Raw genomic sequence first — 144,179 nt, 5'->3', positions numbered from 1 at the left:
TTGGGGACTACTTGGTAGGAGCTACAAAGTGATCCGCAGTTGTTCATTGCCTGTGCTAACCCTGGAGGTGCATGGGAGAGGCCACACTATGAACCGAGGACATCTGTCACCAGTACCAGGCGCAGGGAAGCTCTGTAAAAAGCCAGGACATACCAAGTCCTGCTGCCACCTGCCCACTCCCTTAAGGTTCAGCCACTGATAAAGCCTTGTGTGGTATGCAATTTGGGTGAGGCAGGGTCTCAGGGAGTCACTGGAGTGGGAAGAGTTGTGGTGACCAGGTTAATGTAGCTTCTGGTTTGGTGCCAGTGCTGAGCCTGGAGCTACTCAGCAAAAGTCTCAGAGCACACCAAGGCCAGTTGCTGCCTGCTGTGGGCTTGCCAGACTCTTCCAAGAAAGAGTGCAATTTGGGCAGGACTGGCTGCTCAAAGAGGAAGTGCCTCCAGCGTTGGGAGAGTTGGGTGGGGTGGGTCCCAGTGTGTCAGCAGGGTGGATCAGCAGAATTTACCAGGCCAATCGAATTCAGATTTGGCCTGTGGGGGCAGGCTCAACACAGGAAAATGGCACTCACCTGCCAGCTGCATGGGAGGAGGACTTCACACAGGGAAAAATGTTGACTGTCTTCCTGTCCTTCTGAAGCCACACACCTCAGTCTACACCCCTGTATGTCTCCAACATCTCCTGAGTCACTGTCCTTATGCTGGAGCCTAAGGTAAGTGTCTGCAAGTGAATGAGTCTGTGTTCTGGTCCTTTAAGAGGATGTCTGGGTTTCATGAAGCCTTCCATTGCATCCAGGTGGTCAGAATTCCCACTGTTTTTCACAGTCAGATGTTGTGGGGGCTCTTCTTCTCAGCACCAGTAATCTGGGATGGGCAGCCTGGTGTGGGGGGCTGGGGTCCCTCACTCCTCTGGGGGGGAACCTCAATGGCTGAGATATCCCTCCTGATTCTCAACTGCCACATGGAGATTTGGGGCCCATTTCACATTTCCACCCCTCCGACTGGTCTCAATGTGGCTTCTTCTTTATATTTTTAGTCATAGGACTTCTGTTCAGCTAGACTTCAGATGGTTCTCCAGGTTGATTGTTCTATAATTTAGTTGTAATTTTAATGTGTTCATGGAAGAATGCAGGCACAGTGTTTATCTACTCTGTCATCTTGGATCTCAATAATGTTGTAATTTTATTTTAAGATTTTGGGTTAAGGAACTTCTTGATTATATAATTGAATCTTTAGTTCTCATCCCAGAGAAAAGACCATCATCATGTTTTGTCAGGTTCTAGGATATTGGAGCTAGAAGGCCCTTTCTAGATCCTACAGTCCTTGGTAAGGTTTTTGTCCTTTTTAAGCACATACAGGACAAATGATAGACTTCTGTGACATCCTTTCTTGGGCAATCCAAAACTTCTAGCTATCAATTCACTCTCAACTCAAAAACTTTTACCAAACTTGTAGTGATTAAGAAAAATACAATTGTGGGATATTCTTAACTTGGTTCTAACTTATTTTCTTTTTTACTTTTATAAAACTTAAAGTGAAAATTACATAAAATTAACAATGTAAAATGCATTCTTCTGTTGCATTTACTATGTTCACAACCATAATAGGTGTGTAACCACCACCTATATCAAGTTCCCAAACATTTTCATCATCCCAAAGAAAAACCCCATTAAGCAGTTACTTCCCATTCTCCCTTCTCCCCCAGCCTAGGCAACCATTATTGTGCTTTTGTCTCTATGGATTTACCCATTCTGGATATTCTCACAAAAATGAAATCATATTATATGTGACATTTTATGTCTGGCTTCTTTTGCGTAGTACAATATTTTTGAAGTTCCTATACGTCGTAGCATGTGTCAGTGCTTTATGTCTTCTGACTAAATGTTTCCTTGTATGTATATGTCACATTTTGTTATCCATTCATTTGTTGATTGATTTTGGGTTGCTTCCACCTTATGGCTATCGTGAATAATGCTGCTATGAACATTTGTGTACAAGTATTTGTTTGAATATCTTTTTTCCATTTCCTTTGGGTAGATACCTAGGAGTAGAATTGCTGGGCCATATGTTAATTCTATGATTAATGTCTTGAAGACTCACCAAACTGTTTCCACAGCAGCTGTACCATTTTACATTCCCACCAGCAATGCATGAGGGCTGTAATATCTGTCATTGCCAACACTTGTTATTCCCTTCCTTCCTTCCTTCCTTCCTTCCTTCCTTCCTTCCTTCCTTCCTTCCTTCCTTCCTTCTTTCCCTTCCTCCTCCTCCTCCTCCTCCTCCTCTTCCTTCTTCTTTTTCCTTCTCCTTCTCCTTCTTCTTCTCTCTCTCTTTCTCTCTTTTCTTTCATAGCCACCCTAGTACATGTGTGGTGGCATCTCATTGTAATTTTTTCTAAAAATTTGTATTATTTTCTATTTTTTTAAACTTTTATTATATTTATTGGGGTGACATTGGTTAGTAAAATTATATAGATTTCAAATGTACAATTCTATAATACATCATCTATATATTGCATTGCATGTTCACTACTCAGAGTCAGTTCTCCTTCCATCACCATATATTTTGATTTGCATTTCCTAATGACTAATGATGTTGAGAATCTTTTCATGTGCTTGTTGGGCATTTGTGTATCTTTAGAAATATATCTATTCAAATTATTTCATCATTTTCTAACTGGGCTGCTTATTTTTTTATTGCTGAGTTCTAAGTATTCTTTATAGATTCTGAATACTATACCCTTATTAGACATTTGCAAATATTTTCTCTCCCTCTGTAGGTTATCTTTTCTACTTCCTTGATAATGTCCTTCAATGCAATTATTTTTTTAAATTTTGATGAAGTCCAATTTATATATATTTTTTCTTTTGTTCCTCATGCTTTTGATGTCATATCTAAGAATTCATTGGGAAATCCAAGGTCATGAAATTGTACTTCTATGTTTTTATCTATGTTTTAGCTCTTACATTGAGGTTGTTCACTTTGAGTTAATTTTTGATATAATGTGAGGTGGCATTCCACCATCATTTTTTTGCTTGTGGACATCCAGTTGTACAGCTACATTTGTTGAAGAGACTATTCTGCCTGTTACCATTAGCCAGAGATGGTTAGATTTATTTCTGGACTCTCAGTGCTATTTCATTTGTTGATCTCTCTATCCTTATGCCACTACCACGTTGATTTGATCACTCTCGCTTTGTAGTAAGTTTTAAAATCGGGGAGTGTAAGATCTCCAAATCTGTTCTTCTTTTTCAAGATTAATGTGCCTATTCTGGTTTCTTTGTAATTCTGTATGAATTTGAGGATTGCTTTTCCATTTCTACAAAAAAAGGGCATTGAAATTTTAATAAAGATTGCATTGAATCTGTTCATTGCTTTGGATTGTATGGTCATCTTAAAAATATTAAGTTTTTCAATTCATAAACATAGATACCTTTCTATTTATTTAGGTGTTTAATTTGTTTCAACAATATTTTATAGTTTTCATTGTAAAAGTATTTCACCTCCTTGGCTAGATTTATTCTTAGGTGTTTGATTCTTTTGGATACTATTGTAAATGAAAGTAATGTATTTTTTTAAAGGTAAATTAAGTTCAAATTTTGTTACTTTAACTATTATTAACTTATCTACCTCTCAGTTCACTTTTGCTTAAATGACACTACAATGTTGTCATTGAGGTATAGGTACTTTCGTTCTTTCATCCTTCATTATTATTAACTTTTACTTTTCTAATTCTTGAAAATAGTGCATAGTTAATAACTAAAGGTACCAAGTAATAGAAAGTCATTTATTTTTACCTTCAGCAGCTACTCATATTATACCTAATATATGCGATATGTGATTTTCTATATTAAGGCAGTTGTCCGCTATGAGTTATTTTAATTTCACTACCAACTTTGTGAGAAACCAGGGGAAAATGATTAACTTTCTGAGTTGGTGAGACCAGAAATATTGTAATGCAGTGTTTGAGTATTGTAAGCTGTGGCAGTTCTACATGAGCTAGTGCTCTTATTGCCAAGTACAGTCATGGGCTGCATTATAACATTTCGATCAACAGTGCACCACATGTTAATAGTGGTATCATAAGATTATAATGAAGCTGAAAAATTCCTATCACCTAGTGACGTAGTGATGTCATAGCTCTTGTAACATTGTAGCACAATGCATTACTCACGTGTTTGTGGTAATGCTGGTGTAAACAACCCTACTGTATTACCAGTCATATAAATGTATGACACCTACAATTATGTATAATATACAATTTTGATAATGATAATAAATGATTATTACTGGTTTATGTATTTCCTTTACTATACTTTTTATAATTATTTTAAAGTATACTCTTTCTACTTATAGAAAAGTTGGCTGTAAAACAGTATGCTGTGTTATGCTGACAGCAGCCTCATATGTCTCATGTTTAACCTGTGACTTGATTGCAACATTTTTCTTGTGCTTGATTTAAATTTATGTTGTTTTTATAAGTTTAGTGTAGCCTAAATGTACAGGGTTTATAAAGTCTGCAGTCATGTACAGTCATTTCTTAGGCCTTCTAATTCACTCACCTCTTGCTCACTGACTCACCCAGAGAAACTTCCAGTCTTGCAAGATCCATTCATAGTAAGTGCCCTATACAGGTATTCCACTTTTTATCTTTTATACCATATTTTTATTGTACCTTTTCTATGTTTCGATGTATAAGTACACCAACATTTCCAATTCTATTATAATTGCCTACCGTATTCAGTACAGTAACATGCTGTACAGGTTTGTAGCCCAGGAGCAATAAGCTCCACCATATAGCCCAGGTGTGTAGTAGGCTAGACCATCTAGCTTTATGCAAATGTCCTCTAAGATGTTTGCACAACAATGAAATCACCTAATTACACATTTCTCAGACTGTATCCCCATTGTTATATGGTACAGGACTGTATAAATCATACTTTTTGTCAGTGAGCAGTCACTGGAAACTTGTTCTTTAAATTCATGAACACTTTTATATTGCTTTGCTGAGAGTTCAAAGAAAGAAATATGGCTACCAAAACTTACTTTTTGACTAAAACTAATAAAATCCAGTTTGTTTGTTTGTTTTTGAGAATAGGGTTAGGTATTGCTCAAATGAATTCAGGAATTTCTTGTTATTTAGTGTGGAAATAAAGTTTCAACATTCTTTACTAGAAGCCCTAAGGATCTTAGTTGGCATGTAAGGAGAAAAGGCCACAGTTGGAAGAGGGTGATATAGATGGCTAGGAGAAGAAGAAAAAGGCTTTCGTGGGTCCCAGCCCATGGAAAAAAACTTCCAGAGTGCCCTTCAGTGGGGAAAAACTGATCTTAGCTCAGTTTTTTACTTACGTAGCCACAGGTCATGCTAATTACTTATACACCAAGGTAATTATTATCATTCTCTCTAGGTGAACAGAGTTTCTGTGACATGATGAGGGACTGAAACATTCTCCCACTAAACCCTTATTTCTCAAAGTTCGAGATTGGGAAGATACTGAATCATTTTATTTAGACCCATTTCTCTTATTTCTGCTGGTGGACTTACAAATTAATGAATAATTGTTTATGGAAAAAATGAGTACAGCTTTTCTGACTCATGATTAAATTTCATTAACTATACGCTGACAATATGTTCAAAGGAATGGTATAAGACTTTTGAATTAACTGGATATCATAATCTCATCTGTCAACTAAGAGTTTGGGTCTCAATCAACTTCAATATTCAATGAAAATACTGTATTTAGGGATAAAAGGGCTACCTATGATTTCCATTTTCTGAGCCATTAACAACAAACTTAGAACTTTAATAACAGGATTTAAACAATATAATTTTTGTGTTCACGTTGAGGAAATTAGAAAGATTGATGTTCAGAAGAGGGCATGACATGTCCTTCTCATGGTTTTCTCTAGTGTCACCTGCTCTCTCATTTGCTGGATGGACTACAGAGTATTGCCTTATTCTCCACATTTGGGTCACCTGGAGTGGTGTCTCCAGTCATCAGTGTTATACCATCTACTCTGAAAAAGAGCGTCATCCTATATACAGCCCAATTATCTACATATTGATAAACAAGCAGTTGAGGCCTGTGTCCTTCCTGTAACTCAGCTACGGAATTCACAGCGTCTTAACCCAGTCATGTCTGTAACTAAGTATCTATGCTTCATCAGCGAATAGATACTTTTCACCAGGCCTATGGAATTAGTATGGCAATAAAATAATAGACATCATCACCAGGTTTTCTTGTATGGTATAAAGTTCAGAGGCAAGTTGTAATACTTCTAAGAGAGTGTTGACCAAAATCTGGTAGTCATTGCTCTTCCAGGCCATGCTGGAGCTGTTGTCAGTCTTTGTGGATTAGATAGTAGCTTGACTGTCATTAACGCTGTTCACTAACGTTTCCATTTCCCCCTTATGGGAACATGAAAGAATTAAACTTCCTTCCTCCTAAAAGTTAGGTATAAGCAGATAATTTGTTTTTCCCAATCAAATGTGAAAAATGATCTGTATCATTTCTAAGTGGAAGCTTTAAAAGCTAGCAGAGGATTTGCCACATTCCCCATTTCCCGCTTTGGCGATTACAGAAGCACATGTGTCAAGAAAGCCTCCACTGAGAGGAGAGTGGTTTAAGACGTGAGGGATAAGGATAAGAACATAGATGCCCTAATTTCTCTGAAGTGTTAGGATTCCCCAGGCCCACATGCCCGTATGTAGGACTTCGAATTTTGCCTCTGGAACTCAGTTTTTAAAGGCGTGAATCGTGGAATTACTTGACCTTTTAATTTCATGTTTCTATAAATACAATATCACATTGATGACAAATTACTTACCAACCAGCCTGTTCAATAACACAATATGTCAAGCACAGAAATAAGTTTCATAAAATTACTGCCACCATATGTTATAGAGGAAAATCAACTCTCTCAAAACCTTCCAACGGAAGCAGAAAATATTAAGTCTTATAAAGTATATGAGTTTAAAGCTGTTCATTAAACATTTTTGTAAGTCAGAAATTCACTTAAATTGGGCAGTTACAAACTTTATTAAAGCTAGTATTGAAATGTAAATTACAATTTTCTTCAACATTTCAGGGCAGGCTGATGAAAAGATGAAATTTTGGGGATGTTATAAAATAAGAAATGGAATAAAATATAATTTACAAACACATATATGTACAAATGTGTGTGGGTGTATACTTTCCACTCAAACACAGATTTCCTTGCACTTTCTCCTGAGTTTCAAAATTAAATTTATTATCTCTGCCCACTTTAAATTATGACATTTGATTAACATCTGTGACATTTAAAAAAATGATTTCTCAAACTGATGTCATAGGAATGGCGGCAGTGGGGTGCACTTTTTGAGTTCTCCTCTGGACCTTATCAGAAACAGCACACTTATAACCCATCAAAGGACTCTCTGCTCATCACACAGAACAGCTAAGAGACTCGCGCAAGGATTACTTGCAGGTGGGCAAATTGGGCGAGCAGGGGAAGAGGGAAGGGAGCGGAGTGGAAACACGGCCGACATCCACAGCTACAGAGACGCAGGGGATCCCAGGACGGAACAGAGAACACAAAAGCCAGGAGGTGGGCGTTTTCCCTGTGACCCACATCTGATCTCTCCCACTGAGGAGGCAGCATATCTAGCATTTGAGGCAATAACCTCAGCTGATACCTCCAGCTGGGCCCTAGGCCGGACAAAGGACACAAACTCCATACCTGGGCCCCTCCCCCTGCTCTTCCAATCCTATCCCCACCCTTTCAGAGACTTGAACTGGCCCCTGAACTGAGGAGTGGTGTCAGATTGCAGAGGAGCCTTGGTGCTCGGGCTCTGGGAAGACTGGCGGGCGGCTCTGGCCCAGGGAGGATGCTGGGAGGAGTGTGGTTTTGCTGGGCTAGGAGAGAGGGGACTCCTCCATCCCCAGCCACCACCTTTTCTGGCCTGCGGGAAGAGTGTGACACAGCTGGGCTGGGAAAGAGAAGACCCCTCCATCCCCAGACCACACCCTTTCTTGCCTGCCTACGGCAGGGCAATTACAACTGCGGAGGCACTCCCAGGGATCAGCAGTAAGTGGCAGACTCAGCTCCCAGCTTTCAGAAGCTCAGAAATCTCCTGCCTGCCACACACACACACACACACACACACACACACACACACACACACGCACACGGAAGAAGTGCCCTAAGACTCAGGAGAACTGGACACAGGGCTGGTGGTGCTACTCTCACTGCGCATATATAAAGGCAAGGGCAGAAACTGCACTGGCTTTGTAAAAACTACCATCAAGACCCCTCAGCCCCACACATCTAAATCTGAAGTCCCAATGTCACTCTGGGCACCAGGTGACTGGCTCTGCCTGCACAATACACAGGGGACTCTTTGGTACAGCAGAGCACAACCTGGAGATTACTTGGTGGGCTTAAGCCAAGACTGGCGCTGCTTTGTGTTTTGTTTTGTTTTGTCTTTATGTCTTTGATATCTTTGCCTGTATTGACTGGGGGTTGTCGGTTGTTTTTACATGTGAATGTATTTGATTTTTTCTTTGTTGTTGTTGTTGTGCTTGGTGTTTTGTTTTGTTCTGAAATTGCCCTACAAGGGCCCAGCTTAAGAGGCACAAGATTCAACATACCCAGAGGCCAACTCCAGACCAAACCATAGTACTACCGGGTTTGACCTACAAGTGACAATCCCAGAGGGGATTCTTTACAGGCACAAGAGCCCATAGAGGTCAAACCACATTTAAGCGGTCAACCCTCATGCAGCAGAACACCCTGCAGTGGGCAGAGCCAAGACTCACAACTAGTCAGCCTAGGAGTTAACCCCACCTACTCACAAGCAAAAAGCAATTAAAGATCTTCTTTAACAGGACAATATACACAACACAAGAGTCACCTTTGGAGCACACGCAGAAGAGAAGAACGAAGTAGTGCAAGTCAAATATAAAGGACACATACTATATAAGATAACCCAGCAAGAACTAAGAACTCTAGGGGATTTACCTAATACATCGAAGCAAACACAGAGAGTCAGACAGAATGGGGAAACAAAGAAACATGTCCCAAATAAAAGAACAGAAGAAACCTCCAGAAATGGAAGCACATGAAATAGAGGTAACCAGCCTATCAGAGACAGAGTTCAGAACACTGATGATAAGGCTGTTTAAGGAGCTTAGAGATGACATAAAGAAGAATGTAGAAATCATAATGAACAACCAGTTAGAACTAAGGAATACAATAACTGAAATAAAGAACACACTTGAAGGAATTACCAGCAGGTTAGATGAAGCAGAGGATCGAATCAGCGACTTAGAAGACAAGTTAGCAGAGATCCCCAAAACAGAACAACAGAAAGAAAAAAGAATAAAAAACAATGAAGATGGTTTAAGAGACCTATGGGATAACATCAAGCACAACAACATGCGCATCATAGGAATACCAGAAGGTGAAGAGAGGAAACAAGGGATTGAGAACATATTTGAAGTAATAATGTCTGAAAATTTCCCTAACCTGATGAAGGAAACCAACATACAAGCCCAGGAAGTGCAGAGAGTTCCAACCAGGATAAACCCAAACAGGTCCACACCAAGACACATTATAGTTAAAATGGCAAAGGTTAAAGACAAAGAGAGAATCCTAAAAGCAGCAAGAGAAAGACAGAGGGTTACATACAAGGGAACTCCCATAAGACTATCAAATGACTTTTCTGCAGAAACATTGAAGGCCAGGAGGGAGTGGCAGGAGATACTCAAAGTGATGGAAAACAAAGGCCTACAACCTAGATTGCTTTATCCAGCAAGGCTATCATTTAAAGTTGATGGAGAGATAAAGAGCTTCCCAGAAAAGAATAAGCTAAAGGAATTTATTACCACCAAGCCAGCATTGCAAGAAATACTAAAAGGACTTCTGTAAATAGAAGAAAGATGAAAACAATCTAACTACAAATTTAAAATGGCAATAACTATGTACCTATCAATAATCACTTTAAATGTAAATGGATTAAATGCTCCAATCAAGAGACATAGGGTGGCTGAGTGGATAAGAAAGCAAGACCCTTGTATATGCTGTATACAAGAGACTCACCTCAGATCAAAAGACACACACAGGCTGAAAGTGAAGGGTTGGAGTAAGATATTTCATGCAAATGGAAATGAGAAAAAAGCTGGAGTTGCAATACTTATTTCTGACAAAATAGACTTTAAAATGAAGAAAATATTAAAAGACAAAGACGGGCACTATATAATAATAAAGGGATCGATTCGACAAGTGGACATAACCCTAGTAAACATTTATGCACCCAACATAGGAACAACTAAATATATAAAACAGATATTGGCTGACATAAAGACAGAGATCAACAGTAACACTATCATAGTAGGGGACTTCAACACATCTCTGACTACAAGGGACAGGTCTTCCAGACAGAAAATCAATATGGAAACAACAGCCTTAAATGATACATTGGACCACTTGGATTTAATCGATATTTTCAGAGCATTTCACCCCAATGCTGCAGAATACACGTTCTTCTCAAGCGCACATGGAACATTTTCCAAGATAGACCATATGTTAGGCCACAAAACAAGTCTTGATAAATTTAAGAAAATTGAAATCATACCAATTGTTTTCTCTGACCACAGTGCTATGAAATTAGAAATGAACTACAGAAAAAAACTGGAAGACACACAAATTCATGGAGGCTGAATAACATGTTACTAAATAATGAATGGGTCAAGCAGGAGATCAAGGAAGAAATCAAAAGATATCTCGAGACAAACGAAAATGAAAATACAACGACCCAAAATCTATGGGATACCGTGAAAGCAGTCCTAAGAGGGAAATTCATAGCATTGCAGGCCTACCTAAAGAAACAAGAAACATCACTAATCAACAGTTTATCTTCACACTTAAGGGATCTGGAAAAAGAACAACAAAATAATCCCAAAGAGAGTACAAGGAAGGAGATAATAAAGATCAGAGCGGAAATAAATGAAATAGAAACCAGAAAAACAATACAAAAGATCAATGAATCCAAGAGTTGGTTCTTAGAGAAGATAAACAAAATTGACAAACCTTTAGCCAGACTCATTAAAAAAAAGAGAGAGAGGACCCAAATTAATAAAATCAGTAATGAAAGAGGAGAAGTGACAACAGACACCACAGAAATACAAAAAAATTTAAGAAATTACTATGAGCAACTATATGCCAACAAATTTGACAACCTGGAAGAAATGGACAATTAGATTTCTAGAGGCATACAACCTTCCAAGGCTAACTCAAGAAGAAACAGAAAACCTGAATAGACTGATTACCACCAAGGAAATTGGATCAGTAATCAACAATCTCCCAACAAACAAAAGCCCTGGACCAGATGGCTTTACAGGTGAATTTTACAAAGCGTTCAAAAAAGAATTATCACCTATTCTCCTCAAACTCTTCCAAAAAATCCAGAGGGAGGGAAGACTCCCAAACACTTTTTACTAAGCCACTATCACCCTGATCCCAAAATCAGACAAGGACACCACAAAAAAAGAAAACTATAAGTCGATATCGCTAATGAACATAGATACAAAAATCCTCAACAAAATATTAGCGAACAGAATTCAGCAATACATTAAAAAGATCATACACCATGATCAAGTGGGATTCATCCCTGGTATGCAAGGGTGGTTCAACATCCGCAAGTCAATTAATGTGATACACCACATTAACAAAATGAAAAATAAAAATCACATGATCATATCAATAGATGCAGAAAAAGCATTTGATAAAATCCAGCAGCCATTCATGATAAAAACCCTTAAGAAAGTGGGAATAGAGGGATCATATCTCAACATAATAAAGGCCATATATGATAAATCCACAGCTAACATCATACTCAATGGGGAAAAGCTAAAACCGTTCCCCTTAAGATAAGGAACAAGGCAAGCTTGCCCACTTTCTCCACTTCTATTCAACATAGTGCTGGAAGTTCTAGCCACAGCAATCAGACAAGAAAAAGAAATAAAAGGCATCCAAATCAGTAAGGAGGAAGTAAAACTGTCATTATATGCAGATGATATGATACTATATATAGAGAACCCTAAAGACTCCACCAAGAAACTATTAGAGCTGATAGATGAATTTAGTAAAGTAGCAGGATACAAAATTAATATTCAGAAATCAGTTGCATTTGTATATACCAATAATAAAACATCAGAAGGAGAAATTTAAAAAGCAATCCCATTTACAATTGTTCCAAAGACTATAAAATACCTGGGAATAAATTTAACCAAAGAAGTAAAAGATCTGTACTCAGAAAATTATAAGACACTGAAGAAAGAAATGAAAGAAGATACAAATAGATGGAAACACATACCATGTTCATGGATAGGAAGAATTAATATAGTTAAAATGTCCATACTGCCTAAGGCAATATACATATTCAACGCAATTCCTATCAAACTACCAACGACATTTTTCACAGAAATAGAACATATAATCCTAAAATTTATATGGGACCATAAAAGACCCCGGATAGCCTCAGCAATCTTGAGAAATAAGAACAAAGTGGGAGGTATAACAATACCTGACATCAAATTATACTACAAGGCTACAGTAATCAAAACAGCATGGTACTGGCATAAAAACAGACACATAGATCAATGGAACAGAATAGAGAGTCCAGAAATAAATCCATGCCTATATGGCCATTTAATCTATGACAATGGAAGCAAGAATGTACAGTGGGGTAAAGACAGTCTATTCAATAAATGGTGCTGGGAAACCTGGACAGACACATGCAAAAAAATGAAGCTGGACCACCTCCTTACACCATATACAAAAATAAATTCAAAATGGCTTAAAGACTTAAATGTAAGATCTGAAACCATAAAATTCCTAGAAGAAAATATAGGAAGAAACTTCACAGACATTACCCGGAGTAAGATTTTTACTGATATATCCCCTTGCGTGAGGGAAGTAAGAGAAAAAATAAACATGTGGGATTACATCAAACTAAAAAGCTTTTCCACAGCAAAGGAAACCATCAATAAAACGAAAAAGGATCCTACTGAATGGGAAAAGATATTTGCCGATGATATATCTGATAAGGGGTTAATATCACAAATTTATAAAAAACTCACTCAACTCAACTCCAAGAAACCAAACAACCCAATTAAAAAATGGGCAGAGGACATGAAGAGACATTTTTCTAAAAAGGACATACAGATGGCAAACAGACATATGAAGAAATGCTCAACCTCACTAACCATCAGAGAAATGCAAATAAAAACCACAATGAGATACCACCTCACCCCAGTCAAAATGGCTATCATCAATAAATCAACAAACAACAAGTGCTGGCGTGGATGTGGAGAAAAGGGAACGCTTGTGCACTGTTGGTGGGAATGCAGATTGGTGCAGCCACTATGGAAAACAGTATGGAGGTATCTGAAAAATCTGAAAATGGAACTACCTTATGATCCAGCAATCCCACTCCTAGGTATCTATCCAGAGAAATCCAAAACTCCAATTCAAAAATCTTTATGCACTCCTATGTTTATTGCAGCACTATACACAATAGCCAAGACATGGAAACAACGAAAATGCAGATCGGTAGATGACTGGATTAAGAAACTGTGGTACATTTATACAATGGAGTATTACGCAGCCATAAAGAAGAAAGAAATCTTACCATTTGCAACAACATGGATGGACCTAGAGAACATTATGTTAAGTGAAATAAGTCAGACAGAGAAAGACAAATACCATATGATCTCACTTATATGTAGAATCTAAAGAAAAGAATAAGTGAATGAACTAATCAGAAACAGTTTTGGAGACATAGAGGAAAAACTGAGGATTGCTAGATGGGCGGGGGGGTGGGGATAAGGGGAAGGTGAGGGGTTTAGAAAATAGTCGGTAACCACAAGATGGCCACAGGGTTTTGAAAATTAATTTGGGGAACGTAATCAATAATGTAAAGATTTTGTAGGGTATCCGATGGACATGTGGCCCATTTGGGAGACCACCTCAGGGATGATGTAGATGCCTGATCTCTGCACTGTATACCTGAAGCTGAACAATAATGAATGTCAACTATAATTATATATATATATGTATATATATATATATATATATATATATATATATATATATATATATATGTATGTATATGGTTACAGGAAGTGGAGTACAGCATTAGGAATAGAGACAGTGGAAATGTAATGGCTCTGTGCGATGTCAGAGGGGTAGTGGATGGGGAGAGGGGCGTTCACACAGTGTGAGGGATATAAATGATAAACGTCTAAGTATTGCTTTGTCTCGTGCACCTGAAACTAATACAATTAAAAAAATATGATTTCTCAAGTTCCTTCTTACCACATGAAAATTTCTGAAAGCCATCTTTTGAGTTCTTGGGCTTGAATTCTCCACTTGTAATTATGGTTTGAAATGATCAGAGGGCTACTGTGAGTCAAATAGACTAGTACTGTGCTTTCTGTTGGTATAACTATTTATAGTTTTAAAATGCTTTGAAATAAATCTTTCCATGTGAGCACAGGCATATGTCTTTATATAGTCACTTAATATTTTAAATGATTTAATAGCTATAAAATTCAAGTCAATAAGCCTTATTTTAACAATCAAATATAATATATTTGAGCAATATAGTATATGGAATTCTATGCTAAGTACTCTGGAGAATACAAATTATTAGAATTTATAACCCTCAAGGAACTATTTGCTGTAGCTCTATCATTATATATATATAAAATGATAGAGCTACAGCAAATATATATATAATTCATATATATGTTTGATAATTCATATATATATTTGATATTCTAGAGTTTTGGTAAAATTAGCGAAATAGAAATAAATGCATGGAACGTCACTTTTTAAAAGTCTTATTGTATCCTCAAATAAAAGGCATTTAGAACTTCATGATTGATAGCATAATTGGCCATCTAAAATCAATTGTGCAATGAAAAGAGAAAATATATAGGCTATCTCTGACTTTGTGCTAGTGTAGCTTGCGTATGTTTTCTCCTACTCCCCTTTCCTTCTGCCTTCTCAATTGTGTGATCTGGATTCAAGTCAAGTCTCAATTTAGATTAAGATGGGTTAGAATAATTCAACTTTGAATTTGTCCAGTAGTGTCTGATTTGGGGGGTCATCTTACTCACCTGATTTCTTGCTGTCAATAATGGGATTTTGACTTATAATTATACACTCATACATATGACACTAAGTGGCTGTTTTGCTTTGAAATGGTTAATTTGATCAACCACTGTTTTGCTTAAATCTTTCTGTGTTTTTTTGTTTTGGCTGAATTCTGTCTCCCATACCAAATTCATATGCTGTAGTCCTAACCCCTAGTACTTCAGAATGTGACTATGTTTAGAGATAGGGCCTTTAAAGAGGTAATCAAGGTAAAATGAGGTCATCATGGTGGGCACTAATCCAATATGTCTGATGTCCTTATAAGAGGACATTAGGACCCAGACATTCACAGAAGGACGGTCATGTGAGGACACAGTAAGAAGGTCATGTACAAGTTACACAGAGAAGTGTCAGGAGAAACCAAGCCTGCCAACACCTTGGTCTTGGTCTTCCAGGCTGTAGACCTATGAGCAAATAAATTTCCTTTGTTTAAGTCACCCAGTTTTTAGTATTTTGTTATTGTAGCCCTAACAAACTAGTTCATTCCTCTTACATTTAGGAAAAATGTTAAACACTTAATATACAGAGCTATCCATAATTTGCACTTTATCCAATACTCTAGTTTTATTTCCCTTCAAAGCCCTTCTCCTAACCTGTGCTCCAGCCACTTCAAACGTCTTCTAGTTTCCTGACAAGTATGTGAAATACCCCTAGGCCTTCACGAATGCTGTCCCCTCTGCTTGAAGAAATACTCTTATTTTTCTAGATGCTATTCAGATTGCACTTCACCTTTCTGTGGAGGATCCTTTTGGCCCTACCATGGTGTAGATTACTCTTTCTTCTGAACTACGCTTCAACCTTGCACGTACATATAGTACTTCAATTATTCTGCAGTGTGGACACTTGAAAGGCAAGTACTGTGTTTTATATAACACTTTCATTCTTGGAATCTATGTGATGGTTAATAAATGTTTATAGTATTGTACACCTAATACATAGATGGTGAAAAAGCTTTCATGGTTTCTGCCAATTTTCTAACATTCTTAGGTTGGGCCTGGTTTGGTTGTGTGTGAGCAAAAAAATATTAGCTATTTATTTCTTCAAAAGGCCAAATTATGTTATCAAATTACTTCATATGGTCATGATTAAAAACAAACAAACAAATTGTTGCTAGAAAACACGTTTCATTTTTGAGGAGTGCTCTGCACAAAGACAAATTGCTTGATGTATCTGTCAAGATTCTTAGTTGCAAATTATAGAAACTGACTTTGGTAAGTTAATCAGAAAAGAAAAGATATTGGGTATTTTATAGGAGCAAGAAGGCTGAAGAACCAGCCTTAAGAAAAGCAGGTAGTGGGGCAGTCAGACAGAGCCAAGATCACTGCTGGGAACAATCTGGCTAGATTGTTGTGAGAGCTCATATATTACAGTGTTTCCTGCAAAATAAGACCTAGCTGGACCATCAGCTCTAATGCGTCTTTTGGAGCAAAAATTAATATACGACCTGGTCTTATTTTAATATAATATAAGAACGGATCTATAATATAATATAATATAATATAATATAATATAATATAATATAATATAATATAATATAATATAATATAATATAATATAATATAATACTGTCTTTTTGCTCAAAAGCATCTTTTTGCTCCAAAGACACATTAGAGCTGATTGTCTGGCTAGGTCTTATTTTCGGGGAAACGTGGTAATGATCTCAGAGACTTTGTGCCACAAATGCAGGATTCAGAATCCAGGTGAGAACATATACTTGGTCAAGACTAGGCCATGTACCCACCCTCTAGATTGCAGGCAGGAGTGGTGAGAGGAAGCAGCTGGTCTTTTCAAATTCTGTATTGGGAAGGAAGGCTGTGCTTCCCATAAAGACTTGTAATGAGGTATTCCTCCAAAATTGGAAGAGTGTTTGATTCAGGGTAGCACTTTCCTAAAAAAAAAAAAAAAAGTGAAATATTTACTACAGCCCACACCTTTGATGACACAACACCTATATATACCTTTCTGTATATGTATCCTTACACTTTTAAAGTAAGTGCTCTCACCTAAAATACAGCCCTTCCTTATATGACTAAAAACATGGGATACAATTAAAATTATCTTCATTTAAGTACCCAAGTCCAAGTATGTTGAGGGATACATAGTCTTCTAGATCAATTATAATGCCCTCTGAATACTCTGCAACTTATGGTATCAATTTCAACATTCATATCACCAGAATACCATATATACAATGTATAACATATGCATATTTATAAAGTCCAGGGATGGTGATTCTAAAAGAATTATGAAAGCAAACTGAAACACAAAATAAATAGTAATTCTAGTGAAGGAAAATGGCTGTGCTTCTATGATGGATGCCACTGGGAAGTTGGCTGTTCTCCTGGGTGTAATAACTATCGGAATCTCAGTTTGGTTAATGGTGCCAGCTACATGGGCACTCTGCAGTGGGAATAGCAAAGCAGGCGCTGGTGGAATTGTCTTTGAGTTTGTGTATAGCCTCCACTCCTGACATTTTTGTCACTCTCTGGTGTCACATTGAACAAGCAATGGTGTGACTGGAGAAGGATGCTAACCAATAGTCACTGAGTAAGTCTCATCCAGCTGGTAAACAACCACATAGGGTAGAGAGATATTCTGACCCTTTTGAGCTATTCTGAAAAGATAATCCGCGTCCTCTTGTCCAAATTTTTTGTTCCTAGTTCTCCTATTATGCTTCCTCTAACTCCCTGGGTATGCGGCCTCTAACCAGGGAGGAGTCACTGCCTCCCTATCTCTGGCCACCTCTCATTCCAGGAAATGTGGGGAATAAAACATACATATTGAAGTTCTGTTCACTGAAGGGATGTCCCTCTCCACTGTCCTTCAGAGCCACTAATGAATGGCGCTTCAGTGCTTGGCTGGTGCTAACACAGAGCTATCTGTTTCCTCTCAAGGTATCACTCATCTGGGATTCCCCACAAAGGCAAAAGTGAAGGTTAAAAGGTAACAAGAGGGTAAGACAAGGGACCCTAGAAGTGGGTCCTCCAGGTTTGCTGGGTGACTGAGTACCAAATTTACACAATATGCATCTGACAATTCTCACGTGAGTATGGACAGCTCAGGTCACATAGCTCCCTAGTGTCTCGGTGAGGAATGCTCCAGCGTGCAGACGACAGAGAGTCCAATGAAAGGTGACTTAAGTGGATAGTGCTTTGTTTCTTTCATGGGGAAAGAAGTTCAACGGGCGGCAGGCACTGGTTTGGTTTGGCGGTTCAGTGAGTCAGGGCCAGTTTGGCTTTTTCCTTTTGGTTTTAAAATGGCTCCTTCATCCAGCATGAATGTACAATGTCTTCCTTCCTGGCATCCACATTCCAGGCAGGAGGAAGTAGAGAAAGAGGAGTGTAGCTCAGCATTTCCTTAGATCAAGAGCGGAACATCTCCACCAGATGCCCCAGAGACTTCTGCTTTGGGCTCTTTGGCCAGAACTGTGACACAGGCCGCCCAGTTGCTGGGAGTTTGGCTAGGAGTTTGGCTGGGAAGTGGCTGGGAGTTTGATAAGGTAGCTTTTCCAGTCCTGCTAGTGGCACAGACAAGGGAGTAAGAGAAGCACGAGAATCAGTTTGGCAATCAACAGTGTCTGCCACACCTGGTGACGACAATCGGGCATTCGGTTTCCACAGGGCTTTGTAACAAACTAAGGACTGTTTCTCAGCAAAGTAATTACTACTGATGAGGATGTGGAGTGTCTCCTTCTCCACTGGGACTTGCCGCCGGCTTCCGACAGCTGCCCAATCTGCTGCAGATACGTAGCCCTCCACTGGCCCTGCCAGATTGCAAAAGCTGATTGACCCAGCTGCTTGCACTGTCTGGGTACCACTCAAAAATGGAAGTAATTTGGAAAGACAGTAAATGAGACAGAGTGGGCCATTCAAAAGTTATGGAATGTGTTGCCTCCAAAGAGCAAATGTGTCTTTTGTTTTGTTTTTTCTTGGCGGTAGGGAGTGCTAGTTTTAGCAGCTTTCTCTTCACTTGGCAGGGGTATCCCAGCATGCTCCAGGATGCTAGCCTCTATTGCTTTACCCGGGAAACACCATATATGTTCATGGCATTCATCTCCACCTGTTGACATCCCTGTGTTTTATAAGGTTATCTAGCATATCTGTTGCTTTTTATTTGGCATGTCTAGAACATGATTTGATTGCTATGATCACAGGCCTTCAACTTTTCCTCTCTATTCACTGGGTCCAGAAGCTCACCTGGGAATCATTCCAAGTACCGAGGATAACTATTCCAAATACACATATTCTCCTGAGAAGCGAGGAGACTAACTGTAGGAGGCACCTGGGGGTCCCATTTCCACAACTGTGAAGGCAACTCAGGGCTATGCTTCATTTATTCATAACCTCCATAATGCCCCCACTCGGACCAATGGAAGATGGTTTTTTTCATGACTTTATTGAGACATATTTTACATGTTATATGTTTTCCTCATTTCAAGTGTATGATTCAATGATTTTTAGTAAATTTATGAAGTGGCTCAACCATGATCATAAATCAGTGTTAGAACTTTTTATCATTCCCGTGAGGTCTGTCTTATACATGGGTAAGACAGAGCTCACGGGAGTGATGAAAATGTCATTAAATAGCCTTTCAAAACAACTAAAAATAATTGCATTATATTCCATCTTATCAGTGAGTGATCATAATCTATTTTACCATGATAAACATTTAGATTGTTTAACATTTTGTGATAATGGACATAACAATATAATGAACATCACAGTTTGTAAATTACTGTGCGCATTTCTTAATATACACTTAGGATAAATTTCTAAAAGTGGAATTAGTAGGCATTGATATTTTTAAGCAAAGAACATTTAGAAATTATACAACCTATAGAAGCCTGAATGGAGAATAAACATAGTGGAAGAACATTTTCTAACTCTGCTGTTGGCAAAAGTGTCAGGAGAAAAATTATTTTCGGTGACAGCTGACAAGTACTGTGATAAAGAAGGTACACCCTTGTCCCCACAGGCCCTAAAATGTACCCCAGGCAGTTCTGGGAGCTTCCCTCTGAGCTGGTACTTTTACTGCCAGGAAATCAATTCCTTAGAAACTGCCTGTTAAAATTTAAAACCTGACTGTTCCTAAAATGTTGAAGCAAAAAATCACATAAATGATCTAAGGTCTGGGCCGGCATGGGCAGCTGTAATTTATTTTCCTCACGTGTGTGTGTGTGTGTGTGTGTGTGTGTGTGTGTGTGTGTGTCTAGTAGTCTATTTTTGGAAGACGAGGCCTCTGGGCCTCTAACCAGAAGTGCTTTGAAAGCAACCTGGACACACCTGAGCCTGCGGAAGCATTCTAAGCTGTCTGTGAATATTTCTCACCTGTCAGAACCCTCACATTGACCACTCAGTAAAGCTGAGAAAACACCCTTTAGTTTCTCACTGTGAGTCAAGGCAACACCAGGCCTGGAATTCAGACCCTGTGATTTCTCAAGTTGCTCCTCAACTAATATCATCTTTACTTCACAACATTTTTCCACCAACACACCCAAGTGGAAAGCTTTGATGTCTTCAAGTTGAAAGAACCAAACTCATAGCAAAAAGTTTTAAATGACAGTTACTATTTTTATAGGTACTTTTCTTATGCTTTGCAATTTTCCAGGGAATTCTGAATAAGACTATAAATGGTTTTGCATTCATGGCAATACATTTTCTCTGTTAAATGATTCCATCCAGGTGTCACTTTGAGTACAAATGTCTTGGTTTACATTCTCCAACAAGAGGGGAGGAACAATTTACTTTTCAAGGCTTTTGAAGGAGTCACATGGATTCTCTGAATCAATAGAGATCTGATGTGGTCCTAGCCAGCCACTTCTGAGGGTCTGGGAAATCTTATTCCCAGCACCACAGCTGGCATCACCACGCTCTGTAAGCTGACCACTTCAGCATCCCTGGAGGTGCTTGGCCCAGGGTTTCTTTGGTCTCGAAGCCACAAAGAAGCAAAGAGCAAGGCTACAATAAACCCTGTGATGTCAGGAGGCACAGTCTGAACTCATGCAGAACACGAGATGTATGTATACATGGATTAGTATCCATGCGTGTGTTTCCTAGCTCTGCCTGCTGAGACGGACTGGGAACAGAGACGTCTCAGTAGCAATAAGCACACCAAATGCCCAGATCTTGGTTTCTCAATACTATTGTCTAATAATTTAAATGAGGGCTCCTTGGAGAATTGCAGATTCTAAGGTTCGGGAAGGGGTAATACAAGACGAGCCTGGAGCATCTTATGGTGCCAGAAAGAAAGGAATGCTTAAAAACAAAAAAAATAAAATAATGTCAAAAGGACATAGGAGTCAATTTAAAACAGCTCCTAGTGGACAAAACGAGAACAATTTGAGCTAAAAAAGTGACATTATATCATCCAATGAAAAAATAAATATCCATATTACATGCATTACTTAATAAATGGAGGAGAAGAGATAGCTCTTCATTACAGAATAAATCCAATTAATACATACTGCAGGAATGAGGGGGATAGAAAATTACCATTAGAACATCACAGCATTAATTGCTGTGGGCAAGAACCACTGATGGATATTAAAACTAGTGGGCAAAAGTTTAAAGAAGAACAGATATTTGCATAGCTTTAGAGTTCCCTATTTACAAAGGGAAATATGTCTTATTCCTAATATGTTAACCATTAAAGAAGAACCTTGTCTGTTAAGCATATTGTAACCATTAATATTTATAAAATAAATATTAACAAACACATGATACAATTTTCATTTTCTTAAAGTCTCATGACTTTGCTTCTGGAATCCTAAGTAAATGAACTCAAGTCAGGCATGAAAGTGTAAAATGTTGAATCTGTGTAGATCTAACAAAAAAATTTCTAGGCCCCTAGTTACAAAGATTCTCATATGCTTACTTGTTCCTAATTTGAGTATTTTCAAGTAATTCCCTAGTCTCCTACTAATAAGTGGAAGCCAGCCACTAAGTTCTGGTTAGTTCCTTGCTCCCGGACCTTGGCTCCTTGCCTTCCCACTCCTGCTGAGCCACCTGGATCTTTTGGAGACATCAGCACATGTGATCACACGTGATGTGATCCTGCTGCTTCAGGTTCCTCAGGCTGCAAGGGGCTCAGGTTTTCAAAGAAGGCTCACAGTCGCGGGGCAGCACACACAACCAAGTCTTAAAAAGTTTTGCACTAGGTAGCCTTCCTATGGTTGCGAAATCCTCAATCATTTTACACGAAGGACGGGTTAAGACAAGGTCAAGAGGGAAAGCAAGCATCTGGGCCATGGGGACCTGGGACTCAAACGTCATCGCAAGTTCTTCCTCTCTGCTTTTCTCTATTTCATTCTACAGGTTGGCCTTCAAGTCCAGAAACATGAACCCATGCATATTTATGTAATATGCTTTAATGATATATATTATTAATACATAATCAATGGTTTATTGATATTACAACATGCAACATAATAATGGTATCTATGTTTCTAGACTTTCAAACCATCCTGTGTATACAGACTGGATAAATATGACTTAACTGTGTCACATGATAAAGGCACAAGGTGAGTTAAGAGGGGATAGGGAAATAATTTATTAGTTGCCAATATTATCTATTACAGACCAGGCACTCCAGACAGAATCTTCTCAGGGCCATTTCCATGATTCCTGGGGGGAAATGCCGATTGACTAGCTTGGCTCACATGTTCACTACTGCTGGGACAGGTCAAAGAAATTTTTTTTTTTAATTGGGGTGACAATTGTTAGTGAAATTACATAGATTTCAGGTGTACAATTCTGTATTACATCATCTATAAATCCCATGTGTGTTCACCACCCAGAGTCAGTTCTCCTTCCATCAGCATATGTTTGATCCCCCTTACCCTCATCTCCCACCCCACACCCCCCACCCCCCTTACCCTCTGGCAACCACTAAACTATTGTCTGTGTCTATAAGTTTTCGTTTCTCATTTGTTTGTCTTGTTCTTTTGCTGTTTTTGGTTTATATACCACATATCAGTGAAATCACATGGTTCTCTGCTTTTTCTGTCTGACTTGTTTCGCTCAGCATTATACTCTCAAGATCCATCCATGTTGTCACAAATGTTCCTATATCATCTTTTCTTACCGCCGCATAGTATTCCGTTGTGTATATATACCACAACTTCTTTATCCATTCATCTATCGAAGGACATTTTGGTTGTTTCCATGTCTTGGCCATCGTAAACAAAGCTGCAATGAACATTGGAGCACATGTGTCTTTATGTATAAATGTTTTCAGATTTTTTGGGTAGATACCCAGGAGAGGGATTGCTGGGTCATATAGTAATTCTATTTGTAATATTTTGAGGAATCTCCACACTGCCTTCCAAAACGGCCGCACCAGTCTGCATTCCCACCAACAGTGTATGAGGGTTCCTTTTTCTCCACAGCCTCTCCAACACTTGTTACTATTTGTCTTGTTGATGATAGCCATTCTGACTGGGGTGAGGTGATATCACATTGTGGTTTTATTTGCATTTCTCTGATGATTAGTGATGTTGAGCATTTTTTCATATGTCTGCTTGACATTTGTATGTCCTCTTTGGAGAAATGTCTCTTAGGTCCTCTGCCCATTTTTCAATTGGATTGTTTGTTGTTTTGTTGTTGAGATGCATGAGTTCCTTGTATATTTTGATATTAGCCCCTTATCAGAGGCACTGTTTGCAAAAATCTTCTCCCATTCAGTTGGTTGCCTCTTTATTTTGTCGATGGTTTCTTTTGCTGTGCAGAAGCTTTTAAGTTTCATATAGTCCCATTCATTTATTTTAGCTTTTACTTCCATTGCCTTTGGAGTCAAATTCATAAAATGCTCTTTGAACCCAAGGTCCATAAGTTTAGTACCTATGTTTTCTTCTATGCAGTTTATTGTGTCAGGTCTTATGCTTAAGTCTTTGATCCATTTTGAATTAACTTTGGTACATGGTGACAAATAGCAGTCCAGTTTCATTCTTTTGCACGTGGCTATCCAATTCTCCCAGCACCATTTATTGAAGAGGCTGTCTTTCCTCCATTGTATGTTTTTAGCTTCTTTGTCAAAAATTATCTGTCCATATTTATGTGGTTTTATTTCTGGGTTCTCAATTCTATTCCATTGGTCTATGTGTCTGTTTTTCTGCCAATACCATGCTGTTTTGATTATTGTAGCCCTGTAGTACAAGCTAAAGTCAGGAAGTGTGATACCTCCATTATTGTTCTTTTTTCTTAAGATTGCTTTGGCTATTTGGGGTCTTTTGTGGTTCCAAACAAATCTGATGATTTTTTGTTCTATTTCTTTAAAAAATGCCATTGGGATTTTGATGGGGATTGCATTAAATCTGTATATTGCTTTGGGTAATATGGCCATTTTAACTATGTTGATTCTTCCAATCCATGAGCACGGAATGTCTTTCCATTTCTTTGTGTCTTCTTCAATTTCTTTCAAAAATGTCTTATAGTTTTCAGCATATAGGTCTTTCACATCCTTGGTTAAGTTTATTCCTAGGTATTTTATTCTTTTTGCTGCAATTGCAAAAGGAATTGTTTTTTGTATTTCTTTTTCTGAGATTTCATTGTTAGTATATAAGAATGCAATGGACTTTTGTACGTTGATTTTGTAGCAGCAACTTTACTGTATTCGTTGATTGTTTCTAATAGCTTTTTGGTGGAGTCTTTAGGGTTTTCTATATATAGCATCATGTCGTCTGCAAAGAGTGATAATTTAACTTCTTCATTCCCAATTTGGATGCCTTTTATTTCTTTCTCTTGCCTGATTGCTCTAGCAAGAACTTCCAACACTATGTTGAAAAGCAGAGGTGATAGGGGACAGCACTGTCGTGTTCCTGAACGTAGAGCAAAGGACTTCAGTTTTTCACCATTAATTATGAGATTAGCAGAGGGCTTGTCATATACGACCTTTATTATGTTAAGGTATTTTCCTTCTATACCTATTTTATTAAGTGTTTTAATCATAAATGGATGTTGTATCTTGTCAAATGCTTTTTCTGCATCAATTGATATAATCATATGATTTTTGTCCTTTATTTTGTTTATGTGATGTATCACATTGATGGATTTGCGGATGTTGAACCATTCTTCTGCCCAAGGGATGAACCCCACTTGGTCGTGATGAATAACCTTTCTAATGCATTGTTGTATTTGATTTGCTAGAATTTTGTTTAGGATTTTTGCATCTGTATTGATCAGAGATATTGGTCTGTAGTTGTCTTTTTGTGTGTTGTCCTTACCAGGTTTTGGTATCAGGTAATGTTGGCCTCATAAAATGAGTTAGGGAGTACTGTCTCTTCTTCAATTTTTTGGAAGAGTTTGAGCAGGATTGGTATTAGATCCTCTTTGAAGGTTTGGTAGAATTCACTAGTGAAGCCATCTGGTCCCGGACTTTTGCTTTTGGGAAGGTTTTGGATGACTGATTCAATTTCGTTACTGGTGATCCGTCTGTTTAGATTTTCCAGTTCTTTGTGGTTCAGCCTTGGAATGCTATATGTTTCTAAGAACTTATCCATTTCTTCTAGGTTGTGGAATTTGGTGGCATATAGTCCTTCATAGTATTCTTGGATGATCCTTTGTGTTTCTGTGGTGTCCCTGATAACTTCCCATTTTTTATTTCTGATTTTGTTAATTAGTGTCTTCTCTCTTTTTATCTTAGTGAGTCTAGCCAACGGTTTGTCAATTTTGTTATTCTTTTCAAAGAAGCAGCTCTTTGTCACATTAATTCTTTTCTATTGTCTTTTTGTTCTCTATTTCATTTAGTTCTGCACTGAATTTTGTTATTTCATTTCTTCTGCTGACCTTGGGTTTCACTTGTTCTTCTTTTTCTAGTTCTTTAAGTTGTAACATGAGGTTATTTATTTGGGATTTTTCTTGTTTCTTGAGATAGGCCTGTAATGATATAAATTTCCCTCTTAAAACTCCTTTTGCTGCATCCCAAAAATTTTGGTAGGATGTATTTTCATTGTCATTTGTTTCTATGTATCTTTTGATCTCTCCTCTAATTTCTTCTTTGACCCAGTCGTTCTTTAAAAGTATGTTGTTTAATCTCCATGTATTTGTGTTTTTTTCTGCTTTCTTTTTGCAGTTGATATCCAATTTCAAAGCCTTGTGATCAGAGAATATGCTTGGTATGATTTCAATCTTCTTAAATTTGCTGAGGCTGATTTTATGTCCCAATATATGGTCTATCCTTGAGAATGTTCCATGTACACTAGAAAAGAATGTATAGTCTGATGTTTTAGGATGAAGTGCTCTATATATGTCAATTATGTCCATTTCATCTAATGTGTCATTTAGGGCTGCTATTTCGTTATTTATTTTCTGTTTGGATGATCTATCCATAGCTGTCAATGATGTATTTAAGTCCCCTAGTATAATTGTGTTTTGGTCAATTTCTCCCTTTAGTTCTGTTAGTAGTTGCTTGGTGTATTTTGGTGCTCCCTGATTGGGGGCATAAATATTGATGACTGTTATGTCTTCTTGTTGTATAGTCCCCTTTACCATTATGAAATGTCCATCTTTGTCTCTTGTTATCTTTTTCACCCTGAAGTCTGTTTCATCTGATATCATTATGGCTACACCTGATTTTCTCTGGGTACCATTTGCTTGGAGTGTCAATTTCCACCCTTTCACTTTGAGTCTATGCTTGTCCTTGTAGCTGAGATGTGTCTCTTGGAGACAGCATATGGTTGGGTTTAGTTTTTGATCCAATCTGCTACTCTGTGCCTTTTTATTGGTGAGTTCAGTCCATTTACATTTAGGGTGATTATTGATATGTGAGGATTTCCTGTCATTCTATCTTTAGTTTTCTGGTAAGGCTGTGTCTCCATTGTTTCTTTGCCTTTTGTTGTTGTCTATTATTTCTGTGTGGTGGTATTCTATGATGTTTCCCTCTGTTTCTTCTTTTATTACAGTATATATTTCAGTTCTGCATTTTTTTTTTTTTTGAGTGGTTACCCTTAAGTTTATGTAAAAGAAAGTTTGATATTTAGAGTATTCCATTTTCTTCAGCATGCTTACTTTCTCCATTCCCATATTCGGTTCAGGCCTTTACTCTCCCCCTTTTTGAGTTTTGGTTGCCACAAATTGTCCCTGTTGATGGTGGTCGAATAGCCTCCTTTAGTATTTCTTGTAGTGCAGGTCGTGTATTAGAAATTTCCCTCAGCTTCTGTATGTCTGGAAAGGTCTTTATTCCTCCTTCATATCTAAAGGATATCTTTGCTGGATATATTATTCTTGGCTCATAATTTCTCTCTTTCAATAGTTTGAATATTTGGTTCCACTCCTCCTGGCTTGTAGAGTTTCTGCTGAAAAATCTGATGATAATCTAATGGGCTTTCCTTTGTAGGTTACCGTCTTCTTTTCCCTGGCTGCCTTGAGGATTCTTTCTTTGTCGTTGATTTTAGACAGCTTCAATACAATGTGCCTTGGAGAAGGCCTGTTGGGATTGAGGTAATTAGGTGTTCTATTTGCTTCTTGGATTCGAGGATCCAGTTCTGTCCACAAGTTTGGGAAGTTCTCATCAACAATTTGTTTGAATATATTCTCTGTTCCTTCTCTCTTTCTTCTCCTTCTGGTATGCCCATTATTCTTATATTGCTCTTTCTGATGGAGTCAGAAAGTTCTTGTAAGTTCTTTCATTTCTTTTAAGTCTCAAGTCTCTTTCTTCTTCTATCTGTGTCATTTTCAGGTTTCTATCTTCGATGTCACTGATTCTTTCCTCCATCTGGTCAACTCTACTACCTAAGCTGGTTATTTCATTCTTAATTTCTTCTATTGAGTTCTTAATCTCCAGAAATTCTATTTGGTTCTTTTTAAAATTTCAATCTCTTTCGTAAAATGCTCATGCTGTTCTTTGATTGTGTTTCTGAGTTCATTAAACTGCCTTTCTGTGTTTTCTTGCATCTCGTTGAGTTTTTTGAGAACTGCAATCTTGAATTCTCTGTCATTTAAGTCACATATTTCCATATCTTTAAGTTCCTTTTATGGAGACTTTTCACTTTCTTTCTGAGCTGTCTTGTTGCCTTGGTTATTCCTGGCAATTACTGATTTATTATTTCTCTTCGTAGACATCTACAGGAGTGGCTTCTGCAACAGGTTGATAGGAAGAGGTCTTTCTTTTGTTTTCCAGTACTTGTTGGTAGAATGTTTTATTTTCTCTCCGACTGCAGCCTTTTTTCTCTCTCTCACATGGTAGTGCTATGTTTTCTCTGCACTATTCCAGCTTCTCACACAATGGGGGGATTCCCTGGGAGATGGGCTTCTCCTCTGGTAATAGTTCTCCTGTGTCACAGGGCACAGTGTACGTGTGGGTATGCAGAGAGCTTTTGAAGTTCCAAAGCTCTTCCTGCACCAGATTCAGAGCCCGTATGTTTCAGCAGTTCTGTTTACTCCTGCAGGGATCCGCCCAGACAGGTGGGGCCAGGGGCAGGGTGAGTTGTGAGAGGTGGCCCAGAGCAATGGCGGTGTCCACCACCACAGCCCGTTCTGCTTCCACAGCTCCCTCCCCTTTGCCAGAACTAGTTGGGCTGCAGATCTGTGTCTGCGGTCCATAGTTCTCAGAACAGCAAATATTCTGTTCTTTTGATCTGACACTGCTACTGTTCGCTTCTAGCACCGGGCAGGTGGGGGCGGAGCGAGCTCTGGGAGGGGAGGGAGGGGGCGGCTAGTCTCAGTGTCTAAGGCTCTGTTCTCTGCTCGGCAGTGAGGGCTTAAACCACCGTTTTCAGCCGTCTTCCCTCAGTCTTTTCTCCGAGGTCTCTGCCGTGAGTGTTGGGTTCAGCCGTGTTATATGCTGTCCCCTCAGCCCTGTGGGCCATAAGCGGAGCCCTAGCAGTCCGAGTTCTTCCCTCTCCCACAGCTGCAGTAGCTCCGGGAAGCAGCGAGCTCGGAGCACTGACCTAGGTCTGTGTCTTGCGCCCGAGTGGCTTCGTCTACACACTTCTCCCTTTCCTCCTCCCCCCCCCGCTCGCGTGAATCTTTCACCTTTAGGTGAATTCAGTAGTGGGCCTGTTCGTCTTGCCTGTCTGCTGTGCAGGGCGTCGTTTGTGGAGTTTTTGTTGTTCGATTAGTTGTAAATTCCAGGGGAGCTTTACAGAGGCTCACCTCACGCCGCCATTTTGATCCGGATCTCTGATTTGACATTCTAACAGCTATCTACTATAGTTTATAATTGGAACCATCTCTCAAATAGGACTAACTATGAGGCAGAAAATTTACATAATCTATATGATTTGGAGTCAGGATTAGGTCCCCAAGCAGTCAGTTTACACTCTTAGCCACTAGCTATATGGCCCATTATTTAAAGACTTGTTTTTCTTTTTCTGATTCTAAAGTTATAATTGTTTATTGTGGAGAAGTAGAAAAATACAGAACACTTTAGGAATAAGATATCACCATGCTAGATAAATACTATTAATACACTGGTGTATTTCCTTCTATTTTCTATTTGTGTGTTGTTTTCCCAGTTGAGTTCATGTTATTTACTCACCTCATACCTTGTTTTTTTTATTTGTTTTTGTTTTTTGATTTCTATCATAAGAACTTCCTCATGTTATTAAGCAATCTTTGGAAATCTGATTTTTCAAATCCTACTGTATAGTGTTTGATTTTTACAGGGTTACACTTATTTATTATTGAGTAGTTATTTTATTTCCTACATTTTATATAAATGATCCCATCATAAATATGTTTACATAACTATTTGCCTACATCTCCAATTATTTCATAAATTTATTTTATAAGTAAATAAATTTCTATGAAATTTTAATTTTATAAAATTTATTTCATGGATTTCTGTATCAAAAAAAGGTCTGAGATTTTAAAGGACTTGAAATTTGTTGCCCAATTACTTTCCCGAAAAATGTTTCAATTTATGCTCACATTACACAGATATTTTGATGAAGAGACCCCCATCCTCTTGTGGGAAATCAAACTTTATAAACAGAGAAGAAAAAAAAAAGTTCAGTCTCAGAGGACTTTCAATCTTAGAGAAAGGTGAGATTTTAGAAGTATGATGTGAGAATATGTATTTGCCTTAGCTTCTTAAGTGGGAGACACAGCAGATTGGATGAACAACAGAAAAGATGGAATTTGCTAATGTATCTGCAAGAGTAAAAAGTAGATCAGTTGAGGTAAATACCCTCAGGAAGAATAGATATGGGTATCAGAGAAGGTGTTTGGACTTAGAAGATGGATCATTTCTTCCTTGAAGTAAATCAGATAAAAATGTAATTTTAGAAGAAAAGATAAACTGTTTATATTATTCTCTCTCTCTCTGTCTCTCTGTCTCTCAACACCAGCAAACAAACAAATACCAAAGTGATTATTTTTAATAAAGCAAAAGAGAGACAAGATCAATTACCCAGTGTCACCATATGAAAAGTGGAACATAAAGTGAGGGATATGCTTTCCTTAGATAACATGAAAAGAAAAGGATCAATTAACTTCAAGAAGACAGAAGAAGTTTGGAAAGGGAGACCTAGAAAGAGTAAATTGCTCTTTAAAAAGGAGGCAAAGGTGATGCTGAGCCCCCTCATAAGAGCAGAGCAGTTCTGTCTTCTTCCAGAATGCACATTGGTAGAGGGGACATATAAGAACAAAGATCCAGGGAAGGTTGTTCAGAGCAGGGGCAATGCAAGGCATGTAGGGGATAACGTCTGTGCACAGAACTTATAGGTTTCCAGCAAAACATAGGCAGAAAAAATAAGGGAAAAAGAACATTAACAAACATCAGACATTAAAGGGCAAATGATAATAGTGAGCATGAAAAGAAGTGAGGTGGTAAATGAAGAAATGACAGAAAATCAGAGCATTAGTTTCCTATGGCCGCTGTAACAAATGACCTTACACTTGGTGGCGTAAAATCGCACAGATCTATCTTATACTTCCGGAGCCAAAAGTCTGAAATGGGTCTTACTGGGCTAAAATCAAGGTGCCAGCAGGGCTATGTTCCTTCTGAAGGCTCTGGGAGAAAATCCTTTTCTTTTCTTTTCCATCTTCTGGAGGCTGCAGTCTTTGGCTCTTGTCTGTATCACTTCAACCTCTGCTTCTGTCTCCACATATCCCCCAACTCTGACCCTCCTGCCTTCCTCTTCTAAGAACACTTGTGATTCATTGGGCTCACTCAGGTATTCCAGAATCATCTCCCCATCTCATAATCCTTAACTTAATCATGTAAAGTGACATAGTCACAGGTTTCAAGATTATGACACGGACATCTTCGGGGGACTACTGGTCTGCCTACCAACAACACCAGACACATCTGAGGTTGATGGATAGCAATAGTTGGGAATGATATTACAGACCATCCTGGACAAGCTTCCATCTGAACTTGGAGCCCCTCTCTTTGTCTATAGGCAAAATAAGTGACGACAGATCCAGAAATGAAGGTAAAGCACAGGGGTCTTAGTTTTAAAAAAATCAAAAATAGGTAAATCGAAAGAACAAGAAGTATTGAAATTTAGAGAGAATTAAGCTAAGATGAACAAAAAGCAAAAAAAATTAAGGATCTTCCCCCCACACCCCAACATGTAGTAGGTGCTATTAAAAACCTTTTTTTAAAAAGAAAACAGTTCCTGATGGAGAAATTGTAAACCAAGCAATGAGAGAGAAAACTGCCCCTGACTTTAATGTGCGTTCTCTGACTGGGTAAAATAATGTGTGAGAGAATTTCCAGTGCCGTTCTGGAGGAAGAGAACTCATTAAAGGTCTTTTACCCATTTTGACAATTCTTTATTATCTTGGGCTAATGGAGAAGATTGCATGTGTAGATATTAAAGAGGGAACCACAAACTGTTTAGCACAATTCTGGCATGGGGTGAGGGTTGAGGGAATCCTGTTGGGTATGTGGAATTAGGGGAGCCACAGGCCCTAGGGTTTGCTGAGATGGCCACCAAAGAACCCGAGGACACTCAAGGAACAGGGCCTGCATAGTATAGGCTTCCATTTGTAACAACTGTCACAGGACTGGGGGTAAGGCATTATGGGACAGACACAAATGTGGATGTTAAGGTGACATAAACGTGATCACATGATTGTTAAATAGGGCTGATAATAGACTAAGATTAGGAGGAAACCAAGTAAAGGGAAGAACTTAAGAAAATAGGAAAAAATTGAGGAAAAGTAAATTTATTTCCTGATTTTTTCCCTATATGTAATTGAAAAAAATGAGTATAAATGAACTGATCCTCATAGAAAAAAAAAAAGATAATTAAATTAATATCATGCGTATAAGAGGTCTCTATAGTATATTAATATATTCAGAAATCAAATCTATAAATCATGAAAACATATAGTCCTCACACACACACACACACAAATAAACAAAAACAGATGAGATAAATAATGGGAAACTTCTTGAATAACTCAAATAATTTTATAATTAGAAATAAAATGCCTTTATTTTGGAATGATTCTATTCTCATTATCTGTGCAAAATAATACACATTCTTTTTTGGAAATAAAAATTACATTCTTGAAATTGTCCCTACCTCTACTGGTAAAATTCAAAAAAGTAATTCTCCACAAAAGATACATTCTTACTAAATCTTTAGTGTCAAAGTGGCACGTACACCTTTTAGCTGAACCAAGGACATCAGTAAGTGCTGAACTTAGCACTCCCTGCTAACTGAGGAGAAAAAAAGTGCTGGAGGACTGCCATTTTAATTGAAGAAAAGGAAAACTTCTTCTAAGGTCTAAAAGGCCTTAGGTCTGGCACCAGGATTGTCAGAACCAAGGTCAGTCTCCTGGTGTATGAAATATCAGTGTAGGGCAAGAAAAGACAGATTTTATTTATGAAGAACTCTGAGCTCTTGCGTTTTTGTTAAGTAAAACCTTAGGGTATGGGGAAAATCACTGCGGTAAAAGAAAGTTTGCAACTTTTCAACTCAGTTCCAAATTGAGTCCCTGTTGGATTGGAAATGGAACATTTTGACGTCCATTCTTCTCTTAAGCATCTTGCCAAGGACTTGGTCAGAACAATTCAGTAGATTTGGTGTGTTATATGATCCTTGATTTCCTCGTGCCCTTTCACTCTCGTTTGTACATGAAGTTGAGGTGATGGTAGCTGAGGTGAGAGAACATGGCAGTCTGTGTGTGAGTGAGTTCGGAAGGGAGGGAGGCCAATGCATATATATGTATGCATACTTAATTATCTAATAACGGGTAAAGAGTATGGATGGACAAATGGTCACCTTGTTGGCATGTTCTGAAAAAGTCCAAAAATTTGACATATGGCCTTCTGTAGTCACATGTCTTAGATGTAATTCTTCAATTCCTTCTAACTTACATAAAGGGAAAATAACAATATTGACGTCATCACATCATTCTCTCTGCACAAAAAATGAAGCTTTTCAGTAAGTGGGTTATCATTTATCTAGCAATAGATTCCCTTTTTGGAGCTCAGGTGATTTTTAAAATTTGTTAGGGTTACTAAACTCCCACAGTTCATACTTGGGGCCCTTTTCCCAACCCAGATGGCATTCTGGGAGAAGGGCGGGCTCTGGTGTCAAAGAAGGATAGAGTCACTCCTCAGACCTGCCACTGGCCAGCCACACAACCTTGTCTAAGTTACTTAATGATTCTGGGCTTGCTTCCTTCTCTGGAAACTGAGCAGATCACAGCTGACCCTTGGCATTAATGTGAGAATCCAGTGAGAATATAGTAGACAATAAGGAACCAAGAAGTGCAGCTTCCCTTTCTAAGCAAAGGCTAGCATCACATGTCCCTTTCGGGGAGGCAGGTGGAGCTCATATGCTAAGATTCCTGCAGTGCTGTGAAGGTACCAATGGTTTTGGACAAGAGATCAAAACTTGAAATGATTTCTTTACTCCATCCTAGCCTTCAGTGCTTGCACTTTTTTTAAACTCTCTTTGCCACCTCCTGTCAATCTCACTGTCCAACTTTTTAAAAAGAAATCTAAAGCCATAGCGGCATATGTAACTACCCATGAGACAGCTTGATGTGAAGTCCCACAGGAATTTAAATAAATTTGTTCATAACTTAACTTCAAACCCGAACACCAGCCTGTATATTTCATTATCTTCTTTTGTTTAAGTTTATTGCAAACTAGTGAAGCTTTATAGAAACTGGCTATGATGTAATACCTTCCCCCAACCTCATTCTACTCTCCTACTCTTTGTTCTGGTTTTCATTTTTAAAAACTATCTTGCACCTTTCTTAGAAAAGCTTTTTCTGAATATAATATTAACATAATAAATTGAGCATATCTCATATGCTATCAAAGTCATGTTTCTTGAAAAGGCCTTGCTGTCTAAAATGCCCTTTCTTACGTGAGTTACCACTTTTCTGCTGTGGATTTGAAGTTCTTGATCAGTGGCAACATGATGACCCTTCAGAGCCGGAAAAGAAATAAAATGGTAATCCACAATGTGATTTTTTTCAATCCAATTTCCCGAAAATCAAGGGTTTCTGTTTGTTTGTTTCCACATGCAATTAATTTCAATGTTAAAGTTCACAAACTGGTATTTCAAACATTTCTCATTCTCTCAGCATCTCAGTTTCAAGAATGTTTATCAGCTTCAACCCTGACATTATGAAGCTGCTAACATAGTTTGAGTGACCCAGTAGGCCTTATAATCGTAAGATGGTCAACACGTATTACCCTGACTGAACCTCAGAATTCTTTGAGGAAAACCTTCTAAGATGTCAGTGGCAGACGTTGTCTGAGCTGCTAATTATATGTCCAGGAACTTGGGTTAAAATTTTGATTGTGAAGAATTATAAAGCAGTGTATTCATGAACATTAACTCTACCCCGACTTAAGTCGCTGAACACAATTATAAATGAATCAGACACGACAGCTTCCATCCTCTGTAAACGCCACAGTCATAAGAGACCACATACAATAAATTCACAACAGAACAGAAACAGGTTGACTTTGATTTTAAAATAAAAATTTGCTGTTTGTTTTGCTTGGCTGTTGCCAAACTTGAAGAAGTATATTCCTTCCTGAGGTCATAGACAGCTTTTTTGTAGAGAAAGCTGAAAAATTCTCTATTCCAATGCCTATAAGAAGTTTAATAACCAAGAACTGGCATAAAAATCTCCCTTTACAACTTTTCAATCTGATACAGACTGATGGGCAAATCTGCCTGACATACGACATATCCCTTTGTTTCTCAATAATCTTCAAATACAGTTGTAAAAAATATGAAGCCTGGACGATTGGGTTGCATCTTCCTTAACTGTGTTTGGTTCATTTGCCTCAGGGTTTTTAAAGTGTATTTATCTGCATGTCAGTGACAAGCTTTTGATTTTGGAGTTTAAGGTCAAGAACACTTAGTAGTTAAATTTTCTCAATGTATTCCCTTAAATCAATGGAACGTACAATTCATTTTCTTTTTTTCCTTCCTACATAGAGCTTACCTAGGATAGTAAGAGTTAACCCTTACTGAATGTTTTCTAAGCACCAGGTACCATACCTCCTGTTTACTCATTTACTCCCAAGCACCCTATGAGTTAGGTACACCAAAATATGAAAGGAATTGAGCACTTTAAAAATCTATCCCTCAGAAAGCAGCTCACATATGAAAATTGTCAAAAAACACTGTATATGTACCTTGCATTGTATTTCACTTCCCTACCCAGTTTTTGGACGATGAGGAACCAAACTGTGGCTGCTATGTCAACCATTAACTACCATACGCCACAGAAGGTGCAGGGAATCAGAGCAGAGCATTTCAAACTTTAATATCCACCCACTCACCTAATGATGTTGTTAAAATGCAGGTGATTCAGTGGGTCTGAGGTGGGGCCTGAGGATTTGCAAGTGAAGCTGACATTGCACCTCCCAGCACACAGGGACCAGCAGGGAACCAGGTAACAGGCTTAATATGAGCTCTGTGACAACCAGAGGCACCACTGAAATGGAAAGAGGCCTCAGTCCCAGGTTCACATACATTTGCATGACACTCAGAGTGAGCGCCTTCTGCAACTGTGTGCTGGTCACCTCGCTTACTTCCCACTAGTCCCTACTCTGATTTACTTGTCAAATCAGCCTCACCCAAATCAGAGATCTTACCTTGTACCAAACTTTACCAGTAATTTCTGGACTACAGCCAATCCAGAGTCTCAGACAAGGCAGAAAGAAGTCTGGCACATCCTGTGTACCCACCAGGGGCTTTGTTCCTGCATTAGACCTGCACTCTCTGCACAGAAAAATAGATGGGCTCCAAGTGAAGTTCTGTGGGCATCCACACAGCAGGGAGGGCTTAAATGAAAAAAATACCGCAATGTTATATATACCCAGGAGAGTTGTTTGGCTTATGTGACATTCTCTCCTAAAAGTCTTGCTTCATAGACTATGGGATTATTTACTAAACATTATTTATTAGGCAGGCCATCCTGTTGATGGTATTCAATAAATAAAGTCTCTTCCTCCTAGCAGATGCCATTAGTCTTTTCATCCATTAGTTTAGTTGACAAGAAGCTTAAATCAAGGGCATCTGCTGGCAGCTTCACCTCCTTCCTCTTACCTAGTTGCTGAGGAACTATTTTTGAAAATGTTCAATTATTTTTGGCTCCCTCTATAGTATTATTATTGACAATTTACAGAAAGTTTGCCTAACTCACACAACTCTTACAAGTGGAGGAGCCAGGATTACTTCTAAGCAATCCAACTCCAAGATTTGTGTCTAACCACACAAGGGACCCTTCTTCCCAGTAGGTGCTGATTCCGGAAGTCATCTCCCTGCCCGGCCTCTCTTGCCCCAGGAGGCTGGCTGGTATGCATGGCGTCTGGGTGTCCTTATCTTCTACCTCCTGTTGACTTGGACCAGTGGGGATCAATAGTAGGAGACGGGAGAGGTGAAGGAGGTTGGGGCATTTTTCTTCCTGTTCCTCTCTCCGAGGTCCCCTCTGGCTGGACTATGGACCTGGACCAGGGCACTATTTCTCACTTGCAGCCCCTTCTATTAGCTTCGTTGTTCTTTCAGTTCCAGAGTAATCCAGGTGCTGTGTTCTTCTCAACTCCATGCCCACATACTTACGAATGATTATTTTATTAAACTTCTTCCATGATACAATTTGAGTATGACATTCATTTTCTCCTAGGATCTGATTGACACAAAGTCTACACATCTGTGGACCCCAAGTGCTTGTTCATATGTGTTTTCCATGAACTTCATCCAAACCAAATCCCATGGCTGAGTGTGATATTCAGGGACACCATATTGCTCTAAAATCCTCTACATGCTGTGCTACCATTCCAGATTTTAAAATTTCCCCTTTCCACCCCCTTTTTAAAAAAAATCATTCATGCCCTATATATCACATGGACCTCACTGCCTGGGGTGTCATAGACAGTGACTTTCAGGATTTTTTTTTGTTTTTTTTTATTTTATTAATTTATTTATTTTTAATTAGTTTCAGGTGCACAAGACAAAGCAGAACTTAGACGTTTATCATTTATATCCCTCACACTGTGAACTTTCAGGATATTTTGAGCTTTTCCTCCTCTCAGCTCTCCAGGGACATAGATTAAAACTGTCATTTTCAATTAACAGAGAAGCCAGAGACTGCAGAAAGAGCAATTTTCTCAAGGTCATTACAAGTTGTTGATAAGGGTAACAGTCAAGCTCTGACTTCCTGCATTTCCCGTGTAGTTCTTAGGCTTCTGCAGAAACCATGTAGTTTATCCATTTTCTGTCTGGTTTGATTAGACTCTGGGATGAGCTCTATGGAAAAGAAAAACAAGTACAATTCAATTTCCATCACTCTTGATTGAGGAATTGAAAACAGATTGAAGGAGACCTAACTCTGAGCTTACTATATGTGCAAATGTTGAAAATCAGTGGGAGCACTGAACAGCCTGCTGAGACATTTCAGGCAGCTCCTCCTCGGAGCCTCTATTCTCACCATAATTTAAAATGTTTCATAGTCCTGAAATGGCAGCATGGGATGCTGCAGTGTATCATCTCATAAGTGCCAAATTTACTACTTGTAAATTGCTCTAGATGCTAATTGGATCCTAACCGTGTCCTTTTGATTTTGCTAAAAGTGTGTTTATTACTACTCCTTGGGATTTGTTTCTATTTTTTTCAGGTTTGATATAGAGCAGAAACCCACTCTACTCTGATCCTTAAGAAGTTCCTGTTTGAGGGGCCATACACCTCATACACCTGGTGGGTGGTATAGTTGCATTTCCATCACTTATTTGCATACTCCCTCAAGTCTTCCCATATGCAGCCTTCTTCCTGTCCTGGACTATTGTCAGATGTTGTTGGAGGTTCGAGAGTGAGCTGTGTCTTATTGAAGAGTTTTCACTTGGCCTAAGAAGTAAATTGACATGAGACAGATTAACTGGAGAAAATAACCAAGTTTAATTGCACATGTACATATGGGGGTTCCATAAGACTATGGGACCCCAGAACAAGAGAGGCCCTTGAGGCTTATATGTGATCTTGAGCTAAGAAGAAAGTAGAAGGTTGGGTTTGAACTTCAAAAGGAAGGAAGGCAATATACATGGAGATGGAAAAGCAAATGTTTTGTAAACAAATGTTTTCTGGGCCATCTTTAACAATGGGACACAGAAAGGACTTTGATGGAAGGAAACTTGGTAGATTCCTCCCTGTTTATTACACCTAGTTCATATTAAAATATAGTTATCTGTGAGAATAGCTCCCTTCCTGGAACGGGTCCTCTATCTAAATTCTTTTAGGCAGTTGTAGGAGAGGTTAGTGGTTCTTCCTGAGTCCTTTTTTCCCCCTAAAATAATAAGCTTAAAACAATGAAAGGAGAACTGACTCTGGGTGGTGAATATACAATGCAATGTATAGATGATGTATTATAGAAATGTACACTTTAAACCTATATAATTTTACTAACCAATGTCACCCCAATTAATTTAATAAAAAAGTAATCAACATTCCCAAGAAACCATATTTTGGGGTGGCAAACTCTGCTTCCCCTCAGTCTCTAATGCAAATGTGAATAAATATGGATGAATAGTAACATATGTATATATTGAAATATATTGAAATATTCCTTCTTAGAAATCTAGTACGATTATTTTTCGTTCTAGAAGTTTCATCAAAAATTAGAATACAGTAGATTTTAAGGATTTGCATTTTTATAAGAAGTATCAAAGACTTTATTAAACATCAGCCCTTTACTTGAAGAAATAATGTCAGAAAAAATCTTGTGAGTTGTCTCCTGGGAAGTTTGTAAATGATTTGTTTCTTTTTCTTTTGTGTCTTTATATAAAGTAGCCAAGCTTTATTCCTATAGCTATAAATTCTAACAGAAAGCAAATCACACATATTTATTAACTTTCCTGAATTCTCAATATCACTTGTTAATCCAGTAAAAACTGTTCCTTGTTGCTATGAAGGTAATGGCAGCAATACAAACACACATTGTCACTTCATTAGGATTGTACGTTCATCTCAAGTCTCTCCTGAAATTTCTCCGCTGAATTAGGTGATAATGATAACACTCAAAAGCATACAGCATGGAGGCAGGGGACAAAAGACTGCCAGGCAATCAGCAGCAGCAGATTTCTATTGGGATTTAAAATTAAATGGTGGGATCAATGGGCCAGCAAACAGACAGGGAATGCTCCCTGTCAGTTCGCAGTTTGCAGCAGCAGCAGCAGCAGATGTAAAAATTCACAGTGTGGAGGTCGAAGCTGGGGGTCTACGCCAGAGTGCCTGAGTTACAGGCTGAGGTAGCAGTATGCAGCAGCCTTCCTGTCCTGTGAAGTGGCTGTTGGCCACTGCGCGGCATCATCTTCTTTTGAGGAAGTGAACCCACTCATCATTGAAGGAAGGAATACAGCTAATAAACATAGTAGATGGGCTCTGCAGACTTTAAGTACAAAGCGTGGTGTGATTTGTTATTGTTGAGCCTCCTATACCAAAGCTCAGGAAAGAAACCTCCTAGGATGTAGCACCAGTATACCACAGCCACCTGAAATACATGTTGGCTGCTCAATTATGAGACATTTCCGACATTCTTTATTCAATAAGCAGACATGGATTGACTGCTCATCCTGTGCCAGGTGTAGAACAATTTTATTGTTCAAGCTATTAAACAGAAGGGAAGTAAGAGAGAAAGCAGGAAGGTCAGTTAGAAATCTCCTGAAATAGTCCACAGGAGAGAGGAGGGTGGCTTAGACTAGTGATGATGATCAGGGTCTAACAAGGCTAGAAGACCACCCACACTGCTAATGGATTGGGTATGGGCTGTGAGAGAAAGAAAAGCATCCAGGATGTCTTTGTGGTTCTTATGCTGGGCAAACAGGAAAAAAAGTAGATTGCATTTATCGAGATAGTGGTCTGTGGGAGGCTTCTGGGGAAAAGATCGAGAGCTCAGTTTGGACATATTAACTTTGAGAACTCAATTAGACATCCAAATAGAGATGTCAAGAAAGCATTTGAATACACAAATCTAGATCCAAGTGCTGAAGAATCGTTTGGGAGTTGTTGGTATTTAGATACTATTTCAAGCTATGAGACTGGATATGATTCCCTAAAAAGTTTTTCAACTTAGTGTTTGAAATATCTGTTAAACAGATCCCAGAAAAATGAAAGGACATATTAACCGAAAAAAATCGTTACCCAAGGAATAATAAAGATAGAAGTTCTAAGTGGGCTTCTGAGAGAGGTGAACAGATTTGTAAAAGACTGGAGCTGGGAAACACCTAACCCCAAAGAAACACAGTAGAATTTATGCCTGTAGCCCCAAAGTGTGCAGAGTGCCGAAAATATAATTGATGTCGTTCAATATCTGACACGTGAATGCATGAATGCATGGATGAATGAATGAAAGCTTGGTGGAAAGGCAGGCAGGTTTCCCAGAGACAGTGTGGAATTGCTTGGGCGCGCTATCATTGCAACAATTGGGTTTCCTCACACTTCTTTGCTGGCTGTTTTCTTGACTATTTATGACCAATTCTTAGGATATAGGCTCCTGGCTTTTCTTGTTTGTGGTATGAAAATTAACCCTCTTGTCTTCTTTTTCTCTTCTCAGAAGCATCCACGGATGATGGTCAGGAATCATCAGGCTGAGAAAGAGAAGGGTGAATAAACCAGATAACCCCAAGGAAAGCTCAAGGGAAGGCAGTATGGTAATCGTACTTCTGTAGTCACCTCCTTTTATTTTGCAGCTGAATTTCTCAGTAAGGGGTACCAATGAGCTGAGGAACACTGCTAATTTGCCAGATCAACATAACCTCTAGGGAGAAAAGCAAATAAGCATTCCAATTAACTTCAGCATTGGGTAATTTGAATCTTCTAAGATGTCTCTTCTCTTTTTTGGTTAATTACTGTGGCAAACCTATTTTCTGTTTCAATTAAGTCCTGAAATGCCTTTCATTCAACTGGGCTGCTACTGCAGAGTGGTTTTCATGGGAAGGCATTAGGAGTCTTTCATTTCAGAAGAAATAGACCGTCCTGGTGGCTGTAGCTTTGTCACTAATTTCAGAGAAGATAGCCTAATGATGGCCAGCCTGCACCTGTGGAGGAACAACCCCCTCCCCCACCCCTGACAACCCAATAAAAAGGGGAGGATACCTACCATGTACAGTCACAGTTTGTCACTCTACCTCTTGAAAACCACCATCTTTCCTCAACAATATGAAGTGAGCACTCACTGCTCAGGAAACTTTTTTCTTAGTGTTGGATGGAGCAGATTTCTCTGCGGGCTCTGTCAACCGAGAAATGAGCAGAATGGCTCACTTGTTGGGCATGCACTGTGTGCTGGTCACTTTCCCCAGGTGCTTTCATAACACAACAGCCCAAAAGGTCAGTACTATTAGTACAGCCTGACTTTACAGAAAAAGAAAGCAAGGGAGCTTAAGCAGTTTTCCAGCTGACACGCTGCTAGTGTTGGAGTGGGAGTAGACTAGGCTGCCAGGATCCAGACAATAAACTCAGAATCACTGCAGTTGGCCCTTATGTGCTCTCTAATTGGACATTTTCTTTGTTTTGTTATTGAATTGGACTGTAAGCTTCTACAGGTCAGGCATCCTATCAGGGCACTCATCCTAGGGCTGAGGGAAGCCGCTTGTGATGAAGCGAAGCCAGACAGCTGGCTGCTGAGCAATCATGGCTCAGCTTTCCACCTTGTGCCCATCTGCATTGTGATGTGCATGACGGCTTTCCTATGGATTTAAACACCTACGGTGCTGCAACTCCCCTCTCCTGCAGAGAGGGCGCTCCCTCAGAGCAGGGACCAGAGCTTTCTATCTACCAGCTTGCCTAGTCACTTAATAGACCTGAGGTTTGTTAGCAGAGCATGTCACTCTTCAGAGTGCTGTTATGTACTGTGTCCTCTCACTTTTCCTGGATCCACAGTATTTGTTTACACATATTTATACATCTCCCGTAAGATCCCCCCAAAGTAGAGACTTTGTGTTTCTCTGAATGCCCCAGCTAGAATAGTGCCTGGTATATAGTACATGCTGAATGCTGAATACCATTTTTTTTTTTTTTTTGGTATGACTATGTCACACAATAAACCACTTAATTTTTTTTTGGTTTATTCAATGCTAAAATTATTTCTCTTTTCTGATATGTTCCCTCTCCATTTTGAATGACAAAAACCCGTATTTTACTCAAAATTTTTAAGAGTATAGTAAGAGAAAAATGATAAAAAATGAATTTAAGGTCAATAGTCTTAATTGGGATATACCTCATTAACAACAGTAAATAATACCTTCTACAATTTTAACAGTTTATCACCTATTATCATAAATTGTGACATTTCTTAATAGACACATATATGCACTTAGTGCTTTTATGAATGCAAACTTGGCCTTATAATTATATATTACTGAGTCATAGTGATTAATGAAAACATGGAAAAAACACCAAGAACAATGCTATTTCATTACAGAGAATAAAGCTGCTGAACTATTCTGATAGAACTTCTGATGAATGATGTGAACAGAATTTTACCAATAAACTAAGCCAAGATTCTAGTTTGAGTCTTATTTTAAAACTCAACACACTACAATAATCATTCATTGTGGAACCTTTTGTGTGCTGGGTGCTGAAGACACAAAGTCAATAAAACACACATAGACACACACACACACACACACACACACACACACACACGTGAATAAGACCCTCAGGATGCTAAGACCTTAGATTCCCCAAGATTATTTACAGATTGAGGCTACATTAAAGAAAAGAGATAACTGTTTGAACATAGATCATTTGGAAACAAAATCAGGGCAGAAGAATTTATATGCAAACAAAGGATTCAGTTTTAATTTCTTTGTGATATACAGCATTGTAGGAGCTGGGAGATAATTCTCCAGGTGCAAGCATTTATAAAGTGGCTTTTAGAAGCATGGAGAAAGAAAATCGACACTTATCGAGCATCTCCTATTGGACAGACAAGTAACTAACAAATGTTAGTCATAAGGATCCCATGGAGATTTTAAACAATACTGATTCCTGAGCTCCACCTCCAGAGATTGTGCTTCAGGAGCTCTAGGAAGGTGGCCTAGGAAACTGCATCATGATATGGGTGGTCTGAGAGCTACATTATGAAAAACTTGAACTGTCCCCCACACACTCATTAATTGAACCTACTTTGGTCTTGTCCCAAGAGATTAGCTCCTGATTCTCTAGGTTCCTTCAGCTTAGTTTTTACTTTTCTAACTGGCTTTCCCTCTCTTACTCCTTTAAGATTCTGTCTATTTCAAAACCCAGTTTCCTTGATTCCTTCGCTCCAGGTATTTGCTTTATGTGAAGATAAGCTGTCAGGAGTGACCTGGTCTGGTCTGCAATGTCCTGACGCAGTGCTTTTCACTTGTGGTGTTCCCAGGACCCTGTGGGAGCTGCAGGCTCCTGGCCTACTCCTCCACCCAAACCTCTCCCCTCCCAATCTATCGGCTATATTGTCACTCCATTCAGGCATAGAGGATTACACCTTATTTTACTCCTTGAAGATATTTACCCCCTCTCAATTCAGACTAAGGAGATTTTCACATGAACATGTGACTCTTTAAGATAAAAATAGCAACAATTAATATGAACATTTACTGAATACCTACATGGTGTCAGGCACTGTGATAAAGATGGGCTCAATGTTATCTCACTCATTGCTCAGAGGCTGTCTGTGTGAGGTGGTTTGGTGACTATCCCCACATTACAACTGAGGGCTTTGAGACCCAGAGATGTTAACTGCTTTGTCCAACATCAAAGAGATAGTAATGTGAAGAAAGTATCTCCAACAGAAGAATTTTAGGCACTAGAACACAAGTGAGCTATTTGGAGGCAGAGGGAGGCCTTCCAAGAATCAGTAAAACTGTAATTGACTGCATACTCAAGTTTAACTTTGATTAGTGGCCCAGGGAAACATAAAGAGTCAATCAATATGTTATTCAGAGTAATGTTAGTTGGGATAAAAAACAATCGCTCCCCGCTGCACACACTAAATCCATAATGTCTCAAAACAACCTAAGTTTATTTCTTCATCATGCTTCTTGCTCATGTTCCAGTTCTGAGTAGTTCAGGTCACTGGGGAGCTTGGTTCCATGTAGCCATTGAGGGACCCAGGCTGAGTGAGGCTCTGCCATCAACTTTCAAACTTGACATTGTCATCTCTATCCAGTCGGGGAAGAGGAAAGAGTCTGGAATGTCACACATGAGAAGTGTTTATGGGCCAGGTCAGGCAGTGGTACAAATCACTTCTGGTCACATTCCATGGCTGGAACTCAGTCATGTTGCCCCACCTAATTGTAAAGGAAACTGGACTCTCTAGCTGAGTATCCAAAAGCCAAGATAGAACAAATTTGGTGTGAAGCTAGCAGTCTTTATCCAGTCCACTCCCCCAATATCCATTCATACCATTATTCCTCAATAGAACACATCTGCTACTCCCTCCCCAATAATGACAATTGAAATCCTATCCAGCTACTGCATTAAGCTTAAAGTCCAAGTTCTCTATGTTATATGCAGCCTATTTCACCAGATATGAATGTAGATACATATGGTTTGACAAATTAAGAGGCAGTTATCTTCTTCCTACCGCTCCTAACTCCCCCTGCCCCACCCACCACACCCTCACTCCTAATGCTGACGTAGTGACAAGACAAATACACAAAAATGTCCCATGTGAAAAAGGAAAGAATTTGACACATGCAGCAGTCACTGCAATGATGAAGTCCTTTCAGGCAGGCATTGCAAGGCTCCTCTGCCCTGGCATGGGGCACAGTTCCTTGATTGGATCCCTCTAGTCTAGAAGGAACTGCCCTGTCCATTGATTTATGTGATTCTGTCCTCTGGGAGTATTTTTCTTGTTCATTTTTTCATGTGTTTACAATGGAAGGGAACTTTAGAATATTAGACAGAGAGGGAAGGGGAAAATACCCTATTTTCTCTATTCTCTTACTTTCAGTGAATGAGGCCCTACAAATGAAACTGACACAAGAGGGGTTAACAGGAGGAAAGGGGTTACGTATGCAGAAGAATTCATAGAAAAGAAGTAAAGACTCAAATAAGTGGTTAGATCTATGGGCTTATATAACATTTTAACAAAGAGTGACAAATTCTGGAAAAGTGACAAGCCAAAGGAAAGAGATTTGGGTTCTTAGGGGTGGCCAATTATGGGAAGGTGAATATATGGGGAAAACTACTGGAAGATGAGGATTAATTACTAAAGTTGGTTGTGCAACCCTAACTTGGTGCCGACTTTCTGTCTCCAGCTGTGATGGTTATTCTCCTCCTTGTACAGGAGAGGGGAGGGGAAACACCTTCACAAACAGAAATTTAATGTCTGCTTTTAGACAAATAGGGAAAGGATAGAGAGCTTTTTCTGTATTTGCTGATTCTTAATTGCCTTCAGCTCAAATAATACTTATGCCAAAGTGGCATATATTGAGGTGGAATGGTCTGACCCCTGTCAACAGGACTGTCAACTTTCATGGTCAATTTTCTGTTTGTGCAAGTTGGGAGGCCAAGATTGCAGTAAGGTTCACTGGATTTTGTGGCGTGTGTGTGTGTGTGTGTGTGTGTAGCCTCTTTGGCAGGGTAATTCTCCCACACCTTAGTAGCATCCCCTCTAATCAATGTGAGTTGACTCTATTCCATGTGTCAGAAGCCCAAGAACATTTTCTAGATGCAATTTTCAAGCCTGCATGTTTTTCTTCCTGGACACCACACCTCCTTCAATGGAATGGCAGCTATTCTCAAGCTGTTTGAAACAATTGCTCGGAGCAAAGACCACATTCTTGATGTGATACTTGCCACAGGGATGTCACTTTATGTTACTGAAAAGACTTAGTGAATCAGTATTGCTCAAATCCTATTATAGTCTTTTATTCCCCTAAACATTTGGAGTCTAGATGTTGCCAGCTGTTTTTAACCCTATGAGGACTTAAATTTATGCACATTTTCTGCTCTCTTTGATTTTGCAAAACTGGCCAAACTTGCCTAAATTTATCTCTTTCTTGCAACACATTGCTATATACAGTGAGGAGCAAACAACCCACACCAGTGTTCTAGCTCCTTCCCACCATTTTCCACAGGGTCACAAGATTTACTTTCCAACTCATGGTAGGCAACAATTTTACCAGATATTTTGTCTTGACCTAACACTATCATTGTGGAGCTCAGGCTGCTGAAAGTTCTGCTGTTTTCAACATGTGGCTTCTGGAGATCACAGGCCTTCTCCATTCAGATGTAGAAGGGGGAGCAAGCTAGAGCAGTGCTTGTGGAGGTTTGTGATGGCGAGGCTGGGATGTTGTGGGCTGTGCTTGCTTACATCCCATTGGCCAGACTCAGTTCTGTGACCACATGCAATTGCAAGGGAGACTGGGGAATGAAGTCTAGCTGTGTTCTCTGTGTCAAGGCCCCTGGAAAATTACTCATGCACAGTACCTTCAACTAAAATCTGAGTATGACTACCTTTTAGCTCCAGTAGCACGTCCTTCTACTGTCGCAGAATTCTCCCTATTCTTGCCCCTCCTCAATCCAGACAGTTGTTACTGTCTTAGTTGTTAGAGTCAAACATGTGAAACTGCATGTTGGCTCTCACTTCCCACAACCCTGAGAACCCATGAATTCTCCTCCATACAGCAGAGAGTGGTTCCTTCCTCTAGGGTATTTCATCTGGCAAATAAAGACCAAAACACGTTTTAGTCTCAGAGTAATTTCTTTTTTTTCTGGACTAGAGAAGAGACAAACCTGGATTTTGGAGTGCATCTAACCAAAAAATGAAGCTTGCTGTCACTACCTTTGGATAGGTCTCAGAGTATCAAAGGAGGACATTTTGGTCTCCCTAGAACTATGGAGTTTCGTTTTTGTTGTTTTCCTTTTGGGATGAGGACTCAGAAGAGGTTTTTTTCCCTGCAAAGACTCCTCACATGTATTCAGGTATTCTTCTACACCCAAACTTTGTCGTACTGCCCACAAACGAAGCTGAGGGGACTTAGTAAACTGTTAGCCTGCTCCTCTGTAAAAGGAATGCTTAACTTGACATTTGGCTTCAAGAATTCTTTAAATTTCAAATGCTGTCAGTCGGCATGGCCACTGTCCTATTAACTCCTCTGAGAGCTGTGGCTACACACTGAACTATCCATCTTCCTAGAGCCCCTCTCTGCTGCCTCAGGCCAGCAAGATATAAATCCAAATGTCAAGGCTTGATCCTGTATGCACGTCCCATTAGCACCACTAGCATTTCTGACAAACATTTAATTGAGCACAATAAATGTTTCAGCACTGAATCTTGGCAGATTATACGCTTAGGGGCTCCCCTAGGGTGTCTGGGGAGGGAAGGAGCAGAGACAAGGCACTGGTTGTGGTCACCACTGTTGAAGGATTTGCAGTCATTTCTCAGGGATATGCCAGGACGTCTGCCAGGACCCTAACCTAAGGAGGGAACATCAAATCCAAAGGCGGATTTGGGAAAATCATGTAGTCTTCTTTTAGATATAAGAATAACTTTTTAGTAACCAGAACTTAAAATTTGGTCTGTCCTTTAAAAGCAGAATGGCTTTAATCACCAAAGAAATGAGGTTTGAAAAAATGCATACCTTGGGCATGTGCACACATATTCATGTTCCATTGGCCTAAGGGAATCATATCACTAAGCCCGAGGTCAATGAGATGAAAAGGAGGAGCCAGTATTTGGCTAATGGTTTATGAATAGTTCCTCATTCCATGTACTCTAGCATTGGGCAAAATGACGACATACATGGGTTGCTGGTCAGAATGTATGCCACATTGCTGTTACCTTGCTGATGCTGTAATTGTAGTGATAGAGTATGTGGTAAAACCAGTGGATTCTATGAGTGTAAGCTCATTGGCACACTTGCTACAGTATAAAGTGAGTTACCTGGTCAGAAGCCTGTGTAATGGTATGACAGTGGATGAGGTCTTTAAAAATTCATGGGTAGAGGCACTGGGAAAAGAATTGCAGGCAAGGAATGCAAATCCACGTTTGGTGTAAGTGAAGGTGAAGTATCATACATCCCTTCCCACTCCATTATGGGGGTCCAATTCATTTAACCAGGTTGTTCAATGGCCACCAAGAAAGATGTTGCTAAATCAGAGAGGCAGGTGCTTCCCTCTGCTGTTAACAGGTTCAGCACTCAGCAGAGGTTGTTGCCTTGGTGTGGTAACCCTTGTTGTAGGGCCGACACATGACCACCAAACCTGCCATATGGTCACTGGCTCACAAGCTTATTGGACCGGTTTTATGAAGGTGGCAGAGACAGTGACTGACATCCCCAGATAGGCTATCTAATCCTGCTGTTTGCTGAGATCCACCTCCGGGGTAGTTGCTGTGTGGAGAGCATTTCCAAGGGACCAATATCCTTGCGTTACGTGTTTTCAGAAAGCCCATTCAAGTGCTTTTTTTCCTCAGAGCAACTTGTCACTGATTTTCATTCTCATTCGTTCCAAGTTCATGACATCCTGTGGAACCATTAGCCATGACCTCTGCATCAGTGTAGTTCCATGCCTCGGCATCTCTGCTTGCAGGCATAGTGAACAAGCCTGGGAGGATCTCCTTTCCCATTGCCCTTGTGGTCCCTCCCAGGTGGGGCTGTAGTGCCATAGCTGCCCACTTTTCGGTGTGCCAGCATAACACGTGGAACCATCTGAAAATATGACCCACATTTTTTCGTCCTGTTAACTGGTCCCTGGGTCCCCCTATTGGGCTGTCAGTGTGGGTTGAGGAAATGGGTCAGTATAGAGGAAGGTGCACCAGAGTTTGAGCTGCTTGTTCAAGCAACATACCTGTGCCTTTCGCCCTTGCAGGAACCCAATTTGCCATGTACAGGTTCCACCTGATGATGGATATCAACTGCCTGTGCCCAGCTCTGTAACTCAGTAACTTAGAGAACACCCAGCTCCTAATGTGTGTCTTGGGTCACATAGGAGCTGCCAGGGCCCAGTAGTAAGATAGGAACTATGTTTGTTTTAAAGGAGAGGAGTTATCAGAAGAAGAGATCATGATCTTGTTCCAAAATTCAAAAGGATCAGGATGTGTAATCTCCTATCAAGGCCTGCTAAAGACCCAGTGAATCCACTGGGATATATGGCCCCTGTGCTGAGCATCTAGACCTGCAGCCTGGATCTGCTGTAGAGCCTTCTCTCACTAGGGGACCCACTCACATCTGGCAGCCGTATGGACAACTGGAGAAACAGTTTGAAACAGTGTAGTCAAACACCTTGCCCTCAGAATCTATTTTCATACATGTTTCCCAGGTTTCACTCAATATAAACCAGCAAAATTTTTGCAATTATTTTAATACATATAGAACCTCCTTTGAGATCAGACTTTGTGTTTATCCTGCACTAAATCCATAACTGATACAGACTGTAAATACCCATGTGGAAGCATTGAGAGGTGGGTGGGGGTTGTGTGCCTGTGGAAGGATTAGCATCTCCCCGCAAGGTAACTAACTACCTTGGATGAGGTTATCATATGGTCTTCAGGTAAGGGGGGACTCAGCTACTCAGGCTAGGGAGGGAGGTTTGCTGGGATATGGCATTCCTCAGACTCATAGGACTCTTCCCTAATGATCCCATTCTAATCTCAGAGACTCCTTCTTTCTTGCTCTAAACCCTAACTACATAACAGACATGGCAGGGCTGTGATTTCAATTTGTAGTGTAATTCAGCCACATTCAGTATTCAACTATTGGTTCGTTTTTCTAAGTTTTGGCTACTTGGCTGTGAGAAATGAGGGATTTCTGTAGCACACGAATAGAAGCTCTCCTTGCCTATGCATGCCTGGAGGTGAGAATTTAAAGGTCTGAGCTTATCTTCTTCCCCCAAATCTCCAGTGCAGTGAGAAATAGTATTAAATTCCTCAGTCCTTGAAGTCATTTCCATCATAACATTCTATGAAGCAGCCACTCAAGTTCCCCAAAATTGGCCATCTGTAGCACTGGATTCCAGGAAACTATGACTGAGGACTAAAGACTTTGCCACGATATGTCTTGGACTGTAAACATCTGCTTTTCCATGAGTGACATATCATCGCTACCATCAAAATAGTTCATATCTGAGAAACAATCTTCTGACATCAAAAGTGGTATCTGCCAGGCTTCAGTCAGGAAAACAAAAGCCACTCTCTATATTCAAGTGTTTAGTTAGAGATTTTAATGTAGGGAAATCATGGAGTACACAAACTGTTGCAACAATTGTGTGAGTGATGTTCAGGGAATCTGCCACCAGTGACCTCAGCCTGACACACCAGAGTGCGATTCTTAGGAGCTCTCCCAGTAGCCACTTTAATTCTCAGGATCTTCTGGGAAGATGCTGTCAACTAAATAGTTGTGAAGCAGTGAAGCTGGTGGATTTCAAGAGCTTACTCGGAGTTGCCATGAATCACAAATCTGCTTACAGCTCTGTCCCCAGGAGCCTTTAGAAACCAATGACCTTTCATTATTCTCTTTCACCTTTGATATCTCCCTTAAGCTACTCTGAATTTTACTCAGAACCATATGGGGAGAGAATGTGGGGAAACGGAGTGCATGGCTTCTCTTCATTGGTGCTGAGGAAACCTTGGAATGTGGTGTCGGTGATAGTAAGTCGAAGGCAGACACTAGTGTGCAAGAATACCTCATTGCTTTTCCCATGGGAGGATAACTTTGGGTTCATTTTGGATGGGTTTGTGGGAAAATAAAAACAGTGATTTGGGCAAAGAGTTGTAAAAGAACAATGGAGGGACCATACTCAAGTATGGTAAGTTGTTTAATAGCCACAACGTTTTCCCTTCCAGATACATATCCCTTTGCAAGTATTACTTTGCCACCCCTATAATCCAGAGGTGGAGCCCATCTTTCCACCCTCTTGTTTTTTTTTAAAACTATTTTTTTAGACCAGTCTTAGATTTACAGCAAAATTGAGAGGAAGACCGAATTATATCCCATTACTCCCTTACCCTCAAATGCACAGCCTCCCCCATTATTAACACCCCCCACCAGAGTGGTACTTTGTTATAATCAATGAACCTACATTGACATGTCATTATCACCAAAGTCCATAGTTTGCATAAGGTTTCACTCATGGATTTCTTCATTCTATGAGTTTGGACAAATGTATAATATCATGCATCCATCATTATGGTATCATACCGACTATCTTCACTGCCCTAAAACTTCTCTGTGTTCCGCCTTCTCTGTGTTCTGCCTCTCCCTGCCCCAATTACAGGCAACCACTGATCTTTTTGCTGTCTCCACACTTTTACCTTTTCCAGAATGTCAAATAGTCGGAATCATACAGTACATAATCTTCTCAGATTGGCTTCTTTCACTTAGTGATGTTCATTTAAGGTACCTCCAGGTCTTTGTATGGCTTGATAGGTCATTTCTTTTTAGCACAGAATGATGTTCCATTTTCTTGATGTACCACAGTTCATTTATCCATTGACCCATTTAAGGATATCTTGGTTGCTTCCGAATTTTGGCAATGATGAATAAAGCTCCTGTAAACATGTGTGTGAAGGTTTCTGTGTGGACTAAATTTTCATTTCCTCAGGGGTAAATACCAAGGAGTGCAATTGCTAGATCGTATGATAAGATTGTGCTTAGTTTTGTAAGAAACCACTAAACTATCCTTCAAAGTGGCTGCACCATGTTGCATTCCCACCAGCAAAGAATGAGAGTTCCTGTTGCTCCACATCTTTGTCAGCATTTGGTGTTGTCAGCATTCCAGAGTCTGATCATTCTAATAGGTATGTAGTGGTAGCTTGTTGTTGTTTTGATTTCCATTTCCTTAATGAAACATGATGTGAAGCATCTTTTCATTTGCTTGTTTTCCATCTGTATATCTTTGTTAGTGAGGTGTCTGTCACAGTTTTTAGCCCATTTTTAAAAATTGGGTTGTTTGTTTTCTTATTTTCAATTTTTAGGAGTTCTTGGGTATATTTTTTTATAAAAGTCCTTTATTAGATGTGTTTTGCAAATATTTTCCCCTAACTTATGGTTTGCCTTTTCATTCTCTTGACACTGTCTTTCACAGAGCAGGTGCTTTCAATTTGAGTGAATTCCAAATTTTCAGTTATTTTTTTTCATGGATTGTGTCTTTGGTGTTATATCTAAAAAGCCATTACTATACCTAAGGTCATCTAGGTTTGCTCCTATGTTATTTTTCAGGAGTTTTATAGTTTTGTATTGTACAGTTAAATCTATGTTCCATTTTGAGTTATTTTTTGTCAATTTCTGTGTCTCGATTTGTTTTTATTTTTTGCACCTGGATGTCCAATTGTTCCTGCACCATTTGTTGAAAAGGCTATTGTATTGCCTTTGCACCTTTGTCAAAGATTAGTTGACTATATCTATGTGGATCTATTCCTGGGCTCTCTATTCTCTCCCATTGTTCTATTTGTCTATTCTTTCACCAATACAACACTATCTTGATTACTGTAGATGTACTGTAGGTCTTGAAGTTAGGTAGCCTCAGTTCTCCCACTTTGTTCTTATCCTTCAATATTGTGTTGGCTAGTCTGTGTCTTTTGCCTCTCCATATTAGCTCTAATGTCAGTTTATCAATAGCCAATAAAATAACTTGCTGGGATTTTGATTGGGTTTGTATTGAATCAAGTTGGAAAGAGCTGACATCTTGATAATATTGTCTTTCCATCCATGAACATGGAATATCTGTCCATTTATAGAGTTCTTCTTTGAATTAATTCATCACAGTTTTGTAGTTTTCCTTATCTAAATCTTGTACATATGGTATTAGATTTATACCTAGGTATTTCATTTTGGGAGTATTAATGTAAATAGTGTTGTATTTTAGTTTCACATGCCACTTGTTCATTGCTGGTATATAGGAAAGTGATTGACTTTTGTCTATTAACCTCAGATGCAGCAATCTTGCTATAATTTCTAATTTCTATTTGTTTCAGAAGTGTTTTTTTTTTTTTTTTTTCCTTTGGTTCTTGACCATTTTGGATTTTCCACAAGGCAATCATGTCATCTGGGAACAGTTTTATTTCTTCTTTCCTAATCTGTATACCTTTTATTTCTTTTTTTAAATTTTATTGCAATGACAAGGACTTCCAGTACAACGCTGAAAAAAAAGAGTGGTGAGCAAAGACATCCTTGCCTTGTTCCTGATCGTAGTGGGAGATGTTCTACTTTCTCACCATTAACCATTATGTTAGCTGTCATTTTTTATAGACATTCTTTATCAAGTTGAAAAAGTTCCCCTTTATTCCCAGTGTATCACCACCCCCTTGTTTTGACAAATAGAATGTGGCAGATATTGTGCTAGCTCTGTAGCCTAGGCCTCAAAGAACTGTCATCTCCCTCCTTCAACCTCTTAGACCTCTGCCTCACGTTCACCTGTAAGGGAGCCTCTCTGTCTCACTGAAGCATGAGTAGCCCCGGGGAGGAGGAATGAGGAGACTCAGTGACAGCTAGCACCATTCGTCAGATGTGTGAATGACATGAACCACCCAGCTCTGGTGAGTCTCCAGCTGAATGTGGCCCTCGGAGTGCACCTAGGAGAAACTAACAGAGGAATTGTCCAACCAGTCCTCAGAACAATGAGGACTAGTAAGTACATGGCTCTTGTCTTGAACCACTGCAGTTTGTTATGCAGCAATGCAGCTTGTTTTGAGCCATTGCAGTTTGCTATGCAGCAATAGATAACTGATATGCCAATGGTGGGAGAACTGAAATGGAGTGAAAAGCTGTGGGGAGGAGAAAACAAACACTAACTGTGCTATTTACAACATTCTCTCTATTTACTCACTTTACTTTGTTTTGTGAGTGTTTGTGCAGATTCTGAGAAGAATCATTTAGAGATGCTTAACTGCTTCCTTGGGGCAATAAACTATAGATATCTTGATCCTCCATATGGGAAAGAAAGGACAGAAACAAGGGAAAAAGTCCAAGCACATATTTACCTGTGTTTTCTCATTTCATGAAAGAGTATTCCTTCAGAGTTTTGTTTACAGGGCCTTGAAAACAAATTATCACCACAAAGAAAATTTTATATTACTTTTAAAATTTAAACAGATGAAACTTTTCTGAAAAAGCAATCATCTGCAATATTTACCATCCATCAATGTTCTCTTCTATTAATAATTTAGATATATTAGACTGAGGAGATGAAAATAGAGTAATAATAATATTAGGCCGGTGCAAAAGTAATTGCGATTTAACAGGTTAAAAATAATTCCAAAAACCGCAATTACTTTTGCACCAACTGAATAATACTACAACAATTCATATTCACCAGGTGCCAGGCTCTGTGCTAAATAATTTACATGCACTGTCTAAATGAATAATTGCAATAATTCAATGAGTAGATACTGTTATTATCTCTATTTTACACATGAGGAAACTGAACTTCAGAGAGAGGAGGCTTACCCAAGGTCACAAAGCTGATTTAGGAGGCAGGGACTCAACCTTGCCTTTCTAATCAAGAATGTGACCCCAGGTTCTTGCTACAGGGCTTGACTGTTGTTGGTGAGGACATGCTGGCGGGCTGGGTGCTGCGCTAGCCTCTGCTGCTGTGGCCATTTGGGAACTCGGATCTTCATCACACGTGGATCAAATAAATGCATAAACCGAAAGCAGAACCTGGATTTTCTGCTCTGATCGCCCACTCCATTCAAGTCCATACTCTTTCTACTAGACCAGAAGGCCTCCCAAATATTTTGCTTTTTGTATTATATTTATAGATCTTTTTAAAATGTGTGAAATAAAGTAATAGGATTACATAGAAACCACCCATTTCACTACCATCTGGAGATAATCACTACTGTTGTGATTATTTTGGCATTTTATAAAGATTTTAACACACACACACACACACACACACACACACACACACACACCAGGTCCTCAAATAATGTCATTTCATTCAACATTGTTTTATTATAACATTGATGAGATACCATAGGAACTTAACTCTTGTTTATATCATTAACTTATGGTAAAATTGGTTTCCTTGTAAGTCGTTCTGCTTAAAGGTGCAGAACCTCTCGATGATGTTAAGTAAGAACTTACTGTATATGAATGACTCATATGTATACACATATGTACAAACGTGTGAGTAATATATACATATGTGTGTATAAATATGAAAGATTATAATATTGGTACAGTTTTCTATCCTATTTGTTTCCCTTAACATTATATCATGAACTTTCCCCCATGTCACTAATATTCTTTATAGCCATGGTTTTCATGGCTGCATGACATTCCCTTAAGGGTTTGGTTCCACCTCTCTATGATGTTTCACCAAGCTTAGGACATAGAAGAGTTTAGAACAATTTCCTTGGAAATACTATTAATTTATGGTGTTTTTGACATAGGGCAAGACCCAGTGTTTATTCTCACATTCATTTTGTTCCCTAGACAGAAAGGTTGGGTGAAAAAAATCACAGGCTTTGGGTAAAGAAGACCTGAGCTCAAATCCTGCTCTGTCACGATGACCTTAGTCAACTAAGAGTCTCTCGGAGCCTCAGTTTCCTTGTATATCAAATGGGGGTGATGATATCTACCTCCCAAGGATGTTTTGTGAGGATTAATCAGATAATGTTGGTGTAGCATCTGCTACATACGGAGTGTTCAGTGTCGGTTTCAGTGTTAACATTTTGTTAATTTCTTTATCTAGATTTCTTTGCTTTGGGAAAAGGGGAAAGTGGCTAGTTTTCAGATACTGATTCTTTGTCTCATAGTGTTCATTATAGATGGTTACCTAGTGTGTCTGGCAACTCATATGATGTTGTAGTGGACTCCTGTTAACAGTCGATAATATAGAAATAGCACAACAGAGTAAATAAGGTGTATGAAGAGGTCCGCCGGGATTAGATCCTGATTCTCCCCCTTACCAGCTTTCTAATTTTTATCAAGTTACTTTGCCTTGGTTTTCTCATCTGTCTAATGAAAAAACAATGGTACCACATTTAGGAGACTAAATAAGTTAATAGATGTGATGTGGTTACCTCAGGACATCAGAATGAAGTGCTTCATAAAATAGCTCTTCCTGTTAAACATCTTGGTCTCCACAGGGGCTGTCCCTCCCCTGGGCACTGCTTCTTCAGCACTTCATTCTCTTAGCAACTCCCCCAAATGTGATGGTCCATAAAAACAGACACTGGGTCAGATGGTTAAGTCTCCTGGGGTCCACAGCTCCATTTACTCACTTATTAAGAAAATAAGACTTCACTTAACTAGGGGAACAGAATATATTATTTCATTGTTTTTCCTGATTTGCTGATGGTCAAGAAATATTATCATTTAGTATATCCATATGGCAATTGGGATTACCAGTTTGTATTTCCATTCTCTAAACCTTAGCTAGAGCAATAGGAGTTTATTGTTATCGCCAAAGAAAAGACCCATAAGTATTCCAATGAATCTTTATTTTATCTGGCTATTTTACTTTGATTCAAATATCTGTGTGTGTGTGTGTGTGTGTGTGTGTGTGTGTGTGTACACATATTTACATACAGACCTTCTGAATTGAAACTTGAAGCAATTGCTTAGATCCCCTCGCCCACATTTTCCTGTCTCTTGTCTGCAATCTTTCTGTTCAGTGTTTCTCAAACTATGATTCACAGATTCATCAGCCTACTCAGATTTAATGATATTCAGGGGGTTGTGAGTTCGTTTTATGGGTATTTTAAGTTGTATGCCTTCATTTCACTGATAGTCAAGAAGTAGGTGTGATCAATTGAAGGTGGCTGCAAATCCTTTGCTATTCCTCCCATTGAGAAGTGAGGCCTCATTCTCCTCCCCTTGAATCTAGGCTGCCTTTACTGACCTGCTCGACCAATAGAATATGGCAGAAGTGAGATTCTGAGACTTCTGAGAACACAGCATCAGAAACCTTCCAACCCTGTCCTCTTGGTATACTCTCTCTGAAAAGTTGCCTTTTATGAAGGCTGACAACCCTGGGACTGCCATGCTAGGGAGCACACATGTAGACTCTCCAGTTGACAACCCAGCTGACCCCAGCGTTCCAATCATCCTTGCAAAGTGCCAGCCATGTGAATGAAGCCATCTTGGAGCCAGACTGGCCCATCCATGAGCTGAGTACAGAGAGCAGAAAGATCACTCATCTAAGTGCTGCATGAATATATGAACAACAAAATTATGAGATTTCATAAAATGGCCATTATTTAACATTTGGAGAGTTTTAGGCAGCCACAGATTACTAGCCGAACAGTGTACATTTATTAACGCAAACCATCTGAATCTGGATCTACAACCATCTACTGTAAGGAACCAGATAGTAAATATTTTAGGCTTTGAGAGACTTCTAGTGTCTGATATAATTAGCCAACTCTATTGTTGTACCCTTGAAAGCAGCCATAGATAACATATAAATGAATGAGCCTGGCCATGTACCAATAAAACTTTACTTACAAAAACAGACAGCAAGCTGAATTTAGCTGCAGACTATGGTTTGCTGACCAAGTACTGTCATATATATTAATATTCAAGTTGGCACTGTATGGTACAACTTTAAATGTGGGTTATCGAGACAAGAACACAAATTTAATGCCAAATTATGTCAAAACATACTATATAAATAAATTTTATCTAGAAGAAAATGTCAGGAGAATGGTTCACGATAGGATAGACTCAAGAATTTAAAAGGATTGCTTCTATGTCTCGGCTATTGTAAATAATGCTGCAGTGAACATAGGGGTGCATGTATCTTTTTGAGTTAGTGTTTTGGCTTTCCTTGGATGAATACACAAGAAATGGAATTTCTGAGTCATAAGGTAGTTCTATTTTTAACTTTTTGAAGACACTCCATACTGTTTTCCATAGTGGCTGCACCAATTTGCAATCCCTCCAACAGTGCAGGAGGGTTCCTTTTTCTCCACATCCTCACCAACACTTGTTGTTTGTTGATTTATTGATGATGCCATTGTGACAGGTGTTGCTATTGGTAGATAAATGGATAAAGAAGATGTGGTTCATTAAAACAATGGAATATTACTCAACCATAAAAACGAATTAAATTCTGCCATCTGCAACAACATGGATGGATCTAGAGAGTATTAGGCTAAGTGAAATAAGTCAGACAGAGAAAGACATATACTGTATAATTTCACTTATATGTGGGATCTGAAAAACAAAGTAGGGGTGGCTGGATGGCTCAGTTGGTTAGAGAGAGCTGTGAGCAGAGGGGTTGCCGGTTCGATCCCCACATGTGCCAGTGAGCTGCATACTCCACAACTAGATTGAAGGACAACGACTTGGAGCTGATGGGCCCTGGAGAAACATACTGTTCCCTAATATCCCCCAATAAAATAAAATAAAATAAATATAAATTAAGTAAAATTCAATACAATTTTTAAAAAATTTAAAAGAAGATCAAAGTAAATTAACAAAGAAAATAAAAAGAAACTCATAGATACAGAGAATAAATAGATGGTTGCTAGGTGGGAGGGGGTTGGGGGATAGGTGAAAAAGGTGAAGGGATTACAAAGGACAAATCGGCAGCTACAAAAACAATCAAGGGGGATGTAAAGTATAGTATAAGGAACATAGTCAATAATATTACAATAACTATGTTTAGTGCCAGGTGGGTACTAGACTTACTGTGGTGATCACTTCGTAAGTTATATAAATGTCTAACCACTATACTGTACACCTGAAACTACTATAAATTGTTAGTCAACATTTTTTGAAAAATAAAAAAATGTATATTTAAAAAACAATAAAAAATTTTAAAAGGAATTTGCCCCATGGTAGTCTGTACCCTATTCATGCGATTCAGCTTCAACAAAACATTATTGTCTGTCTCATTAAGATTTTTAATAGAAATTTAATTCATTTAATAGCTTATTTCTATTGAATTAAAAAATGTTTTTGTTGCTTAGTTGTATAAAAACTATAAGCACATAGAGAGCTTTTACCTAGTTTTATATTGGAACACATTACAATATCATTATGCAAAGGATAATCTGAGTTGGCAGTGAGAGTCCAGGAGAATTGTGTTCTTTAAAAGTGCTCTGTGCCTTTCCCCATGCAAAAAAATAACAAGAACTCCCGCTTTTAGGACCTCATGTCCAAGGTGTTAGTCAGCACAGCAATCAATCACTGATCTCTGGCTGGCACACGCTTGCTGAGTTTTCCATGCCAGTATATAGTATCTCTACCTAAGGTATTCCCAGAGCCCTCCTTTTGATTCAGAACTTCCTATTTGGTGGTCATTTTGCCTGGCTCCTATAGAGACAATGAGTCTTTATAGTTTCTTTTCTGTCTGGTCTGCTTAGCACTTTGGGTGCAAATGGTGTTTCTCAAACAACAGTCCCTAAAATGCTTGATACTCAGCGAACTGGCCGTCCAATTTAAATAGTTGTTGAGGCAGAGACATTGCAATGCTTCTCTTTTCCTGCTGACACATAGCTAGGCTACAATTCCCAAAAGGGCCTCTGTGATTAGGCCATGGTTTGTGATTTATTTCAGGTCGGGGGACTGTCGGCAGAAGTAAAACGCCCCATGTGGTCCTACAGGTTCTCTCCTCTCATCCCGTGGGCACATGCAGAGATGTGTGGAGGGCTCTGAAACCCTCAGGGGATGGAAGGGCCTCAAGTCAGAGGAACTGGTGTCCCTTTTCCCCATGTGAAAGAATGTTGGCTAAACATCCTATTGAGCTGTCATGTAAACAAAATCCAAGTCTGATATTTGGGAGTTGTTTCAGCAACAAACTGCGTTAGTAATACAGCAGTCATTCCCTAATTTGCAGGGGGAACAACTGTGTTTATTGATAGACTCCTCAACGTAAAATGTGTCATCTGTGTTTTTCTCTTAAACCTTTGGCATCAACTAGTGCTTGTCTGCTAATGATGCTAGCAAATGACAAAACCAATAAGCAAGTAGCACAGGAAGATAAATCGCAAAACTAAGAAGTAAAATTTTATTCTTAGCTCAGCAATTTGTTTTACCGCTCTTCAGGTATGCCCAGGGTTATAATTTTATATTGAACACATATGAGAGACAAATTTTCCTCAGAAAGAAAATTTCTCCTAGTGCATGAGAGGAATTTAGCATATCATCATTTTGAAGTTTTACAAAAACCTTCAGGCACTGAGGAATCATTAAGTTAAAGCACGGTGTGGATAGAGAACCATGAACTGTTTCGGATCTGAATCTCACCCAGAATTGTCCATCTTACAAATTTGGTATGTGGTAATAGTATCATGAAAAAGTGATTTAAGCTTCTCCTCCCATGACCCCTAATACACATGGCGCTTTCCTCAGTTCAGGGAGTTAAGACATGTTGCCATCCTTCCTTACAGAAGGAATGGAACTATAAAATACAGAGGGATAAAGAGTTAGATTTGGGGCAATTTTCGTTACCCACAGTTTGGTTTTAAGGCAAAAGATTTGGAAGTCTATGCCATCATAGTTTTTATCTATGCCCAGATTGGCTAAAGAGTCTCCAAACTGTGGGTGAAACAAAAGCTGGAGAGGAACCAAGAGAGTTAGACACTGATGGGCCCAGAACGAGGAGCCGCTCCCTGTCCTCCCCAGCCCAGACTACACCCACCGTCAGGGCGGTGAAAGAACTCCAAGGTGGGTTTGAAGATCCCTAAACAGGGAGCAGGACCGGCTTGTCCTTGGGAGCTGCAGGAGGCAGCAAGATTGTGCTGTTGTGCCCTGCCCCACAACCAGGGTCGCTTCGAATAGCAAATGTGACTCTCAGACACTCTTGGGCATCTCAGTGCTCCAGCAGACACAGCTGGGAATCAGGAGTCCCAAAGGAGTAAAGACATAGTTCATGTGGCAGAGCAGCATCCTTCGGAGGCCTTGAGACTGCAGGGAGCAGGGAGGCAGCAGGCTGCGTGGAGCAGCCCGTAGCTGGACACTAGATACCGAAGAGTCCATTTCTGCACAGCCAGATGACGGCTAAGACCAGACCGTTCCTCCTGCTGCCTCACACGCCCTGAGCGGCTGCTCCCACATATCACTGAAGATTTTATTATAATAAAACTTTGGTTTTATTTGTATCAATACATTTGAGTATAATATTTTATACGTAAAATTGGGTATATTTATTTATACTTTGCTGAGATATAATTCGTATACTACACAATTCACCCTTTAAAGTGTACAATTCAGTGGTGTTCAATATATTCGCAGGCTTGTGCAACCACTGCCAGAACATTTCTATCACCCCAAAAAGAAATCCCACACTTATTTGCAGCCATTCCCTGTTTGCCCTCTCCCCAGCCTCTGGGAACCACTAATCTATTTTCTGTCTCTATTTGCCCTATTCTGGATATTTCATGTAAATGAAAACATACAATATTTATCCTTTTGTGACTCACTTCTTTTACTTAACATATTGTTTTTAAGGTTCATCTGTATTGCAGCACATATCACTACTTTATTCTTTTATATGGCAAAATAAATAACTCTATTGTATGGATACGCTTTTTTTTTATCCATTCATCAGTGTGGACGTTAGGATTATTTCTACTTTTTGGCTACTGTGAATAAAGCTGCTATGGATATTCACGCACACGTTTTCATGTGGATATATTTATAATTATTTTGGGTATCACATTAGTTTTCTGTGGCTGCTATAACACATGACTATAGACAATGACTTAAAAAATATTTATTAGTAGTAGTTTAGAAGTCTGAAATGGGTCTCCCTGGACCAAAGTCAAGGTGTCAGCACAGCTCCGTTCCTTGCTGGAGGCTCTCCTGTCCTGTCCTTGCTTTTTCCAGCTTCTAGAGGCCACCCAGTCTTTGGCTCACAGCTCTCTGCTTTCATCATCCAAGATCGACACTTTGGACAGAGGTCTTTGCACATGGCCATCTCACTGGTTTTCCTTTTTCGTATCCCCCTCTAGTTCTTTTAATACGTTCATGACAGCATTGGCCCAGCCCCATCATGTAGGACCAGCTCCCTATTTTAAGGTCAGCTGGTTAGTGACCTTAATTTCATCTGTTTGCCATGTAACCTACATAGACATAGGTTCCAGAGATTAAGATCTTTAGGCGGGACCTAGTCTGCCTACTACAGGTAGATACATAAGATGGAATTGCTGAGTCTCTTGGTCACTGTATCTTTAATTTTTTGAGGAATTGTCAAACTGTTTCTCTAAGCAGATAGGAAATTTTGCCTACCCACCAGCAAAGTATGAGGGTTCCAATTTCTCTACATTTTCACCAATACTGGTTATTTCTGTTTTTTGATTACTGCCATTGTAGGATGTGTGAAATGGTATCACATTGTGGTTTTGATTTACATTTCCCTAATGATTAATGACATTGAGCATTTTTTCTTAGGCTTAATGTCCATTTGTATATCTTCTTTCTAGAAATATCTATTCAAACCCTTTTTGTGACTTGTCTTTTCACTTTGAAGCACAACACTTTTTAATTTGATGAAGTCCAGTTTATATATTTTTAGAAATTTATTAATTATTTCTTCTGCCAATTGAAAATCTGCTTTTGAGCACCTTTAGCAAATTTTTTATTTCAGGTCATATACTTTTCAACTCCAAAATGTCTGCTTGGTTCTTTATATAATATCTATGTTTATTGATATTCTCTATTTTGTGAACAATTGTTCTCACACTTTATTTAGACATGGTTATCTTTAGTTCTTTGAATATATACTAGCTGACTTAAACAATTGCTCTACTAAGTTCAAAATCTGCCATTTTAATCGATTTCTTATAGTTGCTGTTTTATGTCTCCTAATTTTTTGTTGAAAACTGGACATTTAAAATAATATGCCAATTCTGGAAGTCAAAGTCTCCCCCCTTGTGGGGACAGAGTACCAGAGAGCAGCTTCTAGGATCTCAGCCTCACGTGGAAAAGTGCTGGCTCGGGTAGTAGATGGCCATCAGCTATGACTAGGTGGCCATCAGCTGTAACCAGTTAGCCATTAGCCACTAATATAACTGCTGTGGCTATGATAGGGGGTTGGTTGGTTGGCAGAGAAGCGGACGGCAGGTTGTGGATCATGCGACTCCTGCTTCCTGTATCTCCTGCTTCCAGTGTCTTCTGCTTCCAGTGTCTCCAACCCAGCTGCCAGCGAGAATATAGTGGTATGACTTCCCTATCCATGGCTCCATTGGTGTTCCTTTTTGGCCTCACCATATCCTGGGGTCTTATGCGGGGAGCGGAACCAGCGGGACCTGCATGACACCCCTTTTCCATGGTTATTTATTTTTGCTCTTTGTGTGTTTAGTGACTTTCCTGGACTAATTATTATGTAAATTCTGTGTTTCTTGTTGTATGCAGCCATTGACGTCTTTGCTCAGTGTTCATCTAACAATTGGATGGTGATTTCCTTAAATGCCTGAACTAGTAAGTCACTTAGCCTTTATGAGGGGTCTTTGCATGTGTTGAAGCATGTCTTCAACACTTGAACCTCAGGTGGGCCAGAGGTGAGAGATTAGGACCTTCTCAGGTCTTTTCTGGGCACGCACACATCCCGCACGTGTGTATGGCCTTCCAGATTCATAGGAATATCGCAGAGCTTTTCAAAGCCTGCTATAGACATCTTATTCTCAGTTTTTCCTTATAAGGTTTTTGGTCAGGCTGTCGTTTGCTCCAGTCTGTATTGCTGTCTCAAAGGGCTCCAATGTTAAAATAGTTGTTGTTGGTTGTTTTCAACAAATATCCTAGGGATATGGCTGTTAGCCCAAAATGTGTCTGTCTGAGTGAGGTAACACAACCACAATCTCTGAGAATGGAGCTTTTCAGTGCCCTGCAAGAAAGGTGAAATAGTGACAGTTCTCTGAGGTTTTCATGAAGCACAACAGCTGTTTGGACCCTGCAGTGGCTGCTAGCATTCTGGTTTTCAAGCCACCATATTTGTGAAGTTATTGTTCAAGCCTCTCATGGAGCTGGGGAAAAAGATATGAGAATAGGCATGTTAAACTGCCACAGAGCTCACTGTTCTTTCTGAGATTTAGCCATTATTCTTGACTAAACACTCCTTGGATTGTTGCAAGCCCTTAACTAATTTCCTAATGCTTGAACATTTTGATTTGAACTATTTCTGCCAATGTTGTTGTTGCTTTTATGGAGGGAATGGCTTTCTGGAAGGCCTCACTCTGCCATATCAGAAGTGCTTTTCTGCAGTTCAGAATTTAAAAATGACTCTGGGGAAACAATGGGTTAAACCCAAGCTAGATTAGAAATGCTGTTTTTCATTAATGCTAAGATCTATTTTTTCCCCCTCACATTTTAATCTCTCTGAAATTGAAATGCATGTTGCAATCACTATTTGCCAGTCAGCAGCCTTGAGGAATTTGTCATTGTCTATCTGTGGACATCAAAATTGCAGAATGTGTCAGTAGCTTACGGGAAAATCCTGGAGACAATAGTAAAGCCCTCTTTAAAAAATGGTGTATTCTCATTGCTTTTGATAGTAGATAGTGCAATTTGAGGTGGGAAAAAAACCAAAACATAGAAATTAATGACTCATTAAAAAAGTGATTCAGAAGAGAAAGCCTCTGAATCTGAATGTTTTAAGAATACCTTCAATGATTTCACTTATATTTGGCTTTTATATATACCAGGGGTGCCTACATTTCAAGAGCTGTTATCTACATATTACTATTTGAAGTTCAATTGAATTACGGTAGCAATATGCAGTATGAAGTTCGCTCAAAAGATGGTGTTAATCAAATGAATGGTAGTGTCATTCATTGTATTACAATTTTAATACAGTTTTTTCCTTTCTTAAAATGTGTATACATTTTTTTGGTGTGTGTGTGTGTGTGTGTGTGTGTGTATGACACGTCAAAAATTTGTGTCTAAATAAGTCTAAAAGCTTTTTCAACAAATATGAAAGTTTGAAGTTACTATTGCATACTGGAAATATAATGTGAGCATAGACATCATTTTGAATCTTCTAGTAAGCATGTTAAAAAATGTAAAAAGGAACAGGTGAAGTTAATTTTAATAATACATTTTAATTTAAACCAATCTGTCTAACACATCATTTCAACTTGTCATCAATCTAAGAAAATTATGGAGCTATATTACATTCATCTTTCATAGTAGGTTTTAGAAATCCAGGGTGCATTTTACACTTCACGTCTCAATTCTGAGGAGCCACATTTTAAGTGTTCAATATCCACATGTGGCTTGTGGCTACTGTCTTGGATAGTGCACACCTAAGCCAGACATAAGACTCACGATACGGTGTAATTACAGCATTGTTCTTTGTAATGGTATAGAAAAAGAATGGTGCATCTTACACTTAATGGTATCTTCAAATAGATGAACTATATGATCATTTTTACCTTGTGTTGGGAAGGGAATTCAAGACAGAAATTAAGTTCAGCTATGGAAAATCTTAAGTCGCATTTCTCACACATACCTGCTATGTAGTTTAGATGAGAGTGCACCAGAACTCCACTGCTGGCCCCCTCTTCCTAAATAAGCTCTGAGTCAGCCTCTCTGACCCCCTACAAGGAGGAAGCAGCAGCCCCATTGCTACTGGCTCTTCATTTCCTGGGGCCCAAGGGGAGGCCAAGGCCTCTGCCTGTCTTCCTCTAGGTCTTCCAGTGCCCTCTGTGTTCCCTCAAACAGCTTTCACAGATGAGAATAAGCAGTTCAGAGAACCTGCCTGAATCTCTTTGTGTCAGCATTGATTTTAGATAACCCAGGGGTATGCTGCTATTCTAACTCCACCCTGTATCAGGAAGTTAGCGACGACAGGAGAGGATGTATTTTCCAAAGTCATTGATTTTTCTTTGACTGACTGTTGTGACCTGTTTCTCAGCTGGTGTCTCATTTTTCCGTTCAGTGCTGTTTGTTTCTCCAGCATACGATTTAGTGAGGACAGCAACTGGGAATGTCCAACCTTCATGTCTGCTTTCTCTGTGTTGCATCAGAGGCACTGCTTTCATTGGGTTGTGACAAATAGACTGGCTTCTAAAAACAAAAACTTGTACTTGACTGACACATGTAGTTCAGATACATTTTAAAGTTCTGGGAACTTAGAGAACTTGAAAAACCTGGGTTCTCTTTTAATCTCCATAAATTTCAAAGCACAATTTTTCAAAGTATTAAAAGTGTACAATTTATCTTCCAAAAGTGAGCCCTCGGACTATGTTAGGGTGTGGGGTTTGTGAGTATTAGAGCAGTATCTCAGGGAGGGGCTGCTTCACAAAGCCTAACTTATTGGTTCCAAGCATGGGCTTTGAAGTCAGGCCACGACTGCACGCCAGGCTCTATCATTTCCTGGCTGTATGATTGCAGGCTGATGAGTAACCTCTCTGACCCCGTCTTTCCTGGGCCTAATATAAATCTACCTTAGAAGATGGTTTTGTGAGGACTCCATGAACACCATCTACCATCAGGCTTGCCCAAATAGTTCTTGGTAAATTGTATTTATAATCAGGGGTCCGCACACCTTTTCTGTAACGGGCCAGATAATATTTCAGGCTCGGCGGGCTATAAGGTCTGTGTCACAACCTCTCAACTCTGCTTTTGTATGTAGCAATCACGGACAACATGTTAACAAATGAGTGTGCCAATAAACCTTTACTTACAAAAACAGTCTGTAGGTCATGGTTTGCCCACCTGTGCTCCAGGCAATGAGGGCCCAGCAGAGATTCAGTGCAGAAGGGCCTTCCCCTGCCAGATTCTGTGCATCAGTGTTCCTTGAATGCGGCACTTCAGTGTATAGAGCTGGGTAAACCAGATGAGCCTTTAGTCTAGAGATACTTTTGCTTCTGAATTAATGACTTTCATATGCAAATGGCTGTGAAGATGCCTGGTACTTACTTTCCTTTTTATTCCAAGTTTACTGGGGTGACAATGCTTAGCAAAATTACATAGATTTGAAGTGTCCAATTCTATAACATATCTAGATATCGCATTGTGTGGTACCGTGTTGCCCTAAAAATAAGACCTAGCTGGACAATCAGCTCTAATGTGTCTTTTGGAGCAAAAATTAATATAAGACATGGTATTATATTATATTATATATTATATTTTATATCATAAGACCCGGTCTTATAGTAAAATAAGACCTGGTATTATATTATATTATATTATATTATATTATATTATATTATATTATATTATATTATATTATATTATAAGACCTGGTCTTACATTATAGTAAAATAAGACCAGGTCTTATATTAATTTTTGCTCCAAAAGATTCATTAGAACTGATGGTCTGGTTAGGTCTTATTTTGGGGGAACACGGTACTTACTTTTCACTCCACCTCACTTTAGCCTTCCCTTCCCCTACTGTGTTCTCCACCCCCACCTCCTTCCCTTTGTCCCACTTCATCTCTTTGAGTGCTACTTAAAATAATTCCGTTTGATTTCAAAGGCTGCCCAGTCTGTGTGTGCCCTTCCGAGTCCGGGCGGGGGGCATCCCAGGTTGCTCTCTGAGTGTGGAGTAACTGCCTTGGAGAGCTCCACCTCCGTTCCCTCCTAATCAGGCCCCACGGAGCCCGGCCTGCGTTTTAATGATCCAGAAGCAAGTAGTCATCTTGCAGAGAAAGAAATTCGACTACAACGCAAAGGTGGGGCAGTCCTCTCTGATTCAGCACAACTGTCAGAGGTGATTTATGTCGCCCCAATTCCCCAGCTACTCACATCAGTCCTCACATCAAACACCCTAACGTTCCACGTTCCCTTTCAAGGATTCCTTCACATTCTAACCAGAAAGTACAAATGGCCAGGAATTACTTTGTAGAAGCCTAATTAACTGATTTGCACTTCTTGTGGCAAGTATGAAAATAGCAAGGCTAGTTTGACATTGCAGTGGGTTAAGGTGATTTCACTGTCTCTAGGTTTTCCTCTAATAACTTATTTATATTTTCTGACTTAAAGCCATGTCGAGCTGAGGAAGTTTCCCAAGGCAATAAATTAATGACAATGCTGGGCTAAGTCAATGTCAGGATGTTAACCTAAATGTGCCTTTTCTGCTTGATTTTGCCACTGCCATTCTCCTGCATGTGGCGATTAACCCCTGGACGAAGAGAAGCGACCCCCACCTCTGGTTTCAGGCCCAGGCGCGTCCACACTCAGAGCTGGAAGGCATGCTGCTGTTACGGCTTTTACAGACTTCTAATTATAATAGATTTCAACTGTGTGCCTTTTTTTTTCTAGGGATCGCTCATTATTTTGCCATTCACTCATTTGTTTGTACAACTTCTACAAATTAAAACAGAGAAATGTCTAGACAAATGAAAACATGTTTTATTTACAAGAAAAAGTCTGTACACTGTGTATACATAAAAATATACAAAACCAAAATAGAAAATATCAAAATGTTAAAATGTGTACAAACACTTTTAAAATGTGACTCCTGGAAAACCTCAGGCCTTAATTAGTTTGAAGAGTACACATTTCATTTTAAAAATTATCATACAAAAAAATTCCCAAAGCTGTTAAAAAAGTTGACTGGTTTCCACCAGGACAATTTCGTTAAGTATGTTTATCTAGGGTAAAATAGAATGTGTGGTATCAGAAATGTTACGTGTTAATGCTACCAAGGCAGTTAATCTCCTTGAAACCTACCAAATAAGAAGACTATTTTCCATAGAATCAATAAATGTTTCTTCCCCTAACCTTGTAAAAGCCATGAGCTGTAAACTTCTCAGCGAAGTTCGGAGTGAAAGGCTTCTGACTAGGATATCGTCTTCAGGCAGTGATTCTACCATAGAAGCGCCTTTGAAATATTTCTGCCATGCTTTTTAATGTAGGCAAGATGTGTAAAGTATGAGTGTGTGGGAAGACATTTTTTTAAACAGAAGAACATATGACATCACCTTTCTTCTCTTAAAAAAATGATGTTTGCATAATTAAAATTTATTATAAAGGTTTCAGAAATAAAGTGTGAAGAATAAAGACAATACAAAACCAACCACGTGTGCAGATATGTATATATGCAAATTATATAACTATATCTACATGCACACTTTTTATAACAAGAGTAAGAGCTATATCAATGTCTTTAATTCTTTACATTCCACTAGCCCAAGCTTGTAGAGGACTATGCCGGGTTAATTTTTCTTATTAAAAGGCTTCATTAATTAAATAAAACAAGAATCAGCACTTACATTTTATCCTGGAATTGACAGAGAAATACCTTTCATTTACCAATTGTGTAAATGATGCCCCGGTGACAGAAACATGCAGAATATTTTTCACAATGGAAATATCCAGAGTATAAAAAACAAAGTTGAACTCAGGCATAGTTTACCTAAGCAATTCACTTCTAAATATAGCTGCCTTTATCAGTTGTGTAACCACTGGGTAGAGTTCTGAACTATTAGAGAAAAAGTGAGTGGTCGAAACAGACAGTATAATAAAATATACGCAGAGACTATGTGGCCTATATATTCACTCATATGTTTCTTGATAATTCCCCTACCTCCTTTCTGTTTCTTCCCATAGCTAAGCAGAAATGGGACCAGGTCACTTTGGCCACCAGCCTCAAACATGCACCATGAGTTGCTCTCTAAGAAAGGCTGGAGAAAGAATTTTAATCATGTCATTTGTGCATACAAAATTCTTCCATCACATACCATTACTCATGTGAGACTGATCCCACCGAATGCAGCAAAACAGGACCTAATTAATCCAGTGTATGGAAGTGTTCCCGCCTCGAAGGGTCAGCCAACAGCATAAGGTATTAATCTGTTCCACCAGAATGAAGTGGTCACAAACATGTAACAGAGAGACCCCGCGGTAGCTTTAAACAGTTACTTTTACTTCCCAGTTTTGAAAATGCTAATGATTACGTCAGCATTGCTTTGTCCAGATGCTGTGGCTACAATGACAGGTGATTACCAGCAAGTCCCAGATTGACTGGCTGAGACCCAGGCCACGAGACACCTGGGAGGTTCTGGTGCTGAAGCTGGGTTCCTTGGGTTCTGTGTCCAGGTGGACAAGGAAAGACCCAGTAACTGAAAGATGTGCAAAAGCCCCTCACTTGGCACATTTTAATGAACACCTCTGAGGTTGCATGAGGCTGACATACAACTTGTAAATGACCACCTCCTGGCCATGCACAAAGTTCTTGATAAAAGCAGCTCTGTAAGGATTTAGTGAGGAAAATCGGGTACACAGGGACAGCACTGTATTTCGTGGGGACAGTGAGAATGCTGCAACTGCTAAGTCTTACCCTTGTACCTGGTGGAGAGACTAGTGAAAGGAGTTAGGAAGAATTTACATGAAGGTGAGTTGTCATTCTTGGTCAATATTTGTTTTTTTGTGATAACAAAAATAAAAAAAGATCAAGTGAAACTATCTTGAAATATAAAGCAATGTGACCTTTGTTAGCCCTGAGAGTGAAAACAGGGACATTTAATGGCTTCAGTTTGCACCAGAAGGATTTTCTTAGCGACCTTTCACAGAAGAGGATGGAGGGTTTTGGAAGGGACACAGCCTGGAGGAAATGCAGTGGGACACCACTTACTGTTCACTCTGCCACAAAAGGCCTGCGTGTTTATTGCAGTCCAGTAAACTAGCATATAAGGACTTAATCAATGTCTGGCTAAGTATTGCCACTTAGGGCCAATTCAACTAATACTAGAAGCAGCCATAATGTTAACTCTACCTGCCTAATATTTTGAGAGACTAATCAATTTAAACTTTTAAATAGAAGAATGCCCAGCCCACACTGTATTAATATGTATACCACATTTTTGGGATGTTTAACAGACCCTGATTCCCAAGGCCTTAATAAATTCAAAAATTTTAATTAAGTCTCCTTTATGCTCTTCAATCTTTCTTAAAACCTCAGTGAGACTGAAAGTACTTTTTAAAAGTGCATGTGTTACAGCAAATGCTATTTTAAAACCTTTGAAGTATATTCTGGAGCTTCTGAACTTGAATATTTATATTGACCCCAATAAATTTTCCTCTAACCAATTTCTCAATTATCCCTCAATTACCCCATCAAACGGGGTCGTCCTGGTAATAAGGATGCCAGTAAGGAAATCCACTAGGACAAGTATCAAAGAAACTTCAATGCCCTGGGCACTTGAAAGCAGAGCATGGAAGGTCCAGGGAGAAACAAAGGCTGCAGGAGGACCTCCCGCCCCGCATTAGAGCTACTTTGCCGGCATCCAGAGTCATTGCTCACTAAACATGGGGACAAGACCAAACTCTTTCAGGAAATCAGGGAGAAAAGTGGCTTAACCATGTCTGCTGAGATATAGGCTAACGTGTGGACAAAATTATCCACCCTTCCTATAGATCTAGAAACAAAGCTCTCAGAATGGGCTTTTAGTGGACATTGCTGTGATTGAAACTTTTCAATGACTCCTACTCCACTATTATAATAAATCATAGGAGATGTCTGTTATCCAACAGGATTTCTGCTGGGTGGACTAACCAAACAGCTGTTAGTTTCTATAAATCATTCTTGCTCAAGAAAGCAGTCCTGAGAGGGCTCAGGAGAAAAACAACCCTGGAACAACAACAAAAAAACTTTCCATAAACTCCTGACATTCACATACTTGTAAGGGAGAACATATTTAATTAAGCTGCTGTGGTCATTGCCAAGAAATCTTAATCATACCACTGAGATACGTTTTGGTTATATATTGAAATAACAGCATGTTTAACTAAGGTCTTCCAAAATGTTTCCGTTTCACTATGTTCATATCAAAATTTTTTTTCAAAGTATCAGTGACAAAAATCGACATTAAAAAAGCCAGAAACTGAATATAGCTAATGCACTGGGATGCCAATTTTCCCACTAGCTGCCTTTCCCTCTGAAACATATACATATTTTCCTTGTTGTTAAAGAGCCATGCTTTCAGACAATTTTATTTAATTATATGGCTTTGTTATGTTGCTGACATAAAACCTATCTGTGAAAACAAGGATGGAATTCGTAAATGTCCATCTGTAGGAAGAACGAGTGAGTGTTAAATCACTTTTGGGTCGCAATAGCTGATATTTACTTACAAGAAACCCATAAAACCCATATAAAAGAGATAGGTGTGCGTCCCCAGAAGCACCGGGTTACTGCTCCAAAACCCTGCCTTTTGGATTGGAAGGCGCCTTGTCCCATGGAGTGTCGTAATCGTCAGTGCCTGAAACTGTGAAAGGCTGTAGGGAGAACTGCAGGCGAGAAGGTACAAGGCAGAAAAGCAGGGCCACCCTGCGGGCCCGCGATTCTGTATTCCTTGCCAGTGATACTCCTTTTGGTCTGGGTAATACTCTTAGTCAAGTAAGGAAATGCTGCAGAAAACAAAGTGTCTCTGTGGTGCTATTCCGGGGTTGGCTTTTTCTTGAACTGCTCAACATGGGTGCTCTGTGGTTTTAGAAATGTGTCTTGATCCACAAAGAACAAAGCATTCAGGGGGCAAGGAAAAACAGGGATGGAGAATCAATGGTTTGGAAACATGAGCACCATGTAATATACTAGGGATTTTGCTGTTAAAATAAACTCATCTGAGGGATAATTCAGACGTTCGTCATAAATTCTAGGATCTTTAATGATGAATGCATGTACAAGTGACACACTGGATGCTACGGATACTGCACCTCAATGTCGGTGTTTCAAGGTATAAGCCATTTCATAGTATCAGGTGTATCACTGAAACCAACACTGTTAAATGGTGCCCAGGGCAGGAGAAGCTTACCAATTTTGGCAGTATTGTACCCTTATGTTACACATTTGCTTTTATCCCCCCGCTATTCCTTTTTTGTTTGTTTGTTTGCATCTTTCTTGATTCCCCACGCCGGCCATTTCAATTCCATTATTATATTCAAAGCAGTAATAAATACTCAATGGCTTAGAAAGAGAAGGATTCTCGTGGCCACCACTAAATTACAGTTTAAAGACTCAAGAGGACATTGCCTAAAACACATCTTCAAGTATTCTTTTGTGACTCAGAGTACAAAGTACCTTATTGCACATGGATTCCCAGGAGTCCCTTTTCAAGAGCGGGGCGCAGGGCAGCGCACGGCCCGGAGCCCGGGCAGGACCACCTTCCCCTTGCGGTGCAGGTCCCCCTGGGCGCCCGTGTTCAGGCGCTGCACCAGCAGCTTCTCGTAGAGCAGCGGGTGATACGCCCCCAGCGTGCACGCGGCGTCGTAGTACAGCTCGTGGTAGTGGCACAGCTCCGTCTGCCGGACCGACGGGATGTATTCATACACGTGCACCTCACGGCACAAGGACATCATGAGGAGGATTCCTGACACGGAAAGAAAATGAGAACCTGATGAATAACTCCCAGTGGGAGGAGGACGCTTGGAGCGGCGGGGCCGCGTGGGTATGATGGTGGCAAGAGACTTGCTCCACAACTCGTTGCCTTTTCAGTTGCAGTGTTACAAATTCCGGTGGGTGGCGTGTAGGGCGCACAGGGTGCGGGGACAAACTGAGATAATGCGCACGCGTTCGGTGGATCACTGTGGCTCCAGAATGAGAGCGGAAAAGGCAGTTACTGAACCTAAGTAGACCACAGTCTAGTGAGGGACAGATTTGCATTCCCCCAAGTTAGAAAATCATATATCACATTCTGCACACAGGTCCCATCTCATTTGCAATAGTAGGACTTCTGTGCTCGAAAGAAACACGTTATAAAAAATGATTATAAATTAATTGCTTGATTATAAATTGAACATAAAATAGTTGTTTGAATGGAAATGGGGCTGTGGACACAGATTCATATTAACAAAATGATTTTTCTCACAGGAACTGTCAGCATTAAAGTTGCTTTAATTTCTTTTCTTTCCATGTTTCACATAGACAGCTATAAAACCTAATCATCATTGAACAAGTCTAGTTCTTGACCTAGGTTAAAGGGCTTTCTTTTCCTAGTACCACCAATGCCTTGTTAACATCCTCTAAACTTAAAAAAAAAGAAAAAAAAAAAAGTGCATGTCTGTTTAACTAAAGGGATATCTGCTGTTATGAAAAACCAGTCACAGTTAGGTCCTGTTATAGGCAATATTTGTCTGCAGAGGACAATCATATTTCTAACTAATCAATGAAATCCCCACAACCAGAGAAAGTCCTGCATAAGGGACACCAGGAGAGAAGAAAGAGGGGACCTGATTGTTCCTAGGAGATCCAGAAAGCTTGACTGGGACTTGGAGTGGGGGGTATGGGGGGCTGTGGACTGAACTTAAAAGAATGGCCTGGCAGACAAGAGGTGAAGGGAAATAGCAGAAGGGGTGCTGCTCCAGAGAGGACAATGGTATCCTGTTTAGAAGACTTTAAACATGTGACTTGGGAGCAACGAGTCAGTATTGTGGCTGAGAGTAAAACATATCCCTCACAAAGAGATTATTCTGTTCAGATTCTAGGAAGTGAAGTTATTCTTAAGAGCTATGCCAAAACTTGCAGCGAAGGGTCAGTTCTCTCCTTTTCCTCCGCTCTTCTTTCATAACCCACTGCCTGGTCATGGCCCCTTCCTCAAGCTGACCAAAAGTGATGATGGAACCCAGACAGAACCAGCGAGGACCAGTGCTTTTCCTAAAGTCATGGAGAGGAGTGGGCACGAGCATCTGAATGTGCGCCACAGGCGATAATGAAGCCCCTCCCTCTGAGAAGCAGCCCCTGCTCTGTGAACACTTTTTTCTACCCCTCTCGAAATCATCTACAAAGAACTGACACGGTGAATGAGAAAGCCATGTGCCCAGGGAGAATTTAATTCTCCTTTTATTTCCAGTTTCTTTAAACCTGCAACAAACAGGATCCCCTCTAATGTATATGTTCTCTCGATGAGTGCCGCAGGACTCATGTCTGTGGAGGGAGGATGGCTTCAGGGTTTTCTAGCCAGGAATCCGGAAGTCCTTGTACACTGCCCAGCGTGGATGCTCTCTCCCCCTTGGGTCTGGCATGTGGCTGTACAGGCCGGCTCTCCACAAGATCAAGGATGCCAGACACAGGTCACATCGCAGACATCACCCACTCGCATATTTATTACAACAATTTGTCTGCAGATGGCAGTGAAGAGGCTTCGAGAGTTTCTTTGGCACAAAGGCATCTTACAAACTGGCGGTGGAATTGTATAGAAACCACAGGTCTCTGTACCCAGGCATAACTGTGAGCCAATAGCACAACCTCATCCATGGGGACTCTAGTCAATTGTGTAGGAATTGTTATCTTTGCAACTGGTTCTTAAAGTGGATAGCTTTCAAAAGTTAATGTTATACTTAAGAAATATGTTAGTCATTTTGTCGTTTGTTCTCCTAAAGCAGTTCTCAAACTTCAGCTTGAAAAATGACCTTGGCAGGTTAAATTGCAGATTCCTGGAAACTGTCCCCATTCCCAGAGATCTGGGTCCCATTGGTTTATGCTGGAGTCCAGGAAACTGAATTTTTAACAAGCATTCCTAAACTACCTGTGGTGAAAGGCCTTTGAAAAAAATGCCAATCCATCACAGACCAATACTTTTGTGAAACACAACAATGAATTATTAGAGAAACGATCACGTATTTGGATGCCATTCATTGTCAAATTTCTGTAAGTTTCTCAATACTTTCCATTTCTACAATGACCTAGTCGGAGACCAATAACAAGTGTTCCTGGCCCCATGCTGGCCCACTGACCATGCTTGGAGGACCATGCTGCTCTAACACACATATTTGAAAAACTCTGTTGTAATTGATCCCCAAGCTGTCCCAAGGTAGCTAGACACTGTACATTTAGGCAGCTAGTCTGGAGCTGAGGTGCTCCCACCCCCAGGATGGAGAACCATGAATGGTGTCTATAGATGTCCTTGCATCATCTTGGTCTCAACAGGCTACTAGATGCTTGAATCTGAATTTGTTGTTGTTGAACGTTTTCCAGAGAAAATTTTCACTCTTGCTGCTAGTTAATTATTACATTTTAAATCATGTATTTGCTAAAAATATAGATTTTTGTCATAAGACTAGGCAAAAAGTTATGGTTTCACTATAAGCAAATAGGTACATTTTAGTGTTTCCATAAATATTTTATACTTTAAAATAACTTCCAGAGCTTCAGAAAACAGGAACTTGTCAGTCAGACAGTCCAACCTAAAGGCCAACAGAGTTAAGAAAGGTGGGTCCATACATTGAGTTATCTGTATGGTGCCTCCTGATTTTCGTCTATCTGACACAGATTGGGAACAATCGTTTTCCCATCTCATTTTGTACACTTATATGAATTTGTGGCTTCCTTTAACTCTGAGCCTTGGCTGAGCACCCAAAAATTTAAATAATAGCAGAATTCACTCTAAGTGTGTAAAAGGCAGCCAGCTGTAGTACTGATATTGGAACTGGTATGGCAGCATCTTCAAAGGGAAGGGGAAAATTAATTTATAACTCATGGGGTACATGTGAAATGTGGATAAGATTTATGGCACCAAAGGTAGACAATATTTTTTATTATTTTAAACTTTGTTTTAGACAGCATGATCAATTCATTTGGCATATGCATAGTCTGCTTTTTAATTTATTAAGGCCATCATTACACATACATCTGAGTGTAGATTCAGACTCTGTCATATAACAAATACTGAAAACCATTACTAAATATGATTAAATCTACACGTCAGTTTTCGTAAGAGTTGTTAATAGTATTTAGCAATACACAAAATCCTGAAGATGAAATTTCTCCATATTTTGCAAAAAAAAGGAAGTAGGCAGACATCGGTACTTGGAGGTGCATAGTAGCTGTGGCACCGTTCAGAGCACATGTGTTAGGGCACAGGAGGTATGGGGAGTAAATACTGTAGGGAGGCAGTGTTAGGGCAGGACTGGGAAAGACCTGAGCCTTCAACTACTGTTGGAGGCCTCTTCAATTAAGTTGAACATTTACTAAACAGGGCACAGTGCTCATCATTGGAGGTTTCCAAAGTGTCTTTAAGGAAAAAAATAAATAAATTAAAGAACTAACCTTAAAATTTAAAAACAGGGGCCAAGCCCATAACCTAAAATATTTAGGATGACTTGAAGAAAGTGTCTTAAATACTGTCCTGAGTAAAGCGTTTGTGCACTACCACCAGCATCTCTTCTGAAGTGCTGCGATGCTGAGCCCTGTCATGCACAAGTGACATAAACCCCGACAACGCATGGTTCTCAGATGGTCTCTGAATTACCATCAATGAGGTTCCATGGCAGGAGTCCCCGACCACCCTCCGGGCTCGATGATCTGCTGAGCATACAGTCTTACTCGGCTATGATTTATTACGGCAAAGCGATACAAGGCAAAACCAGCAGAAGGAAAAGGCACGTGGGGTGAAGTCCAGGGGACCCAGGGGCAAGCTTCTAGAGTCCTCTCCCAGGAGAGTCACACAGGATTTGCTTAATTCCCCCCACCCCCAGCTACACACACATGTGAAATGGTGCCAATCAGTGAAGCTTTCTACTGGGAGCTGGTCACATAGGCAATCTACCTGGCACCTACCCAAATCCCAGACTGAAGGAAAGCAGGTGTCCCGCAAAAGCCACATGCTTGCATACACTAGGCACAGCGAACTACTCTGATCAGTTATGGGGGTGGGACCCCGCCCCAAATCCAAGTTCCCAGATACCAAGGTCCTTGTAAGCAGGACCTTAGTGTCAGGGGCAGGCCTACTGTGTTAGGTCTGTTCTGCACAGATACCATATATGTATAAATTCCAAGTATCAGGTTACTTTGTAATCATTTCCCCATGCCAGATTGACATGGGGAATTCACATCTGGTTATGCTGAAAATGTTTTTTTTTTTTTTCATTTCCTCTCTTATGACTTTTCAGGATTACCTAAAAAGCAAGAAGAATACAAATCACCCAATCCTATGCTAGTCAGTAAAGAATTTCTTTAAAATGACTTGAGGAACTTTTATGTTAAGTCATTTTGTTTATGGGCTACCAAAAAGAAACTGCTTTCATCACTAATAAAATTTTACTGCTTTCATCGTGGAACTGCGCTTTTTGATAGGCAGACCAATGTTTAGACACTTTTTAATGTATTTTTGCAAGCCAATCAAATGGGCATGTGGCCAGCTTTGTAAAATCTTTAAACATAATTCAATTAATGTTAAGTTTCTTTGGCCAGACTTATGTATGACTCAAGAGGCACTCATGTGCCAGACTGCATGTTTTAAAATATCATATAATGCAATATAATTATCAAACCAACTAAAAAGCATTTCAACTAGTCTTAATAAAATGTCACACCATATGACTCAGCGTAAGAAGCAGTATGCACACTTATTTATTTGCTCCAAAATCTGGAGCAAATAAAGCAAACTTCAACCCACGTTCAGATTATCAAGAATTCCGAATGAACGAGGTTCCCCCTATAAAACTCTAACGTGCATATGTAGGTGCATTTGATGTGTTTTCAGAGTCTAGTACAGTTTAATCACTTATAGCCTTTATCCTAATTGTGATTATATTAAAATTACCTTGCTTTTCACATGGCAATATTTAAAGTAATATCCAAAATCATTAAGAATAATAGCATTTTCTCCTTGATGAACATATCCTCTCAACATGTGGTAAAATAAGCTATGTATAAACAGAACACAATGCAAGTGACAGGAAAGATACTGGCTTACATCAATTCCAATTCACACTTGAACATAATTTTTATGTCGGATAAATTAGGAATTTCTGAGAATGACCAATAGAACACTGTAAAACCTATTTCTGAATGACTGGGAAAGGGGAAAGGCTAAATGTATTGAATATTCTGGTTTAATGAAAATATAGCAGCTGTTTTGTGGTTTCCCCATAAATTAATCATAAAATGGAAAATTATGAGAACTATAGTTAAGATTATTTAAGGAGTGAAAGTGACTTTTTAAGTGAGACTTCTAGAAAATATTTGTAATTAAAAGGTGGTTTGGAAATTTTAACTTCATGTAGTAAAATAAAACTTTAAGAAGCACCTACCATATTAAATAAAATTGTATAATGCAAGAATAATACTTGACGGCCAATCTTTAGCTCATTTATATGATACTATTTGATGGCAAGACACATTCAATGTTCATTATTTACAGGGGAATATGAAAAGTTGTTCGTAATCAACCCAATTGTGACACATTTTACACAATCATAAATGTGGATATTAAGTGGCTTATTATTTTGTGTTAATGTGTTATTGTTTTGTGTTAATCACGAGTTTGGATGATATATTGGAAAATTGGAAACTGAAAAGCAGTATAAAACAGAAAAGAAAGTTATGAGTTGTTTTTAAGGTTCATATATTAAATAGTGTGCATATATTAAATAGTGTGAAATTATAATGTTTGTATCTATGAATTCTGGAAATGTTACTTACAATATACCACGTTTCCCCGAAAATAAGACCTAGCTGGACCATCAGCTCTAATGCGTCTTTTGGAGCAAAAATTAATATAAGACCTGGTCTTATTTTACTATAAGACCGGGTATAATATAATATAATATAATATAATATAACATAATCTAATATAATAGCGGGTTTTATATTAATTTTTGCTCCAGAAGATGCATTAGAGCATGGTCTGGCTAGGTCTTATTTTCAGGGAAACAGGGCAATTAGTAGTGGTTGCCTTTTAAAAAGGTGGGAGGAGGTGTTAGTGCTTTCTGCAATAAAATATTGTCACCTGTGGATTTTAAGTGAGCCCATCTCTGTGCGGCTGGTTGGGATCTATGCCAAATCCCATCTGTCTGACGGTACACAAACTATGAGCCAAGGGTGGGGAAGCTGGTGCCTCCTGGCTTGGCTGAAAGTCCTACTGCATGTAGGTGGCAAACCAATCCAGCCATGCTTTGTGACCTCAGGTGAGCTAAAAACATCTGTCTGTATGAAAGCAAAATGGAATCCGTGGAGTTCCAAGTAAATTATTCTTTATCCTCAGTCAGGCTCCATACAGTACAGACAAAATGACTTCATGGTACCAAATAACAAGGTGAATCTCTAATACCCAACTAGGGATGAAAGTGAGAAACACTACTCATGTGAGCAACTAGCTCCCCAGTGGGCTAAGGGTAAAGGACCCAATAAGGTGAAAAAGTTGTTCCAAAGAAACAAGTCCTTATAACTCATCTAAATTACTGTGATCTGTGTTACTTCCTTATAATTTGGAAAACACATATGCAGTCCAAGAGGTGTAAGGCCCCCCTTTATATGTTTCTCTGGAGAAGAGGATGGTGCATAGTATTACATTTCCAATGTATGTACTAGTGCGCCTTTTTCTGTGAAGAGCAGGACAAATATGGACTCTGATCAGAAATTCAAAGAAAAAGCAGTATGTTACCACTAACCAACAATTATCAAAATTTCATGCCCTTTGCTCAGCACTAATACGCCTGTGAATTTCTCTTAAGGAAATAGTTTAAATGAAAGAAGTCTATGCATTCACATATAGGATAAACTATAACATATATTAGTACACAGATCTAGTAATGGCTCATCAGTATAACTGTTTGATAATACCAAATAATTTGAAACAACCTAAATACTCAACAACTAAAGAAAGGCAAAATTATTATATACCTATTTGATGTAATGACATGGCCTCTGTAATATCAAAGAAAACCAAAATCTATTTTCATCTTAATTATATATCTTAATGAAAGAATGATCTTTACATATTTGGGAATCAAGTCTTATTTGACCTAGCCTGAAGTTTTAGCTGTTGTGCTAGGCACATGACGATTCAAAGAGAAAGAAAGATACTATTACTTCTTTCATTTTCTAGTTGAAAAAACTGAAGTTTGGAGACATTAAGTAACTTGCTTAAGGTCACATATTTAGTTGGCCGTTGGGGCCAAGATTGGTCTCTGAGGAGCCCATGGTCTTAACCCCACATAAAGTGACAGAGAAGGAGGGGGCACCCTTCTACATGTGAGATCAGGTGAACCAAAGGTGAGTGTCTATAAGGTGACATAAATCATAACTTCCCGTTCTTTTGCTTGTCCTTTCATTAAGTAAACATTTACTGTGTGCCTGTTCTGTGGTGCCATGAATTGAGGCTAATTTATTACAATGATGTTTAGAATAAGTAAGTCTAGATGAGGTCAAAATTTGGAAGGGTACAGACTAAAATAAAATCAGGATGGCAGTACTGATGGTGGAGGGTTATTTGGTATTTAAAAAAAAATGTTTAAATATTTGGTTATAAGATATGTCCTCCTTTTTGTAAGTTCTACAAAGGAGAATCTTCAAAAAAAGTTGCAAAGAAAAATCTTATAAAGCAAGACAGAGTCACTCTCTTCCGTAAGGTTTAGTGAAAGCTTTGGGCCCGTATCTACGTGATGATAAACAATATCACTAAATCTCCATTGCCTTACATAATAAAATGAGATTTCTTGAAAAGTTAGTCAAGTTTTCACTAATTTCTACATAATGACCTTGGTACCAAAAGTCAAAATGTATTTGCACAATTATATTAAAATGTTTTGAAAAATAATTATCAGTAATCAATGTGTAACTTTGAGTTAGGTTTCTTGTTTAATTATGGTAAATATTCATCTCTTTAATAACAATTCTTCAAAATATTTTGTTTGGCAAAGTTGTTTGGTAATAATATGAGTTTGATGTTAAAAAAGTAGAAAATATGGTTTTAAAATATTCATTTAGAAATTCAAGATAACTAATTTCAGTATATATCACAGGTATTAAAACTTTAATAAGTACTTTTAAGTAACTTATTAATATTAAATAGGTTTGTAATGAAAGTATAGTTTAATTCATTTAATATTAAAATGTATTTATAGTGTGTCAATATAATTGTTCACCTATATTCTCTAGGTTTCATTATAAAGAAAGCATAATAAATTATTAGCTTTGATAAATTCTCTATGTAAGTGAATTGCAAACTTCTGAAATGTTTTTCCAACAATAAAATAAGTTTCAGGGAAAAGGTTCTTACAGTTTGTTTTCCTCAATACTAGGTCAAAATGTTCCTCAAATCCTACAGCTTACTGCTCTTTCTCTGGAAGTAGAAAAAGCAGACCTTGTATTTACTTACAAGAAGAATTTACTTAGTTGCAAAGTAAGTGTTTGTGCCCAAATCTGATTTTACTAGGACATCTTGCCCAAAGCAAACTTCTCCATAGGAACTGATAATACAAAGATCACAGGGAACCCAGGAAAAGCACAGCCCTGTGACTCCAGGTTTGTGATCAAGGACAGTGCCGACACAAAAGTACCTCCAGGCCCACTCTAACCAAGGAACACTCAGAAGGGTGCATTAAACAGAAGCTGCTCCTCGATTCTTCCCTTCAATATTTATGGCTTCCCTTTCCAGCAGAAGCTCCCCTCCCCCATCACAACTCCTAGCCAACAAAGCAAGCCTACAAGACTTGTGTGCCATCAACGAGGCTGCTTGTGCTGGGCTAGGGGTTGCTAATGAAGGTACAAAAAGGATGCTGTACTGTTTCCATGGAAGATACTGTTCGCTGAACCATGTGCCTCAATATTACTGAGAGGTTGGTTTCTTGAAATCAATGAGAGTTGGGACCTTGTTTGCTGGTTCCCAAACTTATACTGTACTAATCAGTACATCCAAGAATCTTGTCTCCAAGATGATAGAATCAAACAAACAAATGAAAATCTACTTTTAAGAAGGACATTTACAGTTGGCTGTTACATATGTCATTTTACACTAAGTTTTCAGGACATAAAATGAGTCCATGATGGGAACAAATTTTATACCTATGTCTTCAAAGAAATAAAAACGATAATATATTTGTAGAATTTTGTGTTCTCTTGAGCCAAATGCCTATCACCTTGATGTTATGCTCATCAATGTAGAACCTGTGGACCAGACTTCTCAAGTTTCCTCCAACTTTAAGATTCTAAAAAGCTAGAAGAGTGGTTCTCCAAGTGCAGCCCCAGGACCAGCCGTTGCACTTGAGCATCTGTTAGAAATGCAAATTCTTTTCACTTCCACCCACTCAAAATCTCTAGGGTGGGCCTCCAGCGCAACAGCCACTGATCCCTGCCTGGTATTCACATTGTTATAAGCTCCATCTCACAACAATGGGGCTGACTCTATAGCGAACAGAAAGTCACCAATGTGATCACTTATGTCACTATAAAAAGTGCTGTGGCCTCTTCTGTCTGTTTTCTGTCTCGGATCCCTTGCTCTAGGGAAGCCAGCTGCCATGTTAGGAGGATGCTCAAGTAGCCCTATGGATGGTTCCACGTGCTGGGAAACTGAGGCCTCTGGCCAACAGCCACCTTACAAGTGAGCCATCTTGAATGCAGACTGGCCAGCCCAAGTCCAAACATCTTGGCTGCGACCTCATGAGACACTGAGCCGAGTCATGCAGCCCATCTGCTCCCAGATGACTGACCCACAGAAACTGTGCGAGATAAAACATGCTTATTGTTCTTTTCAGTATCTAAGTTTTAGGGTAATTTGCTTTGGAGCATTGCTCTTTTTCATCCTTTTGTGACTAGCAAAACTCAATCACCTCTGGGTAATCCTGATGCATGCTAAAATCTTTGAGAACCACTGAGCTAGAACATTCATTCATTCTCCAAATAATTGTTGTTTGTACCTACTGTATGCCAGTCAAAGAGCAGAAACCCAGTGATGGGCAAAACAGACGCTTCCGGACCTTGATATGTCCTGTTTTTTTCCTTCATTGCACTTACCACAGTTTATATCATTTACCTACGTGCATGTGCCTATGTTATGTCTGTTACTGCTGCACTGGCAGTTCCGGGGGGACCTTTGCTTGGTTTCCTCACTGCCCTACCCTTGGGGCTGGCCCTGTGCATGGCACACAGGAGGTGCTCAGTTAATATGCACCCCGTGGGTGACTTTCTCTTCCATCTTTACTGCCTTCCTCCTATGCAATGAATTCAGGCCCCAGGAACAGGCCTCTAAACAGTACCAGTTACATTGAAGGAGGTCAGGTGTGTTCCCCTGGGAATCTAACTACCACTGGCTAAATTTCCATAGGGAGAAATATTTTTTGTGTTCAAAACAGTCACCTTTTAGAGTCCCTCTATTTTACACATGCAGATTCATAAACACTTATAGGGAACACGTATGCTGTGGGTTTAGAGATGTAAGGCATTAAAAGGGAGACTATTTTTTGTGGACAGGTCAGCAGCCCATCAGTAAAGAAAAGGAGTGCATCCTGCACCACCTCCAGGTGCAGTCCTGTGCTAATCATGAGAGCAGAAAGGGTGGGAGATAGTCACGTGTGCTTCTTGGATGGAGACATCCTGCTGGCTCCATGCCGGGCGGAACCCCATCTGTGCACATTGAAACGTATCTCTGAACAGCTCTACAATGTGTTCTTCTGTTCAGTAACTGAGGTCAGAGTGTTTGGAAATGATGAGGTGGTGAGACAACAAGTCAATAGCTTTTCAACGTGACCTTAGAACAAGATGGGGCATTTTGAGAACACTTTTTGATAACAGAAACAAAACACTCATTGATTTTTAAAAATTCTTCTGGCAGATAGATTGAGATGTGGATGACATCATTTTTGCACATATATGAGAATGTCTGATAAATTATAAAACAGACTCTGGCTTTCAGCATATTTCTGAGCAAGATCAAAGAAGAGGTATAAAGATTGCCACATTAGCAGGGCACTCAGAGGGTGATGGGTGCTCTGCAGGGCATAGCGTGCCCAGGCTGTACCTCCTGTGCGTCCTCACAGAGGGGCTCACACTGAAATAAGACAGGGAAGAGAACGTTGGATGAATTCAATGTCAGGCTTTGCCGTCTGTCACACCCATGACCCCACCCACACAGCCCAGCCCACCTGGTGGGAATTTAGTGGTGCCTTATCCACTTGCTCTTTTTCATTCTTTTGTTACTAGTGAAATTCAAAGTGCCGTTCCACAGAACTTTCTGTGAGGTTCTCTCTACCTGCTCTGCCCTATATACACTGGGCACCAGGAGCAGGAAGGCTACTGAACTTGACACAGGGCTAGTGAGATAGGAATTGAAGTTTTCCTCCTATTTAATCCTAATCGATTTCAATTTAAATAGCCATTTGTGGCTAGCGGCTGCCATACTGGACAGGACAGTGCTGGAAAATAGTAACAGCTGCAAACAGGCCTGGTAACTCATCTTTAGAAAGGTTTTCTGATTCTCATTTTTCATATGCGCACACGGAGATGCACAGGATTAAGTGACTTACCCGACCAGAAAGCTAGTAAATGGCAGAGAAGAATTCACACTCAATTTGCCTAACCCAGCGACACTCTTGCAATGACATCAAACTCTAATCCCCTTTCTTCAGGTAAAAGAAGCCTTAAAGGCAAGCATTAGCCTCTGAAAACTCCAAATTCTCTTTAAATAGCTATGAGAGGAAGCTGGCCATAGGGGGCCCGATTTCTTTCAACAAAAACATTGGAGAAAAGCTTTCTACAGCTATGGCTATCTAACCGGAATATCTCAAACTACATGTCCATACTAAGTACATCTGACAGTCCTGCACTGTGCCCTAAAACTTTTGTTCTAATCAAGTGCGGCCCACATGAATTCATGAGAAGGCAACAATATGAAAAAGACTTTGGTAAACTTCTGCCACATGGTGTTATGCTGTCTAAGCATTACTCTAACCTGTTACCCTTTGCTGACAAACTAGATGATACTTTCTTTCCTAAATTAACAGGATCCAATGAAACTTCACAGAAGATAAACAGCTTAGGATTCCAAAGAGTTATTTGGAAATAAAGTGTCAAAGGCATGACTTTAAAGGGGCAGGGGCATGCTTAAAGAAAATAACATGCAGAGTCATATCATAAATTTTGTCTTGAATTCTACATAAAATATCTCACATTATTAAAATACCAAAAACCCATTCCAGAATCTGAAATTCTCAATTCAGATACTTATATGCTCTGTATCCATAATCAGGTCAGTTGTTATCTCCTAAATCTCTCCTTTATTCATAGAGACCCACTGCGGAGCCCAAGTTAAGGTGCAGGGTTGTAAACTCATTGAAATTACGGTAGAGACATTACTGTTATTTATGGACAAAACTAATACTCTCTGGCTCCATTACAGCTTTCATATTGCCAAGGAGATCTAAGAAATTTCTTAATATTACCATTCTCAGGTGAAATCAAAGATATAACGGGGTAATAAGCTGAAACATAAGTAGAGAAATGGGGTAAGACCACACACATGGAGGACCAAAGCCTGAATGAAAAGAGTACATAATAAGCAAGAGTGATAATCTTGTTATATAAAATCTAGTTTTGGGATTGGAACTAGTGGACTCTGGTGGTGAGAGCTGTACAAGGTGCTAGAGTTAGTCTCATCAAAGCCTGGACCTACCTGGCACTATCCTGTGGTCACAAATTCAGCTCCCCAGCCTGGCCCCATCAGCCGTGTGTACGGGAGGGAGTCTAGATCAAAGATGGCCAAGGTGGTGTCTGTGTGTCCTACCCTTGAACCTGGTAGTCCCTTGACTGCTCTGACCCACAGGGATGCTCTGCCTCAGCCTTAAGAAACTGGCAGCTTCCATTTCCTGTCTTTTGGAACACTTGCCAGGAGCCCTGAGCTTCCATCGAAGAAGTCAAGTTACCCTTGGACCATCATGCAAGACACCCCAGGCAGGCACATGGTCAATGAATGGTCCCAGCTGAGCCTGGGCCTCCAGCCATCCCTGCCAAGGGACCAGGCATGGGAGTGAAGCCATCCCATGAAGCAGCTGAATACAACCAAGTGACCCCCCCGTCAGTGCCTGTAGAACAGTATACCTAGCCAAGCCCGGCCTGACACACAAATCACGAGAAAAATAAAGTAGTTCTTATTCGGATCAATTTCTTACCTGCAAGTTTCGGGGTAATGTGTTATGCAGCAATAGAAACTGGAACAGAATGTTTCTCTTTTCTTCAGCTAATCTAGTTTCCCTCCAAAACCACCTTTAAATTGCTCTTCTATAACATGAATGTGTTTATTAAATATCAGGCCTAACCCTGCCTGCCCACCCAATCATTCCAATTTTTTTAACACCTACCAATGAAGCCAGAAGATGGTGGGTTGGGCTGAATCTTCTCCTTAGTGTTCTCCTGGATAATGTCCCAAAGCTGCCATATAAATTTCGGATGAAGAATGTAAAATGGCTGATTTGGGTTTCTCTGACGATGCTGAACATATGGAGTGAACAGGTTGTAATCTGGCTTCTTGTACCACTAAGAGAAAAAAAAAAAAAAAATCAACACAATCAAGTACTGAGGACCACACTATGAAAAAGGAAACAGGGCAGCACCCAGGGAGGGGGAACTCAGAGGTGAATGGGTGCAAAGAGAGACCGGGGTTCTAGCCCTGACGGACCGCTGCTTTATTCTTTAGTAAAGTGAAGGAGCTGGCTAGGGCAGCGGTCAACAGACTTCTCTGTAAAGGGCCTGATAATGAACGTGTTAGGTTTTGAGGGCCATGCAGTCTCTGTATCATCTGCTCAACCCTGCCTTTGGACTGTGAAAGCAGCCACAGCAGATACACAATGAATGGGCGTGGCTTTGTTCTAATAAAACTTTATTTAAAAAACAGGGCCAGATTTGGCCCTTGGCTACAGTTTGGTCACTCCTGGGCTCAATCAGGGTATTTCAAACATATGTTTCCCAAATCTAATCTATAGTGACAGAAAGCATGGTGTCGGTCTGGGGTTGGGGCTGGGAAGAATGATGGGCGGGGCACAAGGGAAGTCTCTGGAGTGATGGAAACATTCTATTTTTAAATTGTGGTTGGTGGATACATGACTATATGTTTTTGCTAATACTCATCAAAATATACACTTACATTGACTACATAAATTATTTAACGAAAAAAATGAACCATAAGGTAGATTTGAAAAAAAAAAAAAAATGTCTTCAGAAATGTCTCAAATGTGACCCTGAAATGTGATCTGGAGAAAATATGTGGGGGAGAGATTTAGCTCATAGGGCTCTGGGGCCCCATTCTCCCTGCACATGGACACCCTGTGTACATAGAAGGACCCCAAGGAATAGTCCACGGTTGAGTGTGTCCTGTGGCTTTCACATTTTTGAGAATAACTGGGTCAGGCCATCTTTAGTAAACCATGCCCTCAACCGACAAGGCAGTGGGAAGGAAGCGAGAGGAATGTGGGCTCGCTCCTTCACTCCTCGTCCCAGGGCTCCCACAGCAGTGAGCACTGCGCCTGCACACTGGCCCTGGCGCTTGGATTTCAGCAGTGTGGCAGTCCTCACCCACTGGGGTGGACAGCTCTGTGCCCAGGGCTTGGATACTTCCAACAGAGGAAGAAACAAGGTCCAACAGCTAGATACTCTCAGACTATCCACAAACAGCAAGAGAGCTGTCAAAACTTAAAGCCAAAGAACCTCAGGCTGGGAAGGAAGCTGAAAAGTTGAAATACCCATTCGATGCTTGATTCTCAGTAGAAGGTACATATGAGAATCCACTGGGGCTTTCTCAAAAACACATGTCAAGGCAACATGTTACATTTCTGGAAATGAGGCTCTGACAGATATAGTTGAAAAGTACTCTCAGGTGATTCTGATTTGCATTCCTGGTTAAAAGCTGGTTAGCAATCATGCTAGATAAAAGTCCAGCTTCAGAACACCCCTTCCAGAAGGATCCATTCAACCTTGGGGAGTTCTCTTAGACAGCTATCTCTTGGTGGAGCCAAAATCTGTTTCCCCTCATTCATCTTAAGACTGCAGAACAAGTGAAAGGACACTCACAGGCACAGCTAATGGCATCTTTCACAAGGCTAAATTGTCATCTATCTTTCCCAGGCCTCTTTCAAAAACACGTACAGTGTTTTCCTCGAAGGTTTCACCAAAAGCAACTAGCTGCTTGTTTACATAGGCAATGACTTGCCACAAGGTCATGGACATAACTTGCTTATATTGTGAAGGCTAGTAATAATCTGGTTAGGCAATGTCAACAAGACTAAAAAGATTTAGAGGTCAAAGCCAAAGGTTTAGGAATAGCCCTTAACAGAGTCAATTTAAATAATAATAAGCTGTTGATACACAAATTTAGATTCCCTTGCAAAGCACTTCCAATTTATTTCAAAAGGTCTTGTAAATCTTTGGAAGATAATGTAACCCTATCTTAATGGAAACATTCTGAGCTTAATCAGCCCAACTGATAGCATAACTAGGAATTTGTGAACATTTGGACATTGTACATTTAAAAAAAAAATCCTCCAGAGCAATAGCCCTTTTTTCACCAGATGGACAACGTTCACCAAGTATGTTACTGGACGGGGGTATCAAAGTGGTAGGAACGCAGGGGTATTTAAGTACCACCCCAATCAGTTTCATTCTATCAAAGCTTATTCATTGACTTGCTCCCATTAATACTCAGCCAAAAGTACTTTTGACCATTGGGTCCAGGTAGGGGCACCAAAGAAACACTTACCAGGTTAAGATTTGCAGAATAAGGAGCAGGGTCCCAGGCCACCAAAATGACGTCTTTATACAATGAACTGTCAATGAAGTGATGGTTGGGGTTGGTCAGAATCTGCAAATACATAGAAAGATCATTTCAAAGCAAGTGTTTGTTTCTTCAAAATCGTATTTCAAAGAGATGAATTTTTTTTTCTTGCTCTGATTCGGCTTTAAAAAGTTCCTCAGACTTCATGTTTTCCTCTCAGGGAGGGAGACAGGCTGGTATTGCATGCTAAATAAAGTACTTAAAATAATTTTGGGGGGGAAATGAGGATTTCACTCATTTGTTTTTTTAAGTCCACCAGTTCTTACGTTTTCATCAGCACTGTATTCGTACCTGTGGTGGTAATGATCGGCTCCTGAAAGATGTTATTCTCTAGCTAACTCAGCACCCTTATTCCATCACCTTCATAGGTAATTTGGGAAAACAATTACAGGCATGGACGAAGTGAGTTACAAAGGTGTCTCCAGAGTGCCATCCTCGGGACAAAGGGGACACAGAGAACCTGGCCAGCTGAGTCAGCCCTGGGATGACCATCCTCCTTCTGTGGCCTTATCTGGTCCTGGATGAGTTCTTCAATCTCACCACCTGCCAATCACTTTTTCTTTTTTTAACTACAGTTTTTTTGGGGAAAATAAAGTATTGATTTTCCTCAGTTTTAAGGTGCAATTTTTCAGTTAAAATCCAACTTCTTTGTTCATATTTTAATGTAACTGAAGTTAAAATGTATCTTACAGGTGACATTTCTTTAATTTGGTGGGGTTTATCTCCTCCACTCTGAAAAGCTGTTATTAAATGAATGGTGAATCTTATAATCAATGAAATCTATAAATTAAGGACATATAGTAATTGTTTCTCACCTCGCTGCATGCTGCCTGGCTCAGGGTACCATGCAGAAAGCTAATCTTTTGTTCTGTGGGCAACTTACCATAAGTCACTCATCACGTCATATTTTTCTATATAGTTTCAAACTCTAGAAATTGTGGTTTGTGCTGAGAATAATTCTACTATAAATTTGGAAAGCATTCTTATTAAGAACACAAAGAACAAAGATGTTTTCATTTTCAACAATTCATTTTCATTTAGAGAAATTTCAAGTAACAGACTAAAGTTTTCAAGCTACCCTATAAACCCTTGAATTTTGCAACTTTGCTTTTCTCTCCATCCTCTGCCTTCTCATGGGCATGATTTCTTCTAAATTTAAGTGTCTTTTTCCAAGTTCACAAAATACAGCATGCTAAGTCTGATATATGTATACATATATATGTAGCATATATGTACTGATTTTCCCTTTTGATCTTATTTACTTATTTTTTTCCTAGTCATGTCACACATAAATTCCCATTTATCTGAATTTTTCCTCATTATTATTATTATATAATTACAAAACCCATAGAAATAAGATCGTGATCATGGGTAACTGGGTAATTTCTCTTCACTTATCCAGTTAATCTATTCACCTATAAAGTGTACATTCATGAAAACACTGCATCCGTCTTACCTGGGAATTAATGATGCGTACAGTGGTTTTATTGCCAACATCTTTCTCATAGCCACGTGTAGGAGCAGCGTTAAATCTCAAAACTGCATCATGAGAATCTAAGGGCACATAAGTGACAAACTCACTTTTTTTTTCCTCTGTAGAATCAACATAACTTAGGAAAATAGGTTACAGTAAATCTTTCAGTACCTGAAGCTAATTAGACACCAACAATGGAAACCCATATGCATATTTTTCAGTGTACTGTCTGTTTGGAATGAGATTCTGGCTAGGGCCAAATCATCCTGGAAACATACAAATCCATTCAATTATAAGTGGTCCTATATCATCAACGTTATGTTTAGATACTTGTTACGTGTTCACATTTTTAAAAAGTGATATGCTTTATGCCGCCATTGTCCTAAAGATTCCAAAACATTTTGAAGATGGTGTCCTCTATGGGGACAGGTAAGGATGCCATAAACAGTCTTCTCAGCTGCAGCTTCTCACTGCTCATAGAGCACGGAGGCTGCTCCTGTACCTCCAATGCTGCTGTCTGCACCAACATCAAGTGCGTCTCTCACACAGGAAGAGCCACAGCCTTCAATGCAACTTTATCACTTTTGGGTGCTGGTCTGTCTGTGCTTAGAAAGAAAACCAGCCCTGATTTGTGTGCATCTTTACATACTGCTGACGATGCCAAGGAGACCCATGTGAGAGCATCCTTAAATTCCAGTAAAGGCCTGACTTGTTGCCTCAGCCCTGGAGGCAGGGAGAGCCCACCGATGGTACCAGCTCCCAAGGCTATTTACATTCCATAAGGGCACCTTGGTCCACCAAGCTTCCACCACAATATAAGTCTATATCTCTCTTCATTTGACTTGACAGTCAGACTTTCCCAAGTTCTCCAAGGTCCTGAGTGAAAACAAGGCTCCCATATCATGGGAGACAAGAGTGAGAGGCTCACCCAACTAAGGGATGAAAATGAGGACAATGTCCCCTTTGCACAAATCAGTCTACATGCATTCGTATGTCTTGAAATTTCCTGCGCCAGCTAATGCATTTCCCAGAGACTAGACTAAAACCAGAGTTAATCAGCAATAAGGGAGTTTCTATGGGTTATGTTTAGCTTCAAAAATTCCATGTGCATTTCAAGTTTAACTTGGAGCAATGACAATGCCTATTTGTGAGAGTGAGAGATTATGTATTTCTGATTTGCCAAAGAGCCTTGTGGATGCATGCCATATTTCCCACGACTGTACCCCACTCGAATCCCAAAAGCAGCTCAGTTTCTTTACTCAAGTCCTGCTCTGTCCTCCTGAGCAGTCTCTATGGGAAAGATCTCTCTACTCCCTGAGTAGCAGACCCTCTGTGCATGCCACCATTAAAACTACATTACAAAAGGTGCCTCTCTTGACGAGCACCAAACTCAGAAGAATTCAGATTCCAGTTTTGAGCACCAAAATTAATAAACATTTGGAACACAAAGAATGAATAAAGCTATGGCAATGTCATAAAAAAAATCCTACAACAATCTTTTAGGGAAATTTCTGCTATAGGAGGCAAGCTATGACCTGCCACGTGTTTTAGTAAATAAAGTTGTACTGCAACACACACACTCATTTGTTCACCTGTTGTCTGTAACGGCTGAGTTGAGTGATGAGAGACCCTATGGCTCACAAAGCATAAAACATTCACTATCTGGCTCCTCAAAAAAAAGAAGTTTGTCATCTCTAGATTCTTACTTTTTGGGCTCAAAACACTTTTACACTCTTGAAAATGTATGACCACCCAAAGACATTTTGTTTATTTGGACTATATGTATCAATATATACCACATTAGAAAGTAAAAAATAGAACAAATTAAACAGTTATTAACTTAAAATAACTTATTTTCAACAAAAAAAACTATATTTTCAATGACAAAAATAGTGAGAAGACTGGCACTGTTTTAAATGTTTGCAAATCTCATTAATGTTTGACTTCTAAGAAGACAGTTGGTTTCTCCTTGCTGTTTCTGAATTCACTCTGCTGCAATGTATTGCTTTTGTTGAAGTGTATGAAGACTCAAATGTGTCACTGAAAATGGAAGGATATTTTATGTCTTTCCAGATTACTGGAAAAAGTCTTCTGTGATACTTCATCAAAACTTGACAAGTGCTAGTTTCTTAAAAGTTAGTTGTAATGAGGAATGTGACACAGTATCAATGAACTTTTCATGCTCTGTTATATTGAAACATGTTAGTTTATCTTACTCTTAAAGTTGTTGATTCAACCATGCATTTTTTTGTAATATTGTGCAATGATATAAAAAAAAAAAAGACCACCCTAGTTAATATCACCATGGTTCGCATTAGTTTTCAAGTAGGGGAAGCTTGAATTTTATCACCAGCAAGAAATACTGTCAGTTATGTTCCTAAAAGTGACAGGCTCACTTAATTCCTTTTTTAGAGAGAATACCTGCCACATATGCAAGTCTGAAAAAAGTATGTCTGCCAGTCATTTGTTTCAAGTAAAATTTGTGTTTCATGATGAGTTGTACTCTGCTCAATTCAATCACACAAGTTCTTTTCCACTGTATGTTGGTAGGCTCACATGCTTTTCAGGTCATTTCCCACTTTGTCTTAAACACGTGATTACTCAGGATTGAGATTTAATGAAACCAACAATTTTTATGCTTCATCAGGGACATCCATGAGTGCAACTGGCACCTTCTCCTATTACTGCTATGCTTGGTGATGAAAATTATCATGATTCGGAGAGTTGGGTCCCCACTGCTTTGAATTTGTGCTAAGAAACAGTTTTATCAATCAATGCTTTTGCATCATCAGTGCAAATGCCAACAATTAAAAAACAACAAAAACCCTCTGAGCATTATTATAAAAAGTTTTCACCTCATGAGCCCCTGAAAGGGTCTTGAACTCCCCATGCGTAAGCAGACCACACTGTGTTAACCCCTGACCTAAGGTGACCCTCTGACAAGACTGAGGGAGGAGACTCCAGGCAGCGAGGTGAACTCCAGGCAGTCAGAGGTAGTCAGGACAACACCAGGACCGGAAGCAGGGGGCTAGCACGCCTAACGACCATCTCCCCTAAACCACACGACCCCAGACACAACCCTGTCTAAAGGTAAGGTGAACAACTCAAGGATCCCAAGCATTTCAAATTAATTAGGCAGCAATTCCAAATTCATCATATAGCACCTGAAAATGTCCCAATTTTTTATTTTTTATGAAATTTATTGGGGTGACACTAGTTAGTAAAATTGCATAGGTTTCCAGCGTACAATTCTGTATTACATCATCTATATATCACATTTTATGCTCATCACCCAGAGTCAGTTCTCCTTCCATCACCATATATTGGATCCCGTTCACCCTCATCTACCACCCTCCCCCCCTCCCCCCTTACCCTCTGGTAACCACTGAACTACTGTCTGGGTCTATGAGTTTTTGTTTCTTTGTTGTCTGCCCCAGCTTTTTAAATGCCAGTGTTCTACACTGAGGGGTGTTTGAAGCTTCCAAACGATCTCATGAGGCCCACGGCACAGGAGTGTAATCCAGCTTAACTCCTTAGGAAGCCGTATGAGTCTGAAGAGTTAAAGGCCCGTTACATGCAGGAGGCAGAGCCAGAGCCGGAGGCTGCCCAGGCTGCTGGGGGTGGGCACGGAGAATAAAGCTCCTTAAAAGCCATCATGAGATAAAGTGGATCGGGATGAGAGGAAGCATGTGGGGGAGGACGAGCTCAGAGTGTCCATCACTCAGACAAGTTTTGTAAATGTGTGTCTGGCGGTGTATGCATCTTCTTGATAACACGCCTTAAAAACTAAGCTGTCCATCCCTATTTAGAAAAGAAATGGATCGGACAGCAAGCACCAGGGGAATAAAGTAAAGCATCATTTCTGGAGAAGGCATTTGCAGGCTAGAGCCAGTTCACTTTGACCTTGAGAACAGAGCCAGGCTAAGTGCATTCACTGAAGAAAGATTAAAACCCTTCAAGGAGCAGCCAGCCAGGAGGTGCACAAGCATAAAGTCACTGCCCTGCCCTGGGCACTGCATTCCACATTCTCCTTTCCACGCTCATGCAGAAAATAAGGTCTGTAAGTCTGGGAGAAAAGGCCTCCAGTCCTTAGGGAATTCATCTTTCCTGACCACTGCCCGGATCTGTCTCACCCCTCACAGGACTCCTGCAATGGGATTTACTTCCCTCATGCCCTCAAATCTAGGCTCTAGAGCAATCTCTCTAAAATAAAAAGCTGACCCACCACTCCTGTGTTTCAAAGACTGCAATGCCTCTCACCGTGGGCCAGGGGTCGGAGCTGGAGTTTCTGGACTCACACTGGGGTTTGATGGAATCCAGGCTCTGCCCACTGGGCCTCTAAGGTGCCTCCATCTTCTTATCCATAAAAGTGGAATAATCATATCACTTAGGGTTGCAAGGCTTCCAGCAGTTACCACATAAAAGCATTTTAGAACTGGACCTTGTCTGCTGTAAATGTCCTATTAAGTGGTACCTATGAATGTAATTATTAAGTGAGTCTAATTTCTGAAGAATGATGCATAAGAACATCTGGGAGCTGACCCCTGCCTGCCTGTCCAACTTTCTGTCCTCTCCCCTCCAGGCCACTGGCGCTCCCAGTAGCACGCATCACCGCACACCACACACCATGCTGTGTCGCATCTCTCTGCTATCTATGCCGGCCTCTGGCCTGGAGGCCCCTCTTCTGAGCAGTCTTTGCTAACGTCCTCTCTCTGCCGTGGCACCAGGCCACACCTTGGGTTAGGATTCAGTTGTCTGTCAGTTTACATCTCTCTTTGTACTTCTAATCACAGGATTATCATCGCCTGTTCTCTTTAGGTCACTAGTAGCTAGCATGGCCTCAGGCCTCGGTGAAGTAGGAATCAATAAATAGCCAATGTTTGTTGACTGACTGTCTGATCTACTTTCTCACTTTTTTTAGGTACCAGGATCTGTCATATCCCAAGCTCTCACCAGCAAACACTATATGCCCCGCTCCCTACATACCCCCCTCCATTTCCCACACACTTCCCAGAATTTGAATTTCAAGTACACAGATTCTGATCTCCCATATCAAAGCCACTGTTGTTAGTTCAGTATAGACATTGCAGTGTTTCCACAGGACTGCTGGCGGTGATCTTGCTACCAAATTACTATCATTTATACGTATAGGTGGAAGAAAACATCTCACTGATGCTAGGCCAGAATGTTCCACGCTTCCAAAACAGTTCAGTTTGCTTTTCAATAACATTCAAAGTGGAGGTGCTTACAAGTGCTACAATGTTCTTAAAAACAATTACATGGCATGACTCAGTCAAACTGGGAAACAGGGCTGTACTGCCAAGGGAACCAGCAGGGGGAGCTAGAGGGCAGCCAAAAAGCGAAGCACCCGAGGCCAGCTGGGGCTTCCTCTCAGAGGATGGGGAGTTGCCCAGCATTCATGGACAGTGCAGCCCTGAGGACCTCCTGGCAGGGCTGACATGGAGCTAGCCCAGGTACTTTTTTAGCTCTGCCCTCAGTTTTTCAAAAGACCATGACCTTTTGTGGGTCTTCTGATATTCATGTAGTCAACTCACAAGCAGTTAGGTATGTAGAGGCTAAGATAAATTTAGCTAAATAGTACAGCATGGCCTATATTCCAAGTTGCTGGAGGAATCTGCTACATGAATTTGTTTTTATTAAGAGAGCTGTTAACAGCCATGTATCAATAAGCATTATACATTCAGATGATTAGGGAAGACAAACATCGGCACCTCAACTGCCACAAGTGCTGATGCTATGAGAGACCAGCTTATAAAAATGAAAGACTTTTTTGTTTTCACAAATTGTATTATGCTATGATGATATGTTCTCATAACTGGATGCAAAGGAACATATGCAAAACACTAAAGATAATTATTTAAAAAACAGTAGTTTTTACTTACGATTCTACAGTTCTAATCATGAAGCTTCATATAAGCGCATATAAATTTAGATACTAAAAATTAACAAAGATATAACTGATATTTCAGATTCCCCAGAAACATGCAATTCCCGGTGTCTTTCACACTCTAATCCAAATTCTGAATAGAGTCGAGTTTATGAGACTCTGGTCAGAGTAATTGATGCCAGAATAAAGAGCGAGGGATATCACGAGAGCAACCCAAACACGCAACTGTGATGCAGAGGTGTTTAAAACAAAGCAAAACAAAACCAGAAGCAAGTTCCTGCCTGCTGTAGAGCATAACACTGAAATTCCTTCTTCCATTGTTAATAATGGTCCTTGGAAACAAGAAAGAACTGTGGCATTACCTCCCTCCAGGGACCTCTACACAATCACTCTTGCTTAATCAATTGCAGGCTGCTCTGCTCTGGCTTTGGCTACACATTTATGTGACACATGGACAATGTTATTATGAGCCTGTTGTAATGTCAGCATGGGGACACTGGGACCCAAGACCTTAAGCCCAGATTTGTGTCTTGTTTTCTTAACTTATCAAAAATTTCACATTGAGCCTCATGCCCACCATCTGAGATAAGGTCAGGGTTGTGGAGCCTGGTCACAATGGCACCACCCGCATTTCTGCATGGCTCTCCTCAAGGACCTAGAACGACCAATGGATCCAGGAAACAAGGGTTATTCCTTTCTAACAAGTGGGCGGTGGCCCCTGAATGTCACTTCCAGATTGTGATGAATAACACTGTCTATTGTAAGAATGCATTAGACCTGGTAGCTTTACATCTGGACTTGAGGCCAAGGCTGTATCTAATTCACATCCGTTCCTGTGGCACCTAGTACAGAAACTGGCACACAGTAGGTCCTAAATACCTATTTGTTAAATGAATTAATGTGCCTAAAGGGCCAAGCTGCTTGCTCACTGGTGCAGCAATAGAATTAGCCTGGGCATAGAGGGAAGTCTGAGGCCTTAAAGCAAAGACTGAAGTTTCCTGAGGAAGAAGGAATTCTGTATCTAGACTGCAACAGAGAAACTCTGCCTGAGTTTTCCACCTGCCATCCTGTCCTGCAGATTTCAGGTTCCGGATAGCAACTCTTACCTGAATTTCCAGCCTACCTGGTAGCCCTACAAATTTCAGAATTGCCAGTCTTCACAGTCACAGGAGCAAGTCCTTAAAATAAATCTCTTTCTCTCTACATATACCGTGTTTCTCCGAAAATAAGACCTAACTGGAAAACAAGCCCTAGCATGATTTTTCAGCAGGACGTCCCCTGAACATAATAAGCCCTAATGTGTGTTTTGGAGCAAAACTTAATATAAGACACGGTCTTATGTTCGGGGAAACACAGTAACATCCCATCTGTCTGTTTCTCTGGAGAGGCCTAATACAGGAACTATGAAACAGATGTGCCCCAGGGCTCTTGACAGAGTTCGGAAGGGAAGATGGGAGCTCTGGGTGTGGTTGTGCAATTTACCGTCTTAAAGAATAGTCCCTGCTAGGTGCACTGGTCAAGACCCAAACGTTGGATTTGTGCCAACGGGAGGAGGTCAGAACTCACAGTTGCGACAGGAATACTATTTTCGACAGCAGTCGGGCTCTCCGCAAAGCCCACGTCGATTTAGCCCCTGAACTATCTATAATCATCATCACGCATACTTCTCTTTGGAGCTGACACCCCTGTCTTTGCTCCGGCGTGAGTTCTGCTTTCCTTTCTCATCCTCCTGTTCTCTCTCCCATAATTCTACCACATTATGGGTTTATCAAACTTTTGTGGGTCAGGCTGGGAGCCCACCGAGTCAGAACATAGTTTCTAAGGGAGATGAAGCCTGAGCCAGCAGCAGTGAGAGAGCACTGAGGCTACAAAGGGCGGGGCGCGGGCCTTCGACTCCCCCTGGAACCCAGCTATGTGGAGAACGCCTGGGGTCTAAAATTGCATCACAGAATTCCTCTGTCCGGGTCCCAAACAGGCTCCTCTGTCCCAGCGAGGGAAAAGAACTCTCCAGCTAACGTCCGAAACATCCAGTGCTGGCCCCAATCAGCCTGCCAGTGGGATCCAAAGGCAGGTGGAAAAAGAGCCAGCCCGCAACTACGCACCGAGGCCGGGACTGTGACCAGAGACCCCAAGATGACACCCACCTATCTCCTCCCCCAAGGAGGAGTTGAGGATGGCGCCCGCAGACATGACGACAGCGCAGCTGCGCAGGCCGCGCGGGTGCAGCTGGCTGAGCGGCACCGCTGGGACCAGCGCCCGCCAGCCAAGCGCCGAGAAGGGCGGCTCGGTGCCGTCGAGTGTGCGCACGCGCACCCGGCGCTGCAGCGCGCACAGTAGGGCTGCCCGGCTCCGCCCCGCCGCGCGCTTCCCACGGAAGCGCACGCCGTGCTTGTTGGCGCTCAGATAGTCCTTCATGGCTTTCTGCAGGCGTGGGTTGAGCATCTTGGAGGAGACGTTTCCCTTCCAGAGCCGGTGCAGGAAGGCCCTGGACATGGAGGAATACAGCCTGTCCCCTTCCTCGTCCTCCTCCAACACGTGGCTCCTTCCCTGGTGCCGGGGCCTTTTCTTCACCGGTCTTCTCTGGGCCTGGTGAGCTGGCGACACTCCCTCCCACCGGCCTGGGTCCCCGCGGGAAAGAGACCCCAACGTGCCCTGAGTGCGGCTGTGAGAACCTGGCTGACCAGCAGCAAAAAAGTAGTCGTCGTCCTCCGGGTAGAAGGCGCTCTGAGATTTTCTCCCGATCTGGGATGAAAAGAACTCTTCTTCATTTTCAAACCCATCTTGCACCTGGGCCCATTTCTGCAGGTCGCGCGGCCCGCTGAGGAAGGGGCCAGACAGGTGTCCATCGAGCAGTCCTTTATTTGCATTCACCCTTTCGGGCAAGGAAGGCTCCTGCATGGCGCCCATGATGGCCCTCTGCTTCCCCTGCATGGGCAAGAGCCTCCTAGTCTCCAGGAAGGAGAAGGAGCTGGGCGCAGGCTCAGCAGGGTTGCTGTCGGTGAAGTAAACGAAAATCACCACGAAGAGGAGCCCCCAAGCAAATATCCCGCAAAGCATTCGTTGTCTCCATTGCTTCAAGTGTGGTTTCATGGCAGGTCTCAGTGGTCCGCGAGCACCCTGTGTCCTGAAGCAGTGGGGGGTGGAATGAACCTGAAAAACATCCAGGTCTACAGTTAGCCAAGTGGAATACCTGCTCAGACATCTCTGGGGACAGTTTATCTGCAGTGTTTCTGTAAGGAAGGGTTAGGAGGGTCATCAGAAACCAGGATCAGTTGGGAGCTTTGGCTAAATTCAGGTGTCATAGCTCCCCTGACCCTCGACTTCTGAAAGGGGGCTCCACCCTGGCAGCTGAGAGTCTTGGGAGAGAGGAGTCGAAGTGGGTGTATATTTGTAAACACTCTGCGGGTCATGCAGTGACAAGTCTGCTTCCCCACCTTGACAGTTGCTTAATTGGGCCCATCCCAACAACCTCTCCCTGAAATTGGGTTTATAGAATTCCAGTGTGGTAAAGCAAAGCAGGAAAATTAAGCAGACTTTGCCATCTTTTAGCTGATTATGAGGCGACCAAAATGCACTGCTGTGTATTTCTAAGGGGTGACAATCATATCGGATTCTTTTGGTTTCCCCTAGGCCTGGGAGGCTGCCTGGAACACACCAGAAGCCCACCTATGGTGGTCCTGAATAAGCAATACTTCAGTGACTGTAGCTGCAGGGGGATGTTATGCCAGTGAGTCTGTGGACTTCAGCAGTGCCCCAAATTACTTCACCCTCCAGGAATCTCTGAGGGAATGAGAGGAAAGTATGTTAAAATTTTAAATAAGGGAGGAGATAAGGAGAGAGCTTGCTGATTCTCGATGAACCTCCAACAGAGAAAGGGTGACAAAGGCAGCAGACATGAAAAGTACCTATGAGATAGAATGTAAGAGAGAAGGAAACTCTCCTCCATACAGTATGCCAACCCATGTTTATTGCTATATTGATACTTGGGTAGCACAATGATTAGTACTAAGGGAAACAATAAAACATTAATAAGCAATGCACCTAAACTTTAGGTATGTAAGCCAAACCCCAGAAAGGCAAAAACACAAAGCACGTTTGTGGAATAATAATTGAGCTTGCTGGAACTTTAGTATAGCTGAGCAAAGCACCCAGCACAGGCAGACTCTGAATAAATATGAATTGAAAGAATGAGGTGACCCTGTGTTGTGCATGTTGGGGTCCACAGGCATGCGTGGATGTGTGTTCAAGTGATGCTGTTGGAAGAAGCAGGGAGACCATTTGGGGAAAACAACTGGAAAGCTATGCCCTTTCAGCGGTGGGGGCCCTCCAGGGCCTACGTGGATGTCTGGGCTGTATGAGAAATGGGAGGGAGGAAGTTCTCTGAACAAAGGCATGATGTGTTGCTTGCATGGGCTTTCAGGAGACAATTTTGTAGCAGGTAAGGCAGGGGCAGGGAGGAGCGGCAGGAGGAGGTCATCAGTAGGGGTCAGACACTCAGAAAGGGTCTGATGGAGGAGCTCATGGGGAAATCAGGAATCATCTAATCCTTCTTGAGTGTAGGCTACTGGCTGCTACACCACCGAGGCACATGAGGCATGGCCATAATGCAACACAGCGTTGGGGTTTTAAACTCAGATAAGAACTGAAATCAAAGTGAGCGACACCTATGTCAATGTAGCCATGCCAGAATAAGAAAACCACCTGTACCTTGTGGAACTGTAGACAGTTAAAGATGGACACAGATTCTTTGACCCTCTTTGTATGGAGAGATGGGGTCTCTGTATCCTCCCCTTGAGTAAGTGGAGTGGGGGGCACGTGACTACTTTGGTCAGTTATCAGGTCCAGGTCTAGCCGATTCCACTTCCTGCCTCTTAGCTCACTCTGGGGGAAGCTAGCCACCAAGAAAGACTTCTCTGTAACCTGACTCCACCATGCAGTGAGGAAGCCCAAACTAGCCATGTGCAAAGGCCACATGGACTGAGATGCCCAGTCGGCCCTGAGCTGTTCCAGCCATCTCTGTCCCAGCACCAAACATGAAGAGTGACAGGCAGCCCAGGTGAGCTTTCCGATGATTCCAGCCCCGGCCAACCTCTGACTACACCCAATGGAAGACCCCACATTAAGAACCCAGCCAAGCCAGTCAGCCCACAGAACCATGAGTGACAATGATAGATTGCTGTTCTAAGTCACTGACTTTGGAGGTGATTTGGTAAATATTGAGAACAGATCCTTGGAACAGGCTCTAGTAGTGATGCCAAATGAGAAGTGCCCAAAGTGCTTCCAACAACTGCGGCATCCTTGAGATAAAGGAGAGCCGCTCACAGGGATTATATGGAAAGCAACTTTCATTTCAATACACAGAGTGTGCCTTTTCCAAAAGTGTTTGCTTTACCTTGTGTTCACATGAAAGCAAGGCTGTAGATGTCATAATCAATCATAAATCACACACATATATAGCACATGCTTTCACCAAGCTAGAGACACTCATGCCAAGAAATGAACATGGAAGAAATACTAGCAGTTAACTTTCCATGTGCAACACCCCGTGCTTAGCACTTTTTTTCCTGGATTATCTTATTTGCTCTTCCCAAAACCTACTAAGGTAGGAAATACTGCTATGTCCATTTTTTAGATGAGGAAACTGAAACCCAGAGAAGTTAAGTAACTTGTCCGAAGCCACAGAGACAGCAAGTAGCAACTACTGTGTACAGACCCATCTGCTTGACTCTGGGGTTCACACTTTTAACACTAATTTCTGATTCCATCTGATCACCCCAACTGAAGCTGCATTTTCTAAAGCTGCTCCAGACTTGTGGAACTTGTGGAACCATCTGTGGTGAAGGATCACTTTTTTTTTCCCACAAATTGTCACAATCTGATACTTTTGTATTTCCATTCCTGAATGTCTTGGCAATAGCTAATGGCTGTAAACGTTTCTAAATACTTACCATCAATTCTGAAACATATCTCAGTCAAGAACTGGTAATGCAGTTTGCAGGCCTGCACCGTCTGGGGTCACACTTTGAGTAGCGTCTGCTAAGTAGTCTTTCTAAGCCTATCCACTAGGGAGAGAGTGCTTCAAACTGTAATGCCCAACCTGAAGATCTAGAACTCTTTCCAGTATTTCGACATTTCTATGAGAAATCAGAGAAGTGACCTTCATAATAGTTATTCTGCTTCCACCCCAATCGAGCACACTGCAATATAATTCTGACCCTTGTTGTCACTGGAATTAGCACAGTCCCCCAAGACTGCCCCACTCCCAACACCAGCCTTAATTGGTATCCCCAGGCCACCTGCATTTCTCACCATTTGGGAGGTTCTCACACTACCCCTCAGGTTCGATAAGTTGCTAGACTAACAGAACCCAGGAAAGCACGTTACTGATGATTACAGTTTCTTTGTAAGAGATAGATGAGGTTGGAGGTGTGTGTGTGTGTGTGTGGGGGGGGAAGGGTCCCAAATGCAGAGTTCATATCCATGCCCTGAGGTTTCAGGCCATCGATGTGTTCACCAACCAGGAAGCTCCACAGAATCTTGGCATCCACAGTTTTCATCGGGGTTCCGTTACACAGGCATGACTGACTGAATCACTGGCCGTGTAACTGAATTCAATCTCCAGTACCCCGCCTCTCCCCAGAAGTCAGGCTAGCCCAAAGCCCCCACATCTAATCATTCCGGTGACTAGCCTCCATCCTGAAGCTACCTAGGGACCCACTAGGACTCACTTCATTAACATAACAAAGACACTCCTATCACTCAGGAAATCCCAAGGGGTTTAGAAACTCCATGCTAGGAACCCAGGACAAAGACCAAACAAATCCTTATGCCACCAGAAGACTGTAGTAGCTAATTTAAAAAGCAGTAATGCCCAATCTTTCTGATTCTGGTGGAAATCGTCTTTTCCTGGTTGCCGTGCAACAGCTCTGGGGGCTTATTCTGGGGGATTACTAAAGAATGGAAAGTGGAGGCTTCTTACTTCAGCATTTGCTTCAGAGGCCATTTCCAAAACACAAAGTCAAAAGGTGAGGTGTGTGTAGAGTTGCACTAGGTGAAACAAGGGACAGGAAGCATTGGTTGTTGGGGAGGAACTAGAAACCTCTGGCCTCAAGGATCGGCGTTGAGGACCAGTACCTTTCACACCAGATGACCCTCAGTTGTCTCGGTGCAGCAGAGTTGAGGAGCCGTGGAACTGGAGCTCAAAGGAAACCCATGAACTTCATGTCAGGATTCAGAGTATCAGACGTACAGACTTTATTATACAGAAATGCCTAATTCCCAGCTGAAGACATGCAGTCCTTTTTCCCCCTGTGGGGAGACGACAGACATGAAAGGGAGGGAGAAGGACAAAAGGAAGTCTGTGGACACAAGGAAAGTAAAGGGAAAGCCAATTTGCGTAGAGGGGGCTGCCGCTGGGCCAGGACCCTGGGACACATTTTGTCTTCTCTGCCTAGTAGGCTGAGGGGTAGAAAGAACGGTTTGTGAAGCTCTCTGAGCATCGTGGAAGGAATAAATATCAGGACGCAAAGAATGAGGAGTTCTCATTAGGTAAGACTATGTGGCCCCTCGTGCACAGTAACCACAGAAAGGAGTGGGACCCGCCTCAACTCATGATTAGGCTTCAAAATTTAATAATCCCAAAGCCTTCTCTGCAACTTCTGTCACAGCAAACCTGCTGCTGCCAATTAAGGGAACATTGTGCAAGGATTAAATCTCAAAGCAACAGTAAATCCTCTGCTAGCAAAATGCTACAGAAATCGTTGTATGTGTACTGGGCCCCCATTAGCAACATATTAGTTAAAAATCCAGGTTAGAGAGATGGAGGACATCCTCAATGTCACAGCCTTGGATCATTCTTTCTTTAAAATGACCATAGAGTCTAATAGGAAGAAATGTTTGGCTAAGCAATAGGACATAAAAAAAATGAAAAATACACATTTTTTTTCTCTAATACATCTGAAATATTATAATGACATAGCTTAAACAACATGGTATCTGCTATATCACATCATTAGCTGCATGATATAAATCTCATCCGGGACTCATAAGTGGCACATCGGGGAAATCACTTGTCCCCAGGCACCGATGAAAAAGCACTCCCTAATCATACGTCCATGTGTGCTTTGTCGGGGATGGTGTAAGTGACTGCTATGGCTGAGCTCTTCCCAGTTTTCCCCTGGAAAGAGAACTGGCAATATTATATGCACAGTTTGTCTGGTGTGGCTTTCTCTTCTGTGCCATGGTGAATCTAACATTATTACCTGGCCATACTAAGGTTTAAATTCCAAGTGGACGTTCTCTGCCCATTTGAACTACATTTCTCCATTCCCACCCTTCTGCCGCTGTGTGTTGCCTCTCTAGCCCAGCCTCTAGGAAATTTGCATGGCAACACTAAGGCTGTGATTACAGGCAGAATTTTAAAAATGACCTACTACTAGAAACTAATTTGATTGTTCTACCTGCTTAGGACCTTTGGTACCTATATCTTGGAAACTAATTCTCAAACAAAGAAATGAATCACATTTCCACGTGCATATTCAAAATAGTACAAAAGAGTGTTTAAATTCTCCTTCAGATCATTCAGAAAGTCACATTTTCCATAATTTATTAAAAGTTGTCATATGAAATTTTGAATTGTAAGCACTACCACAGATGGACATTATAACGCACCTTAGGGCAAATACAGCTACATTCTTATTTTATTCAAGGATAAAGAGAAGTTCATGCTGGGCTTTGCCACTTTAATGATGTCCCCTCATAAGCCCTGAGGTTGACACGCTTTGATCACCAGTTTTCTTGAATGGAGAGTAACTTTTTTAACACACTTTGCTTGACGTGTCTGCTACAATGGCCATTTGGCCAGGTTTTCTGTTGGTGTGAGAAACACACATGTTCTTTTTCTATAGAAGTTGTCTGAACTGATCTTAAATCTACGTCTTTAACATTGAGATAATAAAGAAGATTTAGTGTGTGAGTGATAGTGAGACACTCTTGTATCTTAATAGCCTTCAGGAGTTATTTTCTTTCAGGAACCATTTTTCTAAAATTAGCTCTCGTCGCATATCCAAGAAACCACTCGTCTGCAGAAAAGAGGAAGGTACCATCCCCAGCTGGAATTCTTCTCTCTCTCCACAACCTCATAGGTTCCTTTTACAAATGACCCCCTTTCTTTTCTTTTTTCATTTTTTATAAAAGAAAGCAAGCCTCCAGACTGCTACATGCATGACACTAAGGGTCCACTCCCTGATTCATTCCTTCTCTAGTCCCAGCCCACTTTTAAGCTAATGTCCAGTAGGACAGAAAGAAAAAGGTCCGCCTGGGTCTAGCAGAGCTTGGTGGTAGGACAGCCTCACTGCCCGCGGTGCGAGCCCTGAGGGTGCATAGCTCCTACAGGCTCAGGGCAGGTCTCCCTGTGACTGGGAACCACTTGACTGCAGAATGGATGCAGCAACCTCATGTGCAAGGAAGGACATTGCTCGGGCTGGCAGACTCCAGTGAGCTCACTTAGCAAAGGCATAAGTTTAAAAACCACGTGCCAGGGCTTCCGGTTCATTTAAAATTTGGATGTTGGAGCTCTCAGTTGGAAGCGTGTGAGTTACTGGAAGGCGGAACCGCATCTTACTCAGATTCCCAGAAAACAAAGTAGGTTGTGTCATGGGAGGCTCCCATTAGTGTTTCTGAAGTAAATGAAGTGAATGAGTGGAATTAATGCAGTAAAATAAGTGGGGCAGCGCTGGACGTGGCTCTTGGCTGGGTTCAAGGGGAGGGAATATAATGCTTGCTGTGCTTCCCGGGCCATTGAGGTGGCTCCGAGCAAATGTAGCCAGTTGTCATATGGTTAGGCTAGTCTCATGGCATAGCAGTAGCCAGGGAGGAGCCAGAAGCAGGCCTATCAGATGCTGCCACTTATCAGACACCTACTATGTGCGAGGCATTATAGCGAGCCCCTCATATAGTCTCATTCTCCATTCTCAGTTAAACCTTACAACAAACCCCTTAGTAAACAGTATGATTCTCATTCAGCATAGGGGGAAACTGAAGCTCTACGTGGTCCCCTTCCTATACATTGTTCCCCAAACCCCATCTTTTTGCAAGACTATATCACAAAGCCAAGAAGACGTTGCATCACACTCAAAATTTTATTGAGATTTTTCCTTTCTCTCTGCCACAAAGCACGATGCTGAATTTCAGGCTCGCTCTCTAAGTTGACTGGACCAAGCGACCTCCTCAACACCCCCGTTTCCCTATTATCCATGTTTTTGTTCACTGGAGAAACTGATCTTCCTAGTTAGGCCTCAGGATGTAGAAACCATACCTCCCCGTGCTCAGCATTGTCAGTCAGAATGAGCTGCCAGTTCTGACACTAAGGCTGTCGGTGAAGGCCCATGATTTCAAGGAGGTAGGGAGACAAAATGATTCTGAATGCTTTGATTCTGTGTCCCAAGACAGAGGGTGAACGTGCAGAGGAGCCATAGGGATTCAAGTAATCCTGGAGTGCATCAGAGAGGAGGGAGTCTGGAGTTGGACATTGCAGGACTCATTGGTATGGAAGGGAGTCAGTCACTTCCAAACAGTGGAATACCTGAGCCAAGTGTGCCTGGGATGAGAATATGGAGAATATGGTGCCCTGGCTGGCGCCCCTCAGTGATGGGCTGAGGCTGGACAAGGGTGGGCCGCACTTATTAAGATGACGGATTAATTTCTGGGCAAATGATTTCAGCAATACAAGGTTTTTGCTTGAGTGGCAAGGCAGATGGAAAATAGTTTAAAAGACAGACTTACATATGTGAGCCACTCTGGGTAGCTTTTAGCTTTCAAACCTTTGTACAATGAGGTGGCAGGTGCTGTTGGGGCAGGGGGAGGCGGGACTGATTCCAGACATCTATTATTGGTTGTGCAGAGACAACACAGCTGCCTTCGAGCTAGGATCTGCCGGCTTCCGGAAACAGCACCCGTCTGCTTTGGACACAGTGGCCTGTTTGTTGTACGATAATTAGCATTCAAATATTTACACTCTATACCAATAATGTGCCAAGGCTCATGATTGAAGCTGTAAATTAGCTTCCGCGTTGATGCCCGGTAGTCAAAAAGATGGAAGGCTTTATACCTGCCATTGAGATTTGAAAGTTTTACTCTGATTCCTCAAATGTAAGTGGGCGTCATGGTAGCTGGCAGGGGGCTCTTATTAGGAGGCCTCTATCAGCAGAAGCCACCCTTTCTGAGAAAAAGCTTGCCTGTGCGTCATAGCCCAAGGGGCAGCGAGCATCAGCGTGGGCTGGCAGTGGGTGGCCATGATGGGGATGGAGTACTGGCACCACTGAGGTGCCAAGTGAGGGTCACCAGCCCTGGCCTACACATGGGGACTATGGAGTGAGACAGATGCCTACGCATTAGGAGGACTAAAGGCGATGTACAGTTGACCAGAAAGTCCTACGGTCAGACAGCCTATTCAGACCCTTGCCAGCTGTGTGATTTAGGATAAATCCTTTGAGCCTCAGTTTCTCCATCCAATGTGAGTCATAACACTGCCCAGATCATCACTGCTTGTGATGTGACTGGCCTGGTGCCCGGCCCAAACTTAGAGCTCAATAAATATGATTTCTCCGTCCAGCTTTTGAAATTCTGTAGAAGTAAAAAGTGGTATAATAAGCATGGATTTCACCACATGGGTATATACACTTGACAGGGTTCCAGTAGGCATCCCTCTCTTTCAATGACCCCGGATTGACATGCCCTGATTTAGACAGACATCCACACCTGACTCAAGCTAGAAAGTACTGGGTAAATCCTACCTGAATAAAGAGCTCTCTCTGGTGTTTCAATCATAAAAAGTAAACCTGTCATGGACTGAATTCCCGATAAGCATCTTCTAATGGCTTCATTGTGTTCATCCGCTTACTATAATTTGTGCTTCTATAATTCAACAGATATTTATTAAGCCTAGTGTAAAGTTGAATACACATATATTACATGATGCTTTGCCCTTGAGGAATGGAATTAAGTTCTTGGGGAAATTAAAATTTAAATTCCGAATAACAAAAGAGTGAACTGAAAGTACAATATAGATTCAAATTGCAAAATCTCTCTTTAGTCCAGACAGAAAGGCCTTTGAGAAGAACCCGGGGAAGAAAGGGTGCTTAGGAGAACTGCTTTCCTGCTTCCAGAACACTTGAGGCTCCATGTAGCACTGGTTTCTCTGTCAGAAAGAAAGTGTTTTATGTGAGGAGGAGGAGGAGGAGGAGGGAAGGAGGGGGAGGAAGAAAGAAGAAGGAGAAGGCTAATGCTTTAGCTCCATAGCCATCGATCAGGGGTAAATCTCAAGCGTAATGCTCAGGGAAAGAGAACCTGCAGAAGCAAACCCACAGAATCATACCATTTATGTAAAAATTTAAAACACCAGTACACACTTCAGCCAGTAAGCCACCTTTGAGGAGGGAGGGAAGAGGTTTGGATGAGTGGAAGGAAGGGCGGATGCCTGCATCATTGCTAAGATATTTCTCTTCTTATAAAGAAAAGATCCGAATCAATGTGGCAAAATACTAACTGGTATAAAATATGGTATAGAAACTCACTTAATATATTACTTTCTCTATTTTACACAGATTTAAAGTAGTGTTACAAAATTTATAACAAAAGTTGTAAAAATAAGAAAGAGAAACCATTAATTGTGTTAATATTTACATTTGTTTCCTAATGTCTTCAGGTAATACTTCCTGCTAACACATTAGCAGAAAATATAAATCTAACATTTTACACTGAATCCCAGCTTTGGTTAAAACGTTCATGTGACAACATTCTCAGAGCTACAATGACTAATGAAAGCAGAGAGCATCAAGCTTACAGTAGAACAGGGTTCTGGCTCTGACTCTTACTTACTACCCACGTGAATCTGGAAAAGTTACTTTACCTGTTGGGAGCCTCAACTTCAACTTCCATAAAATGAAGGTAATGCTGATCTTAAAGGGTCTTTACAGAACAACATATTTTAAATGAGAAAAGGCAAATAAAGTATTTACTGTTACAACCATCAATAAAAGTACCTAAAAATATCATCTACACTGGGTGGTTGTAGTCTCTTTGCTAAGCACTTATGTGGTGCCATCTTGTTTACCCCTAACTGGCTGGGAAGACAGAATCTCTCCTCGTGTTTCCATATTGAGGGATGTCTCCAGAGTAACACAGCTGGCCTCTGCTCCACCTCTTAATCCTCTTCACAGAAAAGGAGCACCCCGTCTACTGAGAGACAACCATCATGGCAGGCATCTCTGTAGATCCAACCAAGTTGGCCGAAAACCTAGATTTGGGTGTCAGGAGAAGAAGAGGGGAGATTGGCAATCTAGTTTGTTCTCACAGTGAGGCCACAAGTTATGCATGACTTTATCAGGAATACATCTAATATTTTAACCTCCAACTGTTTGACATTCATAGCATCAACTACAGTGCTGAGCAGCTACCTCCGTGTTCCTCAAATTCTATGATCTGGGAACTAAGGGGAAGCCATTTTATGGATAAGAAACATGAGTCAGAGGTTATTTAAAAGTGCTGGAGCTTGGATTGTACCTGGTATAACTGTAGGCAGTCAAAATGAGTGTGCAGTGGGAGTGTTTGCTCTTCTTATCTCCCAGGGTTATTAAAAATAGCCAAGAAAAAGAAATGTATTAGTAAGAATATTTTAAATTTAGATGGCCTACAAATTCATTCAGGTTTCATGACATGAGAAATTGTCAATATTTAGATTGAATTATTATGTCAAAATAATCTTAGTTGATTTTTTGTTTCATAAAATAAGTGTAAATAAAAAGGTGATCCTGGTACACATGAAAATCACCTGGGCAGATGTACAGGTACCAGGGAAAGTCGTAGACAGGTGAACATTCTTCTGAGAAAGTAAAGATGGCAGCAGTGATTGCAGTAATGCAGCCTTTACACTCCTGAGGTTTGGTTTTAAGGATGGAAATTTTAAGACCTTATTAAAATAAAATACCAATTTGTTAAATGACTTAACACTATGCTCCTTACATTTGCCACGGAAGTAAGAGGATAAGCTAACCATGTCTTCCTGGGGTGGTAACTGTAACAGAAGACTTGGGATGGGAAAAGCACATTGATTTTGATATTAAAACACATATACACATATGTGCCAAAAATATATATATATATGTGTGTGTGTGTGTATATATATATATATATATATATATATATATATATATATATACACATACATTTTAAGAGATGTTATCTATGCATTACTTTTCAAAGTTGAATTGAATTACGGTAGCAATATGTAGTATGGCGTTTGCTCAAAACATGGCGTTAATCATATGAATGCTAGGCTAGCATCACCATGCAACAGGCAGGACAGTGAAAAAAAATGGCGGAAGCACGGTGGTCGTTCGAGGAGTGCAAGGCCATTTTGAAGTGGTGTTTGAAATTCGAGAACATTGTGGAAGTATGATGACAATGGAGGGATGAGTATGCAACAGAACTTCCAACACACCTAACAACTGCACGCATTCGTGGTAAGTTTGAGACGCATGGCACTGTGTGTGATGTGCACAAGGGAAGATCCCGGAGGCCTCGCTCAGCAACAGGTCCTGCTCTTCTGCTGTGGTATTGAAACAGTTTACATGCCCGCCACAGAAATCTACCAAATAGTGTTCGCCGTAATCAGAAGTGTCTGGACGCTGATGGTAACCACTTTAAGCACCTCTTGTAATTGCAGACGTCAAACGTGACTTGTATTCATCTTTTATTATCCGTATATATTGAGTATTACAATTTCAACACAGTTTTTTCCTTTCTTAAAATGTGTATACATTTTTTTGCACCGTCTGTATTATGGAGACAAATATAAAATCAACTTGAAGATTTCATATAAACCATGAGACTTCAAAGAAATTTCTCAGTGTGGAGCTTCCCCCTCTGCCACCTGATATTTCAAAGCTGCTTGTCCTTCTCTATCCACAGAGTTCCCCTTGTGGGAACATCTGAGCAGTTGGGGTGAGTCTCAAGAATCAGACTCCCCAGCGGGCTTTAGAATGACCCAGACATAGTTCAGATGTTTTCTCACTAGTATGCGTCTCCAGATTGCATTTTTGAAGCCAGTAAAAAGTTGCCAGATTACGAAATAATTTTTGAAGTTTCTAACTCTGAGGATTAGCTCCCCCTTATAATATCTTCTAATTGCCAACAAACCCCAGGCATGGCCAGTCACTGAGGCACAGTTCACACGTGAACAGCAGCACAAAAGGTTTTCTGTATCTGTGTGCATGTGTACCTGAGCACAGTGCTGACCCGCCGTGACACACTCACCCATTACTATATTCATTCATAAATTCTAGATATTTGGGTTCTAGGTATACGATGCTGAGCAAATCAAATGTAACCTCACTGTGAGCTTACAGTGATGCGAAAAAGACAGAAATTAAGTATACAAATCTTGCAGCATATTGTGCAGTCTTAATTGATTTTTTTTCACCACATTCCTTTACCTCATGACCTCTCTTCACTCACAGGGATAAACATAAGACCTATCGTGCCCAAAGGATAATTGTCACAAAGGAACCAGAAATCAGTTATGTCAATTCTTGGCTTTTAAATCCAAAAGGTGTGTACAAGGAGTGAGGAAGAGAGCACAGAAGTTGGGAAGAATACTACTTGTTAAGCCAGTTTTCTCTTGCCTAAGGGAAAGTAAAAACTATCTCTGGGCTGATGGAAAGGAGAGTGGGAGTTGAAACAGAAAATAAGGGGGATCAAATATATGGTGATGGAAGGAGAACTGACTCTGGGTGGTGAACACACAATGGGATTTATAGATGATGTAATACAGAATTGTACACCTGAAATCTATGTAATTTTACTAACAATTGTCACCCCCATAAATTTAAAAAAAAAATATATATATATATATATTGGTAAGGGCCTCTGAAGAGGGTGTAACGTCCTACAACATCCAAACCCATGTGGTTAACACCAGCAGGAAGAGGACACAGCACCCTAGGTAAGTGTAGGGAACTGAACTTAGAAGGGGTCTTGCGGCACTCTGCACCTCGAACCTTGGGCGGTGAAGGTCTTGCAGGAGTTCTCCACCTGTGTGGCAATGGTAGCACAGTGATGACTGTGTGAGCCCCCGTTTTCTGTGCCCCGAATAGCATGGAATTGAAACACAACGTGGCCCCCCAAACAGAGAGAATCCACATACCTAAAGGAGATTTGCAGGCAGGGCACTGGGGTAGGGAGGCAGTGGAGGGCAGCACATGTGTACCACTACAAGGCGGGAAATCAGGCAGGTAACCCAGCGGCAGGACAGCAGTACAACATGCATGTACACGGATGCTAAGGACTAGACAATGCTCCCGATGTCACGAGGCTATCTAAGCTCCAGGAGCTAGAGGGGAACAAAGAGCCAAAGCGTTTGTGTCAACTTCATTTAATTTAATCAACCTAAAAATGTTGGCTGAATTGGCAGTTAAATTTTCCAGTACTTAGTAGAATGGGGCCTCAAAAATACAGACTAAGTTGAATTTAGATAAAATTGCATTCATTGAACAATTGGGATGTGGACCGAAAATATACACCTATTACATAAATGTCTGGCTATAATTGTGCTGTTTTCTGTCTACTGATGCCTTCCACATTTATAGCCATAGCCTTGGTTTCTCCCCTGAACTGCAAATCCATATAACCAACTGCTTGTGTGATGTCTCCACTTCAAGGTTTTCTGGGAATCTTGAACTTCACATGTCCACACAAAACATTTGTTATTTTCTGTTTCTCGTTAGACTGCCCTATCCAGTAAACAGCATGAATATTCACTCAGCTGCCCAGGTCGAATACTTTGTCGTCATTTTGATTCTTCTTTCCAATCAAACCTATATCTAATCTCAACCACCAGCCCTAACTTGACCTTGACAGCCCTACCTCTAAAATATATTTAAACTCGCACAACGGGTTGCCTTCCCCAGTGCCCCAGTGTGGCCCTAGCCCCTTCTAACCTGCACTAGTGTGATAACCTCAGAACAGGTCTCCCTGCTTCCACCTGCCTGTTCTCTGCAGATGCTCCAGGCAGCAGAGTGAATGAAACATTTAAAACCAGGATTTAATGCAGCCAGTCCCCTGCTCTCGCCTTCCTTCTTCCCTCACATAAGACATGTAGGGTCTTGGTCTCCCAAAACTCTGCATGGAGTGTCCCTGCCCATCTCTCTGACCTCATTTCCCACTACTACCCCTCCCCCTCACTCCCTCTGCCCAGCCCCTGCTGCCTCTGCAGGCTGTATGCACAGGCCCTTCCTTCTGTCTGGAGCACCCCTGCTCTAGAAACTGGCCTGGCTTCCTTCTTGCTTTGTTGAAGTTGTAGCCCTATTCAGAAAGGCTTTCAGTGCAACACTGTCTCTCCGTTGGCTTTGTTCTCTTTCTGATCCTGATCACCACCTGGCAGACTCCTTCCTTACTGCCTTTCTCCTCCAATGGCAGCCTAAGATCCGGGGGCGACCTGTCTTTCCTCAGCGCCTAGAACAGTGCCTGGCAGAGTAAGTGCTTATCCCGGGAAGGATGTCGGGAAGGAAAGGAATGAGGCAGCTTCAGGGCATAATTTAGATTGGGGAACCTGGGATAGCCAGTGGAGATAATAAAATGTAAGCTGAGAACCAACGGATGGTGAGGAGTTAGGTACTTGGGGGTCGGCACGATACAAGTGAGAGAAGAAGAGCCGTGAAGTCAGGCAGGTAGGACTGTACCCTGGAACCGTAACTGGGGTGACTTTTTTTTACACCTGTTACCACTTTACAAAGATCAAGCCACTGGTTACTGATGCTACAAACACACAGAGATATGGAAACACTGGCTTCTGTGAAATATCATAACAAAACTTGTGAGAAGCACTGTAACTTTAACGTCTTTATTACTTCTAATGACATAAATGAAATGCAAGGGGTATCTGCCTGTCCATCAGTGCTCAGTAAAAATCCTCCCTCACAAATTTAGCTACCGAGCTATGGGAACTTAGAAGTACGACTTCTGGACGTGTATTTTTAGAACTGGGAAGAAGAGAGAAAAGTGAAAATAATAATAACATCCAATCCACCCAGCCTTGATGGACTGCAGACTTTTGCAGGGCGTCAGCAGAACCAAACATTTACAGGAGGTAGCAACGTCAAATGTCAAACACTGGAAACCCAGACCTGCTATGCAGGGGGGCCGGCCCAACTCCTGAAGTGTCAGGGACAGAAATGAAAGGAGGGGTGAAAGGGTGAGACCATGCTCATGTCTAAGTCATCGGAATTTGAACTTGAAGCTAACCAGTGTGACACAGGGAAAGAGCACATCAAAGGGGAAAGAAGGTGCTGTCTGAAAACTGTGTCTCTGAGATGACGCCATGAATCGTAAATCATTCTGATGAATTCTGGTTACTATCTATGCTAAACATGTACTCTGGTTATCTCCCCACCCCAGCCGACCCCAGCCCCGTTTCCTTTCTGCTCTAAATTCTCTCTGGCCTGCAAAAAGCTCTTTTGTCTAATTGTCAATAAGCTGTGGCATATAAGATGCCCACCTACCCTTGGTGGTCACACACACACACCAAAAAAACAAAACAAAACACATATGTATTAAGCATTAACTAAATGTCCAGGCACTGGGCCAGATGGTGCAAATTAAAAGGACAACACGACACAGTCTTACCTTTCATGATTCTATAATTTAGTAAAAATATCTACTAAACTTGTCTTCATGGTGCCTGTGCTAGCCAAGAATACTTCATAATTAAATGAAGTTGACACTCATTTATTCATATGTCTTACTCTTATGTAAATATACAAATAGTGTTACAATTAGGGTATCTGTATCTAATTTCCATGCTGAGTAAATGAAAGTTCTATAGTAGAAAAAAAACATCACTGATCCAACATTTATTCATTCAACAAACATCTCTTACAAGGCACATACTCAGACATGAAATTATTAATGATTATATCATGTTACATGCAGTTTAAATGAGATACTAACACCGCTGCATCACAGTAATAAAACACTACTAATCTTTATGTAGCCTCTCACTCCAGTGTGCCTTTGCTCATTTTATTTCTGCTCCTGGCAAGATTTAAATAAAAGCTTTTTTTCTTCGCTCTACAAATGTTTGCAGCAGCTATATTACACTGACTTAACACAGCATTAACTACAGTACAAATATACACTCTCCAGATTGCATTTGAAAAAGGAAAATGTTTATGATCTCTATCACAGAAACACTGAATTCATCAGTCTAAAATTTATTTAAAGTGTCAGATGTGTTTGATAAAAATCTATATCTGGAATTCATTTCTGAACAGCACAGAGCTATGACTTTGAAGTCAAAGGAAAAGAATATACCCTAAAAACTGTTCTAGTTCTCTTAGGACGTAAAGTTCAAGTTAAGCCATGTATGGCTACTGGGTGTCTACACTGCATTGTGTGCTAAAAAAGCATTTCTCACTTGGTTGCCCTTCTCATTTTAGTAAAAAAATTTAGTCCCAATTCTACAATGAACCAAAATATCAGTTCTAAGGGCAAACAACTGAGAAGCATAGACCAAGATGAATGGAATTTTATTCTACTTCACTTTTTGACCAAAGCACTCAACAGAGGGAGATCATATTAAAAAAACCCCAATCTAGATGGAGGCAGAGCAGGGCAGTTGGGAAAAGTGACTTAACACTAGAGAAAACAAATACTTGAACTATTTTAAATCTAATTAATTTGATGGGTAAAATATATTTCTATTTTTCCCAAACCTCAAATAAATGAATACAGTAACAGAATCCTGAGTTCATTGCTCACAATGTAAACGTGTTATTTGTCTTGGAAAAGCCAAAGAACATGTAATCAGTGGTTACATTTTCACCCCTAACCCTGGAGCTTTAACAAAAGCTGGCCGGACTTAGCTGGAGTCCACCTTTCCTCTTTACTAGCAAGGAACCCACTGGGGAAGGAAAGTATGTTACCTGTGGTCACAAAACTAGTTTGAGGCCGACACGAATGAGAACACAGGGATCCTGGCTAAAGCTCACTCTCTCGTTCTGTCTTGTTCTTTTCATTAAGTGGTGGAAAGAGACTACTTAAAACCTATAGAAATCTAGTCTACTGGCCATTAAAATTTAGCCTAATGATACTAAATAGATTGGATTACAGATTTTATATTTTAAAGTTCTGTGGCTGAACAGGAGCCTGCAGAAATTGAGAACAAGGAAACTTAAGATAAAAATTACTACATAAAATGTGTAGCACCATTCCAATGGATATCCAAATATTTCCAGGAGTATCAGTAGTCCTCTGTTTAAGGCACAATGTTTCTGAGGTTGGCCCCAGAGCAGGTCACCACGTGGTGGCATCCTGGCCAGTAGGCAGTACTCCCTATGGGTACTATGCACCGGCGAATGCCAAGAAGTCTGGGTCCACCATTTGCTAACGCTGGGGCCCGATGCTACTTAATTAACCTCTGCCATCCTCAGTTCTCTCAACTGTAAAATAAGAAAAGTAATTAAGTGCTCTGAACATCTCACAGGGTAATCGTGGGGATAGATAGACTGGACATAAAATGGTGTAAAACCAGGAAGACCTATTATTCTTATCACATACGTGCCCTTTCTTCTCATTGGTGGAGACCGCACAGAACCATAGAATAATATTTTTCAATGAGGGGTGCCTGGTGCTGACTCAGAATCTCTAAGGATGGATGATAAAGGAAACTGCCTGGGGTCTACCCCAGACTTGCAGAATGAAACCTCAGGGGCAGGGCCCAGGAGCCTGCATCATTGATGCTTCAGTTTGATGGCATGCCCTTGAAAGGGCTGAGGCTGGATAAGTGAAAGCCAGAGAGGCTGGTAAGAATGGCAAGTCTATGCCATGGGTCCCTCAGGAGGGAGCTTGGCAGGAACCCCCAAACTAGCCACAGACACCTTTCTGACCACATTCTCTTAATTCTTGTCACTTCTACCAAACCAACCTCCATTAAAACCCATTAAACTCTGGAGACCACATGCAATACCAGGCACGCATCTACAAGCCTTTGCAAGGGCTGTTTCCTCTACATGAAATGTGGCGCTGTCACCTTTTAAGAACCAGCTGAAGCATCCTTCTCTGACATTCCCTGTTCATTTCCTGGGTTACCCCAGCACTGTATACATACCTATTTCTCCCTCAGGTAGAATCTTTAAGTGACCGGTGGCTGGGACATATTTGACTTTAAATGTCTGATGAACAAATAAACGAATGAATAAAAAAATATAAATATATTATTTATACTTATAAAAATCTTACCATAATCTTTTAACAATATTTCCCTTACAAAATGTATTTAAATTTCCATTCTATAGGGAAAGGATAATAAGGAGTTGAGTCACAAACACCTACATTCAAATACTTAAGAAACAAAAGTTTCTTCACTTATTAGCTATAGTAAAATAGGCAAGTTATTAAAGCACAGATCACTTTCTTTCACTGCAAGACTGAGGTGATATTGCATGGCTTAGCCAGGCTTTAAAACAATTTTAATTGACCTCTATATGAAAATAAATTGTGTTGCCAGGCACAGATGTTGAAGAATGTTCATTTCCTTCTTTTCTTTTTCCCTTTTTATACTTTCTAAGTGGGTTCTGTAACCGTCTACAATAGCCACAGCTTAACAAATCTGCCAAAAGGAACTTTTACACTAAATTTCATTCCTACTCAGTAATGTGCTGATAAATGTTTTTCAATTGGGTCTGTGGGAAGGGGGAATGGGGAGAGAAAACCTGATTTTTAGCATCTGCCCATTTCCATGATATAAATACTTCCACCACGGCCAAGTACAACTACCAGTGTGGTGTCACTGAACACAGGATTAGGAAGAGACAAGCAGAAGGTCCTCACCATATATTATTTGCACCATACAGATACAGCACTGGTAAACAACCTCAAGACAGCAGGCAATAGTAAAAAGTAATGAACAATTCCGAAGTGATGAGTTTTGAGAATGTGCTACCTTTATTTTCAACTCCTGAAATTTTACAAGCCAGCTACAGCACACCACGTATGTCACCCCACCAAGAGAACGCTGACTACACAAGGGGATTAATTCCAGGGCCTCAGAGTTTTTTCAGCACAGTTAGAGAGTTTTATTTTTGCAGCGCCCTTGGAATGGATGCAGAAAGCAGATGCTTAGACTTTCGACAAGGGTGAAACGTGGCTACAGAACCAGCACGTGTCTTCATGGCACATACTGCATGTGTGCATGTCTCCTGGGGAGCACCAGCCTCAGCTGGTGCAGTGCTTCATAGACTGCCAACACCCAGTCAACATCAATGGCGATAATAAAACCAACTTACTGTAGCTCTTCTCTCCATTGTATGTCCCCATTGCACATAGTTGTCTGTTTTTATCTTAGGTCCATTCTAGTTGTAAGACACAATGCCATGATGAGACAAGTTCTAGTATCCATGTCAGACATCTGACACCCCCACTTTCCACATGAGGAAACTGAGGTACAGACGACAGTAAGGTGGCCATAAGCAAAGAGATATGGAACTGGAAGCCATGTCTTAAATCTTTATGAGACAACCTTGCTCTTCAAAACCCTTAAGGCCCTACATTTTATTTGCTTATTCATTTGTACAGACACTGACTCATTTCAAGAGAGATAATAAAATATATTGGTGACTTATAAAATTTGTTTGGCATCCAGCTCAATTCTAGAAGTGACATTTAATGGCTCTGGCTTGCATCCGCATTAGGTTTGCTTTCCAACAACAGAGCCATCTTGTTTGAAGACTTGCTCAGTAGAAGTGTAAGAATGAAGTGTCAGTAAAGACTAACTACGTACCAGGTGTGGTATCATGTAAGTGATAAACAGAGCTTCATTTACACATAAGAACAAGTTGTAAGCCAGGTAATAGGATGGCCTCAATGTGATGAGGAGGAAACAGAGGCTCTGTGAGGTCAAGAACCCGTTAGACATCACTTGGACTGAGACACACGGGGTCGGACAATTAAGTTCACGAGCTCATCCTAGAAAAAGTGCTACATACCTCATTGCTGAGTATCACTACAGTTACCTTCGAAGTACTCCTCTTGGGAAGCTATGCACCGATGCCAGTGCCTAGCCCACCCTTCAAAGCAATTTTGGAACTCTTCTTCTGGAATGTGTATCAGAGCTGTCATCATATTACCCTTGATGTCCTGAATGTCATCAAAATGTCTTCCTTTCAACATTTCCTTTATCTTCGGGTAAAGAAAGAAGTCATTGGGGGCCAGTCATTGAGTAGGGAGGGTGTTCCAATAGTTATTTGTTTACTGGCTAAAAACTCCCTCACAGACATGTGAGCTGGTGCATTGTCCTGATGGGAGAGCCATGAATTGTAGGCGAGACGTTCAGGTCGTCTTTTTCACGCAGCCTTTTCAGCACTTCCAAATAGTAAACTTGGTTAACTGTTTGTCCAGTTGGTACAAATTCATAATGAATAATCTCTCTGATATCAAAAACGGCTAGGAACGTCATTGCAACAAGTTCGCCAACTTAATTATCAGAACCTGGTAGGCTTGTGCCAGTTACAATGTACACATTGTGCAATTTCGGGGATTCTGCATAGGAGTTAAATGCTCTTTTATTTGCATTTAAAACTGACATAGCACAATATACAGATGAATAGTAAAATGCATACTCATAATTTTAATTTTTCTCAGAACAACATTAAGAACACCTTGACAAGAGAGAGGAAAGGGAAGAGAAGGAAAACATGTTTGGTTTTAGTATCATAAAGGGTATTTTTTCTCTGACTTTTGAATAAGGGGCCCACATTTTAATCTGGCCTGAGGTCCTTCAGCCAGTCCTGGATGTCACACAGCCTGTAAGTGGCAGAATCAGTATCTGAACCCAGGCTGACTGCAAAGTGCCTTTGCTTTGATACTGTCTGATTCAAGCTTTCATTAAAAGCAACAGGGCTCCCAGAGTTTCAGAACAATTTTGTCATTATTCTACTGTTAGCGATCTAGACACTTGACAATTAATTGTCTATTCCCTTTGGCATTTCTTGGTTTTTCTTTTTTCTTGTTTTTTTTTTCTCAATCATTTAAGCTGTGTGTTCTCCGTTATCTGAGGAAATCTTCACTCTGTGCCAGGAACATACATATAAGTCTGTTCCTCAACAGTGTATCAGGAAAGCCTACAATTTTAGAGACAAAGATGGCTCAGTCATTTGTAGGAAGCCTACTAAAAGCAAATAAAGGATGAGTTTTATGTAACTCCAATGTCTTTCAGCTTCTTGCCCCCCGATACTTAATTACCTCGATAACCGGAGGCTGCAGTACTTCATGGCAGGTATAATCTTTTAGAGGATGGGCTGGCCAGGAAGGAAGCCAGACTGAAATGAGCCCTTGGCTCACTGCGTTTCAAAGAGGACTTGTTCAGCTGAACCCCGAACATGGACTAGAAGCAGCCGACTAAAATTCTGTGTGCTTGGGTCCGAAGAGAACTCGAGGTCAGGAAATTTTCACCCCACAACCTTTCTGCACTCTCAGGATCTCCTGGGTTGTAAATTATACCAACCACAAGTCACTTCAAAGAATACGGTGTTACAGAAGAAGTTAAGCACCAGAAAACAAACACTAAAACATTGATGAGGACTGCTCAAAGGAAGAGTCAAGAAAAATTTGCTAGACATGCAGCCAATTTCATGATCTCTGATTCTTGTATTGTGTTCTAATAATAATAGCTACAAAAGCTACCCTGAGCCCAGTACAGATGAGGAGTTGGCATTTAAAAATACTGTTTGTCAAAAAAGAACCAGATCATTTACTCTCTCTTTACAGAGGAGGAAACTAAAGGCTTGAATATGGTTAGTTTTCCCCATTTTGTTAGAATAAAAAGGAGAAAAAATCACAGACCTAAATGTAAAACACAAAACTGTAAGATTCCTAGAAGATGACAAGAAAAAACTCTGAGGTGTTCTAAATTAACACCCATTGGAGTGAGAAAAAGCGATAGAACAGTTAGCCTGTTAATAGCTGTGACCAGGTAACAAAAGACAACTCACATTCCTGTATGTATGTTGGAATTTGGGATTAACACCCAGGTGACTATTTCCACCATTATCTAAAGAGAATAGCCAGGCACCACTGCACCCTGGGCACCTCCACTTCTTGCTTACACATGAACTTTCCACACTGTTGCCAACAACCAACCCAAAAAAGCAAATACTTCTTCCTTACAGACTGCACTTACCCACAACTAGCCGCGTCCACTTCACCTTCTCCTACCCCTTTATCTATAGATGATGTTAATTCTTTCCAAACAACTTACATCTGTCTCCCCACTAATTGGATGTATAAAAATTCTCTCCAACTCCAGGATGGCGGACGTGCTTGCCTTTTCCACATACCCATGCTGGCTGTGGTTTGACACTTCTTGCCCCAGGACCTGGTCTTTTTCTTGCTAGCAACAGCATAATAAACCCTTTCTTTCAAAAAGACATTCAGCATGGAAGTTAAAATGTATGTTTAACAAAGATAACATAGGAGAAAACCGAGATGCCTTTGCATCTGGCGAAGACTTTTTAGATATGGTTCGTGAAAGAAATAACTGAGAAGCTGGGCTTCATTAAAATTAAAAATTTTTATCTGAAAGACAATATCAAGAGAATGAGAAAACAAGCTACAGACTGAAGAAAACAATTACAAAAGACACACCTTGTAAAGGACTGTTTTTGAAAATGTACAAAGAACTCTTAAAACTCAACAATAAGAACCTGATTAAAAAATGGGCTAAGGAGCTTAACAGTCACCTCGTCAAAGCAGATATACCTTGTCAAAGATGGTAAAAATATACATATGAAACGGTGCTCCACGTCATACATCATCAGGAAAATGCAAACTAAAATAACCGTGAGAGATCACCACACACCTATTAGAATGCCCAAAATTCGGGACACTGATACCACCAAAGACCGGCCAAGATGTAGAGTAACAAGAACTCTCGTTTCAGTGCTGGTGAGAATGCAAAACAGGGCAGCCACTTTGGAAGACAGTTTATCAGTTTTTTACAAAACTAAACACACTCTTACCATTATGACCCAGCAATCATGCTCTTTGATATTTATCCAAAGGAGTTGAAAATTCATGTCCACACAAAAGGTTGCACATGGGTATTTATAGCAGCTTTATTCACAACTGCCAAAACTTGGAAGCAACTGAGATGTCCTTCAGTAGATGAATGCATAAATGAACTATGGTGCATCAAGAGATCAAATTAGGAGAACGAAATACTCCTCAGTGCTAAAAGGAAATGAGCTATGAAGCCATGGAGAGACATGGAGGAAACTTAAACACATGTCACTAAGTGAAAGAAGCCAATCTGAAAAAGTTACATACTGTATGATTCCAACCATATGACATCCTGGAAAAGGCTAAACTATTGGGACAGTAAAAGACCAGTGGCTGCAAGCAGGGGTTGGGGGAAGAATGAATAGGTGGATTTTCAGGGCAGTGAAAATAGTCTGTATGATACTTCAATGATGGATACACACCACTACACATTTGTGCAAACCCATACAATATACACCACCAAGAATCAATCTCAATGTAAACTATACACTTTGGGTAATGATGTGTCAATGTAGGTGCATGGATCATAACAAATGTACCCCCAGGTGGGGGATGTTTTCAGTGGGGAGGCTGTGCATGTGGGGTAGGGGCAAGGGGGTTGTGGGAAATCTCTGTATGTTCTGCTCAATTTTGCTGTGAACCTAAAACCACTCTAAAAGTCTTTATTTTCAGAAAAGTAGGGGAAAAGAAAGGGAAAGAATAACTCACACAAATCCCTCTAAAGTGGAGGCCCTGGAATTCGAGACAATCTGTTGACTCCAGACTCCATGTCCCTTCTCAGGCCACGCTCTACAGTTTACAAAGATTTTTCACATACCGTGCAATTCAGGGACATACGGATTTCAAATTAAATGTCCAATTCTGATCCCAGTTACACTGAAAATAAACTTTTCATAGGTCATACACTTTTAGAGCCTGACCTAATAAACTAAATATCCGTATACAAGGTCCAAAGCAAAGACAACTGTCGGGAAAACCTCCAGTTAATCTTCAAGGGTCCTTGCCGTGAGTGTTCACATACTGACATGTGTCGGAGAAAGAGACGTGAGACTGGAAGCTGAAGAAAGGCGAGGAGAGAATCCAATATAATAAACCAAATGTCATCCATCTGGCATCAATGTAGAGTTTGGAGGTTTAAATGGCAATTGTAATAAGCCATTTTGTCTCTCTTCTTAGGAAAGAAATTTCTAATCTCAGAATGTACACCTTTCTTCTATAAGTTTCTTCTTCTACTTATGTTAATTATGGCTGAAACACATGAATAAGAGAGTACAATAAAAGCAAAAACAAAAAAAACCTCCCTATTAAACACATTATTTGTTGAGGGAATGCTATTACATTTTGTGGTAAGTTAGTAGCAAAATAAAAAGTAGATGGGTGGCCATCCATTGCTCAGTTGCCACAAATGATGAAAGAAGTTTCCTTCATTCAACACATATCTATGGAAGGGATTTGCCAGCCCCTGGGGATACAGAGGTAAACTAGATAAGCTCCCAGACCTAAGAATTTTGGGGGGAGTGGTTGGGGGAGGATTTGGGGTTGGTAACCAGAACATTCACAAGCACAAGACAGGTACTCCAGGAGATACAAGCAGTGCTGCAGGCTCCGGACATACTAGAATGTGCCATTTGGGAGGGCACCTTTCAGGCAGGTGCAGCCAGTGAGCAAGGGGAATAGCCCTGGGCCCTCCGGCACCCTCTTTTGGACACAGAACTATACCTCTTCAACTCAGCCATTCCAGGGAAAAAGCAAACTTGGGCTCCTTTGCTCGTTTCCTCCAGCAAAGAGAAAACACAATTCATCTCATCGGTTCATCTTTCCCTCCAGAAGCCCCCAAACAATGAGAACTGTTCCTGTCCTAGGATGCCTGCCGAGATGAGGGGCAGAGGGACCCCAACTCTGTTTTCTAGGTCAGGGAGGGGAGAAGCTGACAGGTTACAATGTGCAGAAGCCCCCACCTTCTGCCTGGGCTCTCTGGACAGAAGTGGGGCCTTGAAAGCTGTCAGTCAGAACCTTCTAGAATGTTGAAGAACCCTGGGGAAGTAAGAAAGGATTTGTTTGCTTTTAAGCCCTTCTCATTAACTTGCTGACAGCTGAGGGGTACACTCAGCAGTGCAGGGATCAGAGGCTGAGGGTGAAGCGCCAAGACCCCTGAGGGGATCCCTGCTCCCCCCACCCCAGCGCCCCACCCCTTTCTGACATGTGGCAGCACTGAGCAGAGGGCTCAGCCAGGAGGCCCCTGACTTTTGAGCCTGGGAGACAGATTTCCTGACATTTATTTATTTGTGAAGACTATACTCAGGCAGACCTCTGTCCTGAGCCATGCTGCACTTTTCCTGGTGGGCCCAGCAACACAGGGAGCTTGCCTGGGAGACTGCTCGAACACCTATCTGCAAAATGGCCCATGAGAGAAGGGCAGGGAGAGCCAGCTCCGCACAGACAGTCACGTGGGATCACTGCACTCAGCCACGGTTTGGACAAGGAATGTTTCCAATCACCGCATAGCAGACCTTCCCCACATTTCATCTGCACATGAGAGAGCTGGAGGCATTATGTATATGAGTTTGACTCGGGGTAGGATGCTAGTCTTTCCATCCCAGGGGCACCAAGAGAAGGCTTGTCTTTCTAAAAAGAAGAATAAAGACAATTATTTTGGTGTTCAAACTGAATGTTTAATAGTAATTCACTAAGAGGGCCTGAAAAGTTAAAATCTCCAATCATTTCAGATATTTATGAACTGTAAACAAGGTAAATGCAGGACTTGTTAGATCCATACAATTTATGACCAGTTTCTAGGAAGCCACAGAATTCTGTTTACTTTGAGGCTCACAGCCTGAGAGTAAGCCTTCAAGGCGTTTAACGCAGGCAAAGAAAAGAAAACCAAAGAAATAAACGAGCAAAACACCATTACCGAGGCCCAGGCCAAGTTTCTCCCACCCTCCAGAAAGCTTGGGATCCATCTGAATATCCATTCCCATATCTAGTGGTTATGAGTTTCCTGAACTCATAAGTTGATGGGTTGGTTTTATCACAGGGTTAGGCCTTCCTGGCTGGCACCAGAATTCCAAAACAGTAAGAGAATTTTCTAACCATGTCCAGTTATCGAAAACCTTGTCTGAGACAGAATAATTAAAAAGTGCAGAAAAACCAACTGACAATGCAAACTTTATTAAACTGGCATAGCAGGACTCATAAGGAAAATTAAAAGGGCTTGGGGACATGCAGAGATGTAAGGTCATTAAGAAAAATGAAATAATTTTTGCAGATTTTCAAAATGTAATATATTACTTAAGTATTAGCAATACCCTGAGGCCCTGGGACCTAAGACAGACTTCTCACAGAGGACCGGCTCTTCTTACCTAAAGAGTTTCCTTTGCTGGCTGTGTGAATCCAGGGGCAGAGCTGAGTCTGTGCTGAGTGGAGATTCCCCGTAACCGGGGGAGGGGGTGGGTGACCAGACAGAAGACCTGTCAGAGTGCCAGACAACTGCTAATAGCCAACACACATGAAGTCATTAAAATCCACTTACGGTGATTATGAAAGTGATTTCAACTTATTTCCACAGGTGAGAAGAAATCCACACTTAGGTACTCTCTTGACTCCAAAGCTGTCCCTGGCATCTTATGCATATGTAAATGGAGTAATGAAATCGGTTTTTTAAATGCTCCATGTATATATATCTGAACTCTGCGTGCTTTCATTAAATTCCTGCAATGTTCCATTTACCACTGAGAATCACTAAAGGTTCCTAAGGTCAACCACTGGTAACATTTTCTTTAATTTTAATTCTACCATCGGTTCAGAGTAAGGGAAAATGTCCCTTTAACTAACTGACACATGCTAGGCATGCCCCATCTCTAATTTGACCCTTTGGGAAAGTGCAAAATTTAAAACAACCCTCTCTCCGATTGCGGGGAAAGAAATACCAAGTGCTCAGCCCTCAAGAGGACGGGAGTCCAGGAAGATACTTTGAAAATACACAAAGTTCCTCATAAATTCTAATGACCCCAAGGACACGCTGACCCTCTGTCCTTGGAAGGCGCACCTCAGCTCTGGTGGCTGTCTCCTGCAGGGAGCATTGGCAGAATGAGGTCATGGCCACACATCAGACACACACTGCAGGCACAGCACAGCTTCTTCCCCAGGTTTTCCACTAAATGTGTATGTTAGTTTCCCCACCTACACCTGGCTGGATTGAACTCAGGGTCAAGACCTTGCCATATATACCTTCCCTGGTCTAGAAGGACCTTTCCAAATTTTAATATCTATGGTATTCACAGATGATTCTTGGGCAGGTAGGAAAAAGTACAGCACAACGAAATGCTGCTGGGCCCCTTTGCTGTGGAGCGGCCTTTGTGATCACACCGGGCACTGAAAATGTATGTAGCTCTGTAAGAATTTGATACATTTACAAATCCCAGATTATGTGCTTTTATAAAATCTCCCTGGACAGGTCCTTCCTAATTTATATACTAATTACTTAATCAAATACCTGTGTCCCTTACTTCTGAATACTTTGTTCAAGATACGAACAAAGATTCCCGACCATGTCTGTAATAATTATCGAGAGAAATGTGAATTTCAGGTTTTCTCTGTGAGAATTACAAGTAGCATAAAAATGAAAAGGTTGAATGGTTTAATTTTGTTTTGATAGGTTCTGGGACTACAAGCGCTTAAAGTCACGGAACCTACCGACGATGACATTAAGTGAGGACTTTCTGTACTAGCAGTGTTAGTAAGCCAAACTTAAGCCATTCAGCCAATTTTACCACAGGCGAATTGATACATAAACAAGAGTTAAGTTCAGACGGCATCTCCTCAACATTATAGCAAATCCATGTTGAATGACATGAGGGTTTTTGAGGACCTGCTGTAAATGTGTCTCTCCCAAATGATTAACTACAATTCTAAAGATAATGTAGGTACAGAATGGTTCTCCTGGTCCACAGTCCCTGGTCTTCAGAACACCCTGTTTATAAATGGATAGCTAGAATTGGGGGAGCTGCACACATGGAGATTCAACCTGACAAAAAAGGTGGAAAAGATCCTCCCTCTCCCCGTTAGTAGTAGAAATCATGTTGGGGAGTGGACGTAGTCATTTAATTTAATAGGACTCTTAGCTTCATTCATTCAGCAAACACTCATCAAGCATCTAGTAAGCACAGTACTTCTAGATAAGCTCAGCAGCTGAGACACAGGGTGTTCGGGCTGCATGCAAGGACCCTCGTTAAGCAGGGATGAGAGCGAAGTAAACAGTTATAACACAGAGTAGTAAGTGCAACAACGGAGAGATGATGCTTAGCACAGGAGACCATTAACTCATTTTGTGTGTGCGTGCATGCGTCCACGTGTGTGATGGAAGGCTTACTGATCAAGGGAGAAAGAACCAGATTCATTCTTTCATTCAGCCTAAGATGGTAAGTGGAGAGCCTGAAAGTGGGAAAGTGGAGACAATAAACTGGGGCCCAGTGAGGCAGCTCATGAAATTCTAAAAATTCCAGGCTGTGTCTTGTACGCAATGGAGGGCAACCAGAGCATCCAAGGAGGAGAATGCCAGATGATGAAGCTTAGGGTTTGGGCAGAAGATCCTCTGCCAATATGGAGAATGGGAGGGGGTGTAGGAGGTGAGCAAGAGTGGATGGAGACCTCTTATAAAATGAATTTCTAATATAAAATGCCCTTTTGGCTAGTAATAATGCAGGGCTTCCCTCCATTCTTTTCTGTAAATAAGATGATAAACCTTAGCAGCTGAAGCCCAAGAAACACTTTGCCCTCCAGAAACTGTAAATGTCACTGTCTCCATCAGGAAAGAGACTCTGGACAGGCACTGAAGCATGATCACACATTTCCAAGTCACTTAAATAGCTCACACCAATGGCATTTGTACCAAAGTCAGCATTTCCACAAGCAGGTAAGAGATGCAGCTTCCTTGTCAGGAGACAGGGACTGAATCATGAAACTCTTGATGCTGTGTGTGAACTCTGGCTGCCAAGTACGCAGCTCCACACCAACTGCTGCCACTGGCATCTGGCTTTGGGTTTAAGCCAATCTCCCAGGTGTTAGCAAGACCCTGAATTTATACGATGCAATCTGCGTACATCAGATCTTTATTAAGCAATCTCTCTGTTCTCCTTTTTAAAATTACATTTTCATTTCTTATTCTTTTCCTTTCTATTAGATTTTAAATATCATTCTAGCTTTTCTTCATATCCTTTTGAACTTTAGTTTTTGGTATAGTGGAAACCTCTCTCAAAGTCGGTGAGGGTACTCCAAGTACAGGCCAGGCAACTGACAGCCTGGAATGAGTTTTTAGATTTTTCAGTTTTAGATTTTTATTATTTCCAAATTGCTATATAGAATTTCTCTATGAGGATAAAAACTCCAAAGAACTTAAGACTTCAATCTTTAATGTCCTGCTGAATTTTTTTTATGAGCTAGTTTCTTAAAAACATCTCCTAAGAGAGTCTAACTATACGCATATTATACAAAATATCTCAGAATTATCCATCTATCAGTGTCCACTTGCAATATTAAAGTATTCTGAATTCTTAGTGCAGAGGCTACAAGTGGCCAAATGAAAATAAATTCTATTAGTTAAATTTCATTTTTACAGTGTTTTTTCCATATAAATGTTGTATATTCCGCTTTTAAAATATGTCTTCAAGATTTAGAGCATAATGTACACTTCACACACCATGGTAGTTTCAATGATGAATGAATACAAAACTTCTCTACTTTAATAGCATAACCTATATTTCATACCTGGTTAACTTGGCATTAACTCTAGAAAAAGATACTAAATTGTTGAAAGGTTATTTTATTTAAACTTGAATGTAAGCAGGTGACACAAAACTGTGCTGTTAGAAATCATAGATGCCTTTTGGAGAACAGTGACCAGAAGAGGCTTCTGAGATGCTGGTATATTTGTTTCTTGATCTACCTGATTACACAGGTATATTCAGTTCATGAAAATTGATCTTTACATTTATGACCTGTGCACAGTTGTCATGAGCAAAGGACTTGCTAATTAACTTTTCTGGTCTAGGAATATATGAGGTCTGACAATTAAATTCGCAAACTCACCTTAGAAAAAGTGCTACATACCTCATTGCTGAATATCACTACAGTCACCTTTGAAGAACTCCCCTTGGGAAGTTATGCACTGAAGCCAGTGCCTAGTTCACCCTTCAAAGCAATTTTGGAACTCTTTTTCTGGAATGACCATCAGAGCTGTCTTCGTATTACCCTTGATGTCTGAATGTCATCAAAATGTCTTCCTTTCAATATTTCCTTTATCTTCGGGTAAAGAAAGAAGTCACTGGGGGCCAGATCGGTGAGTAGAGAGGGTGTTCCAATACAGTTATTTGTTTACTGGCTAAAAAATCCCTCACAGACAGTGCCGTGTGAGCTGGTGCATTGTCCTGAAATAAGAGTCATGAATTGTTGGCGAAAAGTTTAGGTCACCTGATTTTTTCACGCAGCCTTTTCAGCACTTTCAAATAGTAAACTTGGTTAATTGTTTGCCTAGTTGGTACAAATTCATAATGAATAATCCCTCTGATATAAAAAAAAGTTAGCAACATCATTGTAACAAGTTCGCGAACTTAACTGTCAGGCCTCATAGTTGAAGAGAACAAGACAGCTAACGTAGTTGCCAAAACCACAGTAAAACTCAAGTTTGGAAAGAGTGACAATGCTTCTTCCCTACGTACATGGACACAAGAAGCACGTGACTGATAACAGACATATTTAGAGAGAACAGAGAAGAAAATAAAAATTCTGAGCTCTCTGGAGGAAAAAAAACAAGGGATGGCTAGGGCGTGGGGAGGTAAGGATGGCATGTTTCTATGCACCTTTTTCCTCCCAAATTTCCTTGGACATTGTCCATTTCTGGTTTGAGGACTAGCAGGAAAAGAGGCAGGCCAGTTCTTCCTTACTAGTGCACCAAGTCTGGATGATTTAGTAAATCGTCTGATGGCCTATGTGATTTGCAAGCTAGGCATAGCTAAGCTTGTTTCTTTGCATCCTTCTGAGGTCCCAGAACATGGTTTCGGGGCATTGTTCCACTTCTGTCTTTTGTATTTGTGGTTGGTGAAATCCAATACATGAGCATACATGTAGCTGACAAGAATAATGTCACATGAAAGTAACTATAGTCCTGTGAATTAAAAAAAAAAAAAAAAAAAGAAGTTGAAAACAAAATCATGCTCCAGATCTATTTTACTCCATGATGTCCCGCTTCCAAGTACCCAGAGTTCAACAAATGCAGTGGTGTGAGTTTCTTTGGTGAACTTTAACATTTATCCCCCTCTTGACCAACAGAAGCAGCGGAGTCCATGACTCAGTCAGTGTTTTTCCTCTACCCTTTGAACTGTCAGTACCAAATGAAGGAAATGCCATTTTGGAGTACACACGTGAACTGACATTCCAGGGGATTTTACCTTATCTCTGAAAAAAAGATGTGCTAAGTGACTACACAGGATAAAAAAGGGAATGCTTAAATACAGAACGACATCATCATTCCATTTTCTACCCACAATGTCAAAAACAATATGAAGCAAACAAACAAAAACACATGACCTCCCTCCTGTAACCCCGTTCCATGGCCACCTTTCCCACATGCATGACTTGAATTTTCACTTCAGAGAAAAGAGTAGGTGGGAGTCACAAAAAACATGTACCTTGGAAAGCTAATTAGTCAATCTAAGTATGTGTTTTAGTTCAGCAAGGAATGAATGCTGAGGAATGGTTTTCCTCTCAAGCTGCTAGGGTCTGGTGCTATACGGACCTGGCGACAGCACCTCCTGCGACTTGCTACAGGATCACAGGGAACATTTAGTGTTACCCAGTAATTCCTGAACCAAATGTGCTGCCATTATGCAGATGACTTTATGTATTTCTACACTATAAACTCACCTCGTATCTTCCACACGGTGTGATAAGTTTAAGATAGATTTAATTTGGGCAATGAACTGGCAGGGTCCTCCCTGGGGAGGACAGATGGGGTCAGGTGAGGTCAGTTTTGCCAGTAAGACATGCATAGATAGCATGCTTTGATTATACTCACAGAGTTCCATACTACAACTGGGTTATACATACCCAGGAACAGCAAAATTTTCTTGGTCTAAGATTCTGCTGACTACCCCCAACGAGGCATATTATTTAAGGCAATCTAAAGCTTTTTTTTTACCCACTTCTGGTTTTTACATCTAATACTATGTTTACCAGTTATGAAAATATTGAAAAAAAACACAAACCAAAAAATTCATTCTGTTCTTTCTGGGTATGTATCAAACAGTGGTATGTGGGGTATTACTGGGGTGTGACTATAATACAGTAATGATATGCTTTAATTATGTGGTGGAAAGTGCAGAGTGAAGCAAATATAAAAATGTTCGGGCTTACCTTATGAAAGCAATCACATTGTACTAAAGCCACACATTATAGACATTTTCCTATTACTAGTGAGTCAATTTCTAAAACTCTCCCACCTCAAATAGTTAATGATGTAATCCATTTAATAGCATCTCTGAATGTTATTATAAAATACCAAGTATTGAGTCAGGACAATTACTTAATTAGTTCAATTCTCCCAGCTACTAATTTTGAACATAAGGAGGAGGAATATAGTTTATCACTACACTGTGACTCAAAGGGGGAAAACTGCCCTTTGAAACATGGAAACTATATACCTACATAAATATTATATACACATTATATACACATATACACATATATATTAATATCATTAATAAAGTAAACCACGTTGCACATGTCAGCTTCCCATTTATTCATAAATTGCTCAAAAAATTACTTTGGAAATTAGAGGGTATAGTGCTTTTTAAAAAAATAAAACTCTAGAGCTTATTGTCTTAATTCTTTTATCTAAAGCCCAAAGTGATTAGTGGACACAATTCAAGGCAACTTCAAATACTAATCTGTTCTCCATCACAGAGGCTGTCACCTGCACTATTTGTCCAACTTTAGGTTGACCTGAAACAGGTAAGAAGACTCAATCTCTTTTAATTCCAGCGACTAACTAATACAGGATTCAGTCATTCTGAAAACCACCAAAGGTACCCTGAAGATGCTATTGTCATACAGGACATTTATAAATACACACACTTACATACACATAAATAAAAGTGCTTTTCCATGTATATGCTATTTACATTACATTAAGAGTAGAGTTTAAACCTGAAACATTTTTGATATCTTCCAACAATCCACATGTAATTTGAAACATGCAATTCTCTCAGACATAGTACAGGAAAAAGAATGTTCTTCTCTCAGTCAGGTCAGTCCCGATTTTATTACGAAATAGCTGGGATTCCCAATTAATGCTTAAGTATCCTAATTCAAGGTCTTACTCCTAATCGCTAATGTAAAAACATATTAATGCAGGGACACGTTCCTCCTGTATTTTTGAGTGTGTGTGTGTGTGTGTGTGAGAGAGAGAGAGAGAGAGAGAGAGAGAGAGAGAGAGAGAGAGAGAGAAAACACATGTTCTTTTTAAAAACAGTCCTCTTTTTCATATTGGGATTTCTTATGAGATATAGTTTCCCCAATTTAAAAATATAATTTACACACAAGATCCTTCTTCTAACCATAAAAACAAATTCATTCATTTAATCATGCATCTATAGTTACATATAGTAATTGGGTTAACTATCATTTAGAAAACAAATCCGATGTTAATTGTACTTTTTTCTATCCATTTGTGGTCAAAGGTTTTTAGCATATAATAATATACTTATATTTTAGAAAAGTCATAGCTACACTGTCAAGGAAGCTACTTTTCAAATTTATTTCTGAATAAGGAAAGTTATTGGATTATCTCAGATATTTACCCTTTCCAAATTTAATTTAAAGCTAAGTAATTTTAGAAACCACAATAATCACCAACATGCAAGTATCTTTACTTGAAAAATTTGTATAATTTGAACATGGAAAACCAATTGTTTTTAATTTAATAAAGTATTTTCCTCTCAGGTTCAAACACCAGAAGCAGCCCAGAGTGGAACTTAATGTGTGAATTATAAACTTCTGAAAACAAAAGCTATCATGAAGATATTGCAGGATTTTTCTTTACAGTGTATTCTCTAGTAATTTATCCAATGTATTTATAAATGTCCCAAGAGACTACTTTCTAAGCTTGCTCTCCTCACCAACCCAGTACCTCAAAGCATAAGGATAGTTTTCTCAAATCTCAGCTTAAAATTTTCCATGGAAATTTCACTTACTCTGACACCCTGCATATGAGTGTGAATTTCATTCTAATACTGACTGCCTGGACATTCCAAATTTCAGGGGCCACTTGTAGGTTGCAGCTCAAGCCTCTTTCTGCTTCCAGTAAATGCATGGGCTTTATGTCCACCTGGATCCTCTGCCATCCTCTTCCATCCAGTACAATTGTCCTGGTCCAGCAAGCTGGGCTGTGGTTTGAACAAGTGAAAGCTCACAGTCACAGCTGTTCTCTGGCCATGACACAGCGACTACATAAGGAGTCATTCCCCTTCCTCTGCTCAGTCGAACAGCATGGACTTTGGAAATACACAAACCCAGGTTCAAATCCCAGCTCTGCCAGTTTCTCACTGTAGGACTTTGAGGAAGGTGCTTCACCTTTCTGAGACTGAGTCTCCTCACTTATAAAATGAAGATGCTAATAATATGTTCCAGGGTTGTGGCTAAGATGTACTTTGATGAACTGCGTGGAGCAATCAGTCACTGTTATTAGTCTTTGAATTACTACTCCTCCCTGTGCTATATGGTATTTGAAGGATGTCCAGCATATTAAGTAGAGGTTAATTCTTTTTCGTGCATTGGAATTAGCTTTTCAGTATGCCAGAATATATAATTATCAATTTCGTGGAATGCCAGCACCAGACACTACGGAGGGGATTAAATCTAAGAGTCTACATTTTACAGCCCTAAAAACTGAGCTCTGGGGAGGCCCAGACTTCCTCCAGCACTGGTCCCTGCAAGGATAGCACTCTCTGGGGCTCAGGTCTGAGGCGCCACCAAGAGCCTTCCTTGACACTCTGCTGTCTGAGAAAGTCCAGTGCAAAATTGCAAACCCAGCCCTCACACCCATCTAGCTTGATAGAGCCACTGTCTGCCTTGAATTCAGAATTCTTTCCTAGAGGGGACCATAGAGGGCAGCAGAAACCAGGAGGGGGCATGGGACAGTCTGTGCAGACAAACTCCCCAAGAGCAGTATTTCACTGGTGTCATTTCTGTCCACAAAGCAGGAGGCACTCGGTGCTGTGGGACAGTCCGAAACCTGCAGGGAGCCAAGTGAAGCCAGAAGCTGGGCAACTGCTGAGCCCTAGGTTTCTCCCAGTGGCAGGTCTAGGGCTGAAGATACTAGGACTAACCCACCAGCTTCTGCAAAGTTTACGACTGCCCATTTCCCACCTCACACCCTTTAAAGGCATAGCCGCCATTCTGCCCACAGGCCAGGTAGCTGCCAAGCATTGTGAATTGCAACTGTTCCCTATCAGTTCTCAGGTGGAGAGGCTTGAAATTTCACATCAGGATGACATTTGGTAAGAGGCATGATAAGTCCATGTTGCTCTGATGCTTCTGCCTGGGCCCTGTGTACTTAATAATGTTTACAAACAAACCTCTCAAAAATAGGAAGGAGGGTTTTCATTAAATTGAAAGTGTGATGTTTATCCACTAAGGGGAATAGGTCATTTACAGCACACTCCTTGGCGCTGGCATCAACCTGTTAAGAACACTGAAAATTTGTGAATGCACACCTGCACTTTCCTGATTCCAAAATTAGTATCCGATTCTATGTAATTATTTCTCTTACAGTCAGTTGTGAATTTCATCCCACAGCTCTTTTTTAAGGAGGAGCGTCCAGGGCTTAAAAACTCAAAACTTAACATACACCTACTCTGAGAACACTATCTTTCACTTAGACATTTAAGCAAGTCGAATAAAGTACTTCGTTTAAGGTAAATAGTTAAATTGAAGATCATATAACAGAACAGGGAAAACAAGCATACTTAAAGAGAAGATGTATATTTTTTAAAAGACTACATGATCATGCATATTTTTATTCAAAAATATCAAGAATGAATCACCGTGTCTGCAAATTAATTAAAAGTTTCTCAAAAGACACAGAGCTCCAAGATTTTAGAAAGGAACCCATCATTTATTTATCTGAGCAGAAGCTGCAGAAGCCTAGGAATGTTTGTCATTTTAGGGAAGACTTAAGCACTTGAGAATTGCTTGGATAAATTACAGGCCTAGAGTATAAAATGTCAGGTACTGTAAGTGATAAATCAGAGACTCACACACTTAAATCATCTCAGAAAGAGGAGAACTTCAGGGAAAAAAAACAACAAAACAAAACAAAAACAAAAAACAGAGACAAGTATCTACAGGAATTTCTCAGCAACCACTTCTACATTTAACCAATCTCCCCCTTGGCTGGCCACAAATCCTTCCCTAGATCCAACTTAAGTCTTCACCCCAGAGGAAAGTCTTTCCCTCTTAATTATCCTCATCAGAACCCAAGCATAGATGATTGCTTTGCTCTGCATAATAAACCATTCACATATTTTCAAATATTAAATTATCTCAGCCTTGAATCCTCCAGTCTAAATATCCTCATTCCTTTATTATTACTTCCTAGATCCTGTGCACCACATACACTCCCCAAAGGCTGGTGGTCTTCCTCTGAATTCTCCCCCAGTCTACACCTCCTCTCTAAACTGTGGGCTTAGAACTCCACTAAGAGCTGAGGCTCATATCACAATCTTTACAGAGACTAATCTCAAAACTCCAGAAGCTCGAGTGTACCAAGCAAAAAGGTAAAATGCTACAATTTTTATCAATCACAGTGAAAACTGAATCAAGGATTCCTACATATTTGAGCACCATTTTTTAACCCACCTGTAAAATTCAAAGCAATCCACCTATTATTTTAGGATTTTCTCTGCATAATATCCATGCACCATTATCAACAGTTTTTCTAATGCATTAGTAGGAAATGCAAACCTTCAAATGCTGTAAACATTTTGGTTGTTGGTTTCAGAACATAATGGGGGAAGGAGAGTTGGTTAAAACAGGTTCAAGGCCACACATCCTTTTTCTTTTAAAAGAAATGTTAACCCTAAATTTGCAACAAGACGACATACAGTACTTTAGTTTATTGAAATTCTTCATTAGTCACAAATTTTATTTCAAAATGGCAAAATTTCAAAAAATTAAAATATCAAGTAACTCGCATGAGGCTCTTCTAAACTGCAGAAAGTACTTAAACACAAAATATGTTGCAAGTCTTCCAAGAATATCCTCACACCAGCAGAGTCTGGGGCGCTGAGGATCTGCGAGCCTCTTCGCGATTAGAACGCCAACGTCACAGAAAAACAAAGATTTCGACGAAATATGGTATACCTCTCGCCCAATTTTCAGCATAACCAGTAAAAATAGGTTCACAAATATCCAGCCACGCACTACTTTTCTCCCACAGTGCTTCTGGGGTTATAAAACAGCTTTGAAAGTTGGGCCTGACCAAACTAATAGGGTACCAGGAGGAGAGACCTGGAAGGCGATCACAAAAGTCTCATTTAAATTCCTGGAAAGCACGGCTTCTCCAAACAGAGCTATGCTGATGGCTCTGGAAGGCACCACTTGGTGTGAGCCGCGAGTTTAACTTCTCTCGGTCCCCCAGCATCGTCACATCCGAACGCGATGGATGCTGCGTTCCGTATCCAAAGAATGCATCAAACATACTCTCTCTGCACACGGTGGAAAGTAAAACAACTCAAAAGCAGTTCTCCCCGTGCAAGTGCATAAGACTTAACACCGGGTATTGAGGATCCTCAAGGTCCCTTCTGTACAGAAAACTAGAAATCAATAGAACACACTTTAAGCTTTACGAAGTGCAGTTTTGCATGGGGATGGGATCCAGAAAGACAATTAAAAACCTCGATTCCTCTCCAGAGCCAATGTAAAATAAAATAAAAGATCACCATAACTAAACCACAAAGGCTCGATCCTGTCCACCTCTCCTCAAAGCTCAAGCCCTCCGGTTCGCTCACTCTCTCAAGAATTCCATTTTCCCCCACAAAACCACCCTCAACGTCTCTGCCACACAGTTCAGTCGCCTCGTCTAACTCGGTACTGAGCAGCGCACAGGCTGCGGCGGCACCAAGGAAGACGTCGCCGCACCTCGCGACCCCCGTGCCCTCCCACACCAACCTTCTCCGGACGCCGCGCCTCCAAGCGCCGGACACCGCGGTGCTCGGCGCTCCCCGGCCGCGCGGCGCTGAAGTCGGGGACGTGCGTGTCACATTTTATTCTTCGGCAGCGGCTCGTGCGCGCGCGCCACGCGCTCCCACACTCACACGGACGCCCGCTGGAGCTGAGACCCCGAGCTGGGGGCGCCCGACGCGCGCCGCGGAACTTGGGGGTTGCGGACGCCGAGCGCGCGGCTCAGATCTTCCTGCTCGTGAACGCCCGTGCCTCCGCCAAGCAGCCTCCTAGTGCCACCTCGAGAGCCCGGAGCGCCCGCGCTCCCGTCCCGGGAGGCCTGCGGGATCTCCTCTCCAGGGTCAAAGCTGCTGGGCGCCGGGCGCCAGCTGCAGGCGCGGCGGGTGGCGCGGCCTGGGGGCCGGCGTGGGGTTCCGGTCGGCTCCGCGCCGCGCGCCTCATTGTTCCCGGCAGCACGCCGGCGGCGCGGACGGCGGGAGGGACCGCGGTCAGGAGCCGCGAGGCTAGGCGGAGGCGCCTGGCCCCAGCGCAGAGGCTGCGCCGCGTCCCGCCCCCGAGCTCCGCGCGCCCCCTCCGCCTATCCTGATCCCCCTCTTCCTCCGCCATTGCCTCCAACCTACCCCACGGGGCCTCGACTCACCTAGCGGGCGGACGCCGGGAACTGGGAAGTTGCACTGGCCGCTCTCCGTGCCCCCGGCCCGGCTGGCCAGCCCGCCGGCCAGCGCAGGCGGGGTGCACGGCGGGGCGCTCCCCGGCGGCCCGCCGAGCCTTGCCTCTGGCAGAGAGTGATTGCTGACTTGGGCTGCGTGGGGCGGTGCGGTCGGCGCAGCTGCCTGAAAAGGCATGCCTCTCCCCAGCCGCCGCCCCCAGCCAGCCCCAGTTTCCCAAGGGTTACCTACATGGGCTCCGCCTGGCACCGCGCTTGGCACACAGCGGGCACGCAGGTCACTGAAGGCGGCAGGGATGCAGGAATATAAAGGAGCTGTGGGTGTCGGGGAGGGGAGTCTGGGTGCCTGGCCTCGCGGAAGTGAGTCTTTGTGCACCCCGTTCGAACACACCCTGCTGCAGCGCCCAAGGCCAGGCTCCCTGCGGGCGAGGTAGCGCCCGCGAGCTGGCTGGGTGGGGCGCAGGGGAGCACAGCATCCTCCCCGGCCCGCAGACTCCCTTTGTTCCTCGCGTTTGGCCGGCTCTGCGCTGCCCCCTGGCCCTCGCTCCGGAGACCTTCTCCGAGGCTCCCGAGGGTCGGGATTGGACTTGAGAGCCGGCCACCTTCCACTTGGGAAGGGCCTCCGGCCAAGTCCAGTGAAATAATTCCCTAGAGGCCCCCACCTGCCCGCTCCTCGCCCCGAGAGGGACGCTAAAGTTCTTGAAACTGTGGCGCCCGAGGTGGCTCTCGGGTAGCGTGAAGACCCGGTTGTAGGCCGGGTAACTGAAGCCGGCGGGTGGGGCCACCCGGAGCAGCAGATCGGGTGTCCGTCTGCTCGTGTGCGGAATGTCCATTTGTCACTGCGGCTCTCTTGCTCTTCCGAGGCGGCCGCAGCTGGTCCCGGGACCAACCGCGCCGCCCTTTGTTTGCTGGTAAACTCGCCCCTTTGAAGTTCAACGTGGCTCCCCACGTGTGCAAAGGTGGCCCTGAGACCCGACTATCTCGCAGGCGGTCCTTTCCCGACACAGAGCTGTTCGGGTGTGGAGGTGTCCCCAGGCAGAGCAGATTGAGTTCAAGGATATTACCACATAGTTCCTGCCCATCTCAGAGGGACTAGAAGTTACCTACCAGCCCCCCCCTTCCCCGCCCATCTCATCCCATGTCCCTGCATGGGCTAACATTGGAGACACAAACCCTTCACTAAATCTACTATTTTAAAATTCGTATTTAAGTTCATTTAACTAATTGAGAATTTTTATAAGAAAACAGTTAACTAGATACCCAATTTATAAGGATTTGAGTGCCTATTATGTGGTGGGGACTCTGGGTTCAACAGAAATGTGAAGGGGTTCAGAATAGGCCTCCCCAGATGTTCCACTGTTGCCTGTTTATTATTTTCAGCTGAAGGTAGTTGAGACCTACAGGCCCAAGAGAAACTTTTCTCTCTCCCTTAAAGAATTTAAACAAGGGCCCTTGCCCATAGTGAGTTATCACCAGAAATAGCTTTTTATGACCTATCTACAGGGTAGGGCAAAGTGTAATTGTTGAAAGTCTGCTCTTCTTATTCTCCTGCAGTACCTTCCTCCCCTCTGGTGCCCCTTAGCTCAGGAAGCCATATATACCTCGTTTTCCCTTTTTGTTTTTGAACCGCTCCTGTAGGTGGGGTTCCCCTAAGTATGTATGTAATTAAATGGGGTTATTTTCTCTTGTTAATCTCTCATGTAGATTTCATTCTTCGACCAGCTGAAAAATCTTTGAAGGATAGAAGTTTCATTCTTCCCCATACATGCAAAGGTGAATAAAGTCACCTTCTTACCCTCAAGAAGCTTTCAGAAGTTTAAGACATCAGAGAGGTTCAACTAAAACGAACCAGGTAAAATGCATTGTACTCAATCATAACTGTGAGCCAGAAACACTTACTCAGTATTTCCCCATAACTGCTTCTGACACCTAGAATTCTGTACACTGCATGAAGAGACAATGTGTCATAGGGATTAAAAACAAAAACAAAACAAAAAAACACAAAACTATATTCCATAAATGTGAAATATGTTTAGTGTGGTTAAATGTAAGTGACACGATAGAGTCCCACTCTAGTGGGAGTAAAGGAAGGAAGTTATGCAGAAAAATACATCCCCTTATCAGCTGAGGGGCCCTGAACAGGTCACAGACTAAATCAGCTTTGGTTTTTTATTGTATAATGCCTGTAACAGTACCTCCCTTTAAGGTTTGTTGTACGATGTAGAGATCATGTGTTAAAAGTGTCTCCCCTAGTGCCTGGAATGTGATGTTTAATAAATTTTAGTAGTTTATAAATAATAATAGCCATTATTGTCACACTTTAACTGTGAAACAGAAAAATAATTTTAGACAGTTCTTACAGTGTATTTGTATTTTGTATGCTTTCTGTTCCTTTTCCATACATGCTGCAAAAGTTGATGTCTTGACTACCTTAAAGAAATTTTAATGAGAAATTAAATGAGTGGTCAAATAACAATCAACTTTATGCTTGTAAAAGACAATACCACCTGAAGGCAAATATGCAAATCACTGCTATAAAATTTTATGTGGATTGAGTTTATTATTTATGGCTGGGGTAGTAAATGAAGTGGGGCTAACCTGACTTAATCTCTTGCTTCCTAAAGAAATCAGAGAGCCAGTTGATATGCATAAAGCTATCAACTGATGATTGTTTCTGTCAAACTGTTATGGTAAATAAAATATTTGACATCCTTTAGTTTAATTGTTTGGAGGCACTCCAAACAGGATCAGATTATTTAATTTTTTATTAGTCTACAGATTCACGAAAACTTTCTTGTGCCTTCCCTAAACAAAACAAAACAAAACAATAACCACACACACACAAAAAAAACACCCAGAAAAAACTTATTCTTACAAATGGGAAGCATCAAAATGTGCTTGCTGTTATCCATTTGTTCATAACAACCTGAATTTCCTTTTCTGTTTTTAAACTCTGGGTTCCTTCCCTGTCCTATCTCATGCACTGCTGACTGATGGGCTGTATTTCACAGGGGACAGTCCTTCCATTTTCAGAAATTTCTCATTGGGAAGCGGTCAAATTAAGAAAATTCAGTGAGTCTTCCAGCTGAGAAGTATTTGGGTTTGAGTAGGGAATGAAGAGTAAACATTTTCTAACTGTACAATAGTACAACTGAATCTGGGGTACTTGTTTTCAGTTAACTATTGTTCATAGAAAATATTTCTCTCCTATTTATTATGCCATTCAACTCTCACAATCACCTCATAGATTATTTTAGAGATGGGGAAACTGAGGCTGATGGAAATAATTAGGACCATTTTCTCTAAGTATAATGTCTCCTGGTTCTATTTACTAGAGATTGCCATTTCATAGATGAAATTAGTACCTCATGAGGAAAATCACTTATAGATGTGTTTTTCATACTTAATAGTGAAACAAATTTGTATGTGGTTCCTGGAAAAAGTAAATTTTGGATACTTACTTGTTTGGAACCCAGTATAATGCTAAGATCCAGAAGAAATGTGTGTTTAGTTCCTAGCCAACCCATAGATTTTTTTAATTACGTCATTTTGTTTTTAGAAATATTAATGAGGAAACAAACCACTCTTGGTGGCAAAAACCTCAGATATTAGATGTGTGTAGAGGCCAGGATCGTAGGCCAGGACCTCCTCCCACCCCAATCCTTTCCTTCAATATTTTCAGATGCAGAGAAAGAAAATTGCTTTTAGCATCAGCTATAAGAAAGATGCCTTTTCAACATCAGATATTGAAGAGAGGACGAGGAGATGCAATTGGTTGTCCCTAAGCTTACTGAGATCCACAGTCTGTACGTGGTCCCTGGGCTCCAGTCAAGGACAGAGATGCCTCAAGGTGGGGTCAGAGGTCACAGCCTGACCTCAGATTGTCAACCAGCACCACCCAGACATAGCAGGATAAAAACATGCCAGGGTGTGAAAGACATTTCCTTTCTTTATAGTCCACAATCTAATGTTAAAAGGGTAGGATTGAAGTCTACGAGTTCTGGGATTTAGTTCTGACCTTGTCACCTTGGTGAAGTTATATACAGAATAAATCCATTTTATAGTTACCTCCAAGAATCTAAGCTCACATCGCAAGCTTACAAACATTCACAAGGGCACACCATTTGACAATTAATGTAAAGGCTTTCCTGTCCATTATCTCATTGGATTTTCCCCAGCTCTGAATCATGAAGTGAATGTGTGAGGGGATTAAGAGTCATAGAGAAGTGGCCCTGCAACTTTTTAATTGTGTGGTGATAATAATACCTAACAGAAATATTTAAAGGCCTACGTTCTAAGTCCTTTGTAAGTATCAACTTATTTAATCATTATAACAAAGTTTTTTAAGCTTTTTGTTTTGAAATAATTTCAGATTTACAGAAAAATTGCATAACTAATACCTCCCCCCGGAGTCTCCAAACATTGACACTACTGTGTTTGCTTTATCATTCTTTTACCTTCCGTTTATGATTTTTCCTGAACTGTTGGAGAGTGAGTTGCATATGTCATACCCTTTTCCCCCTAAATCCTTCATTTCATTTTCCTATGAACAGGGACATTCTCTTATATAAACAGAATGCAGCTATGATAATTAGGAAAATAACACTGGTTATACTATTATCTAAAAATCTCAGACTTTATTCAAATTCACCAATTCTCCCACTAAGGTTCTTTATAGCAAAAAATAATCATAAATAATAGGGCCCAGGATCTAATCCTAGCATATCTGTTATATTTAGTGGTCATTTTTCTTTGATCTCTTTAATCTGGAATGTCCTCAGTTTCTTTAACCTTAACATTTTGGCTGAGTTCAGACTATTTATTTTGTTAAATACCTGCAATTTGGGCTTATCTGTTATTTCCTCACAATTAAATTCAG

General features: G+C 40.8%; 1 protein-coding gene across 5 annotated transcripts; it reads right to left on the bottom strand.

Annotated features, from left to right (window-relative positions):
• Positions 1-37,630: 37,630 nt before the first annotated feature.
• On the bottom strand, positions 37,631-140,272 carry ST6GAL2 (ST6 beta-galactoside alpha-2,6-sialyltransferase 2). 5 transcript variants are annotated; one of them, XM_074332481.1, is made up of 7 exons: positions 139,533-140,229; positions 99,441-100,446; positions 91,371-91,468; positions 89,840-89,941; positions 87,450-87,624; positions 73,462-73,750; positions 37,631-37,875 (listed from the first exon to the last, which is right to left on the bottom strand). In XM_074332481.1, exons 2-6 carry the CDS (start codon positions 100,384-100,386, stop codon positions 73,494-73,496), a joined length of 1,578 nt encoding a protein of 525 aa, XP_074188582.1. In that variant the 5' UTR covers positions 100,387-100,446; positions 139,533-140,229; the 3' UTR covers positions 37,631-37,875; positions 73,462-73,493. The 5 variants fall into 5 exon arrangements, with proteins under 5 accessions (XP_074188582.1, XP_074188583.1, XP_019607258.2 ...); XM_074332482.1 differs by lacking the exons at positions 37,631-37,875; positions 139,533-140,229 and adding exons at positions 130,507-131,560; positions 139,274-139,406 and having other exon boundaries at positions 68,771-73,750; XM_019751699.2 differs by lacking the exon at positions 37,631-37,875 and having other exon boundaries at positions 68,771-73,750; positions 139,533-140,272.
• Positions 140,273-144,179: the final 3,907 nt, after the last annotated feature.

Source organism: Rhinolophus sinicus, linkage group LG05 (assembly GCF_036562045.2).
Source record: "Rhinolophus sinicus isolate RSC01 linkage group LG05, ASM3656204v1, whole genome shotgun sequence".
NCBI classification, from domain to species: domain Eukaryota; kingdom Metazoa; phylum Chordata; class Mammalia; order Chiroptera; family Rhinolophidae; genus Rhinolophus; species Rhinolophus sinicus.
This window is presented reverse-complemented; position numbering and strand designations above follow the sequence as displayed.

What these genes read in the sequence shown, in the direction of transcription:
- ST6GAL2 (XM_019751699.2), bottom strand. Translation starts at nt 100,386, where the DNA reads ATGAAACCACACTTGAAGCAATGGAGACAACGAATGCTTTGCGGGATA. An exon ending in ATTCTGCAAATCTTAACCTG is followed by an intron (nt 87,625 to 89,839) that starts GTAAGTGTTTCT and finishes TTTTTCTCTTAG; the next exon opens with TGGTACAAGAAGCCAGATTA. An exon ending in ACCATCTTCTGGCTTCATTG is followed by an intron (nt 73,751 to 87,449) that starts GTAGGTGTTAAA and finishes TTTCCGTGTCAG; the next exon opens with GAATCCTCCTCATGATGTCC.